The sequence below is a fragment of the Bombus bifarius genome, unplaced genomic scaffold, assembly GCF_011952205.1.
Source record: "Bombus bifarius isolate JDL3187 unplaced genomic scaffold, Bbif_JDL3187 scf7180000008019, whole genome shotgun sequence".
In the NCBI taxonomy this organism is placed as follows: Eukaryota; Metazoa; Arthropoda; class Insecta; order Hymenoptera; family Apidae; genus Bombus; species Bombus bifarius.
Window position 1 is genome coordinate 282510 of NW_022884392.1, and position 140402 is coordinate 422911.

Consider the following 140402-nt stretch of genomic DNA (forward strand, 5'->3'; position numbering starts at 1 on the left):
ATAGCGTGGGTGAACCACAAGGGAACGACTTATATTTAGCTACTCGTATATTAACGTCGAGTAGCGTTTTATTGCAATGTGCTACTCTCGTTCACCCCGGTCACGCTTTCTCCGAGAAACTCGAGACAGAGCTCTGCATTTCCATTTGTACAATCTACAGCAATTATATTTTAGATCTTCGAGAAAGTAATACATACTCGTATTTCATATTCTATCGATTTGCAATTAATACGTATATGTGGACACAATGTTTACACGTACCTTGTGATATTCCATTTCAAGATCAATTTCAACTTCGTTTTTATATTAGACATAGATTTTGCATGCTTCTGTAATACACAGGTATTATTAATTAAAATATTTGAATCAATGGCAAACTAATGATCAAAAACAATACTTACCTATTATCTTCTTGTGAAATGAATAAATATACCTATAGAACATACATTCTTTATTTCAGGATTTATTACGCAAGAGTATATTAAAATTAGATAGAATGGGCAATTGATCGAAATGTTGACTAATTTTAGATATCATTGATAGAATTACATAATCACGATAGACTTACTATTAATTACGAAGAATCATTTCTGTTTTATCTATAGGTCGACGATCAAACGAATCGAGGATGACGAATTCCTTAAAAACCAAGACTGTCTCAAAAAAAATAAAGGTTGTCATTTACAGATGACGATTTTTCTTTGATCGTATATTAATTTCTAAAAGTAAATTTTATCATATCACGATTTATTATTTCACGATAACTTTAACGAAGAAAAAAATTGTCTTGAATATATTTATAACCTTATAACTAATACTAATATCTTTGTAACTATAATTGTTACACGCCGTTAAAAATAAAGAAAGTATCTACATATTTTTATGCGGTAGTACACGTATTTAACGAAATGAAAAATAAGAATTTATAGATGATTATATATATCAATATATTAATTTACTGGTTAATATATTTTGTAATAATCTTACAAGTTTCTCATCGTTGATAATCAATAATACCGAGCATCTAAGTTTTTGTATTTAACGTTGGGCAATGTGCTAGATATTTAACCGTCGAATCAGCGATACGTGAAACATCAGGGACGAATTATTCGTTTCCTATGAGCATAATTTCCCCCGCTGTTTGAGCGAGGGACCTCACCTTGCTCTTCACCTTCGTGCTTATACTTTAGTTGATTTAACCAACGATGATGATTGAATAACGTTTTTAACCACGAATACAGGTATAGGAAGAAAGAATTAATTTAGACATACTTGAAGTTATTTGTCAAGGTAACTTGGAATAAAATAAAATTGTTACTTTTAATTAGTCGTTGTTTATACCATTACATATAATGATCCTATAACAAAAAAAATGTCAACGTAATATTTATTTACATGTGTGAGCGTGTATGTCACAGCAATGTCAATTCAAGAATAGTATTGATTATATGGCAAACTTTAATTAAAAAATGCAGATCTTTAAATTTAATCGTCTAAATTCAAATTAAAACATGTAAATTTATAAATTTAAATTTCGGAAAGTCAAATCGATTCTATTGAATATCGATACGTTTCATCGAGAAGTTTGCTATTAGTCGAAATTGTGAAAGCCTGTAATGGCGTCCAGTGGACGCTAGCAACAGCTGTTCCGTTGTTTGGAACGTATTTGGAAGCAAAATTTGCGTATCTTATTGTCAAATTAATTGAATATCTACTTTGTGATGTTACTGGCATAAATGACAAGTTTGAAAAAATTAACATATTACGTGTGTACGAAGAAATAGAAAAACGAATGTGCTTGGAAAAATAAATATAAATATAAGGTTATAGTACTGAATTTTTCATGTTTCCATGTTGTTAAAAATGATTTTCAGTATCTCGCGTTTATAAAAATTGATTAATAAACTAGAAGTTATAGAAAATTAATTTTATAAGAAAGAAAAACGCGATAAAATGTCAAGTAGGAACGAAAGCAAGGGGCCAATTCCGCCCCGATGGCTTCATTGTCCACGGAAAGCAGTAAAACTAATACAGAATAAATTTCTCGCTTTCAAGACTCCGCTATCGTCTGCATTTGATAGCCAAGTGCCAGAAGAATGTCGTTTCTCAGTGGATATGTTATTCGCATCGTTAAAGAGTCAGAAAATAAAATTAGGTCTATGGATTGACCTAACCAACACTACGAGATTTTATGACAAGGAAAGTTTAGAAGCATATGGTTGCAAATATTTAAAGTTGCAGTGCAGAGGTCACGGTGAAACTCCCTCTGAAGAACAAACAAGAATTTTTGTGCAAATTTGCAGAAATTTTATATCGTTTAACCCGTTGGAAGTTATCGGTGTTCATTGCACGCATGGTTTTAATAGAACTGGCTTCCTTATAATTAGTTATTTAGTAGAAACTGATGGTACTAGCGTTGATGCTGGTTTGGCAGAATTTGCTACTGCAAGACCACCAGGCATATATAAAGCTGATTATATCCAAGAACTGTTTAGGAGATACGATGATGTGGAGGATGCTCCTGATCCTGCTCCTAGACCAGCTTGGTGCTTAGAATATGATGATTCCAATGTAGAAGATACAGATGAAGGCACTAGTGCTGATAATGATAATTATAATCAAGACGTACCCAATAAAAAAAGGAGGCGTGAGTTTAATAACAAAAATCCAATATTCATGGCTGGTGTACCTGGAGTAACTCCTATTTTAGAGGATAGAAAATTAAGTGGAATACAGAGACGTGTTCAAGGTATTTGTTCTTGGAAATCAACTGGATTTCCAGGTTCTCAGCCAGTTTCTATGGATGAAGATAATATTAGATTGCTACATGAAAAACCATATAGAGTTTCATGGAAAGCAGATGGGACCAGGTATATGATGATGATTCAAGCAGATGGAGAAATTTATTTTGTAGATAGAGATAATAGTGTATTTCAAGTTAATGGAATGACTTTTCCACATCCAAAAGACATATCTAGAACTCTTAAAGATACATTATTGGATGGTGAAATGGTGATTGACAAGGCAAATGGTAAAGAATATCCAAGATACTTAGTTTATGATGTAGTAATGTACGATGGCAAAGATATTAGCAAATTACCATTCCATCCTGAGCGTTCTTGCATCATTGAACGAGAAATTATAGGTGGCAGACATAGAGCAATGAAGGAAGGAAAATTGAGAAAAGAAATGGAACCCTTTTCAGTACGATTAAAACATTTTTGGGATGTGACACAAGCTGCTAATTTATTAAGTGAAAAATTTGCCAAACAGCTAGGCCATGAACCTGATGGTTTAATATTTCAACCTGCTAAGGAACCCTATTGTCCAGGGCTTTCACCAGATGTTTTAAAATGGAAACCCTTGTCACAGAATTCTGTTGATTTTAGATTAAAAATAATTACAGAATCTGGAGAAGGAATTCTTCCAAAGAAAATTGGCTATCTCTATGTAGGTGGCATGAAAGAACCATTTGACAAAATGAAAGTTACCAAACAAATAAAAGATTTAAATAATGCAATTATTGAATGTAAATTTGAAAATGGCCAATGGGTTTTCATGCGTGAAAGAACTGATAAATCATTTCCTAATTCGTACAATACGGCTCAATCTGTATGCAAAAGCATTATAAAACCCATAACAACTGAACGACTTTTAGATTATATTAATAGGCACCGATTTATAATAGATGATTCTGATCTTATGCCACCTCCGAATAAAAAACGTAACATATAACTCACTACACATAGTTTTAATGATACTATAATGTATTTAAGATTTAAGAAATAATAGGTTTATTGTGAGATTTTAATTGGTCTATAAGCATGAAATACATGTATCTAACCTATTGTACTTGTATTGTATTGAAACTTGTTTCAATTGCTGTAAAACTTTAACAATTGTAAATTGCTCACTCAATAAAGATACTCTGTAATAAATTAAATGTCTTTTTGGTCTTGCATAAGATATCACCTAATCCTTTCCTTGTCAGAATTATTTTACGTCTTTTATTAGAATAGTTTTGTAAGACTGTGATCTCTAATTTTTCAGATAGGACTGTTTTGTTATGGTGCACAAAAGAATTGACAATAAAAGAAAAAAGATCGCTACGTGTTAATATAGAATTCGATCATGCGACATTAGTACGCTGGTCTCCTGATGGTAAAGCTTTTCTCATTCATAAAGCTGTAGCAAATACTATCGAAGTTTATAAAATTTCCAAGAAACCAGATGGTACCTTAGCCTCTGCAATTAAAACTTTAGAATTTCCAAAGGTATGTACTAAATATCTCTTTATTATATTATTTTTTATACATAAATTTCATATCCTTTATTATTAATTTTTTAGCGACATACAGAAGATGTTGTTGGCATGGATATTGCATGTACAGGAAAATATATTATTACATGCAGTAAAATGAACGATCTTGTAGTATGGGACCTTAAAGGACAAGTTCTTGCAACTATAGAATTGCATCTTGGATCGACCTATCGAGCACGAATATCACCTTGTGGACGTTTCGTCGGTACATCCGGTAATTCTTTAGAATATTTTATCTTAGCTCTAACTAACACTTATTCCATGTCTCAATAATGATATTTTATTGTTTAGGGTTCACTCCAGATGCAAACATATGGGAAATAGTATTTAGTAAATCAGGAGAATTCAAACAAGTAGTAAAGGCTTTCGATCTTGCTGGTCACTCATCTGGAATACTTGATTTTACTTTCAGTGCTGATAGTAGTTGTATGGCTACTGTATCAAAAGATGAAACTTATCGTTTATACGATATAAAAAGTAATAAATTGAGGTATTCTTTTCGTAAATTATTTGTATCAAATTGTGCTACATTTGCCAATTTATACGTATATAGTTGAATTCGAAAAAGGAGAGGATCCTCATATACTTCAAACTGGACCATGGGAAAGTACAATAACAGCTAATATTGCATTATCTCCTAATACTGAAGTTTTAGCGATAGCTCATGGATCTTCGCTAAGTTTTTATTCTACAATTACTGGCTTGTTGGATACTACCATAGAAGATATTTTTCTGGGTATTTTTTCATTATAATATATAAATACTACATTTTTATATTTATATATATATATAATATTACATTACAGGACCTATTACGAGCCTAGCTTTTGATGCTGTGGGAGAATATGTTTTAGTTGCTGGAGATAGACATATAAAAGTTTTCCACAATGTTGCTGGTTATCGAGTGGCAATCGAATCTGCAAGACGTAAACTTACACAAAAGCAAACTTCAGCTACAAAGGAACGTTTGGAGAAACTTATTCAAAATAACAGAAAGTTTCTTCAAGCAATGGAAGAGAAGCGTCCTTAATGAATTAAACATAAACTTTTTTAAAGACAAATAATTTTAAAATTGCATTTAAAGAATTGTTTGTAATATAATTTTCTAATGTATTTGAATAAAGAGATTCATACGTGAATTCATTTGTTTATAATAATAAATTAAAAACATTTGATACGTTTAAAGAACTTTATTGTTTTTGTAACGTAAATTACGTCATCTACGTAGAAGTTATAGTTTTGAATAATGCGGGAAGGAACCGATATGTGAACTTTTTTGACCTTGAACAAATAAATATTTGTTTCTGACAACATCATTTCGTTTATTCATATTGCCAGTGATAGATGTGGAGAACGTTATGCCAGCAACAGAAGAGGTTTGTCATTAATGAAAATATCATTTATATCACATTTTCTTATATATTACATACATTTTACAGCAACCAATTTCCCAAGCCGGATGGGATTTCATTACCGATTTAGGTACTTTACCAGAAGATGAAAATATTAGTATGTATGCATATGTTATTTCTATATAAAAGCCTTAAATACTTTTTATCAAATAATAAAATAACAAAAAGCATTTCACAAATAATGTTTCTTTCTCAGTTATAGATTTTCTGTTACAAAGATTACAACGTGGTCAAATTTATACATGGGTTGGTTCACTACTCCTGACATTAAATCCTAATAATGAAGTATCAACATCTCATTTGTATAATTCTTCAGAATTTAATAAACATATTGATATATCTCATACTACGTATGAAGCAAATCCTCACATATTTGCTGTTGCTGCTAAGGCACATTACAATCTTATCAAGGAACATGGACAAAATGCTCAGGTAGAATATTTAGAAGAGATAGATCATCATAAAAGACATTGATTTTCTTTTTCAAACTTATCAGTATATTATATATTAAGGTAATTGTTATAAGTGGAGAAACTGGAACAGGAAAAACATTCAATGCTTGCAAGTGTCTAGAGTTTCTTAGTAATATTAACAAATGGTCAGTACAATTATCTCAAGGAGATTGTACACACAATATTATGCTAAGAATTACAGACGCTTGTCGTTTGATATCTACTTTTACAACTGCCTGTACTGAAAAAAATGAAATAAGTTCAAGACATGGACAACTTGTAAAACTTCATTATAAAAGTGGAATTATTTCTGGTGCAACTATTAACTCGTTTCTCTTAGAAAGAAATAGAGTAACAAGAGGTTCAAGCAATTTTCAAATTTTTTATCAGGTTTGATTTATTACATATTCTTATGCAGTTGAAAGTATCTGTAAGAAATACTAAAAAAATATATTTCAGATGATATTTGGAATGTCACCTACAGAACTTGAAATTTTTAATTTATCTAAAGATAAATATTATGATATATTAAATGTTATAGATTGCAATAAGAAGAAATATTTTCAAGAAAGTTTCCAAGATACTCTGAACGCATTGGATATATTGGATTTCAAATCTGATCAAAAAAAGAACATTTTTCAAGTTCTTGCCTTATTGATTCATATGGGAAATATTAAATTTAGAGAAGATGGTGAAATATGTGCAATTGATTTTAGTAATAATAGTATGTTGCACTACTTATCCTATACATATAATACAAGAATGAGAAATTTTATATAACCATATTTGTAGAATCAAAGGAAGCTCTAAAAAGTACTTGTATTCTTAGTTCTTTAACTGAAGATACTATCATGGAATTACTTACTACTATTCTCATAAACCCACAAAGTACTTGGCGAAAACACACCTCGTACCATCGACACCTTGTTACTGTTGATGCGTGTCGCAACAGATTACATAGTATAATTAGATATATGTACGATCTTCTTTTTCATTGGATCTTAAATCATGCAAATAAAACTTTGTCTTTAAAACAACAATATTCACAATGGCTTGGTATGCTACAACACTGAATTTTATATTGAGGTCTTGTCAAATTATGCACATATATGTATATATCCTTTTTAGGCATACTGGATATCTTTGGTTTCGAATCGTTTACTAAAAACGGAATAGAACAACTTTGTGTAAATTATGCTAATGAGAAAATGCAACAATATTTCATAGAAACTTGTGTGGAAAATAATCGTAATGATTTACAAGAGGAAGGTTTTATTAAAATTTGCAATCCTTCACATACTATCAATTTATACAAAGAACGTCTAAACGTTATTGAAGAAAATTTATTTTTGACCTTGAATGATGTATGTAAAATATATATATTTAACTGTATATAAAAGTTATCATTGCAGTGATACTGTGGTTATTATATTACAGGCTTGTCAATCACCAGTAGTGATAGATATATTAACAATAATTCAATCAGTATGTAAAAATTTACACAATGCACAAAAAAAATTTTTAAATGAGAAAGAAGGAAACTTCATTATAGAACATTACTCTGGTCCTGTTACATATTCTATAGAAGATTTACTATCTAAAAATACAGATAAGGTATTAAATATATTTTACGATTCAAAATAAAAATTATTAACAATTTTAAAAATTTGTTATAGGTTCCAAATGAAATATCTCTAATTTTCAGTACAAGTAAGAATAAATTTCTTCGTTCCTTAATCAATTTTGGAGAGGAACAATATTTGCATATTGTAAAGGGATCTATTACAAAAAAAACTATGTTAGCTAAATTAAAATATAATATGGATACACTTATTAAGGAACTTAGAAAATGTGACTTGCATTACGTACGATGTGTTAAACCAAAGTAATATATGTTTTTCTACAATTACTTTTCTATGATATCCTTGTACTTAATAATTAATTTTTTCAGTCGATCGATAAATAATGAATGGGATCGTAAAAACTTCCAAAAACAATTGGCATGTATTGGTATTTTTGATGCTTTACCTTTAGCTAAATGTAAATATCCTATTCGTTTACGTCATCAAGATTTTTATGTTCGTTACTCCAGAAAGCCTATGGGTAGGTAGTGCAGATACTTGTTTATTTATTTAGGTATAGAAATGGAAATAATTTTTAACAGAAATGATTGATCTCGACAAATGTAAACTGATTCTGGAGTCAATTGTACCTAAGAGAGATCTACAAACACAGGTTCATTTTGGAAAGCAGTTGATATTTTTAACAGAGCCTATTTTTCTTAAATTAGAATCCTATAGAAGGAATTATCGTATAAAATATGCTAATAAAATAAAAACGTTTTGGATAAAGCATAGTAAGTATAACATCTTACATATACTTTTTTGTTCTTTTCTCAAAATTCTTTTCACAGGACGTAAAATAATACCAGCTATCTCAAAATATTTGGGAACTAACTTTTCAATACAAAATATATACAACATAAACAAAGACAATACAACTGTCAAAATTATGCTTGAAAGCGAATTGAAAACATCAAATTCTTTGGAGGAAGCTCCAGTCACTCAGAACAATAAGGAAACAAGTCATCTAAATCTGGTAATGGAAAATAAGGAAGATAAAAACAAGAATATAAATAAAAGTCTGAATGAAACTTATTCAGAATATAAGAATGAAAGTAAGAATAACTGGTCGGAGATGCTAAATATTTTTGGAAAAGTATATGTCCTTGAAAATTGGCCAAAAATAATTAACCTTAGATATCAACTCAGTGATATACAAACTAAAACTTACTTAAAAACGATCAATTCTGATTATTTTCCAAAACTTGAACATGGTAAAGACTTTCATATGTACAATGATATGATAGATGATAATTGTAATGACAATAACAATAATTTATTGAAACAGCGTTTAGCGTTACATAGTTCTTTAATGAATATAGACTCTGTAAAGAATATCAATGAAAAAAGATATTCTATGTATTGCGAGAAGGTTGGTAATTTTGATATCTTAGTATAATTTTAATGTACTAAAAATTTATTGTTTTCAGGACAAAATTGTTACTATTGAAATAGATTCCTGTTTACTTTTTTATAAGAATCGAATTTTAAGTCGACGACAGCTTGCTGCAGTATGTATTTTAAAATTGTGATAATGTTGAAAAACAACACTGATGGTAAAAATATTTATTTCAGATACCGATAAGGATGCATACTCGGGCTACATGTTTGATTAATTCGCATATATTACCACGTAGTGTATTACCGCAAGGGTTACAAGACTGTCTTTAATAGAGAGGTCAATTTTTTCGGTGAGGTCATGGCTTCAGTCTTTTTCTTATTACTAATTTAATAAATATGTTATAGTTTTCAGCAATATACAGAAGATATTGTTATAAAAACGTACTACTATAGGTAGGATCATAAATAACAAACCTTAAACTTTATGTATAAATGTGAAATAATGTTTTCTCCCTTTAACGAGAAAATATTACGATGTTTATATGTATTTTGAAACCAAATGAAATCTTTTAAAGAATAATATTTGTTTGTATCAAAGGCTATTTGAATGTAAACGTAAAATTATTATTTAAATCATACACACTGGGACATACAAATTTATAAATAACCGTATAATAGATTATAAATATCGAATGATCTCTTTCTTTTATCTTTAAGTACTAATAACCTTCGTGATGCTACTAGAGCAAGCGTAGCTTGTAGTTCACTTCTTAAAATCTGATAATTCGCTCTCAAACTAACACGCCTTAAATTACTAGATGGTACCGGTCGTCCACCGGCGAAGGCAAATCTAAAATTGTATTGCAATATAAAAAAATACATACGAAAATACTTATTCTATCTAATTGATAAATCTAATATAGTTGCATACCTTATTTCTCGTCGTGGACCTCGTAATGTAGAATCAGGAAATGCTGTTTGTCGATCCCATAACAGCCGATTACTTATTACCGGCCTAACTTTAACATATTTTATTTTACTTTTGACAGTGATAGGAAGAGAAATAGGTTTTTTATAACCATTTACCGTGCTTTTATAACGAAATGGTAAATATGGTAGTAAAGAATCTCCATAATGTTCCATGAAAGCTTCAATATCTAAAGTATGAGCTTGTGATTTTATAAGAGCACAAATACTAAGCTATAATTGAAAGATACATTAGCAATGGAAAGAAATAATGTAAGAAAATATATTTTAAAGTTAGCTTACAGCTATTTTTTGCCACAGGATAGAACCAGGTAAGGCAAATTTTAAAACAGTATGTACTGAGAGTGGAGAGCCTATCTCTTGTTGGAAAAGCATCAAAGGCTGAATACTAGCTAATAACTCCATAACCAAAATATGTTTCTTATTACCATTTATATCTACCTTTTCTTCCTTTAAGAGTACGTTCTCCAACATGGGGATATATCTTTGAACAATAAAAATCGATTTTATAACAAGATAATCATTACTGAATAACGTCTAAGTGTATAATAATTTATTTACTTATCAGCAATAGATGGCCAACGAAGCATTAATTTTAGCGTGCAATCTTTAAAGAGTGCTTCAAGGTTTGGATTTATGAAATTCTGTCCTAAAAGTAATTCCAATAACAATTCAGTTAACTTATCAACCTGTAATAAAAAAATATTAGAGGTCTTAAAATATCCATTTATCCATAAATCAATTAGTATAATTCATATGATCTTACTGTAGAATATTACCGAAGTTAAGTGATATGGATAAACAGCTTCACTGTTGCTTGCAATTGCAATAATAAGTTGGCATGTTCTTGTTGATACTCTTGTGTATTGCACATTATTCGAAATTATCATAGATCTAGCAATAGACATTAATTTATCAATTACTCCTTCCCCACTCAAATGAACATTAGTGGCACAATCATTAATTAGAACCTATAAATTGTGTATGTTATAATATTTATAACAGATCACATAGTTGAATATATCATACCTGAAATGTTTTCTGAGATCCATTAAATAATGTTTTCAATGCACGTTTTGCATAATTATTTCTTGCTTCTGTTAGTCTGGTATCACATATTTCCGATTCTGTTGAATGTGTTATTGATAAATTGCAAATAATGTTAGAATATAATTAAATTAATAAATTAATTAATAAATAAGTAAGGTATACCTTGAATGAAAGGTACACTAGTTTGCGATATGTTAAGTGGATCATTTATTTTTTGTACTAGATTAACAATACGTTCATTAGGAACAAAGACTTTTGCTTCTGTATGGTATTCTGGTAGAGATTCTGGTGCTCCTAATACTGGATCTACATCACATAAATTGGTAATCACAGCGTTTACATCTGTAGACGTTAGACGTTTTCTTTTGCTATGTTTTAATCTTGTTACACATTTCTAAAAATGAATTTCTATCAGCTTCATTCTAACGATAAACATGTTTTATATACATATATTTTTTTTAAGAGTAAATTTAATAATAATTCCAGATATAATAATATATGTATAAAACTAATATACATGTAGAACTTCTCTAAGTCGATACGAGGCATCTTCTGCGAGTCTTTTTAATAAAGAATCTGGTAAAGGATGCATTCCCAGTTCTTCTCCAATTGCAGATATCCAGTCTGTACTAAGAACAGCATATCTCCTTGTATTATTATCGTTTGTATTGTTGCTGTTGCTGTCTCCATTATTATTAACGAAAGGGTTACTATATCCTGAACTAGTTTGATTTGTTAACATCTCTTTCATGATTTGAGATTATACAAAATATAAATATTTCGTCTACAATGATTTTAAAACAATATGGCTGACGAAATGGAAATTGTATCACACATTATAATTTCTTCTAATTGTTTTACAAGATATATGTTTTTATAACGTTTAATAAAAGGCGATAATCAATTAATTCGATATAAAAGTATCGGTTTCCTTTATTAAATTTTATCAAAATCCTATTACAAACTAAACAATAAATGTAAATTTGTTACATATATACATATTGTCAGACAGACGGATGTTATTTACACACAACATAGCAACTATAAAACCTAAAAATTAAAATTTCGTCCTGAAGATGTCGCCATTACTCGCCAGAAGTTTTCTTCTTTTCTTGTCTATTTTACGAAACAATACATCCTCCATCATTGTCACGTGAAAGCTGACGTTTCATAAAATTTCGAGAGGCACGTCGACCAATCGGAAGTGTCGACAAAATTTACGCACAGAAGTATTACTGACGTGTCCACGAAGCGGAGTCTACTTCAAGGGTTTATGATTATTCTCGATTTGTACAAGTACATTAGTTGGAAAACAACAGCATTTAACGAATTGTGTCTTATTACGGTGTATTTGTAAAGCAACGAAATTATGGCAGCAGTATTGAACACATTTGTGAACTCTTTCACTAAGAAATTGTACGTATATCTTTTCTGTTGAATATTTTTTGTCGAACTATGAACATTTCTATCGAGAAGATATTTTTCTCAGATTTACTTTTCTATAATTTTTACTTTAATATTTTCCTTCCTATTGATTTTTCATTATTATTACATTTATATCGCGATTTCTAAAATACATTGATTTACGATGATGTAACTAGGAAGTCGTTAAAGAAACGTTTCGTTTTATAAAAATCGACTGTATCTTTTTTGCGACGCACCTTTGAATAAAATTATTTATCGTGATATGCGTTTTTCTCTTATCTACGTTACTGGTATGTTGTGTGACCTTCAAACATGTATGTATATTCGAGAACTTCATTAATGTGAATATTTTATGTAGTGAAACTTTTTTTTGCGAGCATAGTATGTATGACGTGTTACGAGTAAGTAAGTACATCGAGCGTGAATGTCTTTGTAAAGTTATAATTATACTTTTCTTTACGAATCGTCTTGAACTTTATTTTCTCTTACACCTTTTATTCGTTTCTTAAATCTCATTTAAACTATTAATTTTAGCTATTGCTATAATCTTAATACCACACCCTATCACCTAAGACCAAAGTCTAAGACTATACTTGATGTATTTATAAAATTTTTCATTTTCCTTACAAAGGATTCCCAAATATGTAGAAAATGTGATAAAGATTTATGATTGCAGGGAACCCCCAGTTAGGCAACACTTGAAAAATGTCTATGGATGTCTGTCCATGTCAATGCTATCAGCTGCTGGAGGAGTTTACATTCACATGTTCTCAGAGCTCTTACGAGCCAATTTGTTAACGACTCTTGGTACATTGGGTCTGCTTTTTACTTTAATTAATACACCAGACAATGGAAAAAATCAAAAGTTACGACTTAGCTATCTCCTGGGATTTGCATTCTTTTCTGGGCTTGGTCTGGGTCCTTTACTTCAATTGGTTATGAGTGTCAATCCAACTGTTATAGTAACTGCACTGATTGGTAAGTTATTGTTATTTAAATTTATCTTTGAAAATGTATCTATTATTATTATTACATATTGTGATATCATGTTATGGTTATTGAACCATACCATTAAACTATATCAATGTTTAACATGATTATTTTTTCAGGAACAATTGTTATATTTGTATCATTCAGTATTTCCTCCCTTTTGGCTGAAAGAGGACGTTGGTTATATCTTGGTGGTACCTTAATTAGCTTGCTGAATATTATGGTTTTGTTTTCATTTGTCAATCTATTTTTACGTTGGACCATTTTCTACCAAGCCTATTTATATATTGGACTGTTTTTAATGTGTGGTTTTGTTATTTATGATACACAATTGATTATTGAAAAATACCACATGGGTAGCAAAGATTTCATTCTACATTCTCTAGATCTATTTGTAGATTTCGTCAACATTTTCCGTCACCTCCTCATAATCCTTACACAGAAGGTAAAAGTTAGAAACAATATATACAAATATTATTCTATATGTCGTCCTAATTCTTAACTGTTCTAATTCCATTTTGCAAAAAAATATAATTAATATATCTTACTGGTACAAAGAATACAAATTTATGACAATTCTACTTAGAAAGCAACAAATATTCAATTCTTTTAAGTCCTAACTCATCACAATCATATTAATCTTCATAAACTTTGAACTCAATATACAAACTAATAGAGATAGAATAGTTAAGAACTACAATGACTATGTACAATGTAAATTTCCTAGTATGTAATAAGTGTGGGTTGCTGTGATGAAATGAATGTGAACTAATACTTATTATTCTTTTACTCCATTATAGGAGATATTAAAAGATCAACGTAAACGCAGAGATTAAATGAGAGCAAAGGAAGCTGTAAGATATCATACCATTCAAGTAAATCCATGAACTAGACGTCTTCATCCTATCTATCCATATGTAAAACGTATATTTACTATGATAATATGAATTAAAATAATACAGCTTATTCATTACATCGTAAAATTTTTAGGCATACGTTCGCCATAAAAACGCAATGTATTTGTTTCAAATTACTTAGTTATCATTTCTTTTTCCAATTATTTATTAGGTTTATATACATGTATACATAAATAGACATAAATTTATTGTACTATATTTTTATCTTTCAATAAACAAAATTTCCCAGCGTCCCTAGTCTTTTTTTATGTCTAAAAATGGTATTTGTAAATACAAAAAATAATATAAGATTTAGTGTTAGAGAATTGAAGTCTTATTTATTAAAATGTAACTTTACACATATGATGATCATTTACATACGTATATAAAACACAAAAATTACACGTCACACATCGATTGTTGTGAATATATAAAAAATGTTCGAGAAAACAAATCGATGATAATGAAGTGTAACACATGATTTCTGTGTTATGACAAATTTACATACATTAAGATTGTGTACAAATTGTGTACAGTACGTCAATAAGTGATTTATTTATCAATCACTTTATAAATTACATTTAGTAAGGGCGCTGACGATCCCTATCTCTGTCTCCTCGGCTGAAATGACACAAGAAAAATGAATGACAATTTGTTATTTTCAATGACACATCTAGTACAACTAAATAATTATAGGAACCAACCCTCCACCGCCTCTCATTGGACCACCTCGTCCGCCCCTTCCACCCCTGTCTCCACCACGGAAACCTCCTCGACCACCCCTATCTCCACCTCGACCACCTCTGTCACTTCTGAAGCCTCCTCGACCACCTCGATCTCCACCACGATTTCCTCTTCCACCCCCACTGCTACTACCAGCACCTTCTGGTTTTAGACTTTTGCAGAGGTTACACTGGTCCCTCCAAGCAAAGTTTGTATTACCACATTCTGGATTGGGACACCTATTTAAACAATATAAAACAAATTTATAAAATATTTAATTTATAGTAGACTATATATATATCATTATATAGATAAAGTGAAACCGTACCTCCAATCTCCTCCACGACCACCTCCATCACGTCTATCATCACCACCACCACCACGATGATGATCATCTCTGTCACCGCCACCTCCACGGCTCCCAAAACCACCACTTCCACGACCTCGACCACCTCCACCACGACTTCCACCACTACGATTACCTTGCCAACTACTCTTGTGCTGGGCAATTTGTACTTTTATAGTTCGACCTTTGAATTCTTTTCCATCAAACCAGTCTATCGCAGAACGCGCAGCATTCTGATCATCGTAAGTCACGGTAGCTTCGCCTTTCGATTTACCAGTGTTTTTATCTTTGTACATCCACACTTTGGGTTTTCCTGTCCGCTTGTCATTCTGTACACATTGAAAGATATTAAGGTTAAATGTTTATTTATATAATATACTTTGTGATTACTATCATTATTTGTATATAGTGACTTACCTTGATAATACCAATGGCTCCAAAGTGTTGACAAATTTCTTCTTCTGAAATTGAAGGATCCATACCAGATACAAAAATAGTATCTTCTTGTGTAACCATCCCATCGTTGCCACCACCGCGGTCACCGTAGCCCCCTGTAATTTGATAGGAGTTAACATTTCACCTAGCATAGTACTCCTTGAAGTAAGGAATAATACTTGCAAATCTACTGTCCCTAAACCTACTCAAGTCTAAGCTAACAAGTGGAAAACTTTTGTATCGGGTTAAAAACAACTAATAACACAGTACACCTTGGAGGAATGAAATTTTGCAAACCATTTGGAATTTTAATCTAGTATGCTTTTTTTTATATTATAAGAAAATCCCATATAAATACCTCTCCCTAATGTATCCACATTTCATATTTAAGATAATTTTAAAATGGTAAGTAAACTTAAGCACTATTATTTTAAGCAATTAAATACTTTGTTCCTCTTTCTTCTTGTAGTATTACCAATATATTTAGAAGTTATTACTTATTGTAACAATGAAAATGTAATAACTCTTACTTTCTTTAATGACCATTACCCACAAATAGTGTTTCCAAGTGAAAAGAAACTTCTTTTCTATTATTATATACCAAAAATTTTGTAATTTATGTATGTTTAAAAACATACAATTACTTTGACATTAGTTTTTGTTTCAGGATACATAAATTTTGTCTTGCCTACTAATAAGTGATATCCCATGACAACACTTAAGCTTTCTTAATTTGTTCATTTATTACACCTCTATTATTTGATATACATATTATTATGTCTTCAATACCTTGTATAAAATTATCAATTCAAAGGCTTTTTTTTCTGTTCGACCCGTGCAGTAACAAAAGTATTAGTACTCATTGGCCTAACATTCTTAGTAGCATATAACAATATGTAGAGAACACAAGGTTGCAGCTTAACATACAAAAGGGCTGCAACATTATTTTTATTCTTACCATTTCCCTATATTGTATTTTTGGGAAGCCTTGATTAATTAGGGATAGGTAGATATTTAATTCACCAGCTGCCTTTTATATTTGCTTAATATTATCCTGAGTTATATTTTAAAATATTAAGATATTGGAGTGTAAGCAGCACAAGTGCTGATTAAGGGTAAAGATTTTATACCTCTAAATGTTTCTTTTTATATAAAACAACTCGTACATAAACATGGTCGTTTTTATACATACACATATGAAACTTAATGTGCCAAGCGCATAGCGCATTTGTATTTCAAATTAGTATAATTAAGTGTGTGTAACCTTTTAAATAAAAAATAACGTTACCTGCTCTTGTTATAAATATTATAATATGTAGAAGCGCATAAAAAATTAACACATATTTACTGAAAAAGCAATTGGTGATCAACGCAGTCTTTATGATGCTGCAGTAAAAAATATCATCACGTATTTTTACACCTTTTTTAAAACTAGATTGCTGAATTCTGGCAGAGTGTTAATTACCAGAGAAAATGAATCCCTAACAATGTTGCATAGCAGCCCTTTCATATAATACGAGTAACCGAGTATTTAGATTTTAAATATTAGAGTGAAAGCTTGAATAGCACCAGACCAGTACAGACAGTCTGGTGCATTTACCTTTGTTATAACCACCACGGCCACCGCCACTGCTAAAACACAGAAGCAGATATACCAATGAGTTGACTCATGGACAGACTGATCGATCGATCGATGCATGGCGAATCAAATGCTGCTCGCCACCTCTCTTCTTGATGTACCTACTGTCTAAATGTCGGTGGTCACTATATTACTTAAAACTACAGATAAGTCCCGTATATCGTCATGTTAGTCCGTTACGTCCGGCATGCAAAAATCGTGTTCTTTTTCTGCATAGCTGTTATTAATAACTTTGCGAGATATAAATTGGTCAGGACAATCCTGCGTAAGAGATTATCCTATTTGCGTCAAATGTACATGAATCTTCTATCTGAGTATTGACAGAGATTACTACGTATTAATTAATATTTGAAGCATATATATAATAAAATCAGTAGAGTAAAGATGGGAATAAAAAATTATGAATTACATTGGGTAAACAACTGTGATGTTAGTACAACATTAATATCCTATTACGAAAAATAGACAAAATATATTAAAGAAACACCAATATATTCAATAAAACTCCAACTTATATAATAATACTATTTCTATTATATAAACTGCAATCTCTCTGTTATATGAAACTTTAGGCGTCTTTTGATTGTCTAGTCGATAACCCTAAGTAGTACTATTCAGACAACAGTGGCCCCAGTGGCAGTATAAACCGCTTTACAGGTATAATCAATACAAAACCATTATGTATACACATCATATTATCACTTAATGTAATATAAATCAGTATGTACCAGACATTATAACCATCTTACGTCATTTGTCATATACAACCTGTTTATACCTTTACCAGTTATACCTGTGTTAAACCTGTAGGCACACTTCAAACATATTAACGCCCAATGGGCATAAAGCCATTTGCAAAGAGACAACAAGTTTTCATTACTGTCATAAGAATTTCATTTCATACCTTGTTAACTTCAATGAATGTATTTACCTCTTCATTGATTAATATTGTTGATATATAATTCAACTTTTTTTTATTGGTCTTATATTTTTTTCGCTTCATTATATATGTATATATAAAAAATACAAGAAATAAACTTACTTGTAGCTACCGCCAGAGCGGTCACTGTATCCCCCGCGATCTCCATATCTACTGCCACCACCTCCTCCTTGACCTATGTACATAAACATATATATATACATATATAACAAATCATATCTTCAAAGTAAAAGTTACATTACATTTAAATTAGTCATAATATTTAAAATACCTCCACCATAGCCTCCACCAGAACTATTACGATTATAGCCTCCACTGCCTCCACCTCCATGACCATAACTGCCACTATAATTGCCACTGCTACCATTTCCAGAGCCACCTCCACTGCCATAACTATTTGGGTAACTGTTTTGATTTTGTGATTGATTGTAGTCTTGGCCACCGCTGGAATTGTAACTGTTGTAACCGCTGCCATAATTGCTTCCACTATTTGGTGGTGGTTGACTATATTGATTGTAGCCACCACCACCACCACCACTGCTAGAAGGTGGTGGATACGAAGTATCCTGACCACCAGAAGGTGGTGGCTGACTGTACTGATTGTATCCCTGTTGTTGGTAATTCGAATACTCTAGGGCACATATAAAAAAAATTAAGCGTCATTGTAGAATTTGATAGAAATCTTTAATTGTTGTATTAAACTTTAATTAATATGACGCGAAAAATTTAAATTAAAAATTATATTTCAAAGTTCAGATTTATTCTTATCATATATCATTTCATTAGTTAAATTTTTTTATATTTGACTTTTTCTATTAGTAAATGTGTGCTTTGAAACAAATGTAATTCTTACTTCCATAACTTAAAAATATAATTATAATTATAGCATGAACGAAAATTTATTCATGGTGCTAGCGGTGTAAATCATACTTCATTATGGGTTGAACAAAAATACGCGGGATAATGCAAATTGTGATGAAATATTACAAAAATTTAGCTATTATATATAAGATACATATATTATAAGAATGGCATTTAAATATCAAATTATACAAAATGGAGTAAAAAAGTAGGACGAGACGCTTGGGATGCCGATCGATAAGTTTACGCGAAAATGTACGGAGTCAGAAAATCAGGATCGTTAAAATTTGTATCCTAGCCCATCATTTTACATAATTGTATACAATTACTTATATTTAAATATAGTTTCGAATAATAGTTTAATAACGCATTATAAATTAGATAAAATAGTAGAAGGAGCTTTAAACGTGGCAATATAACAAATTATAGTAGCACGCACTACTCAAGAAATTTCTTATTGAAAATATCCTCCTAGTTTGATAAAAAACCAATTTTCTGCTATTGTAAAGAGAATTACAGGTTTTAATGTAAAAATTTGAGGTTTTTTCACTTACGAGTGTCCGTCATCGTGTTTTCCTCCAACGATCAAATTGCTACACGGTACAAAAAGCACGTAATGGCGGGAATGGAGCGATTTTCCAACAACGAATCTGAACGGTCTTCGCTCAATGGTACAATGGTAGAATTTAGCGTCCCATTACCGGATATTGGCTATATCAACCGGAAGTCTTCTGTAATAGATGGCGTTGCTACTGAGTTGAATTTTAAACTGTTAGTTGACTATAGTAGTATTATTTACAAATTCTTTGAAATTATGTACTGTTATATAGCAAATAATATTTAATTATCAATGTAATATTGCCAAAACTAATTTGTGAAAGATGTTTCACAAATAATTTTAATATTTTGTCAAAAAATTTCATAAGGGAAAGAAGATAAAGAATAGACATCTTTATATTTCATGATTTTTTTTATTAATTTCGTATCATAATGCTACATATATCTTAAATTCTCAATACAATGCATGATTTTAGTTTTGTTTTTGAACAAACTTGATAACATTTTAAGAATCATCATAAAAAACATATTTAATACAGTAACATTACTGCTGCCTTCTTTAATATATATATAATATTTACATCAACAGTAATACACCAATATTTTCATACTACTAATTCGTCCATGTTTATACCTTATGATTTATCAATATTTATAAGGAATTGCCATTTTTTTATCAAAACGGCTATTGCTGAAATTAACTTTTGCTTGTGAATTGATAGACTCAATGAATCAAACAGTATATGTTGCAACATGTATGTCTCGTACCTATAATATGTAAATATAAATACGTTCCTACATCATTGATTCTATGGTACATACTAATAGTATACAATCTTCTAAGGAAACAATTTTACATCTTTAAACACGGTAAAAAAAAGATTAAAGTTTTATTATCAAAAATCAGATATCATATTTTGAAAAGCACGAATAATGGAAATAGATTTTATAGTATGTATAACTTCATAGTAATCGAAAAATTGCTTGATCAAAAATAATATGTCCATAACTTATATTCTATATGATAATTACCTATACATGTATGTTATTCTTAATGAGAAAGATAAATTTAATTGTTTCTACAAAAATTGTGATGTTAAATCAAATGTTAGATATAAACAGAAAAGGTGAAATTGAAGATCACGAATTGGAATGCTGAGATGGCGTTAAACCACCACTATATTCAGGGCTGTGTTTTTGTTTTTTTCTCTTTTTCTCTTTCTTACGCTTTTTTCTAGCTTCTTTCTCTTCATCGTGTCGTTTTTGTTTTTTATGCTTTTTCTCATGGGTATCTGAACCGCCAATATCTGTTGCTGTTGCCTCTTGACCACTAGGTACTTCTCCTGGTTTATGTTTATGTTTTTTATGTTTATTTTTGTGTTTTCTTTGTGGAGCTTGATTAACATAACGATATTGCTCCGGTAGCTACAAAAATATATAAGCTTTTTATGCTTGTTATTTGAATATTTTAATTACTTAATTAACTTTTTTGTTATAATATAATTGCATTTACTTACAGGACCAGGATGTAAACGAAAACCAGCTAACTGAACACTGGTTAGTGGTATTAAATCTTTCCCTCCTATTGGAGGCTTTTCAATTACAGATCTTAATGAACTGAAATATGAAGTTACAATAATGATTATAGAGTATCTGAAATATATTGTCTAATATGATACATACAAAATTATATTAAGGTATATAGGTGTACCTATTATCCAAATGACCAGGTCTGTCTATAATTCCAGGTAAATTTGGAAGAAACGATGAAAGTTGTTCTTTTAATTTTTTCCCACTAAATTTGCTATAAGAATGTTCTAGTCCATAATAGGTCATTAAATTTGTTGCCCCAGTGAGTTCACTTTCTCCTAGAAAATTTTAATAAAGAATTATATATTTGTTTATGATTATAATTGTTATGATTTATAATTGTTTAAAACATATCGAAACAAAATGTTGATGTACCTGGGGGTTCCTTCATCAAGTAAAATGGCCCACTGTGTACAATGGAAGGATTTTTACCCAGGGAAATGGTTGTCTTAAGAGTCCCTGTTGAATCTTGACGTGAAACAACAGGGGATCGTGCACCCCTGGGTGATGACTTTGGTGAGTATTGTTCCACTTTGCTACGAAACTGATCGCCCATCATCATCCTTTAATTTTACTTCATGACAGCTTCACTATAATTAATAGGCCCTAGTAGAGAGCATTAATGATAGTTAAAATTTTCTTTGGTGAACCGATATATATTTACACTGTGTACTAAAAGATTCAAACAACTGATTACTATCATAAAATGTACAATGAACACATACTACAAATCACATACTAAGTTTACAATATGTTTAATGTTCTTCTAATTTTCTTTAACTCAATTGTACAAAATACGTGTAGTAACATTACACGTTTGAATTATCACCGCAATCTACTCTTCCATAAACTAAATAAGACGCTAAGTGATAGTTTTATTAGCATCTTGTCTCATTACTTATTTGGTTTCTTACCATTGACTAAGGACAGAATAGACGTGATATCATATGAGACTACGAGACTTCATGTTTCATGTTCTGAAATACCGATCATGCAAAAAATTGAATGTTTTAGTATTCTATCGTATATGTTATTTATAATTTCATATTAAAATTTCGTTTCAATGTTCGATTATAAATGTAATTTCATTCTACATTGAATCGATAACGCCGAAAATTACATTAGGACGATAAGACAGTCCTAAACCCCTGAAGTATACAACACAAAAATGAATTGGGTGTTAAGTCTATTTTATTTCTAGTCTATGTTCTAACACAGTATGTATAGAACAGAATTATTATCATTTGTAACGAAGATCCATATTTTTAGTTTTCAAAGAAAAAGTTAATCAAGGTTTTATGTTATTACAATACTTAATTATGCATATACTGATGTAAACATTACAGATAAACTTATGTGTGCTAATTTGTCTAAATTCATCATTTCTCCAGGTATCCTCGCTAACCTTAATAAACTATTTCTTTCATCTTCATTTATTATCGAAGCACTGTTCTGTTCAAACATTTTTTATTTTTTATTTTCTCATATTCATACATGATATAATACACCCAAAAATCTATACTCTGTACACAGTTGTTCCTAAATCAAACATATACAGAGTATTTATGTATATAGATAAGAAACTATATGCAAAGGAAACTTATCATAAATTACATGATTAAAAAGTTCGACAAAATTAAAGTACTATATAATTAAAGTTTAGTAAAAAAAAATTATAAATTTATATGCTTTATTTGTACTTATTTTTGTCCTTTTCGTATATCTTTTTATTCATGCCACTTTGATTTTTAAAGAAATATTTGAAGAGTATATGCATGTAAAACATTTTCTTTCGATATATTTTTTCAGTATATTTCTGATTGGTATCTTTTCTTTTTCTATAATTGTGAAAAATTAAAGATGTATGTTATATAATGTACGTTATGTAGTACAGAATTTATTTCATATTTTACTCACATAAATTTATTTAAATTACTGTTGTATATAAGTGAACAATAGTAAGGTTATGTTTACATAATCATCTATAGATAAATCTAATCGTTCATAAAATTCTTTATAAAATTGATGGTTAGTATCCTGTGTATTTTTAATTCTTCTGAAAGTAAGTTTTGTATTAATTGTGCAATATTAATATTACAATACATTAAAGTTACATCCATTGGTATATGACCGGCTCTGTTTTTCCGATTTGATTTGCTCACTTCTCAATAAGATAACTGTATAATTTCAAAATTTAAAACTTAATTTAAAAATGTTATATAAATATTTTATTTTCACAGTTACTAACATAATCAATTTCATATTTTCTGTCATAGGTGATATATATAACGGCTTGTGTAAACCCATAAAATCTGTTGTATCTGCAATTTTTCGAAATAGAAAACCAAGTATTTCTATATCCTATACCTTTCATGTACAGAAAGTAGCTTTAAGAAATAAACCTAATGAAATTTGATTTGATTTAGTATGAATGAAACAATAGTTCTGCGAAGAAATTTGATTCCATCAATTTTATGAATACTTTTAAATCGATTGTACTCATTTATCCCTAATTTACTCATTGTACTCACGCAATATTAATAATTTAATCATAGGAAGGGAAGATCTTCATATGACACTAGTATACAAAGGGCTTTCATAAAAGACATCATAAATATTTACAAGTGCACCATTTCTTAATAATAGGGAAGCACTTTTAATATCCTTTCAAAGAGCAGCATAATGCAAAGGATATCTACCTAAATTATATTACAGCATTATTTTGAAATAACTTTCCAATTGCATTTTTATATCTAAGAAAAGTAGCTTTGTGAAGGAATGTTAATCCTGTATAGAAATATATACATATATATGTATATGTAATTTTTTTTAACCAATTTTAGATTATTAATTTAAATTAGTAGTGTATTTATTAATGCATAATCATAATGTAAATTAAAAAAAGTAAAATAAGAAAAATCTGAATAGTTTTTTTGTAAAGTAATTGTCTAGCAAATTGATATCTATAATGAATATTTTTTATAATACGAAATATCAATTCTGTTTAACGATTAACTAACCATCTATTGTTTCTGCTTCAATGTTAATGGGTGATTGCAAAGCAATTGAATAAGTTCTGTGTCATTATGACTGCAATATCCAAACGAGTTAATCATGTCTTCTACAATTGACATCTGCATGCTAAATAAAACCATTTATAAAATTAATATTAGATGCATCTAACCGTACTCTCTATTAATTAAAATTGGTGGTTAAGAATTTTTATATTTGAGAGAGCGCTTCTCTTGCCATGTGCACCTGACGAATGGTATAAACTAGTAATTATTTCTAACATTGTCGTTTATCGACTTTGGCCAACTTGCAGAATTGACTATTACGATACGACGTCGCTTACTCATTTATTATAATATTTATTCGACGATGCTCAAAAGAATTTAAAGGTTAATATTAGCACAAATAAAACAAAAGATGTAGACCCGATCGTAGATCTGTTCATGACACGATGTACACGAGTGACACGACACCGTTGTAACGTCACAGGTAAGTATGTAGATAGCAGATATGTATGTTTCTAAGTACATAATCTCGTCATGGGCATATATTCCTATGTCTATGGTAATTGTGTAATAGACTGTTGCGATGCCATGCTATGTCGCAGTGATATCGCAGCTGTATCGCTGCGCGACTCGTCAGGCATCTGTTTCTACATGTTTCTAATTATACAATGTACACGAGGAGCATCACGATAACAATATTTAGCAAGGACATGTAACGTAAAAATAGAGCGTTAAAGTATATACATGGTAATAACTGTTCTTAGTATGATGTCATTAGAGATATAAGAATTCAAATCTTAAGCACAATTTATGTTTGGGACATTTTTAACAGTTCATCATTCTTCATTACCTTACCAGAAATCAAATATTTTGGTCAGTTATTCTTTGAGGATCAAATTTTTTTGAGCTGTGAAACACCCAGTAGAAATTTCTTTTATCTGTACAATTTTTAGAATAGTAGCTTAGTAATTTTCAATAATTATAAAGGGAAATATATGAAGAGTATCACACGATGATGTGGATATTTCCTGGATAGTTTTACAATTTATTGTGAATGTATGAGTTAAAAAAACGAGAAGTGAATGTGTAAAATGAGAATTGGACAAGTGAGAATTTGAAGTAAAATATGAATATTAAAAATATAATTTTATGAAGATTTAGCTCTTCAAAGAAAGATTCGGCCCTTCAACCTCAAGATTCAAAAGATTCACCTTAAAAGTAATATATCTTTTTATGCTTCTGAGAAGAAAGCATAATATACCAAGATTTAAGACTAATTTTGCTAAAAACTAATATATTTATCATTTAGTTAATTAATAACTTGTTAAAGTTCAATGTTGTATGTGAAACATTGAGCATGAATGGGTTAAATAAAGAAAGGCAGATAAAACAATATTCCAGGATGAATGCGCTTATAAGTAGAATATAGTTATTTATTTATTTTTTTTGTTATTTTTTATGATTTAATTTAATTACAATAATGCGTTATTGTTCAATCAAAAGCACCATGGGTTTGAAAAATACTTATGACGCCGAATGATATAACTTTTTGATTTAAAAATGCACACGTAGGTACATATAATTGAATGTCGATATGAAGTTTTATAATATAATATGTATATAATATCCATTTTAAAGTAACATAGCTGACACACAGTTTCGTTTTATTCAGTTACAATAATTTGCATAGTCGATTAGCAATCGGTGGCATATCGTTAACGTTGAAAAATTCTTTCGTAAAATTTCGCGACTGTTTCCGAAATACACGCTGCTATAATTTACTCGAATGTTATCATTATCATCTTTCTATCACGATGTCCAATTGTATAATAAATTTGTCACAAGCAAAAATATTTTTTTTATAATATTTTTTTCTTTAAACGTTAATATTACAGTTCAAGATGCTAGAATATGTTTCTATAAGATTAACAAGAAGTTCAGTAGATCTCGACAATTTTCTTAATTTGCCATTAAAATATCGCTTCTTTATTTCTTCTTCTTATGCGTTAGATCGGAATATGCATTAAAAATAGTTTAAATACAAGAAAAATTTTAGGAATGATCATCATTTTGATGCCGCACAGTAACAATTGAACAGGTTTTTTGGCCGATATTAAATCGTTTTGTCTTTTTATTCCGTCGACTTTAAAAGCCACTTCAGGAATGGTTCCGTGTTCAGTGTAATAATACTATCGATACTATTCTAGCGTCGACGTTTAACAGTTCGTTATTCTTATTGTAAAAAGATATGGTGTCTGAAGATTAATTTGTAGTAAGAATATAGTATCATTACACGATTCAGTATAGGCATCACAAAAATAAAACGAAATTTCCTTTTTTTTTTTTTCTTAATTTGTCAAGATAGCAGTCACATTACAAAGTAAATAATTCTAATTTTATTTCCTCTTTTTTTTATTACGAAAAATCTCGCGACTGTAATGTTTTACAGTTTAATAGAGTTTCAAGATAATAAATTTGTTTCAACAAGAGAAGAAAAGTTGTAGCTGTAAAATACGCACAGAATATAGTATCTGGAGATATTTTTCAAACAATTATCCGTTAAAATGTTTAATTTCTCAAGTAAATACCTTGTTCGATTGCGAAACATTACGGCGTATCAATGAAACCCAAACCCAAACCCGATTGATTGACATTCCTTTAATCATACACAATATATAATCGATGCTTTTCATTATCTATAACATTAATTACATGTTAATAAGTAGTAAATACTGAATCATTCCCTCTTGGTATTACTTAGTCTACGTAATTCTAATTACATGCTAAACGATCGTCAAAAATATATAGCACAAAAGATTTTCTTCGTGCCGATCGTCACGCGTCCAATTTATCGGTCAGTCATCCGTTAGATTTTCCTTTTTCCTACCGTTACAATATCATATGTTATATTATTATATACGCGTTTCAAGCATATACTGATCAAACAACAAGGAACGAAAAGGAAAAATTACTCAGTCTCCTCGGAACGTTTGCTCTATGGAAGGCCGTGTTTGGTTCGATCGACAAAAACGTTAGATGTCACTCGGTGTAGTTTGTATAGATATATTTATATACTTTTTTCTTTCTCTTTTCTTTTTTTTTTACCTTTCTGTATTTTTCTTTTTTTATTTTTTCTGACAATGGTAAGACGATGGATTATCGGTATAACGGTGCTTTACACTTTACATTCGCAGCAGAGGACGAGAATCAAAAATTTCACGCACTCGATAAATCTCACAATTTTATCTTCTTTTAATTTTTGTTGAATTTGCAAATACTTTTATGATAAGACATTGTTAACGTGATTGCTTTCTATTAATGCCAACTCGTAATAGAAATTATTAGTATCATTCAACAATAATGTTTGTCAAACAACTGGAAACGATAATCATCGAGGATTACAATCGAGTCGTGAAATTTTTATTTTCGAAAGTTATTTAGTCAGCCATAGAAGTGAATATCATTGAAATATGCATTGACACTCATCAATACTTCACTGACGATAAATGTTGCGATTATGTATTTTGTACACGGTTAGAAAAATTAATTGACGATCATGTTTAAAGTAAGGGGGGATTGAGAATTATCGGTCATGTCGGCACGTTGAATATAAGATATGAATCCAGTAGAAGATATGTTGTTATAACTCTAAATACCGACGATTTCATTGGATTCAAATTGATATTTGCAGTACATACACCGTGCTTCAATATTTCATGTATTTGTGTACCTTTAACATTTATCTCTTGCCTCTTGCAAAGTAAATTAAGGGGTTGAAATATATAATAGTGGTATAAACAAGCTTGATCGAACTTCAGTTACTTTGTTCATTTTTTCTCAACATATTATAGGTATATGTATATATATTTATAACAAGATATACATATCCGTAGATGTGAAACGTAATGAGAAAGTTATAAAATATTTTCAGCATCATCTTTCGCTCTAAATTTTGCTAAGAAATCATCTACCTTTCTCTAAGTCACCGAATTAGAAGTATCGTTTCATCTTTTCATTTCATATTAATCATTTTCTCATACCTATTATGTTTATCTATCAGATCTTGTGCTACGACTATCTTCGAGCTAATTCATGAAAAAAACTATTCGTCGTCTTTCTCTCTTTTTAATCAGTCAGAAAAGTCATGAACCAAGTTTGAGGGTAATTTGATTCGAGTAACTACAATTATTTTCAACGATTTCAGTCATCGCGCGGGCTGTGCCTTTTTCTTGCGCCTTAAAGTTTCATCGTTTTCTGCGGAAAAATATAAGAGTACACTGAAACCAAAGACGCTTCTATATCCATCGGCTTCTCTTAATACTTTTGAAGGATTTCGAAAGATGTTGAAAAAATATTACTCAAATTTTTCTTCGTTACTCATTTCGATGATTGGTGACCACACGATTAAGAAGTTAATCAAAAGAACTATTGTCTCTTCAGCAGACTCTTGTAAACTATGAATAGTCTTTCTGAGCACCGTATTTGTTAAAATAAGTGTAGTCTTTCTCAAGCACGTACCGCTGTGTTCATAATAAAGACAGAATAGTCAAATGAAGAAGACGTCAGAGAGGGAACATTCGCCAAGAAAGCCCAAAATTTTTGTCTGGTTCCTCTTTGCGTATACATGAGTCCGAAAACATCAGTTCGTTACCCTCTTTCCGCGTTTTATCGATAGGATCTTTCACTTTCTTCAAATACATTCTCGATAGTTTCGTGTTAATTTTGTTGCTGTTCGTCGAGTTGATATCGATTTAGTAGATGAGATGGTGTTGGTATGGGTATCCCCGTGATTGGGGATTTATTTGAAACTGAGCTGCGCTGGAGTAAGGATCGTACGTCTGTAAATCGAATGAAATACCAATACGATTCTAAATCGAAGAATTTTAGAAATTTTATTATAAGTTAAATATACTTTATATTTCTCAGGATCATTTATTTGTAGATTAATGAATTGTTTCTAGAGTTCATCGGATGTATTACCTGCGAGCGTTTCCTGGAGACCATAAACCTTTTCTCGGGGGTATTATAGTAAGTCTGTTGAGGATAAACCAAACCAAACTGAGGACTGCCGTATTGAGAAGTCGCATCATATTGTTGCCCGTACTGATTCTCGTATTGTTCGTAATAGCTGGATGGATGAGTACGAACGATTCCAATATCTGCCGGTGATAAAGACTCTACGCTGTAATGTCGAGGGGGATACGCCGAAGAATCCATCCAAGGAATGACTTTGCAAAGTTATAATTCAGAATGTTAAACATATAAAAACAATATCAATACATTCAATTTTAAAATATTTTTGACTTACTGTTTCGAGGATCTTCTTCTTCAAGAAGGTTGTCTTCATCGTCTACATTTTCATATTCATCGTTCATATACTTATGCCAGTTTCTGTGAAGATATTTTAATTGAATTAAAACCCAGGATACTTATATTGTTTACAGTTAATGGCACATATGTATATTATTATTACCGCTTGTGGCGTTCATTTTCCCAGAGGGAGAGGAGTGTTAAAACATCTTGCGGGTCAATATCCAATTCTCTCTTAAATCGTGGTTCCTGATAAATCGGGACGCTGAAAATCCAACATTCATGTTTGAAACATATTTAAATAAAAAAAAATTAATTTGTAAAATCATATATATATATATATATATATATATATATATATATATATATGATATCATATATATATATATCTTCGGATAGAGTTCTCCTTGATATTCGGATAATCTGGCAGTCATTCGAGGCTCGTATTTCTGAACAATATCGATTTTCTATGGAGGTTGAGTTTAAAGCGCATTTATTGCATGTAATGCAATCATGCGTGCACAGTATCATTGAGGATCAGTACGCGAGGTACGTTGAATGGAAAAAACTGGCAAACAAAAGGACGATACTGAGCCGCCAATACGACGCGACGAGGAGATTGCATTGCACGCGTTTGCGCTGATAGGATTTGTCCTAGGTCAGGTCCGCCGAGCATGCTTGGTACATCCTCTGTTGTGGATGATCGATATGACGAAACCGGCTAATATCATCAGCTGATTGGTTGGCCATATGCCAAAACGATTTGACTCGTCAGGTGGTTTCATTCAGCTTTTCCACTTACTTCTTTGGTATTATACATTCATGTAAGATAAACAAAGAACAGGGAAACTGTTCGAAATGTATCGTGAATACCTTTTTTAACATGGCGGGAGATTGAACAGAAAAAGATATAGATCAAACAAACCATAACGTTAAAAATAATTGATTTCGACTAATTAATTCGAAATTTTAATTGATCTATGGAAAAGGACGAAAGAAATAAAATGATTCGTGGACATCTGGTCGAAAGTTAATGATTCTAGGTTCCATATTTTGGATATCCAAAACCTGAACTTTTATTTTTCGAGTTTCCGATAACAATAGTATTTATTGTTAAGTTGAATCTAGTTTGTATTTAGTTGGTTGAATATAAATTCCGGGTAAACTCCGTGAATTACTGCACCTCATGGAGTCGGCGCTAACTAGGAGCCTATTCTCGTCAGCTGATTGGCTAGCGATATGTCAAGTAATAGTCAAGTCTGACCTAGTTTTACTGGCTGGTTCCATTCAACTTTTCGTGGACCCAACCCTTGGAAAGCTACCCTATTGCGTCACAAGTATCGAACGTCTCGATGACTGCGCCAAACTGTGCATATAATACGTGTACGTACATCGCTGTGAGAGAATTCGCACGTTCTCGTGAACGTGAGCAGTTTATTGGAAAATTTTTCAGCTGACGCGATCACTTTGTGGGACATGTAAAACTTTTTTCGAGGATAACTTTTTCTTCGTACTATATGTACATACTACGTTATTAGTTCTTGCAACCGTTAAGTTCGTTACTTCGATTATCGTTTGCAAATTTTAATTAATTCAATTATATCATAGAGATATATAAAATTCGCTAACGATATAATCTTTATACTTTACTAACTGTCTGTCACATTGATTTCGCAATACCTGCAAATTATTCCTCCTTTTTCCTTTGATGCCTTGACAACCAAGGGAATTGATATAGAATTATTAAGCCCGATAACAAAATCTTATTACCAAGAACCAATTGGTCGTAAAAGCCATCTTTTATGCTAAAAAGTAGAGAAACAACTTATAGTCAAATATTAGAATTACGCTCAATCTACAGAATTGCCTACTTTTAAATCATTTTTTCTATGTAATGGAAATTAGCTCGACCATAAATGTATTAGCGTACATGTGCACAAAGTGACCTGTGACATTTATTTACAGGTCAGGCGATTCACACTTGTAACTACGTTTCAGAGTAAAAATAAAAGTTTGACGTAAGGAGCTTCAAAGTAATTGATCATTCTATGACGTATCGTACAGCGTCGTCGTCTACGTCACTTACTTAACGATGACGATTCTATGTAAACGCTATAAATACCATCGATAGCCTTCGTTATGAAACTATCGACTTCCGATTTGAATCGGAACATCTAGAGGTTCCTTATACTATCGAATGTATATATATATATATAGTCTGTTGTTAAAGAGAAGAAACGTACAAAAAAGAAAGAAAAATATCGTGTTTATATTTTACAATTATTCTATACTATTTTATGTGTATATATAGTTTTTTGTTATAGGCTAAAAATTATTGTAGATCAAGGCAGGAGAAAACCAATCCTATATGCTCTGCAGATCAACTTCGATAACGACAGCTTCTCGAAGTCGTATTGAACCGGCTTGGTCGTCAAGTCCACCGCCGTTTCTGCCGAGGGCAACGCCCTCACCAGCCCTCTCATCCCCATTCAGAAGAAACGTCGAAGAAAAAGAGGGATGTTCCGAGCAAGAGGGCGGGAAGGGTGAGTTCTCGCAGGGGTGGGAATTACAGACTGGTTACCGAGTCGATTCACTCTGCCCAAGGCAGCTTGTTCTACAGGTGAATTCGCCCTAACACATCCTAATCTCATCTGCGTGGAACGCAATCGTCAAACAATAGAAGCAATATGATATAAATGTCTCGTAAACGATATTCACAACTTGACGAAATTCTAAACTGATTGAAGGAAGTAGATAGTATGACAATTGATCGAACAATCGATCAATCAGATTTAAATTGTTTAGTAAATTCCTTTTATAATTTTCTACTTTTTCCTTTATTTTCTTTTTTCCGTTTAATAATAATAGTAAAAAAATTAATACGATTGACTCACCTTCTCTTTACTTGCACCTGCATAGATTGCTGAGTAGAAGATGTTGGAGACTGGAAGGAAGTGGTCGTGGACGGTTTCATGGTGGTAGATCCGGTGACTGTTGATTTCTCGGATCTCTTCCGACGATCATCGTTCAAGTAATAACGAGAGTACGACGGAACATCCCATTGAGGCATGTCATATCCAAATTCGTTCATCAGGATTTTTCCATATCCGCTGAAACAGAAACAGAAATAAGTTATACATTAGTTAATACTCACTTTGATGTGAAATTTAAAAAATGAACTATTTTAATTTATTGAGAATACCAACTCGTAGTTTCTATCAAATGGAGAAAAGGAATCACGGTCGTAGAGAGCGTTGTTAGGTGCATTAGAATGAGATGGTTTTTCTTTCTCGGTAAGGGCTGCTTTCAATCCACCTAGTCCTGATGCAGCTAGAGTTCCTTGGATTAAAAGATTAATTATAAATTAAAATAGTTACAAGGTGTTAAAGATAATTGAAAATGGTTACTCATTACTTATACTTACTCTTTTCCACGGTAGACGAATAAGATGAGCTTGGTTTATTCTCCGGCTGACGATTCTGTTGGTTGCCGTACATCAACATTTCCTGTGCCCGTTTAGCTGAAACCAAAACGTTTAGTGAACAAATCATTAATCGTGTTGTAAACTACAGAAAACATAGTATGCTTTACGTTTTGGTCTCATTGTTTGTTCAGTCTTCTTTGCATCCTCTGCCAGATTCGTTGGCAAAGGTTGTGCTACCACGAAGAGGGAATATAGAGTTAGTAACCACACCCAGTCACACATGATCTGAAAAAATTGATTGGTCCATTATTGACTTAAACTTTGGTTAACTAATCTGTGAGATTTATTAAAAAGATGAAATCAAAGATTTCTTTATTGATTATGAGCAAAAGTTTATTGACCCTTTAATCAAATGTGAAATTGATTAAGGGTGCAGTTAGAAGAAGTATGGTTGCTATAAAGTCTTCTCTTCTTGTACAGATCGAAGTTTACACCCCTTACAAGCTGAAGTAAATGAAGATAGCAGGTCACTATGAAAGAAGCTTAAATGTCACATAATGCGAAATGTCAGGAATCTATTTCCATTGCACGTAAAAAATTAACGGGCATACATGTCGGAAGTTCGATAGGAAATTGTAAATGTTTGTATGATTTCGTGAAGATAAAGATGATAAGTCTTTCTCTTGAAGAATAGTCGATGATTCACTATTTTTTCCGTTAAAGTAACAATTTAAATTACATTCTACTGCAAATAATAGTATCTAATTTTTCACAATTTTGAGAAAATAATAAATTTCTTAATAGCGAAAAATAAATTAAATTTGACAGCAGTCTGAAGAACAAACGTGAATCGGTTGCGTGAAGTAGAATTAATTGTAATTTATCGTTTATTAGTATGTTTCGTGGGAAGTGAACTGGAATCTCACTCCAAAACAGATTCTGGAATCTCTATAGTCTTAACAAATAACACTGATAATTCAATTACACGTACTTTCCAACATACACGTAATTAGCTTACGTCGATACACGAGAGTTTTCGCTAATTAGATATGCAATTAACTAAATCTCAGCAAAGGCAGTGGTAGCTTCGAAGCTCATGACTCATAATCAACTATTCGTTATAGACATTCCATTAGTTTGAAATGTCAAAGTTCAAAAGGATGTTTTAATCATATATATGTACATATGTAATGTAAACATTACACGAAAAATTCACTCGTTTGTATTATTTGTACGTTTCATCTTTGTTATCTTCGTTTTAAAAAATATCATATATTCTGTGATAATTATTCTCTAAGCTTAATAAATGCAAAAAAGAGTTTGTGATATGATGCTAGTGATAGTATTGAGCAATTAAATCTGGCCAGGAAATAAAGTTAAACCGGATATAGTAGACCCAGAAATCGCACACTTGTTGCGTCTAGAAATACTATAGTCATTTATCGCGTTTGTATACGCGTCTATGCAACTCGCAATTAAAAATACATTTCATTGACTGTGCTTTCATTGACAAATCCAGACGCATGTATGGTATTAATATTACTTGCCTCGATAAAATATGTTTTAACAATTTTCACGAATTTTTAACAAACAATCTAACACTAAAAATTATAGACCCGTTTCAAACATGTTATAATTTAAAGATGTCTTCAAATTAAAGCTATTAAATGTACGCGTGTATGAAACAAAATTCTAATGAAACTTTGAATCAGATTAATTTTTTATCTTTAGAACTAAAGTTCGAGGAAATATAATTATATCGCTGATAAGAAATCGTCGTGATCGAACAATCTCTATTCTTACCCTCCTATTTATACCCGTACAATTTTAGCGGGTCTTTATCTTACGAAAGTTGGCCAATTAAATCGATCGAAGGATCACTGTCGTAATTCAAATTTCAAGCAAAAATATTAGTATTCGAATGGGCCAGATGTAACAATTGAAAGATAGGTTCCTTCACCTTACTTAACGTCGACTATTCTCTTCGTTCTAGGTTTCTGGTCAGTCTTCTCAGATTTCTTCTTACGGGAGCGTTTCTCCAAAAGATGCAGAGAACTAGTGAGTTCGGCTGATCAACGTAGAATGAACGTCGAGGCTGAGCAGGACGACTAGAAAACTGGCAGAGGGTACGGTCGATCAACCACCCCCACCTTGGTGGGCGAGCACCCCTACCCTGAAAGCAACCCCTACCGCGTCTCTACGAAGTGATATGACGTGCACACGCGCACGGTTATATGGACATTCTACGCGGAACATGTACACACTCCCATTGTGCCACAAAATACGTCTGCCCACGCGATGACCTGACCAGATCCTCAGGCTATCCTTGAAATCGTCTCTTATGTCACATCTTGGCCGTGTATTATCTTCAGAATTCGCCATTTAAAGAGGAGAAGTCTTCTAGTAATTTTTCGGTGGCATCTTGTTTCGATTAAGCCTAATTCTACTTAATAAAACCGGCATCGTATAATGTGTTCTAGATTTTAAGGAAGTTTTATTTAGGGAACTTTTATGATAGGATGATTTAGTAAATTTTTTACGTTGTTTATAGCAGTACATAAACAGGTGAAGATAGTTTTACACAACAGGGATATTTAGCTTTCATTGAGGAAAGCAGGATGAGGCATAATTCTTCTTAAATAGAACGTGTTCTCTCAAAGTCAATGTTGTGACCGAAATTCATTCGATCTTTGAAGGAAGAATATTTTCCGAGCAATATCGTGGATCGTTTTTTCTTGGTCCTCGTCGCAAATCCGTACTTTCTTTTGTCTCTCGATCGCAAGCGGTGGAGTGGTGGGCTGTACAGGAGGAATTGTAGCACCGTTTTCCGTATTCAGTCCCCGGCCACTTTTCTTCAGCCCCCGCAACAGGCCAAACGCCTACGCCATCGTATAACGCCCACGAGCACCCAACGCCCACACATATTTTCCATGGCGTATGATAGAAAGAGGGAGGGTTGGGAAGGAGAAGAGAGATCAACCGAAATGCGAAATTTTCTTCTCTTCTCCTCAGCGTCATGCTGACGTTCACATGTTCTTGCGACGAAGTATTTATCATCGATGAAGATTTTTGAAATATTTACGATGTCATATCCTTAGTCAAGGCGCTCTTGAATTCTGTCATGTTTTCTTCATCTTGTCAAGATGTAATTTTCTCATGAATAATCAAGAATTTGACGTGTTTGACGAGGAGGAAGAAATTATTCTTTACTCTAGAAGAAAATGGAAATCCATTCAAGTTGGGTGCATAATATTTTAATCTGTCCTCTTTTAATTTGTTCGTTGCCATCGTTTCAGAAAACAGATAGCAACAACAAGTGGACAAAGAAGAGAGCAGCAGCACGGAATTATGTACTTAGCCATAACTCTCCAAAAAGAGTCGGCAAATTCTCGGAAACAACCGCTTTAGCAAAGTATTCAACTTGAAATACGACGCATCCTAGCGCACTACGTACCCCAGTAATTGACCTATTTCCAAAGAATCGGCTGCACGCTTGCGCGAATTGAAGTAGTTGCACAAAAACAAGTATAACTCACCTGGTTGGATTTCTAGCCAACTAACAACGTTTGCGGTGATACAATTACGGGGGCGTGTATGATAGATGCTCGAAGACAGCCATCTCTAATAGATATCAATAGATTTATTACTTAACGATGACAAAGAAAAAAAAAAGATATCTTTAATCTCAATTTTTCTACTTTTTTGATTCAGAAGGATGTTAATCATATTGTTCATTCAATATTCAAAAAGTAGTACAAAATATTCCTTTATTGTATTTCATTATAAAGGGACACAAAATACGAAAGGTCAGGAAGAATAGAAGCACGCGATCGTCGTTAATTTTTACCGAAGTATCGAGAAAAATTAATGCCACACCCCCAACCATTGCCGAGGGAGATATTTTTTCTTTGAACTTCAGAACGAATTTGCAGGTCGCAATTTATGCATTTGGCAGGCGAAGAGAAAGGTTTATTTTCGTAAATTTGCCAGAAGTTTGAGTATTCCGTGGAGGATAGATACATCCGACTAAGATAGGACCCGATGCCATCATTGTAATTACGGGGCGAGTTCTGTGAAATAATACCATTCGACGTGCTCGATCCGAAGGTTTGTTCCCATTGACGTCAGCCGTTGATTCTGAAAACGACGAATCCCCGCGCTTCGAAAACTTAGTGGGGGGGCATACGCGTCGCGAGGAAATGATTCGTGGGAGGGGAACATGGATGTATTCAGGGACGTTGTACGAATACCAGGATCAAAATAATTTATTCGTTGATAATAATTGTAGGTAATAAATTACTACTATATCTGCTTTTATTAGCAATAATAAGTTGAGCTTTAAGTCATTGTCATTATACTTTAATTCTCATACGAATAATTATTGAAATCCTTAACTTATTAAGCTTTGAGCTATCGTTATATGTATTCGTGGAGACTTACAACTTGCAGGAGATTATTCTGTTTCATCTTAAGACAGGAATTAAAATTGCAAAATATTAAAACAGAAATTTACTATTTTTAATATCAGGAAATGAACTTGGATGTTTTTCGTATTATTTGCTATAAAAATAATTGTTAGAGGTTGAAGAAATTTAAAGAGTTTTAATAAAATAATAAATTTCAACTACATGATAGATGAATGTGTGATACTGGATACAGTAGTATAAATCCATGATGGGACAGGTATTTCAGGTTGTTGATACTACCCTGTGAAGTGGAAACTGTAACCAGCAGCTTGAAGGGGGGTATCCCGAAGGAATAGATCGATGTTTCACTCTGTGTAGTAAGAAACGCCTGTTGCTGTAAAAGAGGCATAGTTTCATTCATGAAAATGGTAAAATGTATACGCATTATACCATTTTAGATCTTTGCGATAATTAAAAATTATTTTAATTGCTGATTAATTTAAAAAATCAATATGATGTTATATTTTTATTGAAAGACTTTTGTATTTTTAATGAGTGATAGTTATACAATAATTATTTATTAATTTACTAGAAATAATCATATTATTTGTGTTTTCCAGTATCAGTATTCTAGCTTCTCAATTATTTCCACGTAGAGTTATTAACTTTCAAGCTTTATGTTATTATAAATATAATTACATTAGAAAATACATATGCGTAATATTTATCCTAAATTGTATCTTGCAATTCTATATTTATAGATACTAGATACTAAATGGTGAATTTTTTAATTAAGTTTACACAACACGTTTTTATTGATTTCACGTTCAAGAACATTTGAATGAGAAATGTAAACAAAGGAAATATTTAATTTCACATTGCGAAGTTTGCATTTTAATAACATTACTCAAAAATGACAAGATGGCTGTGGCAATACCGCTTTCCGTTTAGTAGATTGGATTTTTAAATACGTGATGGTGTCAATTTTATTAATATAGATATATATGTTGAGTAATAAATAAGTGGATTGCGTGATCTTTGTTGATAATTAATTCATCGTAATCAATGCAATAATAAAACGAGTGAATAAAGAACAAAATATGGCAAGACAATCGTACAGTATTGTTGAGTATTATGGTGAACAGGATGGATATAAATGTGGTTATTGCAAAAGCCCAAACACAAATTTCAGTCATGGCAAGTATCAAAGCATACAGCAAATATCAATTATGGATTTTTATTTTAAATTATTTTACTTATATATACAGTATTTCATACTTTTATTAATAGGTTATGTAGTCTCAATGATTATTTCACACATGTATAATTTTTGTTCTTGTCATGCTAAGTTTCATTTATTAATGCGTCAATGTTATTTGAATAATATGTCTTGTATTGCATCTTTATCTTAATTGTAGTACATTTTAGGTATGGGTACACATAGATTGACTGTGCAAGATTACCAAGCTCTAGTAGATAGAGGTTGGAGAAGGTGTGGTTCTTATTGTTACAAATCTACAATGGATCAAACATGTTGCCCAATGTATACAATTAAGTAAGATTAAAACTTCTAAAATGTTTTAAAAACGAATTTCCTACATATTAAAAAATATGTACATGTATATATTATTACAAATTATATTACAAATTTTTCATATATATATAAATATTTGTAATAGATGTGAAGCATTACAATTTAAAATTTCTAAATCACAAAAAAAGGTTTTGAAAAGAATGGCAAAGTTTTTAAGAAATGAATTACATAAAGATGATACTATGGATACGTACGATGGAGATTTTCATAATAACATTGGTAAAGATTTAATATGTTAAATTATTATTCAATATGCACTTTAACATGTGATTTTATGAAACCATTTTTCATAGATATTGAAGAAATTCCTAATCACAATAAGCACTTTTTAAAAGTTGACAAAGATATTTCTGATATGAATGTGCAATTTATTAGTGATGAAGTTAATGCAAGGTTACATCCTAGCACATCAGATAGAGGACAAAAAAAACATGGTCTAGAAAATAAAAAACATAATTCTGAAAGTGTACCTGCTGCATCAAGTTATAACAATGATTCTCATAGTACACCTCAAAGTCTACAATCTGTAGAAATGAATCCTACTCGGATACCTTGTATGAAAGCAAAGCTTTTACGTAAACAACGAAAACAAAACAAATTAATGACACAAGGAAAAACTCAGGAAGAAATAGAAGCTATTTTCAAAGAAAATAAACAAGAAAACCAGGCTAAAAGTTTGGAGCAAATATTTGATGAAGTTTATAATGGAACCAACAGATTAGAGGTAGATACACATTTATTCCATCAAGTTCAGTAAATGTTGCATGCAAATGGGTTTCTATAAATGTTGGTCCTCTTTTCTCCAATTTATTTAATATTTAAAAAGTAGGTAGGGAAATATTGAAAAATACTCGAATGATGTTTTTACTATTTCATACTTTTTTAACTGTTCATTTCAGTTACAATATTTCGTTATTAGTTCATTGTTAGTTCAATTTTGTAATTATTTTGATAAAGTTTTGTAAAATTTACGACTTTTATTAGCTGAAACTAGTTAGAACTTCACCAATGAGCTCTGGATATTTAAATACCTCAAAACAATCTTATGAGGTATATAAAAAATATCAAACAACAATACATGGAGTTCTAGCAGAAAAGGTTACAGAGATGCAATATATGGGATTTCTTGTGAACTCACCTTTACAGGTAATTTTGCAATTTCTATAATTTCCTGCTGAGCTATCTTAGAGCTTTACTTGTTAAAGAAGGATTATTACAATTTTTTTATTTTCATTTACATAATATCGTACATAATTATTGTTAAAGTAGATAGTTATACAACAGTATTACAGATTATTAGATATTAATTAAGAAATATGTATATAAAATACTGTTTTGAAAATTGAATAATTGAAACAATGCTTAATTGGAGCAAAGAGGACCACATTTAAATGTGTATTCTGTACATTGTGTTCATCAAGTATTATTCACATGTTTAAATTCATCAGATGAAGTTGGTGAGAACAATGTCGGACGAGTTTATTAAAACGCTTAAAATAAGTGCAAACCTGTTTAAAAAATATCAAATGACTATTCATGGTGAAACAGAAAAGGAGTCAGATGATAAATCATTCTTCAACTTTCTTGTAAAAAGTTCTTTACAGGTATACTTCGTATTCAGGTTGCTATCTCAATCTGATTTTATAATCTAATCTTATATGACATAAAAAGAAATATTTGTTCATGTTGTTCGTTAATATATTAAAATGTTTAACAAAATTATGTATGATATTTTTACAATCCTTTTTATTAAATATTGCTTAAAAATTTCATTGCTTTGGCTAAAGAATATATACAAATAAGGAGTTTATAATTTTGAAGCCATGGACACCAGATGATGGACCACCAAGTGGATATGGTTCTTTTCATGAACAATATTGGTTAGATAATGAATTAATTGCAGTTGGTGTGATAGATATTTTACCATCTTGTGTTTCAAGCGTTTACTTTTTTTATGATCCGGCTTATTCTCATCTCTCACTTGGCACATTTAGGTTGGTACATTTGGCACATTTTGATATTTAAATTATCTCCAATAAATTATTAACTTTCTATATTTTACTTAGTTCACTTCGAGAAGTTTATTTAACAAGACAATTAAATAAAATTGCAAAAGATCTGAAATATTACTACATGGGATTCTACATACATTCATGTCCTAAAATGCGATACAAGGCACGAATGAGACCATCAAAACTATTATGTCCTGAAACTTATGCGTGGTTTGATATTGAACCGTGTTTATTAAAATTAGATAAACAAAAATATAGCAGACTGAATGATGATATTGATGCTATTAACGAGGATAATATAGTTGATATTCGTAAGGTAATAAACGACGTTATTTTCATATCTAGTATTACAAACTGTTTAATTTATTGTAATTAATGTCATTTGTCTCCAGGTATTAATTTTGTATCGGCAAATTGCGATGCCGTATGAAATCTATAAAAAGCAAGCTCAAACCATCACGCAAGATGAAGAAGATGAGATTAAAGAATATACTAGTTTAGTTGGCATGAAGTGTGCACAGAGATTGTTGCTTTATCGCTGTTAAAGTATGCAAAAAGTTTTAACTTATTTATGAAAACAATCGTGTATTTTATCAAAAGACGAATTGGAATCTTATTATGGATAATTATTAGTAAGTGAAATTAATAAAATTAATAGTTTCAAATAAAGTATTTGTGATGATAAGTGTGTAATAAATTAATAAATTCTTATCAAATAAAAGTGATTCTTTTCATGCTATGCATACGCTCTACAATATTTACTTCCTTTTCCTCTTATTTTGGCAATATCAAATAAATTACTCTTATTCTCTGATGTAATAAAGACTTAATTGCATAAAAATTTCAAATTTAGCTAATGTACAAAACACTAAGACACTAAATTGAAAATAAATATTGTATGTTTCGTATGCAGTCTTTCAATTTCATGCATAAATACTTTATTTTTATGTATAAATATAGTCGTTTCATTATATTGATATGAAATATTTTTCATTGAGATGGCAGAAGTGAATGATAATATCGTATAAATTTATTTAATAACGAAACATTTAATAACAATTCTTATATCATATAAAAAATTAAGTTTCATTTGATATATAAAATTCGTCAGTTCAAATTCTAATAAAATTTTGCATTATAGCTATCGTTGACCAATTTATAAAATATTTACAATATTCTTCGGCCCACGATAATTTGTTCTAGTTGTTAACGTCTCAAATAATATAAAATGTAATTCTAGTTTTTATAGATGTGAAATTGAAAGTACATCTTAATACTTGTTTTTGATCAGATTCGCGTTCACATTAAGATATTCAATATTAATAAAAATGTAAAAGTCAGAATTTAATTAGTTTCTGCCGCGCTCTGCATCCGGTTGGGTTCGAATTTCATTCCAGCTTTGGATATTTCCACTTCCTCCCAACAGAAAGATAATCATACAAATTATGCACACGCCCGAACCAATCCAGAATAACGTTTGCCATCTGTCAATAGGATTCTAAAAGAAAAAGGCAATTGTGTATAAAATCAAGATAATTCTCTACAAGATGAAAACATTCATAAATTAATAAAAATAACATATATAGACAAATTTATATAAGCGTAAGCGTTAACATATATATATATGTAGTGTACATAAATTTGGAATACACATACCGATACACTTGCACATCTTTGTTAAGAGTGATGAAAATAGCAAAATGTTATACTGCAGTATGGATGAATCACCTAGTGATGCGTCTTATAGGTACTTTTCGTACTATAAATTTGATAATATAGAGACGAATAGTACCCACGAGGCGACATCACGAGTATGTGGATGCATGTGAGGATTAGTTTGGCAAAGCCTTCTATTTGACTTATGCAATTTCCTACACGGTATACCTTACTGATATTGACACATTAATTAATACTTCATGCACATGTATGATGCGAAAATTACAGAATATGTACTTCGAATTATATGTTACATATCCAATAACATGTTAATTATTTAAACGGTAGAGAAATGAATTGCAAAAGTAGGATATAAGAATAAAGCTTGTTTTAGCTAAGAGAAATCCTAAATCGATCATAGTGAAATTTTGTGTTGTGTTTCATTTTGAATGCATCGCAGACACGACTCCTCAGTACTGCCCGTACTATGAATTACGTAACATAGTACATGGCTGGACTAAGGTTTCGAATATGCCAAGAGCACCTCTGCCCGTCAACAACTCGGCTGTAACAAGATATTCGTCTCTCTATGATGACGACACACGACCAAAAAAAGTTATGTAATTTGTACAAATAATTTAACATATGATTTCTCACGAAAATTGTCAACTGCTGCGAAAAAGCGATAAGCAGATGCAAAGTAAAGCTAGCAAGAAATACATACCATACCACAGTGAATGACATAGAATGCTACTTACTCCGTATTTTCCAGCTATTTCCTCCACCATAGGAGAAATAATCATGCCAGAAGCGCAACCAACTGTGTTCATGATACCGTATATAAAGCCGGCGAAATTCGGCGATAGATCTTGATTGTTGGACAAATTAGAGATACTCGCTGCTCCATTGAAACCTAATGCCAGCACGAGAAAAACGTTCGCGAGAATTAAGTCACATCCAACGTAGCCGACTAGAATGAGGAAGATGCCTGGCAAAAAATGGGCTGCAGCAAAAGAAAAGAAACTGTCATTTCTATTCTTGATGAAAATCGAAATTAGATTACTTACAGAAGAATGTGGCGCCTTTACGTATCATAGTAACAGAGACTGTTCCCTTCCGCTTGAGCGTATCACCAGCCCAACTAAAGAAAAATCCGAACAACATTCTGCAAGCCCAAGGCAGACTAGCAGCTATACCTCCTTTCGTCAATTCGAATCCTAGAGCTTTCGTTAAGTAAAGCATCATGGCATTCTGGTAGAAGAATAAAAGAAACAAATTCCCGAAGTGGCAGCAGACTAAACTGAGGAAAGGTATCGAGGTAAATATTTCCTTGACTGGAGTTTCCTTCAGTGAAGGTTTTTCTTTCCTCACTGTACCTGCTTGCGAACTGAAAAATTTACAGAACAATTTATATAAGAATAAGTTAGTAATCAACCAATGGCAAACTTTTTATCAACAAAAGCAAATAACAAAAAGTATAGTATTCAAATGGTATTAGTTCAACTATATTTACCTTTGAATGTATTCCTTTTCTTCATCTGAGATACCAGGATGCTCTGCAGGTGTATCGTATGTAACTACAGCCCAGAAGAATATCCAAATCATCATTAGTAGCGATGGAATGTACCATCCGTTCTCCCAGTGTATATTTTCTGCAATGCCAGCTACCATAGGATACGTTAAGATGGTACCGAACGTACCGCCGAGTAAAGACCAAACAAAACGGGCCTTCTCGTTCGGTGGTGCCCATTGTGCAACCAAACTATGACAGGCTGGAAAAGTTACTCCACCAGTAACACCGATGATTATTCTTGAGAATAGAAGAACTCCCCAGTGAAGCTGCGCAAGAATCGGGCTGATCAGCGACACTATAGCGGCTACTATGGATGTCCACAAGATCGACTGCTTAGCACCCCATTTGACAGCCATCAAGCCACCGATGAAGTTACCAGGAACATTTCCGTAACTGTATGCAGCAATCAGTTGACCGCGAATCTCAGGCCTCCAGTCGAAAGGTAGGCCATTAAATAGTTCTATATTTGTTGGACGAATCTTTCCTTTGTCATTATTCCTGCGTACACGAATATTGTGTGCCATTGGATCCACTGCATTTTGTGTAGCTTCTATCCTCTCTGACAGGATGTAGTCTTCCAGATAGGCGCCCGGATCCAACCAAGAAATCGCGCGGCGAACTCGAGACTGCTCGGCTCTGCAGACACCCTCGGTTATGTTACCCGGTAGAGATTTGATCATTGGCACGGCGAGGATTGGCATTTGCAGACGGCACATGTAGTTGGTCCAACAGGCCGTGAACATCATTATGCAGATCAGAACTCTTGTCGGAATCCATTCTGCAACAAATAAGAATGTCGGTGATAATAAGTTTAAAGTATTTTGATTTTAAAGTCTTTTGAAGTCCAACTGCTATATTCCTATTTATTTGTTATTTCGTTTAGAAAAATGATTATTTCCGACAAAATGTTTGCAATCCACACAATAATTTATTAGCTTCAAATAATGTTCCTCGCTTTCGCGATTTTTCACTCACTTAAAGAGTTCCAAAATGGAGAGTCAGGATTATTAAAAAATCCGGGTATACCGGCTACCTTTTCTTGGATAGATCTGAGGATGAACATTTGGAATCAAAGAAAATTGAAAAAAAACGTAGCAATATATCCTATGATTGACCAGTGATTAATGAAGAGAATTTGATGGATTGCCATGACGATTATGATCGCTCGATGTTTAGCAATGAATTTGATATTTGTTTTTTAATAAAATCTGCTTATTTCGCGTGAATGTAACTTTTATATGTTCAATCATATTGCTACACGGATCTTGTATTTACTTCATATTTGTGTATTATCAAGATCTAAAGGAAATTAATTTGGTATAAAAATATACATTAGAAACATTCTAATTTTAAAATGAAATTTTTAAATTAAAAAATTTTAATTCAGCATAAAGCGATCGAAGTTTTTACGCGGAGAATGGAGACAATATTACGTTCTATTAAAAACTTCTCTACGTAATTGTCGTTACAGCTAGTTAGTACATACATATAATGCGTATTTCAAAGAAAGTTCCCGACCACTTTCTAAACATTCCGCTGAGTATTTACAAACTATCGCTACCGTATGCTGTTATTTACAAAATTCAAACTGCTCCTGTTACAGATCCTACTTCCGTTTTGTGTACTATTCCGATGAAAGTTTCCTTTGGATACTCGAATCAACTTACCAATCGATTTCCATGTGGAAACAGTATCCAATGATAATGAAAAAAAAGAAATAATACTGAACAATATTAATCTTTATACACTATTAATCTTATCGGCTCTCGATGATCCAGAGACCAATCGATATGGAACAATAAAAAAAGTTTTTTGATTAAATGGATAGTGAGGCCGTTCCAAGAAATAATGGAGATTTTTCAAAGGAAAATTAAGTGACCTAAGTAAGCAATCTAAGTGATTGTAAGAAGGTTAAATAACGGACATGATTCGAAAACTGTGCCGACAAGAGTGGAATTTGTGTTGAACACATACAAGTTTCGACATTCGTCGAAGATCAGACTTCGTACTGCCGGTAGCAACAGTTTGAAAACAGAAAACCGCTTTCATTGAAGACTGAGAAAAATACAGAAGTGAAAACTGATTCCTGATCGAACTATCCGATCGTTTCTCGAAATTTAGTTTAAATTGGAAAGTAAATAGGCGAATGAAATAGGAAAATACATGCTTTACTCACGTGGGAAAAACTTCTCGTAATAATGCTTGTACATTCTGCGATTTCAGCAGAGGAATTTACGACATGCACCAACTAACGCGATATTCGAGACGTTTCCTCAGGACATCGTTTGAGAAAGACGTGGAAGCAAAACAGAGGACAAAACGATTCCTACGAAAACTAGCTTTCAAACACGACACACATCGGAAACTGCCGAAGGAGTAACTGGATGACATTGGTTATCCAGCCAGCTTATTTAAGTAGTCAGTAGGTAAGAGTAAGTGGGGGAGCCAGGTATATACATCCCTTCCATGAAAAGTTAGGAAAGGGCACCGAAATTTGGGGATCGACACTTGCCACCCCTGCAGACCTGCCACTGACCATTCTGTTACATTACACAGGGACCCAAAAGCTTTGAAGAATATTTTTAACTGAAAATTTTTCAAATATTTCTTATTCAATATCTTTCAACATCTTTTATTGAATTTAGTTTCTCAATTGTATTGAATTGTAAAAATCGTCCAGTTATGCTATTGCTGTTTGAGCCGTTGCAGCAAAATTCTAATTATACGTATTTTCACTTGTGTTAAAACAATCTGACAAAAATTTACAAAATAGGCGTTCTTTGTTAGGATTGTAAATATTTTGCATTTAAATAAACAAGACCGAACGAAACATAAATGCAAAAGGTCGAGCTCATTCTTTTTTTCGTCGCGTGTTCCTCGCGCGACTCTGATTTGACATCATGAAACAAGGTTTCCTTAATTTTCAATAATTTGTCATTTTACGTAATTCCGCGGTCTGCAGATTGCACCACGAATTTGTGCGCTGGCTATGGAATTTCTGTGTCGGTTTCTTTTCTAATGTAGCGTTACCGCATTTTTTCACCGAGCGAATAAAGGTCGACTTATACTATGCGGCACAAACCGTCACGTAACAGCAACGTCACGTATCGGTCAGTGACGGATAGCGTGAGCAGTTTTGTTTAAAACATATGTTTCAATGTTCTGTCGTACCTGTGCCGATCCCATTTCGTACGTAACGTGTCGGAACGAATCCGCTACGGTGAACAGTCTTATCTTAATATCCACGAGAATGTTTGTTGGAACGTAATCGTGTCGTTACCGTGTCGTAACCGTGTCGTGTGGAAACAGATAATGTAAATCCGTTTCTATTCGCCAAAATATTAAACGGCGATTTATTTTGTTGACGATACATTTTGTTTTACAGGAATGTCACGATCGAATTTCATCGTTGTTCCAAATGGAACACATCGATTCGAATTATCGCGCGTGCTTAAAATATTCGCGGCACGTTAACTCGACTGGTGTTATGCAAAAGATCATTGCGTTCGATAGCCACCGATAAATTTTCGCCCGACGGTAGCGGGCTATTGATAACACGCCCTGTTGCTACCGTTTCAAACCGCGATTTTAATTGAAAGAAGATGCTATGCATCAGTAGCATACTCTGATAAAAAGGAAGGAGGAAATTGAAAATATTAAATCGAATAAAAGCTGATTGTTGATTGATAGACAGGTTGATCTTAAATTTATAGAAAAAATTAAGATAAGACGTTGTGGAAATTGAGAGTACGAATACTTTTTTAGACTAAATTCTTTGTTTAACGGAAATATTTGTAATTATGTTATATTTTTAATTATGAGTATAATTAAAATGCGCTTTTGCTTATATCACGGTAAGCAGCGGAAACAATTAAACTATATGCTCGTATGTTGCATCGATTAATGGTAGTTGTTTAGTATTAAATAAAATTTGATCTTAAATTTAGATAAAAAAATACGTGATGTCCTGGTAAGATGATTACGTAACCCACGTGGGAAATTTCCATTTATCGTTGTTGAAATGAACACTGGAGCTCGATCTCTCCTTTTTTTAATTTTAGTTAATCATCCGTATCAATTTGAACATTTATAGAAAAGGTTTTAACTGTAAATTAAATAATCATACAATGTACCGTAGTTCCAGAGAAGAAACGTGATTTATTAGTTAAAATATTCCACGCTTAAAATATACAAACTACTTTCTAAAAATTTCATGGACAACTCTGTTCCACAAAAATTAATTATACATTTTAACCGTTAATTTACCGAATGTCCAGCAGGACGAATTGTAAATTACAAATCAGATAATAAAAAAAAGAAAAAGAAACATTTTCACCGGTAGGTCGTCTTATCCACTGGGACTATTCTATACCCTGGACAATAAACATTGTGTATTTCTTAGCAAAATTCTTCGACCCAAGTAAATCCGCGGTTCCGTGTACAGAAGTGTTCAATGGACCTGTCTACCTGTAGGATAATTTCAAGCTTTAGATAAGGTCAACTGCAGGTAAAATATTCGTCGTTTCTAAAGTGGTATAGACAAGATTTTTACTCGATATTCCTACTGTACCTAAATAAATTTTTCATACAATATTCAAAATTAATTTTTAAAATTTATTTAAAAATAGGAGTCCATATAATACGTAGTTACATCTCGAATCTTCTAATTTACTCTAAGAAAATAATGCATTAAAAATGGAATCGCCTGTGGACGAAGATGTTAGTAACTCGCAACACAATACCGTAATAAATCATGGATTTCCGCTGCAGTACATTTTTCGAAGGCTAGGCATTGACAATAAGGCAACTCGGAAATAAAGGAAACGGTGAAAGTTTTTGAATAGGAAAACTCTTGCAAACCTCGAACGGTCGTGTTTCAGGTATCCTGCAAGTCATAATTTGGAGACCCGTTATCCTTTTCGCACTAAGCTCCGTTCAGGTACGTGCTTTTAAATAAAGAGACAGCAGTCCGAGAAACGACCTGCCGCCCAAACGACGGCGTACATTCAATGTTACAGTAAAATTAACTTTCCTTTTGTTTAATAAAAAAATCCAGTTTTCTAACTTTATATTTATTTTTATTTATTTATTTTAATTTTATTATTTAAAATTCATATTTGGATAAATAAATAAGTGTTTATTGATATCAATTCTGTCGTTTATAAAATACAAGTTTGTTATTTTTCTTGAAGAACACGTGCGACTTTAAAACTGACGAACATGACCTTGAACCCATTAGCGATTAAAGGAAATGATTACTACGAATGATTATAGGTGTTCCGTTTTCGGAACAATCTCTACATGGTAAATTTAATGTTTAAGTATGTAAATACCACAAACAGAAATTTGTCTACTAAAGGTTCGTTAAAATTACAAGAAAATTGAACTTTTTCTTTTTTTATTAGTTATAAAATTCATTGACGCGTCGTTAATATGTACGAAGTACATCACCAGATTTATCAGTTGTTTGGAATTGTGGTAACGTATAACATCGTATTGTGCGAATCATATTGATAGAATCGATTTGAAAATGAAGAACGGAAATCAAATAACCGCGGAATCTTTAAAAGAACAAGTATGTAATCAGACCTCATGTATGTTTTTCTTGTCCCTTCTGCTTTTTTTTTTTTTTTACTGTTGTCATAATGACATTTAAGGTTATGAAATGTATTTATTTATTAATGTTATAAACATATATCCTTATAGTCACCTAGACAAGTTTTGTTTGCAATATCATAATTAGAATTATGATCGAGCTACGAATTAATTGTCAGATTTATAAAAATTCCATTGTAACATTCATATCAGATGATAAAGCGATTATCACTTATGACATATATGAATGCAATAAACTGACAAATGACATTATCCTGTAACATTATCAAGGACTGTTTTTAATAAAATCTTTTTTTAATAAATGCAATCGGTTGGTCGAATTTTAATTAGAAAATTCAAAGGAAGTGTACTTCAATTAAAAAGTCTCTTAAAATATGTTTCTGTTAAAATATGTTAAAAATTTTGATTTTAATTAAAATTAATTAAAAGGTTTCTTAAAGCATGTCTTCTTTTTGTTTTGTTTTGAAGATTTAACTAATTAAGTTCAATTAGAAATTTCTCAGGGATCTATGACTTGTACCTTACGAAATGAACTATGAATTTTTTAAATTGTACAATCTAAATACATATAACTTATGTTACAGACAACGTTTACGAATAATCTATTTCTTAAGATATTTTATATTTATTTTGTAACATAAACTTACAAAGTTGATCAAATTTTGTCTCATAAATCATTATGATTGTTACGACTTCATAAATAGTTACTTACGTTTCTTCACTCGTGATATAAGCGGAACTCGTTCTTCACCATGACAGAACATTTCCCTTTCGTTTCAACTAACTTTTAATTTAATTGTATTCCAATTACTTTCCCAATTGATTGTTGTATAATAAAATATATAAAATGCAGTAAAATACAAATGACGTTGTTTTTAAAGAATCATGAACAAAATTCGAACCTTTATTTCAATAAGACACTTATACAAGAAATTTATCATTCCACTGCAACGCGCAGAAACATTCTTGATAACGAATACACATACAAGCAAAACATTTATGTAGAAACTTCCGATTCTTTGAATTTGTACTCGCTTTATCATTTAAATTTGTATAACTGGTCACCATCAAGATAACTATTTATCATCCTTGTTCTTAGTATACAAAATACAAAAAGCGTAATTAACTTATCCATTGTACTCTTAGTTTCTTCAGGAAAACTTATCGTCTTTTAGCTGATTTCTCATTCATCGTGTATAAACCTGAAACATTGTTAGAAGTATACACGTATTATGCATACATATTCTAAAAACACATCATACTAACTACGCTATACAATATATTAAAAATATAAAAATTATTTTATTAAATTTTTCATTTTGGAAATACTACACATTTTCCTTCTTTTTTTAACAGGGTGTCGAGTATGCTTTTGGTATAATGGGACATCCTGTAATTGAACTAGCACTATCCATACAGATGGCGGGGATTCAATATCTTGGATTTAGAAATGAGCAAGCTGCATGCTATGCTGCGCAAGCTTACGGATATTTAACGAGTAAGCGCGAAGAAGTGTGAATAATTAGTGTAAAATATAAACAGAGCATAACATAAAATATAAACCCCAGCATAGAAATCGAAAGATGTAATTAAAATTCATCATAGCCCATAATAATCTTTTTTTATCGCTAGGTCCTTGTATTAATTAGATTAATCTGATTAGGAAAACCAGCCGTCGTACTGTGCGTTTCTGGACCAGGATTGCTTCATGTTATCGGTGGTATGGCGAACGCTCAAATAAATTGCTGGTGCGTCTTACTTAAGTTTTTTTTTATTGCATATAATGCAACATGTTCATATTATAAAAATTTGTAATCAAAAGTGCGTGTCCTAGCTGAAGGCAAACGCAGAGTTAATATATCTTCTGTGGGAAATTCATTAGCGCAATATGTTGCAACGATTTAGAACTTTATATTGTTGTCAGATTACAACTAATGCATTTCTGTGATATACAAATCTTTCGTCTCGTTAAAAAAATAGTAATCTTACATGAAACGTTTATAGTTGATTACGTAACCAGTTTCGCATTCATTGTGCAATATTATTAAAGAAAACGCATACTATATAAATTAGATTATGATTATATAAAGTGTGTCGTATAAGAACCATGTTAAAAGGTGCAAAAACGTTGGAAAACAATTTTTAATTTTTTGCTATGCTACTATTAGTACATGTTATTGTAATTTACATGTTATAAATTCTTAAACAGGCCGCTCATAGTACTTGGTGGATCATGTGCTCAAGATCATGAGGGCGTCGGGGGTTTTCAGGAATGGCCGCAGGTAGAATCCAGTAAACCCTATTGTAAATATGCTGCCCGGCCGCCGTGTGCAGCGGTAATACCGCTTCATGTGGAAAAGGCCGTCCGACTTTCTACCTACGGTCGACCAGGTACATTCACTGCATACTATTTTTAGCAAACATATAAAATATTGCGCGGTCCTACGTTATGAATATTTGTAGGTGCTACGTACCTGGATTTACCAGCTACTTTATTAATTCAATCAATCAACAAAGAAAACATTTATAAAGTTGCATCATGTCCACCACCGCCACTGATATTTCCCGATCAACGATTAGTCCAACAAGCAGCTAATTTGCTTATGAGAGCAAGGAAACCATTGTTGATTATAGGAAAAGGTAGTTAATAATACAATATTATTAAAAGATCTATTAATTATAAGAGAATACACAAAAAATTTCCGATCAATATATAATTGCAAAAATGGATTGTAGGAGCAGCCTATGGAAGAGCAGAGAATGAAGTCCGTAATATGGTATATTTAACCGGTATTCCTTTCCTCCCGATGCCGATGGGAAAAGGAGTCGTTCCAGACACGAATGAACGATGCGTTTCTAGTGCTAGAACATTTGCATTACAACAAAGCGATGTCATTTTATTACTAGGTGCTAGATTAAATTGGATGTTACACTTTGGCAAGCCACCCCGTTTCCAGCCTGATGTTAAAATGATACAGGTAATACAATTTTATTTTTATGAAATAATTTTAGTGAACAAAAATTCAGTGTTTATATTTTAGGTCGATTTGTGTCCAGAGGAACTGCACAATTCTGTTCCTTCCGCAATCGCAATTCAATCTGATATATCTACAACTGTAGATAGTCTTGTTACCATTTTGAAAGAACGTAAATGGTTTGTTGAAGAAAATAGTCCATGGTGGAAAGATTTACTAGCCAAATCAAATAAAAATAGAGCTATAATTCAAGTAAGCATCATGTATTAATATTAGTTTGAGAAATAACATATTTTGTTTTTATTATTAACATTTTTTGCCTATTTTACAGAAAATGTCAATGGATGTTTCGGTACCGTTAAATTATTATGCCGTTTTTAAACATATTCAAGATATAATTCCATCTGGTTAGTAACATATCTCATTTAAATTAAAAGATATTTTATAATGATAATTATGGAAATAAGTAATAAAAATATTTAATTTCTTCTTGTAGATTGTATTATTTGCTCAGAAGGAGCTAATACAATGGACATAGGAAAAACGATTTTATTAAATAATCAACCCCGTCACAGACTAGATGCTGCTACCTTTGGTACAATGGGAGTCGGTTTGGGGTTTGCTATAGCAGCCGCCCTTTATTGTAAAAAAAATGCTCCCACAAAAAGAGTTATTTGTGTAGAAGGAGACAGTGCATTTGGATTTTCTGGCATGGAAATTGAAACAATGTTTAGGTAGGTAACTGAGATTACCAAATATTAAGATCATAAAAGTTAATTTTCTTAGTAATTTTCAATATTTTAGGTATAAACTACCTATTATTGTCATTATTATAAATAATAATGGTATTTATGGTGGTCTGGATAATGAAACATTTAGACAAATACAAGCTTCAGGAGAACCAACACAGGTGTAAGTCCTTTTTTTTTTATGCATTCATAAAAATTGACAAAATTACACACGTATTTACATATATAACTTTTAGAATACCGCCAAATTCTTTAACATCAGAAACACATTATGAAAAAATGTTAGAGATGTTTGGTCGCAAAGGTCACTTCTGCACCACTGTACAAGATATACAACGTGCACTCAGAATATGCCTTCAAGTAAATATAATTTGTATTTTTCATTTAATTCTTATAACAGTCAGTAGCTTTAATGAATAAATTCCTTATAGGTCAATGATTCTCCTAGCATGATAAACATTATGATTAATCCCCAGGCTGAACGTAAACAACAAAAGTTCGATTGGTTGACAGAATCAAAGCTTTAATAATGAAAAGCAGGTAAAGGTAAAAAAAATATGAACTTTGTACTTGTTTCTACTCTTTATATAAGAAAATCTGTAAATATAAATATACAAAATGTTTATTAAAAATAATAAAGATCACATATTATTTAAACATGCCAATATTTTTTCTTGGAAAGCAGCAGAAGATATAATATCCCTTAAGTTGAATTGAGATTCATTTTCACTTTTCTCATTACTTAAAATATTCTTAACATTTATGCCCATATCTTGGGCTACTACAGTTAATGTTTTATTTGCATCAACCACAGCTGTGTGAAGTTGTCCATCCTTTTTCACGAGGTCATTAATTATGTTCAACTCATTTTTTCTGAAAAACAAAAGAAAACTGTATCATTTATTTTTGTTTATTGAAAGAATGAGATTATTTTCTAGAATATCTTTGCACGCCAATTTTTTGCTAATTACAGACTTAATTTATAACAGAATATAAAAAAAACTAAATTTATTTGAAGCTTACATTTTTAATGTTATTTCGTTAAGAGATATCAGAATCTTTTGAATTTCAACTTTAGCATCAATATCACCACTATCCATTTGAACACATCAAAATTGTATACAACTGATGTATGATATAAATTCCAACCAACAAAATAATGGATTATAAGATATAATACAGGGATAATAATATGGGGAGTTTCAACATATGTATGTAGAGTATACAATAAATAGTACAATATATCCAGTGATTATCAATTCTGATAATCAAATATAACTGACTTAAAATTTAACTTAAGCTTAAGGCCATGCTTAAGACATAAGAAATGAGTTTAAAATCTTGTCGAGTACTACTTTTTCATTGGTTATCTTTGTATTTTAGATATATGTTAAGAAACTTTAATTTGTCAACAATACATGAATAGATGTTTATATAAAAAAATTACATTAGAATATATTAAATTATTATTATTAATATTTTTGCAAAATATACGATAAGTTAATTACGGTACACAGTATTGGTTGCTAGCTGAAATAACACTCTACCAATGGCAACACAGAAAGAGTGTTGACTGTCGTTTCACCAATGCATGCAGCTGACGTCACTTAAAATCGTGTCGCATGAAATAGAACCTTGAAACTGTAAATTATCGTAAAAAAAAAGTCATGACACCGAAAACATTGAGTATAGAACAGAGCGACGAGACAAAACGTGTCGTAATGATAATGAATGGAGGTCCATAAACTAGAGGCCGTGTACACTAGAGGTTAATCTTTCTCGGTATCACACTCCAAATGCTTGCGCAGTTTGATCGTAATTTTGTTCGAGTGCCTGGTTTTTCTATTAGCTGATGAATTCAGAATCATTCTGTGGAGTCGCATAACTGAACGATCGTCAAGGATTTTCTAGTCTTTTGAAGACAAAATAACATTGATATGGCAGATTTCGCGTTAAACGGATTTAGTAGTGATCAGACTGAGAAGATCCTGCAGTTTCAGGTGATTCATTGTATTAGATGCTGCACTATACAATTTTAAATTCATTTTCTGGTGTCATCATAGAGTAACAATATTGAGATGATTTCAGGATTTAACAGGTATCGAGGATCTATCAATTTGCAGAGACGTCTTACAGAGGCATAATTGGAATTTGGAGGTTGCAGTTCAGGTGAATTTCTGTTGCTGTATATTGTTTAAATATCTTTAACTGCAGCAAAAAGTTTTATACTTTTATAAGGATAAGATTGCATAAAGAAATTGACACATAAATTCGACTGTTTTGTAAAAATTACAAAGAAACTGTATTATTATATCACATATAGATCAATTGTGTCATAGAAGTATTTATGATATCTTAAAGATTGATAAAAATCCTTAAATAATTTTATATATTTATCTTGTTCATCTGAATACTTTGATGTTTATTAATTATTCTCTTAATTATTGACACAAGTAGATTTAAGCATAAATTGTGTTATAACTAAAATGTCCTTATTCTTTTTATTTAGGAACAACTAAATTTGTATGAAGGAAGACCATCAATGTATGCACAGGATTCAAGATCAAGACCACCACAAGTTGTTGATGATAGCAGTTCTAGAATATATTTTCATTATTCTGGAAGTCCTAGTGGCAGGGGTAGTTATTTATGGTATATCTTTTCATTGTGTTATGAAAGGGTCATTAGCATCCTACAACTACTTCTGTCAATATTTAGAAGAAATGTCAGACCTGGTATGTTGTATTTTTGTAATAATTAATTTTAGAGAAAGATTCTACAAGAAAAATTAACATATTGATTGCATTTCAAGTATCTTCTGATCCTGTGGAAGATGTGATTAATTTCATTCGATCTTATGAGGAATCTTATGGTAACAGTCATCCTGTTTTTTATCAAGGCTCTTACAGCCAAGCTCTTTCTGATGCAAAACAAGAATTAAGGTTTTTGTTAGTATATTTGCATAAAGATGAAGCACAAAATGTTGATCAGTGGTGCAGGTAATCTTATAAATCATGCACTAATTGCCGAAAATTTTGTAGAGAAGTAAATAACAGAATTAAATCTTTATTAACAGGAACACATTAGGTAATGTAGAAGTTGTTCAATACGTAAATACACACACCTTATTTTGGGCATGTAATGTGAAATCAGGTGAAGGTTATAAAGTAGCAGAAGCTCTTAAATCTGGCTCTTATCCTTTCCTGGCTATTATTGTTTTAAGAGATAATAGAATGACAATAGTTGGTCGGTACGTAAAATAATTTGCATATGTATATACCTTAATCTTTCATGTGTAATTCTTAAAATAATGAATGTAACACTGCCGAAAATTATATTTATTTTACAGGATGGAAGGTACACCATCACCTTCTGAATTAATATCTCGATTACAAACATTTATAGATCACAACGAAATTAATTTAATACAAGCTCGTCAAGAAAGGTAGAAAAAATATAAAAATCTGTAAAATTAAGCTAAAATTTTAATTTTATTTAGGTGAAATATTGTTTAATCTACCTTACTATAGGGCGGAGCGTAGTGCGGCGCAATCTTTACGTCAACAACAAGATCAAGCATATGAGGAATCGCTACGTGCGGACCAAGAGAAGGATCGGAGGAGAGAAGAGGAACGAAGAGCACGCGAGGAACGAGAGGCTAGAGAAAAAGAACAACTAAATGCACAAGAAATGGAAATTCAACGTATTCGCCGTGAGAAAGAACTTACAGTTTGTAAAGTGCCCCTCGAGCCAGAGCCTACTGATCCTAATGCATGTCATCTTCAAATTAAGCTTGGAGAAAGGACAATGAAAAGACGTTTTCTAATGTCTGACACGTTAGAAGTGTGTTATTTATTTTTTAACTTTTTCTTTGTTGCTTAATTTCAATGTTTTAAACAAATTATTTTCTTTTCTAGGATGTATATCATTGGATATTTAGTCAGCCGGATTCTCCAGTGAGTTTTGAAATAACTACTAGTTTCCCGAAGAGAATTTTATATCCATGTAGAGAAATTTTAACATTATCAGATGCTGGTTTAACACACAGAGAAGTCCTCCATGTTAATGATTTAGATGATTAACCTCTATTGATATTTCAGTACTGCATTCTTTGTGTTTAAGTATCATTCCAAGGAAAAAATGATACTGTCGTAAGAGACATTTATCAAAAGATAATAACAATAATAATATATATATATATCTAAAGATATATATATATACATACATATAAATATATATATATAGATATATATATATTTGATACATTTGAGTATTTTATGTGAAGCGTACACTTCTGTCAGGAATGCAGTTTTACAGCAGACTTAAAAAATATATTGGGAAAACAAATCAAAGAATGGTTAATTATGCTGCATTTTCTGCATAGAACTATCGTATCAACTATGAGTACATTTATCATGTACTACGAACAATACGCTCCCTAAAGTACACATTAAATTGAAAACAACAGATCTTGTTGTAAAAACTAAAAAAGCAATTTATATATATATATCTACGGTATACATATATACGGTATATATATATCTATAATACGACACTTCACAAAAGCTGTACACCAAACATTTATTATATTTGTCTTAATACATTTTAGCTTAAATCTTTTAATAAGCTGACTAAGAAATGTAAGTAATTTATAAAATAAAAGAACAAACCATGTAAATATTATAGTTGAAGCGCAGATTTAATACATATGTATATATACTTCACAATTTTATGAAAGTTGAAGTTACATTATAATATTGCATTGTTTTAAATCTGTACTTTAAGTATAATTGATAAAACAGTTTCTAGCAAGTGTGGTTCCTTTTGCATTTTACCGTCTCCGCAATTTTGGTCAGTCTTATTAAAAATGCTATTAGATACAATGAAAAAACGCAATAGATTTATTGATCACATGCAATTCTACTCGATACAAGTTTCTGTATCAGAAAAAAGAAAAAAAGTTAATCGAAAATAGTTTATCTTAGATTAGAAAGTAATCGTATTCTTTTTTTATCACAATTTTATGAGTGTGCACGCAGCGGTAGCTTCTTTTCCTTCGTATTAAGAGATGTCTTTCTCTCTTCTATGACTAAAGACTAAATTAAATGTTATTTTACATATTTTAAAGAATATCTTAAGAAAAATTGCTTGTTATCGTAAGTTCAAATAATTTTTGTCGCTTTACTTGTGGGTTGTAAGGAAATTGTTTAGCATGTGTTATTGGTTTATAAATGTTGGATATTGGAAATCAAATATCTATAATTTTTAAAGTATTCACTTGAAATGTTCGCGAATTAATTATTTTTTATGCTGTGCTTTTTTCTGTAAAGAAACAACCGAACAAAAACAAACATACGACTTTGTATTGCTTCTTCTAAATGTTCTATAGAAGAATATACAATATTCAAGAGCAATCTATAGCATTTATACATACATAAATATACACATATATATACATATGCATATATAAATCATTTGATAAAATGAATACAGCAATTTGTGCAATGCATCAGATCGTTAATCATTAAATGTAAACTTTTGTATACACATTTTGTGATCTAGTTTTGATACGTCTTTATTTTCCTTTAGATACTCTTCTGTATATACGTAAATGACAGTCCATTTAATCCCAGCTACTGTCTGATGCTGGATATTGCTGTTTCTTTGTTACTATGCAATGCTTAAATAAACATGTTTGAGAATATATATTTTTCGTTTGTGGACATTTTATTACATAGTTTATTGCATTTTTAATATTATTATTAAGTGTTTAAAACATCCCAACTATTTTAATTGAATATTATGTATTTGTATAATATACCTATTTATGTCAATATCAAGCATCAGATGTAGATACACCTGCTAAATAAAATGAATTGAATGGTTACTTGGAACAAATAATTAAAATAAATATGTTGCAAATAGCTTCATAATAAAATAAAAAAGTTTTTACAGTATGAAAAGATACAAGGGCTAAGACTATAACAAAATATGTAATTATATATAAGTTTATAAAAACAAATTTCCAACGTATTTGAATGTATCTACATATGTATATGATAGTCTACAAAAACATTTCGTTATCATTAATATATTTTCGAACATATTAAATTCTAATTTCATTGTTGTTTTTTCTGAGATAAATACTCCGAAAATGGTTGATAATACAGTTGAACAATTTGCTAGACAATTATTTTTATAGATATCAGAACTTCCATATCATTATTTTACATAAAATATGGAATAATTGTATCATGAAAAAAGGGACAAAAAATAAAAAATGGGAATAATGTCTTTATGAATACGATGTTTCAGAGGAGTTTCTTCATTTGTGAATATTGTGAATTTTAAATGTGAATAAATTTAAATATGATAAATGCGAATTCGTTAAATATCCTAAGGATTTAGATGATTTTTGGATTAAATTTCCTGCTGAATTACATCCTGTAATTAAAAACAATTAATTAACAAGTAAATTCGTTTGGCATCTATAGAAACTTTTTGCGTTGCTTCTTCATTGCTATAATACTAAGAAGAAATAATATAACTTTTGCTTTGTTATCTTGTTTTGGATTCATGCAATAGATCTTAGTAGGCTAAATCGAGCGTCTTTTGTCAAAAACTATAGTCAACTGACAAAATGATCCACTGAAGCGTCACACTTCTTATAAACATATTAAAAATGTTTATTTATTTAGTAGCTCCAGTGGCTACGTTAGTTTTTATTTTTGGACTCTTGCACATCAAGCGCCTGTAAGTGAAATCACTGTGAATTGCATTTCAAGTAATTTTTTCTAATCAAATGTGTTTCTAATTTAGAGATAATTGGTTACGATCATCGATGCGGTGTTCGTTGACCTTGTATAATGGATTGATATACAGAACCGCGATCCAAGCGTCATTAAATAATAGAGATTCGGAAAGTAATTTGACAAGTGAAAGTCCTATGGCTGTAGTTAGTGATATAGATAGAGTAGAGTATGACGAACTATTGGCACAAAAAACAGTAGTTAACAATAATGAAAGATTACCGGATGCCTTTTTGGAAGAAATTGGAAACAAGTCGAAGAACTTGAATCCACCACGGTATTCTTTTGAAGATATAATATCAGAGGAAAGGAACAAAGATCTTAAATTACGTGGTATAACGAATATTGAATTCTTTATATATATAAAGGGTAAATAAATAAATAAAGAGAGAAAAAAGTAATTAACAGAATTATTCATATTTTATAGCCAAAACACATCAATTAGGAGTAACGTATGATAATATTACACGAACGAGCAAACAAGAAGGAAAGGAGAATATAATAGAAACGTTGAAGAATTCCGTTGAAAAGTCCAACTATCCGTCTTCTCGATTAAATAAACAAATATATAATCTGATCTTGAAGGAAGGTCAGAAGGAATGTGAAGCGACACAGAAATTACTTGACAGCGATAATAGCAAGTTCAATGAACCGTTACCGATTGAAATGTGAGATATTCATATTAATATAGTTGCGATTTATCATTTAGTATGTTAATTATGAAGTCATTAATAAACGAATTTTCGCAATTTTGTTCATAGAAAGGAATACCTTCCATCATCGTCGGAAAAAAAACTGGATTGAAAGATAACATCGATAAATGATCTAAATTTAACAATTAAATGTTAAAATGTAATACGCGTCAAAAATAAAATTATACCATAGAAAAAAATACAATTTTATTACTATTTTTATAAAAAATTAATATTTTAAATTCTTATTCCTGTTTCCCGGTTTCGAGCATAATTGGCGTAAATCGGAAGAAAGAATCTGTCACAACCATTTGTGAGTTGATCAAGGTTCCCAAATAAAACAGGAACACAGAATAATAAAAAAGAAGCAAGTTTAGTAACAGGAATGTAGGGTAATGAAGGTCATAGACAACAGACTTAAAATAATTAATTAGCAATTAATAAGTTCATTTATTTAATCTTTTTGTACCTTTGTATTACAATATAGTAATATTGATATCATTACAACATTTAATAAAGTGTTTAATGTCAAAAATAATTATGTTTTAAATGTTTCTAAGACCAATCCATTTCTGATACAATTAAGCAGTACGCGTTTGCACATAATGAGAGAAAGCCTGTACAATAATAAATAGTATCGTGAATTCAAATTTAAATATATTATTATAATATATTTACACTTACAAGATATATAGTTAGTTTATTTTGTATGTGGTCGTGCTTTTGCTTTCTGTCTTGAACTCTGAGCATTACTATGAGCTCTTAAACTATTGAACACTTTATTGTTTAATTTGACATCAAATCCTCCTGTGTCCCCTGTATGAATACCTGGTGGGAATTGTAAAACTCTGCAGGCATTTATTCTTGATGTCATTAACATATCATGTTTTGTTACAATTTGGGATCCTTCACCACCCATTTTTCTATACCCACAACGTGGTATAGAAGCATATTCTTTTTCTATGCTCTATTAAACAGTAGATATGTATTAAATGTTCAACTTTTTTATAAAGAATTTTGGATAGAATATTATGTTATAAAATATTTACCACAAATCTATCAAAATCTTTAGTTGTATCTTCACTGTCTGTGTCTTGCTCATCCTGGTCCTCACATAGAGAAGTTCGATAGTTCGTATAAGTTATATTAACTATAAAATATATGGTGACAAAAATAAAAAAATTTTAAACAAGATTTATTAAAAAGAATATCTTACCTTTAGAATCGCGATTTAACTTTTTCTCTGTATGTTTTAACATTAGATTATATTCTTTGTTAAATTGATCTTGCAACATATGTGCAATCACTTCATCATTTTCTGTATCATTTGTTTCACATATTGTATAATTCTCAATGTTTACATTATCTACTGTCTGAATGCGACTCTTTTTCAATTCTCTATTAGAAGAAAAATGCATATTTTTATACTTTTACTGACAAACCATAATAAAAATATAAGAAATTACTTATTACTTACTTTTCTTGCAAGCTCTTTGCAAGTTGTTCCGAAGTAATCTCTAATAAATTGACAGGGCCTTCTACTGGCTGAATTTTCGCCCATGGAGTTGACATTCTTATAAATAATAAATTAAATTACAAATCTTGAAAAATAAATGTATCATGGATATAATTTTACTCTATGTTTTTACTGATATAACGTAAACAATGGTTAAGTTATCTAATATGAAAAATTGGACTAATACAAAAGAAAAAATATGTCAAACTTCGTTATTTAACTAAATTTTGTAATTGTTTGATTCCGCTGTGATTCATACGTGGAGATAGCCATTTCGTAGAAGAGTCTTTCTCAATAGTTTGCAATACTTGTTTGACAAATCGTACCATAAAATAATTTCGATTGTTTTAACATAAAATTAAAAATATTTGTTACACAAGAAAATTAGGAAGAGAGTGCGTACTTACCTTAAAATTAGAATAAATAAAAATGTGGAAGACGATGAAAAATAAACGAATGAAGAATTAGAAACGCCTAGTGCACTAAAATATATCGCGTGAAGTTAAGCCAAAGTGAATCGATAAGGGTGTTTGAAATAGATTACAGTTAGAGTGGGAATTTAAGTTAGCGATGTATTCAATAAAAAATTTGTTTAAAAATAACTTTATATATAGTTACATTTCCTTTTATTTTTGAAATTTTTTATTTACTGACCAAAATATTTTTTTGAATACTTTCTTTTGATAATAGAACAAGTATACATAGAAAGGTATAAAATGAGAATACAAAATGATCTATACATGTAATATTATTACACATTTTATTTTATATAGATATCTAAATTTAAAAATCAAGTGAAAATCAATTTTAATTTCCTTATTGTGCAGCTTCAATTTCTCCCAGGTATATTTGTTTATCACTGGACCCAGAGCAAACTAAAAGTAAGAAAAAGACATTTAAAATTATTATGATAGACTAATCATTACAGCATTTTATAATTTTATATGTATTACCAATTGGTTCTTTTGGATGAAAGTCAATATCATTGACGGAACCATTATGACCAGGTAATTTGTATAATATCCTACGACTTGTAGTATCCCAAATATAATGAAATCTATCTGATGATCCAGCTGATACTTTACTACCATCTGGAGACCATGCACATCTCAGAAGATTCTGCAATCATTTAAATAAATAGAATCATAAAATCTTAATAATATATGTATCAAAAATTAAAAAACCACCTTTTCAAAATTATGCTGATGTCCAGAAATAATTTTTACACAACGTTCGTAAGGAGCAAATGGTCTTACATCCCAAATTCTTAATGTGTTATCTACAGCATTTGATAATATATAAGAACCATCCGGACTAAGACTTAATCCAGTTATAGTATCAGAATGTCCTTTTAGTTTATAAAGAATAGAGTTTTTTCTTAAATCCCATACTTTTATATCATTATCTATTCCTCCACTTATTACTTGTTCTGCTGTATCATTAAATGTTACAGCAGTAACCTACATTAAAATAAAAAAAAAGAGAAAGAGAATAGAAAATGCCAAAGCCTGATAAATAATGAATTCAAAAAATCAAAAATCATTATGAGAAAGGTATTACCTGATATGTATTATTTAGGGTATAACACTGTCCTCTTTTTCTGGGATCCCAAACACGTATTGTGCTATCATCGCTACCTGAACAAAGTTGTGTAAGGCCTCTTCTTGCTCCAGACACAGAGTTTACAAAGGAAGTATGACCTTTGAGCTTTTTTATTCTAGTTCCAGCAGCTATGTCCCATAAACCTAATGTCATGTCTGTACTAGCTGTATATAAATGATTGCCATCAGGACTAAAGTGTAATTCCATAATCGCTCCACTATGTCCAGTTAATACAGAAATATTTTCACATTCCCCATAGACATTCCAAATAACTGTAAGTATATATATATTATATTTGCATCCACTATAAAGTATATGTAATGCATTCACAGTTTTTTAAATCATTGATAACATACAAATTTGTCTATCAAAGCCTGTGGAAGCAAGATATTGACCCTCTGGATGAAATTCAAGAGAAAATATATCTCCTTGATGTCCTTCAAGGAGCATAATAGGTGCAAATAGAGAAGATGTTCTAGGTGGACCCTGAAGAAAAAAATAAATTATTATTTCAAAGCTTTATTCAACAATTATAAGATGAATAACGTTAGTTTAACTTACATTTTGTACAACTGCTTTTTCTCTACTACTAAAGACTACCTCATTTTTGGTACGTTTTGAGGCAGGAACTAATGCTAAGATATCATCTCCTTTACGTTTATCCAAAATTGGCATAATGAATAATTTTGGTTATTAATTATAATCACGATACTTTACAAATACGTTTATGACAGATAAAAGCATAAACCAGCTAGCTGATAGCAGCGAGGAAATGAGACTACTCACGCCCGTAGTTCTAGCTATTTCACAAAACAGGTGCTGCACCATGCGGCTAAATGCTGAAGTTAATTAAAGTTAGCATATACAAGAACCATTGAGTTCCACGTTATAAGAACCAATTTGTCCTTGAACCTGTTGTACAGTACCACGGAAATGTTCATATCTACTTTTCTATTTGAAATAGACAAGTATGAGAATGACAAAATCACGCAATAATGATTTACGTTAGTAAAAGTTCAGTTTTAGAAAAGTAAAAAATAAAAGAGGTTTCACTTATAAATTAATACCCAGATACATTGTCTCAGCGATATCTGATATTGGATTATGTTACACTATCTGATCGAGCTTCTTGGTGCGTTAGAAGAACCCCCCTCTCCCGCCGTAGTATGAGTGAGTGCTCAAGTGTGCAATTATGCAGAGGATCTTTTTGTACAATTATCGAATGTTTTCTGTATTCGACAAATGGAGGCAAGATATATCGATTTTGAATCTTTTTTTTTTGCAAGGGAGAAATCCTCATGGACACACCGCTGCTGCTAATAACCGATAACAGCAGAGTAGTGTCGGACTCCTACCAACTAAAACTCCACGATGACCATCCTACGCGTATGACAGGAGTGCTCCAGGAACCTCTTATGAATTATCTTCTGTTGCACCCCCTTCCCGCGTCCTCTTGTTCGAGCCAGGCCTAATAATTCTCTGACTGTTGAATTTGGCGTTAGGGGGGCCATTGCCTCTAGCGCTATCCTCCCTTCTAGTCGTGGTCCGTTGGGGCGGCGATGAAGCGGTCTAGGCCGCCTGACCGCCATCCCCCTCCATCGCCTTATCCTACAAGGGTGAGAGTTTTTCTTTCTCTCCCTTTCTGCTCGCTCCTTTGCGCGCATAACTCGCTCGCAGAAGAGGCGGACAGCCTCATATTCCTGTGGCCCGCTCAACATCGCTTCTACAATCGCCGAAGGGGTCAATCTTTCGCCTATGACGTGCCGCACTTCAATAAAAAAAAGCTATGTAATTGTTTTATTATAAATCCTAAGATATCATCAAAATGCTAAAATGCCCCTATTATGAGCATATTTTAATTGAAAAAATAGCTGAACTTTGTCTCCAGGCACAATTTCTTCCTCAATTATTATTGCGTCTTTTGACAATACAGGAAACATTTGATAATTGCACAAAAATCGGGATCCATGTATTACAATAATGGAAATGTAGAAACGATTCTATTTCTCGAAGCTGAGATCTTAGACGTGTCGAAAGTAGAAAAGAACAATGCGAGTGAAAGAAAAGGATAGACTGAGAATCTAAACGATCAAATATTAAACATATTAAACACACGACAAATATTAAAAGCCCGCGATAAGCTGAGACTCAAAACTCAAACTTTCTTATTTTTGCTTCGTGATAAATGAAACATTTACCAACATGTTTCTTACATTTTTGTAATTAAAATGACACAAAACACGATATAATTTGGAGTATATTTGTTTACTTATTTTAGTCAGAAAGATCTCACAAATACATTAGTAAAAGTTTAATCTTAAAAAGACCAAAAATAAAAAGTTTCACTTTTAAATTAGTACCTAGATACATTGTCTCGGCGATATCTGATATTGGATTATATTATACCACTCGATTGCGGCAGACTATCGAGCTTCTCGGTGCATTACGGGAACCTCCGTAGTGGGGAAGAGTGCACGAGTGTGTAATTATGCAAAGGATCTTTTTGTATAATTATCGAATGTTTCCTGAATTCGATAAATGAAGGAGAGATATAACGACTTTGATTATAGAAATTACGATTTGAAATCCAAGAATTCATTGCACTGGTTCAAAATTTGCACATTGTTAAAGTTTGATATTTTTTTATTAAATTATCTGGCCTATTCCACATGACTTTTTTTCTTATACGTTGTTCGTCTTTGTTGGTACTATGAGTGTAATTGAATATTGTCTTATGGAGATAGAAAAATACAAGTAATATTAGATGCGCCACGTATAACCATTATTCAAAACGTTATTTGACAAATCGATTTATATATTGATGATAAAGCAATATTACGTTATTCTGAACACAATATGTGTTTAAATAAATAATAAAATTTACTGTTTAAATGGCTGTCACGTTAAAGTAAGCTATGCAGTAGTCTAAAAGTACCAAACTTTAAAAACGCAAGACTTTTGAGCCAATGGATTCCTAAATTGGAAACTTCCATATGTCGTCTCCATTCTTCTCTATTCATGAGAGCTATCAGAAAATGCTAAAAAAGCATTATAACATTTTACAACAACAAATGACCTTATATGTAAAATCGTTTAATTCATTTCAACGAGCATCATCGTACTAAAGAAAAAGAATATATGATTTTATGCGACGATGAAAAATATTCATGCCAGTACAATTAACACGCCAAGTACCAAAGATTAATGTTAAATCTAAATGGTGTATTAAAATTATTGCATCATTCCACTAATCCATAATCGTTTGAAAGGGAATATTCTTTTATCTCCTCCAAAAAAAAATGTAGTAAACTATTAATTTCTCTTTCTTAGGCAACTTACAATGTGTTATTGTTGCGCGATTTTGTCATTCTCATACTTTTCCATAGAACCGTACAATTAAATAGGTTCTTGTAGCGTGGAACTTAGTAGATTCTTGTCTATTCTAGTGTGTAACCAAACAGGACAGATCCCTGACTTTAAGCTTCGATGTATAAGTTCTTGTATCTGCTAAGCTTAGTTAAATTCAGCATTTGGTCGTATGGTGCAGCACTAGTCCGGGAACAACCAGGTCCATAATCCACTCTCATTTCCTCTCTGATCACGCATGCGGAGAATACATTTTTCACAACTAATCACGACTCAATTTTCGGACGATTTTCCCTAGCGAGTCTGGAGATCTATTTATATGGTGGTAGTCACGACTTGATTTTTGGACAGTTTTCCCTAGGTTTCGCTATATGAATATAGAGACCTCTATATATAATCTTGACTACAACCTATATTCCCACGTCCATGATAGTTATTCATTCTTTTGCACCGATTAATTCATATCTCATCAATTCAACAATGACCAAATCCAAGACGGTAAACCAGCTATAACTTCGCCAGTGCGTGAGCTAAGATTGGTTCATAGAAACGGCTCAATGCAAAGCCCGAAGCTGTAGTTGGGCGACCGCAACGCCATTCTCTGCCAATTATTACGAATCTAACCACGCAAAAGATAGTTATATATTCGTATGTGTAGTCAAATTTAGCGGGAGTTTCTCAGCACGTGAGATATTCATATATTTTATTAAATTCGTTTTCTCCTTGATTTGAAGTTGTTTTTTAACAAATAAATATTAAAAGTTACTTTTAATCACTTCTCGAAATGGAAAGTAATAATTGTGGCACAAAAATTCTTATTTCTAGCAATATGAGTTTAGTTACAGGTAAAACTCTCTTATTAAAATTATACAAATTGTTATGAAAATAAAAGAAAGTTGTTACATACATCACTATTTCTTTCAATAACAAGATTTACATCAATTTTTCAATATTTCTAATATAAATTTTATTTATGTGAAACAATTAGCGATCTCGTTTTAAACGCAACATGTAATATAAATTTAATATTTCTTTCTATTGAAAAGTCAAATATTCAAAATTATTCTGTTATATTTTATTGTTGGTTTACTCCTTATTTTTTTCATTTATTACTTTTTAAAATGACTTGAAATTGAAATTTTGTTAAGTAATTATGAAAAATAATATTTTTCTCTAAAACAAGAATTTAATCAATATGTATCATAATTCTTATGATATTAAAAAAAGCGGATATTAATTTTTTATGTTTACTTAATATTTTTGTCATATATTTATATTATTCTTATTTCTTATATATGGGAAGGCAATTCTAGAAGCATTGTAGACAATGTCAAATTTAACAATGAACCACTGGAAGAATCTAAAATAAATCAAAAGAAAAGAAAACGACAGGAAGAAGCAGAAAACAAACAATTAGCTGAGGAAGAATATAATCAACAAATTCAAGAACAACAATATAAACGATTAATGCATTTGTTAAGTAGAAGTAAATTTTATGCTTCATTTATTGTTAGTAAAATTGACGAAAGTTTGGAGAAAAATGTTAGTAAATCTAACAAATCCACAAAAAGGGATGGAAAGAAAATACAGTATGCAAATGAAAACATAGCGCCATATGACAAAGGAAAAAAAAAAAATAATAATACACAAAAATATATATCTAAAGATGTAAATAAACGTAGTAGTACTTATAATTATATGATAATTATAATTTTTATACACATTTTATGATTTGTTAATGTTTTCTTTACTGAATATATATGTAATTTCTAGGTACAAAAGAAAATACATATAAATAAAAACAAGTTAAATTTAAGTGAAGATGAAATTGAAAATGAATTAAAAAATGATTTTAAGGGTGAAACAGAGAATAGCAACAATGTTATTATTGAAACACCAAAATATTTTAAAGGAGAGTTACGAGACTATCAGAAGGAAGGACTCCAATGGCTAAAAGTTCTTTATGAAAATGGTATAAATGGAATTTTAGCTGATGAAATGGGACTTGGGAAAACAGTTCAAGTCATAGCCTTACTGTGTCATCTCATTGAAAAACGGCAAGGTGGACCGTATTTATTAGTTGCTCCTCTCTCAACTCTACCAAATTGGATGTTAGAATTTGAAAAATTTGCACCAAACTTGCCCATTGTGTTATTTCATGGAACACTAGAGGAAAAATTAATACTAAGGAGCAAAATTAAACATAAATATAAGATTACAGAAACTTATAGTACATTCCCAATTGTACTTACATCTTTCGAAGTGCCATTACTTGAAAGCAGTTTTATTAAATCTTTGAGCTGGAGATATATAATCATAGATGAAGGACACAGAATTAAAAATCATGAATGTCAACTTATAAAGTATGTTGTTAAAATTCAACTACTTATTTATATCATAAACATTGAATTGTAAATAATATAATTCATTACTATTTTATAGGATTTTAAAGGCTTGTAAATCCATGAACAGACTTTTATTAACAGGCACACCACTACAAAATAATTTAGCAGAACTGTGGTCATTGTTAAATTTTTTGTTACCAGAAATTTTTGATGATTTAGCTGTTTTTGAATCATGGTTTGATGCAAAAAAACATCAGGGTGATGAAGGAGCAAAAAAATTCTTAAAGTTAGAAGAAGAAAAACGAGTACTGTCATCATTACGTGAGATATTACAACCATTTCTGTTGAGACGTGAAAAGAGCGAGGTTTGTTTGGACATACCGCCAAAAAAGGAATTAGTTGTTTATGCCCCTCTGACAGAATTACAGCATAGTTTATATAAAGCAGTATTAAATCATGATATAGATCAATTAAGCAAGATCGAGGAAGAACCGATTATATACACAGAAGATGGTAAAAGACCAAAAAGAAAATGTGCCTTAAGAAATATGAATAATATTATGAGTACATATCTTGATAATGATGTCTCATCAAATAGTTCACTTCAACAAATTGATGATAGTGGAGACAGTGAAACTTGGATAAATGTAAAATCTGGAAATGAAGAAAATTTATTAATGTGGAAAAAATACACTGATGTTACAGAGCGTAATAAAGACTTCTTAATTAATGTTCAGACTAGACATAGTAAGTTATTATTTAGTGTAGAATATATATTAACCATTCAAATATTTTATTCTTATGTTTATCTCTTCATCGTTTCAGTTAGTTTGTACAAAAAGATTGTAAATCACCCATATTTAATACATTGCCCATTAGGTCCAGATTTCTTGCCACAAATAAATGAAGAATTAGTTAGAGCATCTGGTAAGCTTTTAGTATTAGATGCAATGCTTGCAAGACTTAAAAAACATGGGCACAAAGTTTTATTATTTTCCACCATGACAATGATATTAGATGTTATAGAAGATTATCTTTCATTACGTGATTACAAATATGTCAGATTAGATGGCTCTACTAAGCTTGTGGATCGAAAGGAAAATATTCACAATTTCAATACAAATCCTGAAATATTTCTATTCCTTATATCTACAAGAGCAGGTGGCATTGGATTAAATCTTGTTGGGGCAGATACTGTTATCATATATGATTGTGATTGGGTACATTGTTGTTTGTTTTATTACTTTTATTATAGAAATTGTAACTTCTAATACTAACTGATACTAATTTCTTATTATTATTACCTATGATGATAAGTATAAAAATCCTGATATTACATTGTTAATTAAAAGCAATTTGATACATTTGCAGAATCCTCAAGCGGATATACAAGCTATGGCACGTTGCCATAGAATAGGTCAAACACGTCCAGTAGTAATATATAAATTATGTACCAAAGGAACTATTGATGAAGCAATTATTAATCGCGCTGATGCAAAACGCCTTCTAGAGAAAGTAGTAATCTCCAAACACATTCAGTCGATAAATGTGAATAACAAAGCAGATTTACTGAAGTTACAAAAACTTTTAGGATCAAAAGAATGTCAAATAGTTGCATCTGAAAATGAAGGTAAATTATTGAAATGTACATAATTTTAATACCCACATTTCGTAATTTTTATAATCATAAGTAATTTTGTATAATTTTTAATCATTTTTAATGATTTTCAATACAGTCTTTACGGAGGAAGAACTTAACAACCTATTAGATAGGAGTGACTTATACAAAAAACAAGGAGAAACTTAAATGCCTCAACTTCTTTCTTGAATGGATAATACAGTATAAATATATAAGTTTGTTTTAGTTTCATATTATTTTTAGTTACTATATAATATTTATTTTTGTATCATTTGTCATATAATACTAAGGTTTATTTAATGATGTTTAAACAAAAAGTAAAAAAATATTTTATTTTATGAAAGAGTTCAACATACAAAACAGTCAGTAACAGTTATACTATTCTGATATACTTATGATTTATTTAATTTCGTACGTAGAAAATACTTCCCAGTTATATTTTTATTTTTATAAGATTGATTTAGTTGATCACGAAGTTCTGCTTCCAACCTTGTATAAATTCCTCCTGCTTTGAATAATATTATTTATAAAAACTGTATATTTTCTAAAAATATAATATGTAATAAATGTACCATTTAATTGTTTTTTTATCCGATTATGTTTAGTAGATGATTTTAATAGCGAAGAAGAATCTACAGATACTCTCTTTGTTAGTAGCGTTATCATTTGTAAAGCTGCATTCTCTTCAAAATCTCTTTGATTATCTTGATTGTGTCTTACATTTAGATTACCACTCCACGAGCGACCATTATTTCTAAAATTATCTTATATCAGTAAGCATGAATAATTTTGTCACTTTAAAACAATATCATAATATAAATTTCTTTCATATGACATTAATCACCTCCACATGATGTCATTTCTTGATTTCTTTTTTATTTTACTTTTTAATTTTAATGAAGACCGTGCATGAGATTCTTCACTATGATTTGATTCTTCATCAATACTACTATATTCATAAGTTGTAATACCATCATCCATATCGCTATCTGTTGTCGAAGATGTAATCGATGAAGTATCAGTTGTAATAGAAACTTGCTGACGAACCTTTTGTGATGATTTTTGTAAATCATGTATTTGAGATATTCGTCGGAATCCTGACCCGCTCCAAATTTTTCCTAAATATTTAGAAAATATACTATTATTATCATTACTTATAAGCATTAAAATATGTTAATTTACCTAAAAGTCCAAGTCTTGGTCGCTGTGGTGTAAGTTCTATACCAAGCCACCACATTACATCTTTACATATTAATTTTCCTGGTTGAAGTGATGCATCACGAGCTACTAATCTAGTAATCTTTTCTGGGAAAAACAATTGCGGTGGTTTCATAACTATTACTTCCCTATGTACTGTAAAAATATTCAATACACTTATGTCTGTTTGAGTCTTAATATCTGGAATATGTTCCTAAGGAAGAAACAACACAGTAATTATGAAGTTCATATTTTCGGAAACTTTCAAAATTCAGAAGTGATATTAACAAATGCGTACCCTATACCTACAACCTTCATGATTTGGTAATACTCCAAACTTATATGCCCGTTGACTACAGCATGGATATCTGCCCAGAGGAAATGGTATAGGCCGTTGTTGTTCATTAATAAAAAACTGTGGAAATTCTGTATGATAGCAGCACCACTCAAAGTGATGGATTGGAAAATATATATTACACTGTGTACAAAATAAAAAGTGACAATCTCCCCATAGCCTCCAATAAACTTTACGCCAAGAACGTAACTCTGTTCGAAGACTAATAATGTAATCATTTAAAGTCCATGTCAAATCTCTGTAATATAAATTTTATTACAATTATACATCTCTTGATACTAAGTTTGAATACTAAAATCGTACCTTATGTGTTTGCTGTGAATATTCCCATGGTTGTCAATTTTCATTGCACTTGAAATACATGGTACATAATTAGAAACTGATTGAATAATATTTTTCCCACATTTACTGCACTTAAATAAAGTAGCTAAAGAACTATAGTGTCCCCTCTTATTATCTGGCATTACCTCGGCAAGAGACATAATCAACTTACAAAATAATTTACTTTGAATTTTATCCTTTTTGTCTTTTAATGCTTCAACATCTTCATTTGTAAATTGTTCTACTAATCTGAAAAGAGATATTAACTGGATTTGATATATTATTAATTAATTAAGAATAAATGGTATAAATTTTGCAAATACTGAATAAATAAATATTTTTTTCTATGCATTTTGTTGCAATAATAAAGAAATAAATTTTTTTGCTTAATGAACATTTAAAATATTTAAAACTGTATAAAAGTAAAACACCTACCTTATTAAAAGATTATCATCTAACCCAGTTAAAACTGTTGATGTTTTCAATATATCAGATATGTTTTCACGACAATATTGTAAGCAGCTTTCTAGTAGTGGTTCCATTTGTAAAAATGATGCAGACACCATTATTGGAATAACATTATTAATTTCCAAAACTGGCCATTCAGATTTTTTTATAATATCTTTTTTCACCCATCTCATTAGCCAATCAAATATTGTAACATCACAATGAACTGATATATCTATTTCCTCTAATTTTTGACCTGCTGTCACATCAGCAAAATAACGCATTTTTTGAATAAGAAGCTTTTGAGGACAATGGAAATTTTTTTTAATGTTCTTTTCTTCGTCACAGACGTGAATTTCCACTTCATTGCTGTACAAGCGTAGAATAAACTGTTATTAATTCTATAAAAAATTATTTTCAACGTCAATATTAAATTTACTTTCGATTGATATTAATTATTGGTACACTTACTCAGTTGATCTCTTACTTGATTTACTTTTATCTTTTTCCTTCTCTTTATGCATGACATTCGTAAGTACCTTGGTTTCAATATTATTAGTCAATGAATTACATTTCTTCACCTCGGTACTTATAATAGATTTTTTAATAATAGGCTGTGAAATAGTAGGTTTTGGAATCATATATGGCAATATTGAATCTAATAAACCTTCATGCAGTACATCACTTAGATTTGTTTTCATTAAGGTAATTAAAAAATTTTCTGTTGTATCTACAGATCTTCCAATGTTCATATCCTCTATTCGTAATGAACTTTGCATAATTTGATTGCATCTTTCAAAATCAGATATTACATTTTGATCATAAGTATGTGTTTGCTTATTTTTAAGTTGCATATTTGGAGGCACAATGCAATGTAGAGAGTATTTAATATTGTTATCATCTGTATCAGATGAAATTTCTTCTGCTGTATGAATACTTTTATGTTTCTGCATGACATTACTATTAATATACTTTTCATCAGTATTATTATAATTCTGTATTTTATAATGTATATCAATTTTTGTTAACTTGCCCCAATCAAGCTTGTTCTCTGTGGTTAATATTGTAGTTAAACTTCCACAATTGTCATTAACTTGGAATGCAAGTTTTATGAATTCAAAAAACATTCCAATTGTCAACTTTGATTGATTACAATCCTCAAGTTTATAAAATATTTGTGACAAATCTGAAGCAAATATTTCTTGTTATTTTATGTTAAAAAGACAGTATGATAAATTTATAAATGATAATTTCAACTTCTTCTTTCAACTATATTGATTAAATAAAGCTTAAATAAATATTTATTGTAAAAATTAGACAACAAAGATAAAATGAAAAGTGATAAATATCAAATACAACGATCTGAAGTTGTGCAATATATGAATTAGTTCATCAATACCTTCTTTAGTTATTGAACCGCATATCGCTAATAATTTGTGTATATTCTCTTTCAAAGATAAATTACTAATCTGATTTATTTCCATTTCTTTTAATTAATAAATTCTATTTAATAAATTCAGATTTCAATTACTACAATTACAATTTATATGTTACTTAAATGTAATTTTTAGTTATCACTGTATTTAACAATTGCTATATGCAAATTAGTCATTTGTATATGAACTTTTAATTTCAATACAATTCTTAATTTAATGAAAAAATTCATATTTGTAGCTTGAAAACTAGTGTAGATTCGACAATATTGACAAAACAGTAGTATCTCCATATAAATTTGTTTATTTGGAAAATTTACAGTAGATATCTCCAATAATTTGAATTTAAATATAACTCGTAATTAATTAACATCATATCTTAAATTATATATATTTATCCACCGCACTTATTATTATATATATAATAAATTATATTATATTATATTAGCATATATTATATATATGCTAGCTGATCTATATGATGATAGTGTATACATATACATATATATACTACATATGTATACATACTTGTGTGATGTCAAATTTTCTTTTTGATGTAAATAATATTATTAAAATATTACCAAAAAGATAACTTATGTTCCGATATAAAGTTACAGTTATAGCTAATATCTTTCCTAAAAGTTAAATCCGTTAATTATTTTATCTTTATCTGTTGTTAGTTATTTTTGCTAAAAGTCATTAATACTTATGATATCTATTTTTTAAATAACGTTTGAATATTTGATATCATATCATGTTTTTATTCAAAATATATTTAAAATGTAAACCTACAAAAATGTATCTTTTTATATTTTTATTTTACATGTAATTAATATAACTAGATTAAATCTGGGGAATGAGCTTTATCGAAACGTTGATATAATAGTTCCATGAATTTGTATAATATCATTCATTATTGTGTTATGAACTATGATTTAACAGATCCATGCACCGAATAGAATCTAAAAGGTGGCTATAATTAACATAATATAAGAAATTTGTCCGTATGTAATACTACCATTGTTATGATCGAAACTAACGAAAGAGCGACTTCTACTTTTTTGTAGTTTAAATTCTATAGGAATTTTTTCTGTCTTTCAAAAGTGTGGCTACATTTTCTTCAGAAAGAAAAATATGTATGTGAATTACAAATGTAATGAATACTGTACGTGGGCGTAGAATACGTGTTAGAATCTTATTAATATATGTTTTTAGCGTAAACGAAACATCGACACTATTTTCCGAGATCTCTCGTAGAAACTTTTGATCATTATTATCTATTTTTTTATCGTTATCACGTAGAACAGATTATATTGAACAAATATGAACTAACGTAAAAAGCCGGACATGCAATAACTTTCATACTACATTCAAGAAGAGTAAAAATAATTGCTCATAATAATTATGGGTAAGTTCAAAATGTTTATTTACGTTTTATAGACTATTTTACACTTCATACATTTCAGAAGATTCTACAGAAGCTCAAAAATGGCAACAGCATTTATCTTTATTACGGGAGCAGTATGTTAATTTATACAATACAAATACGGAACTTCAACGTGAATATGCAATTGTTACTGCAAATAAACAAGATACAGGATTTATTGGTAGACTTTTGACAACCATTGGATCTCTATATAGTCAACAACGTTATAGGTTTATAACTTCTTCAAATCATAATTTATTATATAAGCTTTGTCACTAATAAACATATATCTTTTAGCGATGTGATCATCAAATTGAAAAATCAGGAAATACCAGCACATAAATTTATATTGTCTGCTAGAACAGATTTTTTCAGTGAAGCAACACTATCAGAAGTGACCATTTTAGGTAAAGCATTAAAATATAAACAGAAATGTATGAAGAAAAGTTACATGTATATAGATATAATAAGAAACACCTTCTCTAGATTGGACTTATTTGGAGCCTAAGATTGGATTAATATTGCTGAAATGGATATACACAGGGAAGGTGCCTCAAGAGAATTTAACTTTAGAATTAATGAAAGCAGCATCTAATTTTCAGCTGACAGAATTAGTTGAACAATGTGAAAAATATTTAATTGGAATTGTAGGATTCAAAGATTGTGTTCAGTTGTACGCAGCTGCTGAGGAATTAGGTGCACAGAAATTAAAAGAGCATTGCAGTTCTTTGATTTCTGCACATTGGGTAAGAGAGATAAAAACATATATTGAATTGCGTAATTTCAATTTCTTAACTGATCAAAATTTCATGACGTTAGGAAGATTTAACAGGAGAAGACTTTAAAGAAATGCCTGGATCTCTATTATACAAATTATTACAGACTAAAAGTAAATACCCATTGCATGCCGCTGTTCGACTAATGAGGGAAGATGTGGTTTTTTTATATTTAGTGGAAAATAATTCAGGGGTAAGTTGCATATTTTAAATTATTACAAATGTCTATTTATATATAATAGGTCTTACTTGTAAGTTTAATATACTTACAAGATTTTATAATAACAATCATGTTTTGATGTTTCCATATTATTCCTTTAATTTTTATAAATAGTAAAGTAATATTTATGTAGTAAATTAAAGACATTCACAACCTATGTTATTGTTTCACAAATATTAATAGTAACAAACTTTATTGGAATTAATTTTTGGAATTATTATTTGGTATATATAATTTTCATATATAATTATAATTTGAATATATAATTATTACAGAAAATTATTACAATAAATTGCTAGATATAGTTCAATAATTATAGATGATACAGAAAAATTATTTCGTTTTTTTATTTAGATGTGTTTATTGATTTACAATCTCATAATTTATAAGGATTAATATCAAAAAGTAAAGCAAATATCGATTTTTATAACATTTTTTATGCCATTTTTAAATAGTAGTGAAATATATATATATATGTATCATATATATATTGAAAAAATTTCTTACCATAATAAGTACTTAGAGAAAGGATATCATAATAGTGTTGCAAACAGTAGTACTGTTATTAGTATAAAAATATAAAACATATTGATGGTTTTGGTTGGTTCTGATGAGTTGCATAAATGGTGACCACAAAAGCAATATTCTGATGGACCTGCTGGTGCTCCCCTATCTTCACCAATAAAGCAACCTTCTTTGTAAGCTGATGTTACAATTTCCTCTCTGTTTTGCCACTTATTATCGCTATAGGTTAATACTGTACGTTTTTGAGGTGCACAGTCCCTTTCTACAGTTGTGATCATAGGTGCTGGTAAAGATGATAAATTAATGAACATATATATATGCCAAACATGTTTTTTCAATTTACATATAGCAGCACTTTACTTACTTTTGAATTTAGAATAAATCGTTCTTTTTCCACAAAGTGTGGACGAAGGACAATACACTTGAAACCTAGGACTTCCATCAAAATGAGAACATAATAAATCAGTTTTTTCATGTCCTGATTGTGATGCATAACATTTGAAGCATGCAATACCTCCTGCAGTTATTTGCATTATTAATGTAACTAAAAATATTGAATATTCCAGACATACAATATGATTAAAAATATTTATTAAACAGTAAAGAATAAATGTTTTCAATGTGAATATAAATTATTTTATATAAAGATAAAATATATAAGTTAAATGTAAACGTACATAGAAAAACTATAGCAATTAATAAGATCTTTTTTGACTGTATTTGGAAAGTCATCTCATTTATAATTAAACAAAATGTGGTTAGAATACAATAATACTATTTACACCAATTTTAGCACAATTTTTATTTATATTTATTTATTTCATAGTTCAATTTATCACCATCATTACGCAAACCTGAAAAAATTTTATTTATCAACAATAAGTTTAGTTACTATTAGAAATGACATTCAAAAATAAAAATGATTTAATATAAAGATTCCAAATTAACTGTATTTTTTAATACCGTAATAATTATTATATTTATTTGGATGCATATAGCTGTATATTTTTATTAGACATAATATAAAATAATTATTTTTGTATCTGAATTTCCATAAAAAAATCATTCATTAAAATTAGTTTAAGTGAGTCACTTTTGATGTACAGAATGAGTATTTAGTTTATAAAAATAGATTTAATTAAATTTACTTCTATATATTTTCATCTTTCTGTTAAAAAATAATATTTGCATAAGCATAACCTCAATAACTTATTTAAAGGAAAACAATAATGTTTTGTATACTCTCTTTGCTTTAAACAAAAAGCTTTTAAAGTGATTTAGATTTTTATAAAAGGTTACAAATAACTTTTATATCGCAATTTGTAATCAATATAATGAAACTGTATGTTGCACTAATCTTCAATATATTGTAATATTATTTTTATACAATGAAAAATACATTTTTTAAATTTAATTTATGAATTAATTGGATCAGTACAAAATAAGAGGTATTTATTAATTTCTTTTATGAAAAAGACTGATCTATGTAAATTTAACTAAATAAATATTAATTGAAAAATGTAGGAAAAAATCTGCACTTAATTCGTACTTAAATATTTCAAAATTCATAATATCATAAGAAATTCAATATTTACGTTCGATTCCATCAGAGATCATTTCAACTATATTCTACTAAACACTGTCATTCATTCTTAAACAGCACCCTTTATTAATATTCACTAAATGCCATAGAGCAATCGTAGGATTTTGATTAACTGTTTTTCATTCTGCTACGAAGAAATATGCTCCTTTAATCGGAAGCTGACTGTTAGATGAGCCTATCACACGCCACATCATGGCTTTTCTATCCTTTACAAACGACTGTTTCTGCTGAATCAGTGCATCTTCATATTCCTTCCCGTTTTAATCATTCACATTGTTTATGTAATCTTTAATACTAACTATGTATGTATGTAACTAGCACTAATGCGTGCATGAACAAACATCCGTTTCGTTGGGTGTACCGCATCGTATATCTTTTGTATAAAATCAAAACAGTGGTTCTCAGTCAATTACATATCACGAACCTTTTAAATTACAATTTCAGTAAATAAAACTTTATTATTTTAATCTTATCAGATACAATCATGAATTAAATAAATTAAACTTTCAACTAAAAATGTCTTTCTTTATAAATTATTAGTTTAGAACAATATATATGTATAAGAAATATATTATACAATATCGAATGAAAAAATTATATATATTTTATAAATATCATTCTATAATTAAATGTTTTATTGTCTTAGTTAACGAAAGCCATTAATGCTTTGGATCATAAAGGAGAAATGCCTTTGGAAGTTGCTTTAAAAACTCGTCAACCATCACTGGCGCGCACTTTAGTTGAACACGGGGCCGATTTAAGCGCAAAAGATTCAAGAGGTCTTTCTTTACTCCAAGCTGCTATTTTTAAAGGAGATTCTTATTCGGCTGAATTTGTAATAGAACAGCTAGAAAATAATGGAAATATGAAAGAATTATGCGAGCCCATGAAACTTACCCGAAACGTGAAGGATATAAAAAATCCTGAAGAACTTGAAGGATGTACTGCGTTACATTTAATAACAAAACATAATTCAGAAAATATGTTAACAGTCGCATCCAGGTTACTTCATGCTGGTATTGATCCCAATTTACAAAATCACAGAGGATGGTATAATTATTTAATTATTTTTACTTGATTATTTCATTGAAAGTCACTGTAAAAATTAAAATTAAAATTGGTTCAAAAGTAGCAATTTATACCTTGAATTGATAGAATTTTTAAAAAACTGTATTAGTTTTACAGATTATTTCATAATTAGATTGCAGACATTTATGAAAATTGAAGTGGAATCCACACAAAGATTTACTTTACCTACTAAATATAATAAGTACTATACTTTAGATATTTCACATATATAGATATTAGCCAAGAAATTTAGATTTGATTTACATTTGTCCTAACTCACAATATTAACTTAACTTACGCATTCTTTAATTTATTTTCTCTTTTCATTCTTTTTCCATCTTAAATATTAACTTGTTTGATATTATCAACTTCTTATAACTCATCCCTACCACATTCCTTTTCCATTTTAAATTCCTAAGCCAATTCTCTATTCTCTTGTCCTTCCTTCCACTCACCACATCCTCTATGCTAACTCCTCTTCCTATTTTCTTACAGTCTCTTATTAGATGTTCCACCAATCAAAATCTATCCCTATAAATATTTCACATATACTTACATATTATGCACAACCTGTGTATTTTTATAGCTTAAAAGTTCCCATAACTGTATAAACATCTGCAATCTACTTATAATAAAGTGTCGAAAGCATTAAACTTATAATTAAAGTTAGACACCTTCTATAAATGTTATTGTTGATTCCTATTCTTGCAGGACTGCCTTACATAATTGTATTCAGGAGAGAAATGAACCACTTTTTGATGTCTTATTAGAATGTCAGAGTATAGATTTGGACAAAAGCACTAATGAAAATGATACTCCATTGTGTATCGCAATGAAAACAGACCCATTTAGTGGATTTTTTGCTAAGAAACTTTTAATCAAAGGCGCAACTCCGAATCCTGTATATAAGAATACAGGGGACACTCTATTACACGTTTTGATAAGAGAATATAAAGAAGAAGCTGCATTATTTTTAATCGATTATTGTAAGGATAACTTAATGCAAAAGAATAATGATGGATATTTGGTTTTACACGAAGCTTGTAAAGTTGGTTCGAAGAATTTAACGCGAGCTTTATTGAAAACTGGTTTCCCAGTCGACGAAGTTGCATTGTCTACTGGCGATGCACCAATACATATTGCTGTTTCCAATTTGTATTTTGATATTGTAATGGAATTGTTGCATGCACCTAATTCGAATTCCCAATTGAATTTAAAAAATAACGTGAATGAAACCCCTTTAAGTTTGGCTATTAAGGCTCCGTTTAAGAAGGGCAAAGATATAGTTTTGGCTTTAATAAAAGCTGGAGCAAATATCAATCAGTGCAATAATGATGGTTTAACATTGTTGCATCAAGCGATATTAAAAGAGGATTCGGCGACAGCGATTTTTTTATTAGAAAATGGTGCCGATATGAATACTAGGTAAATAGCATTGATATTAAACATTTTAGAAACAATTGTATTTTATTTATTTCATTTTTAACTTAATGGCATTTATCTCTTTGACATTAGATATTGCAAAAAATTTCAGGTTGAGATAAATTTTATCAAAGTAATTTTATAACTATCTGTGTTGCTTCGTTAGTATAAATAAAACAAAACCTAAAATCACTAAATAATCTGTTGCCAAATGGTTTTATTAATTATGTGATATTCAGTAAAAACTTTATTTCATTTAGAACTGCAGATGGAGAAACTCCGCTGCAACTTTCCATACACTGTAGACTGGGTGAAGTTGTGGAAGCACTTTGTAAAAGAGGAGTAGATACTTCTATAGGATGTCCATTATGGGATGCACTGGATTCAGATCAAGAGGATGTAGCATCTATTCTAGTTAAATATGGAGCAGACACTGACTGTTGGGGTCCTGGTCCAGATGATTGCCAACAAACATTGTTACACAGAGCAATTGACCACAACAAAGAAGATATTGCACAGTTCCTTATAAGAAGGTATATTACATATTAAGATATGTAATTATTAAAAATATATAAGAATTTGAAATCAGGATATTTAATATTTGGTTTGGTCCAATTAGAATTTTGAAAATATTTAGTTATATAAGAATATCGAAAATATAATAAAATATTTCGTAATTCTAATTTAATTTGACGTACTCAGATTTCTATATAATTATTATTAAAGATTGTAAAGATATCTTTTCTTATTATTTATTATTATTAAAAATCATAATAATTAAATTCTAAAATTATGTATGTTACAGTGGCTGTGATTTAAACATACCTAGAAAACCTGGCCCAGATGGTATTGGAGGTGACGAAGCAAGGGATGAATGTACTCCATTACATTTATGTTGTCAGTGGGGTTTAGAACAAGTTGTACAGACACTTATTGAACATGGTGCTGATGTGAATGCTCGAGATGTTGAGGGCAAAACTCCAGTGCACGTTGCTATACAAAATCAACATTCACAAATTATTTCTCTTCTACTTTGCCATCCTAATATAGATTTAAATAAACGAGATAAGAAAGGTTTAACACCATTTGCAACAGCATTAACATTTCGAAACAACAAAGCTGCTCAAGCGATATTGGAACGACTACCTAAAGCTGCTGAACAATATGACAATAAAGGCAGAAATTTTTTACATACTGCTATTCAAAAGAATGACATGGAAAGCATATTATTTCTATTATCTATACAGGTAAATATTGTTTTTGTAGTAATTAAAATGCATTTGAACTTATATTTATTTCATAAAAATTTTGACGCATTTAAAAAACTAATCAAACAAAATACATATGCAATAAAATGATTCATGATTCTTATTTTATAGGTAGACGTAAATTCCAGAGTTCATGATGTTACACAAACTCCACCTTTACATCTTGCTGCGGTTTCTGGAAATGAAATGTTAGTAAGAAGTTTAATATTGGCTGGTGCACATGTTAATGATACAGATGCAAACAGAAATACTGCATTGCATGCTGCTGCAAAAGCTGGTCATGCAGCAATTGTATCTGCTTTATTGCAGGTGAATACCATAACTTATCTATATGTTTGATCTAAATGGTATTATAAAATAAACTACTTCAGAAATCTTATTAAATGAAATATATATATATCTTTAGTTATAAGTTGAGTTTAACAGAAAATAATTGAATATATTTACTTTCTTATTATAGAACAATATAAACTTCGATGCAGTAAATGCAGATGGTGACAATGCATTGCATGTAGCTGTAAGAGAAGGTCATGTATCGGTGGTAAGAGCACTTTTGACTGAATGTACATTAGATGCAGAGGCTGTAAATCTTAAAGGAAGAAATCCCTTACACGAATTAGCTAGGTGTGGAAAAGATAATGCTGCAACTATATGTGAACTTTTCTTGGAATGTATGTCACAATATCCAGTAAATAATGCAGGTAAAGATACATCAAACTACTCCAAAATATTAATATGTTCATATTAGAAGTATTTACATTATAATATTTAACCGTTTGAGTCCCAAGCAGCGCGATCGCGCTGTTTAGATTTTGTGTCGAAAAGTCCCAGTACATTAGAACGCCATGGACGACTGACGGTATTTTATATTTCATTGTTATCTTATCTATTTTCATTACATTGTTATCTATGTTAATTTTTATTGAACAAAACTTGAAATATTTATAAACTAATAGTACGCATATATATAGATATATATCATAAAATAACAAATATGACAAGCGCTATTGTGCCGCTTATTTCTCTTCGTAATCGATTAAGATAAGCGCCATCGCGCAGTTCAGGATTTTTCGACCCTGTTTTTTTAAAAACCCCTGGGACTCACACGGTTAATTAGAAAAAAGTAGTATTTCTGCTGAATTTCTGATATATTTTTGTACATATATGTATATATATATGTGATTGTTTATATTTGAACAATATAGTAATAATTGATTTTATACATATGATACAGAAAGTATTATATATATTAAATTATAAGATTATTTTTAAATAGAACTGCAATATTATTTTATTATAAGCTAAATAAAACGATATGTATTTTATCCAAGATTTGGATGGCAATACTCCATTACTGATAGCTTATATGAAAGGAAATGGTCAACTTTGTCGTACTCTGGTAAAGGCTGGTGCATGCCTAGGTTCTATGAATAAAGAAGGCATTACAATTTTCAATTATCAAGTAGCAACAAAACAATTACTATACAGATTACTAGATTCCTTGACACAAGAAGCACCATGGGCAGATAAAGATCTTTGTCTGGAATGTGGTACAAAATTTTCCCTTACAATGCGAAAACATCACTGGTACAGAATCTTTGAACTTACATAAATTTATAAATCAGTATATTTAAGATTTATCTAAAATGAATTATTTTTATTATTTTTAGCCGCCATTGTGGTCGAATTTTATGTAATAAATGCTCCGATCAAGATGTTCCAATCGTAAAATTTGGATTAAATAAACCTGTGCGTGTTTGTGCAGTATGTTTTGATGTATTGCAACTAGGTGCTGAATGAACAAAGAAATAAATAAAAAAGTACATATTCATATGTAAATAAAATAAATATCATTCCATATGCATTTTTTATAAAAAAGTATACCAAAAATTTATATCATTTTGTGTGAATCACACTATATATATTTTGCTGTATTATATGATTATTCTTGTTGAAAGTTTGTTAAATTTATAGCTATTAAATTTTAAATACAGATGAAAGGAGAGTCGATGAAAGTTAATATTTATTGATATATTATCATTTATTCCTAGCATTACTTATTCATCTACAATGCATTGAATTAATTTGTAACATATTTTATAATAAAGATCACACATTTTTAAATAACATAATCTTACTTAAGCTTACTAAAAAGTGTTTTTGCTACGCAATGATCTACACACTCTACATAATCAATTAATTCTTCCATACAGGTTTCCTCTGTATTACTCCTTGAATTAACACGCTGATTGCAAGTGTCCAGTTTTTCTTGCAAACTGGTACATTTAGGTTGTCTCGAGCATCTTTCCTAAGAAGAAAATAATCATGTATTCTAACATTGAATTTATATTTTAATTATAACTAATATTTACAAAAATAATTTAATTGATATATTATATGTGTACATTGTAGAAACTACTTTGACAAACTGATTTTAATTGTAAAAGAAAGATGACTATAAATGAATGTGCTCCAAATTTTTTGTTACTTAATTTTTGTCACAATTGATTACATATCAACGAAAATTCTTTCAATAGTTTTATAGAAGTAAATTTTGACTTATATATGATAGAGAGATCACATTTAAAAGAATAGAATGAAACAGTAATTGCAATAACAAATAATAATTACAAACGTTAAAACTTGAGATATGAAATTCTTAATTATTGGGAACAAATATTATATAACAATTTTTACTTACACGAAGTATTTTTTGAGGATCAATCAATTCTTCTTCTTCTGCTTTTACAGTTGGCATATAACGTTGGAGAAAACTTTGTAAGAAAGACATTTTTTGAAGGTAATATTTATTTCAACCTACTCGGTTACTGTGAGCTAATTTTAAATATGCACCGAATTTTCCGACTTGTTCTGTAAAATTTAATAGATCTGTAGAAAATGTTGGCCAGACTTGCATGTCTTACAGATGGACTATAATTGACGGCAGTGTAAGAAGCTTAGGTGCGATTTCTATAAATCTTCATGAATTTAACCAATTGCAACAATACCTGAATAAAATTTCAAAAACATTTAAACTATATCTTGGACGAATAAAATCATTTCCATTGAAATGAAAATGAATGAATTAATTTATTAAAATTTAATTATTACCCATATAACTTCTTATTTATATTTCGTTTATAAACTGTTATACAAAGTGTCTCACTAATTATAGCATGATCGCTGACGAATCGATTCTATGTGTAAAAAATTAAAAAACGTAGAGTAAAATTTTTTTGTGCGCATATTTGATAAATTTTCAAATTTCATTTCCTCACAAGCAAAGCGTCGCACAAAAAAATATTTGATTTTACATTTTCGATTTATTTCCACGTGCAAAACAATCTCTTATCAATTATACACTCTTATCCAATTTAGAATTGGTCAAATTCAAGCATACTTAACAAATTTTCAAATTAGATCTTTTTGAAAAAGAAGCGGCATATGAAAAAATTTTATTCTACATTTTCAACTTGCTTTTTTACATAGGATCGTCCCCTTGCCGATTGTACTATGATTACTGGGACACCCTATATATTGCAATAATGAATATAAAGATAAGCACATTTGTAATTTGCTTATTAATATATTTATTTTATGATATTAAGTCCTTTTATTTTTAAGTTTATATCAGTGAAGAAAATATGTTATATTAAAAAATTGAGTTTGTATGAAGTAAAGCATTCATATGTATATGTATATTCGTGTGCGCATTATAATGCGCAATTTTCTTTAAAAGCAGAAAGTTGATTTGCTAATAGGAAACCAGAAAATTCTCTTAGATCAAGGTTGACCAATACGTGGATTAAATACTACACATTGTATGGGAAGAAGATTTTCAGCAATTATTTTGCAATACTGTCGTTAAGCATTTAATTACCTTTGCAAATTATTGGTAAATATACAGAATGCCAGCGGTAGGCGAGATTTTCGACTATCTTTTCAACTATACGAAAATTTGTGAATCAAGACAGAGTAGGAAACGAAAAAAAATGTTGAATATTTTGGCTCCGTTATCCGTTTACTTTGGACTTTCATTTTGGATACTTTAACGTAACAATTTTCATCGAGGAATGTTAGAAACGTTATTTCACGGATAACACAAAAATATCTATTCTCGTAGAAAATGTTAATATGAATTGTTTAGTAAAATGATTAAAAGAACCGTCATGTTCTTTATAACAAGGATGGCGTCATCTGAATCTCTGTTCGCGTAGTTTTGTTAAAGCTATGATTTCGTTGAATAACCATAAATGCATCCTAAAAATTATGTTCAAGTGGAATAAGTTTCACTGAATTAGGTAATTTGCATACCGTTGTTCGTAGTACTGATTGTTAGTTGTGAAAATTTAGGAAAATCAGGGCGCAGTGCGTTGTGCTTAACAGTCAAACATTGAGGTAGTTTTGCGCTGGTGTGTCGGAGAGGTAGTATCAATAAATCCGTATATTTTTCACTAAGAAAAATCAACGAAGAATAAAGAAAAGACAAGTATCAAGGCCGATGCATAAATCACGTCCATATAGTAAATACGACACTATACGAGCAAGTTGAAAAATTACAAGTTTTTGAAAAAACCGGAACATACCTCTGTAAAATTTAAGGGCTGTGTTTTTCCACAAAAAAGTCTTGACTCGATCGAAATTTATACAAGAAAATCAATTTGAAGGACATGATAGAAAGAATTCTTTTTACGAAATGATTGTCATATTGTTTCTTCGCACTAAACTCCAACCTAAAAACTTCGAAATGTTTAAGGTTATGTTTTATTGAAACATGAATTTCTTGCATTAACTAGCAAAGCAATTTACCTGACAAACAAAAACAATCTGGACGTAAGTTAAAAGTAAGAGTAAATTTTTTTAATATACGTTAATTTTCATATTAATAGGTAATATTATTTGTATTAACTTAAATTCATATATTTTATTTTAAGAATGATGACTGTGTATCTAATTTTGTTTAATTTTTTGTTTATTTGTAATTTTAATTTTTTAAGTGTTTAATAGTTTCACAATTTTATATATTAAAAAATATATTAGTTTTCAATCTTTAATTAATAATATGATTTTTAAACTTATATGTAATAATATAACATTTTATGTTAATATTCTGTATGTATAATGTCAAATTATAATTACTTATGTATTTAATTAAATTACTTAAGATTCACTATTTTGTGTATTTAATTACTATACATATGCATTTTTGTACTCCATTATATTACATTACATATTTATAAACAATTCAAGAAAGCTTATATATTTTATATTGGAAACTTTGATATATATAATGTGCTTTTTATGTAATACAACTTTTATCAATAACTTTTATTTGCAGCAATTTATATGAGTGGATAATGCTTGGAGGCAATGAACGGAATGGAGAGACATGGACATGGACACGGACATTCACATGCACATTCGCATCGTCATCGTCACTCACATGGAAATTTACAAAATGTATCTCAAAACTCCAGTCAATCATCAAAACATAGCCATACCCATACGCTGCATTTGCAAAAAGATACATCTATGGTTCAAACACCACAGAAACCAAGGAATTATAAGTTATTAGTTGATCCATTCTTAGTAAAGGGTGCAACAAAGTTATATAGATACGATGGCATGGTTCCAGGAGATCCAACCTATCCTGAAGTTCAACCCCGGGACCCTAGATCTCAGTTAACAAGAATTTGGACACGTTTAGAACAACTTGACTTACCTGTACCTAGATTTAAGATTGACTCTAATTACTGCGGTGAACCTCCTCCGCTGGAAGTAACGTTCTGTCATTTAAATGATAATATTGATAAAACTTTTTTATCAGATATGGTTCAAAAATTTGGAGCTGTAGAAGAACTTATTGTTTATTATCATCCTGTAACTAACAAGCATCTTGGAATTGCGAGAGTGGTGTTTGAAACTACGAAAGCTGCAAAAGCTTGTGTAGAAAAATTAAATAACACGTCTGTGATGGGTAAAGTTTTAAAAGTATTTCTTGATGCATTTGGGGAGGAGTGTAAAAAGATCTATGATGAATTAACTATGGAAAAAAAACCAGAAAAGAAAATTGAGAAAGAAATAAAGTGTGAAAATGATCAAGGGAAGCAAACTCCAATTGAAAAAATTATTAGTGAAGAAAGAGATGATTTCAGAAGTAATAAAAAGATATCCAATATAGAAAAATCAAGAGATCTGTATATAGAAAATTCAAGATACAACAAATATAGAGATTATCCTACTCCTAGTGGCAGTGCAGGAAGTGATTTAGGATATGGTACTGCGCCTAGTGAATTAAATTATTCTAGTAATTATTCTCAAAATTCTACTCCAGCTACAAATTATGATTTTTATTATAGTAGTTATCATCATCAACCTCCAAATAATTATTTAGCAAATATACCACAAAATGTATCGCAAAATCTTTCAATGCAGCAAAATTCGGGTATATGGTGGGGAAATAATACAGGGACGGCAAGTTATGCATCATCTTCTATGTGGCCTGTTCAACATGGGACAAATTTAGATAATTCTAATTCTAATCCAGTTTCAGTTTCTAAGGCTTCTAATGTAAAGGTACATCATACACCTAAGAAAGAGAAAGAAAATCAAAATGTAACAAAAAATTCATCACGAGATTCACCAATAGAGACTCGTAAAACATTAGATTTGGATACTAGAATCGCTATGTTATTGAAAGACAAAGCAGGAGGAATGGCACCACCTTTCCTACAGTTTGGTAGCGATTCTGAGGATGAAAAAAAGTCTATCACTGCAGATAATGAGATGCTCTCAGAACCACCAAGCCCTTTTCTCTCTCATGAAACATACAAATCATGTTTTGAAAAAATGAGAGAAAGGAATAAAGAACGATGGAAAGTACATGAAAATAGCATCAATCAAATTTCTGTTGATGAAGATTTAGGTAGCGTTATAAGTTCGAGCGAAGATGAAGCATTACTGGGAAGTTATAGTCCTGCACCAGATGAAATCGAACCAGAACCACCAAAAGAGCCGCCACCTCCACCTCCACCAGATGATGATAGAATGTCATTAAGTCCATTAAGTTCAGGGGATGAAAAAATTGAAGAGGTAATATTTAACACTATGAGTATTAAATAGTGAATATAAATATTTATTCATGTATCTTATTATTTAAATATACAGGTTATAGCTCAAACAGAACCTACAAGTCAGTTATATCCAGGAGCTGGCTATCCTGGACATTTAACTCATTATTCTACTAGTGATATGTACCATTGGCCAAGACCAGCACAATATCCGTACCCTTATGGAACAACATATTTACAAAGTCATTATCAACCAAATACTACATCATTTTCTGGCACAGTAGGGAATCATCAAGGAGCTAATTATTATCCATCTTTTCAATCGAGACTTCATGCTATGGCAAATCATAATATTACGAAAGATAATCCACAAGTACATATATATTTCTTAAGTGCAAATATGATATAATATCAATTTTGACCAGTTTGAATATTATTTGATTATAACCTAATTTCTGAACATTTAGGGTCCTACTATTAATGGTGTATTAAACAGAGTTGTAAATGAACTAAAACAAATTCTAAAAAGGGATTTTAACAAAAAGATGATTGAAAATACTGCGTTCAAACTGTTCGAAGTATGGTGGGACGAAAAGAAATCAGAGAAAATTCAAAATCAAGGAGGCGAGAACACCATTATTAATAACAGTAATAAGGAAGAAGGACAGAAACCTCAAGGATTATCATTACTTTTAGAACAAGGAACTCCACTTGGATTTAATTACGATGGATTTGGTCTGGGCATTAGAGCCAGCATGCCAAAGATGCCTTCTTTCAGGGTATTTATTTTCATTATATGAAAGTTTATCTTTAGTGACATTATGTATAGTAAATATTTAATAATATATAAAATAATGATAAAGTACTTATTTAAAGTAATAATACATTTTATTTAACATATTACTTAAAATTTATACTATTAGCGCAAAATCAAAGCTCCAAGCCCATTACCACAGGACGAAGATAGTCGTCAGTCTGATCATGGTGACACAGAACTTATAGGAAGCGATAGCGATCTTGACCTAGCATCAGTACAAAAAGTTAAAAGGCCAGTTACTTCTCTTCCAAGCGTTTCTTCGTCATCTTCCTCGTCATCCTCGTCGAGTGAGAGTAGTAGTGAAGAAATGAGTTGCAGTGAATCTTCCAGTAGTTCGAGTGATAGTTCCGATGAAGAAGTATGTTCTGGAAACTTTGAAGATGAGGTATATAATTTATTAAAAGTACAAATAACTATTTTCTTGTAGCTGCAAAATTGTATAATTATGTAAAATATATAATAACTAAATAACTTGTAACTATTTTCCTAAATATTCATGTGTGATACTTTTTCATATCTTTTCATAGAAATAATTATTATTTTTAGCAAGATACAGACAGTCGTTTATCAGATCATCGTCCACTGGCCTGTAACAGTGAAGATCCTGATATTCTAATGGAACTCGCAATTCAGAGATCATTAGATTGTCCAACCCCTACTGGTAGAGAGACACCAGTACCTAATATTGAAATAAAAGATGTAAATTCGAATGAATTCCCACAGTGTGATAATGAAGCTAGCCCTGTATCATCTCCATTGAAATATGAAAGTGATAAAGATGACATTGAGAAGACAAATGAAATATCTGTCAATGAGGATTATCTTGAAAAGGTTCGAACAGTGCATGAAGAGATGGAAACAAAGAATGTGGAAGATGAGATACAAAGAAAAGTAAAGAGTACTTTAGTAACACCAGGTAAACAAGAACCATGTGATATACAAAAAATGGAAAATTCTGCAGCAGAAGCTTTGATAACATTAGCTGGCCAAGATAATATTATAAGGCATAGAAGTCCGGGACCTGTACAACCAAATATTATTAGAGCTCTTCAAACTATGTCTGCTAAGTACATTAACGACGAACCTATATTAAAAGAATCAGAAAAGATCGAAATGTTTAGTGAAATACCTACCACCGATTCAGAGGAAGAAAGCTTAGAAATTAGAAGATTAAGGTGCGTAAAATTACTTACTATAAATCTAAACTTGATCAAAATAAAAATATATTCCCTAAAAGTATTGTTTTATACTACATAAACTAATGTAAAATATAATGTTGTATTGTTTTCAATTAATTAGGTATCAAGCTGAAGCTGACCTCCGACTTAATGGTCAACAGAGTCCTAAAAATTCTCAAGCTTCACAAGTGTTTATGGAGCATTCGTATTCATTACCACCAACACAATCAGAAATTACGAAGTCCGTAATTCGTACACCTTCGACACCAATGAAACCAGTGAAACTTAAATCCTCAAAGATTATGAAATTATCGAAGAGTAAAGACAAGATACACAAAGTAGAGAAACGAAAATACAATAAATACACGAAGATACATGCTCATCAAAATCATGAAGGAGAGAAAGAGAATATTGAAAATGAATATGTTTATGAGAAATATCCAAAGAAAGTTGAGGAGCCACTTGTTACATACAAAGAACGCGATCTTATGTCGGAGATGGCTATTTTGTATGAATTTTTAACCAGAGGAATAGATGCAGAGGATGTAGAATATTTAAGACGAAGTTACGAGGCTTTATTGGCCGATGATAGTCAAGGTTATTGGTTAAATGACACGCATTGGGTTGACCATCCTCCAACTGATATTCCAAGTCCTGCAAAACGCAGAAAGAGAGATGAACTTAGATTACATACGAGTGGAAGTGCAAGAACAGAAGGATATTATAAGGTTGATGTACGAGAAAAAGCTAAACATAAGGTATGTGTGACTGATCTTTTAATATAAGAATTAACATACAGTGGCGTACGAAAATATCTGAATACTTAACATAGATAACTTTTATGTATGTATATGCTACACAAAACATTTCGAAATTTTATTAACACTATAATAAGACATGATAATATTGGCAAAATTTGAGACTAATTAAAATCACAAGAAAGAGTCTTAAACATTTTTTACAATTCATTACATTTCATTTTATTTGATTGTGCTGTACTAGTATAACAAATAATTGGCTGTTCAAATACTTTGTTGATCTTTGCAAAGTGTAATGTAACTTACTTCCGTATATGTATATTTCCAAATTCGTTTTACATCTTATCTAGTCAGCTAATGAAATTTCAAAATGCTTTGTATAACATACGTAATATATTCATAAAAAGTTTTGAATATTTTTATAAGCCACTACATTAATATCTTTCTTACTATAAAATTATTTTTGTATAGCATCACTATGCGCAAAGTATACAACGAAGTAACGACGTTGAGGATAGTAATGGTCCTTATGCTGGTAGTGATGGAATAATGAATGGTCCAAAGAACAATACTAAAGCTTTAACTGGCAAAATGCAAGCTCTGTCTCGTGAGGCCCGAAGTAATCAACGTCGATTATTAACAGCTTTCGGTATCGATACTGATAGCGATCTTCTTAAATTTAATCAATTGAAAGTAAGATTTCAATTGCTTTATTTGATCATTGGCTCTAAATTATTTTCAGCTACTGTGAAGTTAATTGATATCAAATACGTTTATTTCATTTTACAGTTTAGGAAAAAACAATTGAAATTTGCTAAATCTGGTATACATGACTGGGGTCTATTTGCTATGGAGCCAATCGCTGCTGATGAAATGGTTATTGAATATGTTGGACAAATGATCAGGCCAGTTGTTGCTGATTTACGAGAGTCTCAGTACGAAGCTACCGGTATCGGTAGCTCCTACCTTTTCCGTATTGATTTAGACACGATTATCGATGCAACAAAATGCGGAAATTTAGCACGATTCATTAATCATAGTTGCAATGTGAGTATTGTACTAGTGTTTGTGTATAGTATTCCAATAATCATGGTAAAATCGACAGAGTGGACGATTCTTTATGAAAAAACAAATAAATTCAATTTTTTTACGTAGAATTTCTTCCTTACCAATTGTACCACGATTATCGAGACACCCTATAGAATAAATTTTTATAACGATATAGATCGTACTATTAATTTTCTTTTATGTTTCAGCCGAATTGTTATGCAAAAGTAATTACGATCGAAAGCCAAAAGAAAATTGTAATCTATAGTAAACAGCCGATAGGAGTTAACGAGGAAATCACGTACGACTATAAATTTCCATTGGAAGATGATAAAATCCCTTGCCTATGTGGAGCTCCTCAATGTCGGGGTACTCTCAATTGAATCGTTCATAAAACTATATTGTTCATCCCTTTTCCTGTCTTCTACATTTCATCATACCCTACTCATATTTTTGTAAATATTTCCCCATGTAAACATTTTATAAAATGCAATGGAAAAATGCTAAATTATGTTAATATGAAACTCCTCTTTTTTAACATCCTCCTCATAATTACGATAATTGCATTAAGTACCTAAAATGAATTTCAAGAACGTTATAAAATATTTATAATTTACGATTGTTTTTGTATATACATAACTTAAGGTTTTATTCCTATTATGTTTCTGTTAAAAATAAAATAAGAATTTTTAAAAGCGCTCGTGTCAACTGACAATGAAAAAAATTTCCGTTCTTTTTAACAAAGTCAGTTTAATCGAGTTATAAATATAATGCTTTTTAATAATTTTTATATATTTACGTTTCTTATAAATAAAATATGTATATGTCGATATATATATATATATATATATATATATATATATATATATATATATATATATATATGTATATATGTATATATATATATGTACGAATATATATTAAGTTTAGGGACTTTTTATGTCATTTGAGAGTAATGATATCAGCAACATTCCAGTAAGTAGGAACCGAGAACTAGGAACTATTATATCGTCTCTATGTGTTTCTTTCATATTCATAACTTCTGTTTCTAATAAAGGATATTTTTAAAGCATTTAAATGACACATAATTAATTAAAATATAAAAACGATATATATATATAAAATTGACAAAAGTTTTTTGTAATGTTCTGTTTTGTTTTTAACAAAATGTTTCGATACTTTATATTTAAAAAAGAATTATATACTTAAATGCGTTATAAACATCTAAAAAATTATATAATAATGCTATATCAAAAATAATACAATTTAAGTGACTTAATTCATAACAACACATATCAACAATTTTATTAATCAGAATATTTTAATATTAATAATATATAATTACATACATATTTTAATGTCTTTACCTCAAAAACGGAATATCAGTCAGAGTAACTATTTTATTAATATTTACTTTTATAATTTTCTATTTCTTCCTCTTTGAGGTTTTTCTTATAAATGTAAATTTATTTGTAATACTTAAGCATTTCCTAAAGACCGTCATTTTTGTTTTTCTAACATTCATTACAAGGAATAAAATTTATTAATTAAGTTGTGAATATGTTTTTCATATCGAAAACTCAAGATATCTCGTACACAAACTATCCCCAGAACTCGAAATATCTCTCTTTAATGACATGTTCGCCAACATTCAAGACCTAACAATCAAATTTTAAGATTGGAATTGAACGCAGCATGAAAGTTAATTTCTTAGAGTGAGGAACTTCACAATCGCATTTCTTAGTAAAAAATTGAATATTATAGTTGATTACAGTGATGTTATACGTAGAATACCATTATTGATCATATTATAGGAATAATATAATTTTAAGGGTTATATTTTTAAAATATGGCAGATCGTTTAACACAGTTGCAAGATACTATAAACCAGGTAATTGATTGTGTAAATTGTGTAAATAAATATAATATGTAACAATCTAATTTTTATGTTATTCCAGCAGGCAGAACATTTTTGTAACAGCGTAGGTATTTTACAACAATATTCAACACCTAGTAAATTTCCTGGTTTTGATCGTGTTGGAACACCTCAACCGCATCAACCTCAAGAAGGTACTTTTATGTATAATTTATTTCATTAAATTTCATATTGGCAGCTTATATATGAATTATACTTATATTTTAGATTATGCAGCCTTGTTTGCAACGCTTATAGCAAGATGTGCAAAAGATATTGATACCTTGATAGAAAGTTTACCGAGTGAAGAGTCATCACAAGAACTACAAGTTGCAAGCCTTAGCCGTCTTGAACAAGAAAACCAAGAAGCTGGCGAACAACTAGAGGAAGTTGTAAAACAAGGAGAAGCACTTTTGCAAAGGATTCAAGCTGCTTTGCAAGATATTGCTCAAAGTCAATTAGATATGCAGGACCCAGCATCTACGTCTATAATTAATATTAATCTTAACACTAACTCAACTTTTAAGCAAGAAAATGTAAGCTCTGTAAATACTGTATCTTCAAATAGCGCACATCAATTGTCAGATCCTTCACCTAATTCTGTAAATCAATGATATATTTGTACTATAATTTGATTTTTTGATAAATTTATAAAGGACATAAATTTTTCTACTAGTGTAAACATTGTCAAAATATTAAAATTATTAAATAAATCTTAAAAACTGTTTTATATTTATAGATAGCAAGAAATTAGTTATATGAAATGTCACGTCCCGCGCGACCCGTAGCGCGAAAGTAAAATTGGTAATTTCTTTCAAATCAAGGTAATTTAAAACGTTTATTTGAAACCGTGTTTACAGTATTTGAAGTGAAAGGCAGTTAAAGCCGTTAAAAGCTATATCTTGCGGAAACCAATCTATGTTTTTATATTTACCTAATTATGTTTTTATAACGATATTAAGACAATTTAAATTGTAAACAAAGTTGGCAGTTGAACAAACGTTGGGGATCTTCCCAAACATTTTCAAAAGAAAGACCCCGACGTTTTTTCATCACCGACAGATATAAATAAATGTAGCGACTCAGAGAAGTCAATATATTAATTACCCTTCGTCTATCGAATACAAATAATTAATTACCGTTCGTCAACCGAATGATTAGTAATAAATATAATTACGAAGAGTTAGTTATCATTTTGTCTGTCGAAGAATTAGTAATCATTACATATTGTTAATTTACTTTCGAACAACTTTAATCCTCTCCCGTGCCAGTATTCCCGCACATAGCACGTTAGCCGAAAGTGGAGCTTATTGCTAGTTGCATTAAACGTCAGTTAACGCTACCAGACGCGGCAACTAAATAGAACGTAACATGAAAATATATTTAATAATTTATTTTAACATGATATATATCTATAGTTACATTAAATATAAAAGATAAAATGATAATAATTTTTATATTTATACTATTTCTTAAAAAGATCTATGAATGTTTCTCGTGGTATAGATATTTTTCCAATCATCTTCATTTTCTTCTTCCCTTGTGCTTGTTGAGCCAATAATTTCATTCTTCTAGTGATATCACCACCGTACTGAAATAAAAAAGATTAATAACAAAAATATATAACAATATACAATGTATGATATAAAAAAATTATTTACCAGTTTCGCAGTTACATCTTTCTTGTATGGTTTTAAAGTTTCTCTTGCAATTACTTTTCCACTTACTATTGCTTGAATTACTATTTCAAACAATTGACGTGGAAGAATATCTAGCAATCTTTCACATATTTGTCTACCTGTTGTACGAGCCTTGCTAATATGTACAATAGTACTGAGTTCTTCTACTACATTACCATTTAGAGCAATATTTAACTATAACAAGCAGTTATTAATGTAGTGAAGTAAACTATAAAATATTTCAATACAAAATTATTGCATTTATAATATTAAAAAAACTATAATTACCTTTAAAATATCTGTAGGCTGATAATTATGGTCTTCATAATCAAAAGTACCATACCCCGAAGTTGCTTGTTTTAATGTATCATGGAAGTCAACAATAATTTCGTTCAGTGGCAATAAAAATTGAAACAGTGTTCTATTATGACCAATATCTTTTGCTGTTTGTTGCACTCCACGTCTTTCAAAGCATAAACTTAAAACAGCACCCACATATTCAGCTAGTATCAAAATTATAAGTTATAAGTATTTTTTTTTAATTAACTATACTATACGTAAAATTTAATTAATAATATATTAAATATACTTGGTGCTATAATAGATCCTAACACCATAGGTTCATATAATTCTTCTACAATGTTAGGATCAGGAAACTTTGCAGGATTATTGAATGAAATCATATCAGTTTTGTATTCTTTAATATTCTTTTTGCCAAAAATTTTTGCTTTATATGTAACGCTAGGTGTTGTCACAATTGAACATGTACCATATTCTTGCTCAAGTCGTTGCATAAATACTTCCATATGTAGTAAACCTAAAAATCCAAGTCTCCAACCATGTCCAAGAGCTACACTAAAAAAAAGAAGATATAAAGTGCTTAGATAAAGTAAGTAGATATAAAATATGTCTATTATTTTGTACCTGTATGTCTTCCATTTTATTTAACTGATTTAATAGGCTTAGAAAATATTAGAAAAAAATACCTAGTTTCCATTTCAATAGTAACGCTACTATCATTCAATGTTAATTTTTCAATAGCAGTTCTCATAACTTCAAATTGCGATTTTTCAATTGGATAGACGCCTGAAAAAACCATTGGTTTTGGAGTTTTAAATCCTAATAAAGGTTCAGCAACATGATCTTTTAAATGTAATGTATCTCCAATAATCATTTCCTTGGAAGACCTCATGTTGCATGAAATACATCCTATTTGACCTGCGAACCTAAAATATACTATTATGTTATTATATTATGTTATATTATTATATAATTAATAATGTAATATTTTCATAAAATTCATATTTACAATTTATTTACATTTTCTTCAGAAGGTCTCAATAGTGACATATTTTTAACTTCGTACGACTTCTTAGTATACATTGAAACAATATGTAGTTTAAGGGATAAAGATCCTTCCTTAATATATATCAATAAAATTGTTCCTTTATATTTATCATACCAACTGTCAAATATCAAAGCTCTGAAAGGTTTGTCTCTACATACATCAGGTGGTGGGATTCTTTCTACTATGGCATCTAAGACTTTAAGCACTCCAGTACCTAATTTAGCAGATATTTTTAAAACATCCGACTCTGTTATATCAAATAATGTTTCTAATTGATTTATAACTCTCTCAGGTTTGGCAAATTTTAAATCTATTTTATTAATTACTGGTATTATAACTAGATTATTTTTCATAGCTAAGTGAAAGTTAGCCACAGTTTGTGCTTGTACACCATCATTAGCATCTACTACCAGAACTACTCCTTGGCAAGGAGCTAATGAACGATGTACTTCAGCAGAGAAATCAACATGACCAGGTGTATCTATTAAATTAAGAAGATATTTAATTCCTTTATATGTATAATTAAGTGAGGCTGTTTGTGCTTTAACTGTGATTCCACGTTCTTTCTCAACTTGTAGTTTATCTAATATTTGTTCACCAGAGTTAATTTTCACTGCACCTGTTATTTCCAAAAGTCTATCAGCAAGTGTGCTTTTGCCATGATCAACATGTGCCACAATGCTAAAGTTTCTAATATTTTCTATTGGTAAATCATATTCTTTGGTAACTTCTGAGTTTGTAGAATAAAATCTATTAAAATAATATAAATGTTGCCTACAAACCAAACACATGATTAATATCAGTTTCAAACAATATTTTATCCCTTTGTTTAAAATATTTAGAATTTTAAACATAAAAAGTACAGAATATTTGAAAAAGGGGTATAATACTTACCTTATGCGTATTTGGTTAATTTTACAATTTCTATGAAGTGACCATACATCATAAATAAATTTGTTTATCTTCATAATGAAATGATATAGTCGTTATTTAAGCACCAAAAGTGCGCAAATAGATATTCAAATATAATAAGTTGTCTTTATTAACGTATTATTTTCGGTTCTATTCATACATATGATTTGGTCATACATATAGTTATAATATAATGATTAAATCATTATTTTGTACTTTATTAAAATTTTAAATTATATCGTTAACAATATTTACGAGTAAATAAGAAAATTTAAAATTAAACTCATACTGGACTTTTCATTGATCAATCAACGATAACGTCAACAAAATTGTTACTTAGTGTACAAATAATGAGGTTATGTAGATTATGCTTATATATATAGTGTCTATCCAACGAGATGAGACAGTAAACGTAAATATTATTTGACTGCTACAGCTGCAATATACAGATTAAACATACTTAATCTACAATCTACATATGTATCTCCGTATATATTATTTGAAATGGAAGAGTTAGATTCATTACAGAATATCAAATAGAATATGGAATATATTGTGATGTCTTTATATAAAAAATGTATGTAAAATTAAAACAAGAAGTATCAGACAAGATTACTTTGCTGTAAACATGGGGTAAAAAATTCTATCGCATTTAATAAACTTAGAATCTGCTAGATCTAAACTTTAGTATAATGTTAAGAAATTAAATTCGATACTCGTCTTAAATTAAGAATAATATTAAAGTAACTGTTGATGTTGCTAAACATTATAATTAGGCTTAAATCATTTCAGAATCTTTAAAAATTACTAATTAATTAAAATGATAAGCCTCTATCTTACGTATATGCTGTATAAATTTAAATGAATATAATAGTGAATAAATGAACATTACGAATATGGAACATATGAGTGAGGCCAACAAAATATTACAACATATTTATACACAATTTATTAGTTTCATATTGTATTAGGCTGTATCATTGCACTCTTTTACTTCTGAATGGTAGGTGCAGACTGATTGGATGATTTGGAATCTCGCATAGAAGCGCTACGTCTTCGTTTTAGTTCTTCTTGACGCCTATTCTTAGCTTCCTTTTGCCGTTGTGCTAACAGCTTCGCATATTCTGCTGCTTGTTGCTTGCGGGCCAAGCAACGCCTCCTCTTTAGAGCCAGTCTATGCCTCTTTCTCTATATAAAGATATTTTTATTTTATTATAAACCCCATACTTGTGGAAAAGTTTTAACCGAAACAAACCACTAATATAGTACAGATACATATATGTACAAACCTGGAGTGTAAGTGGGGTAATAAGACGTTGAATTTTAGGAGCTTTCGACCGCTGTGGTTTGCCCTCTTTTTGAATTGGTCGTTTCACAACGAATCGACGGACATCATCTTCCTTGGATAAATTAAATAGCTTGCGAATTTTGCTTGCCCTCTTGGGTCCTAAACGCCGCGGTACTTCCTTGTCAGTTAAATCCGGGATATCCTGTAACAATTTAATCAACTTATACATTAAATGCTTCGCTGTACATTGAGAAAAAGTGCAAATTACATAACACAGTTTATCAAATCAAGAGACGATATTTAATTTTCCTCGTTTAATAATCGATAATAAGTCAATTCTAATACACGCTCTGAAACATGGATAATAGATAGAAAGTACAGACAAATTAATACCTTTTCTCCTTTTTTGACAATGACGAGAGCAAGTACTGACAGGTTGGAATCGACAATGCATCCACGAACAGATTTACGTTTACGCTCACCATCACGTCTAGGTCTATAGCATGAATGTCCTTTTGAGAGCAGTAAACGTACGCGCCCTAGATACAGGAATTTTTAAAAAATTAAAATCAATGCATTGTATCAAATCTATAAAATTCATAAACACATAAAGCTGTTACAAATGAAATTAAAATATAAAATGCTTGTGTTACCATTAGTCAGAACACCCTGTTTCATAGGAAATCCTTGTTTATCATTGCCGCCCGAGATACGAACGACATATCCTTTCCATTCGTTACCGAGAGCATCAGCCTCTACTTCTGCGCCCATACGCTTTTCATAAAAAATTCTCAGCTTATGCTCATCGGAGATTTCAAACAGTTTCTGACATCCTGTTGCAGGATATGATACATTCAACTAGAAAACACATAAATATCATACAGAATATGCAAAGATTTAACAGCCTTTGTCAGTTTATTCAACGTACATAATCAAATAAAAAATGTTCTATATACATAGCTGCATAAAGCTTTATTAAAAAGTTAGAACAAAAATTCAAATTACAAGGGGAATTGTAAGAAACTCGTAATTATTATGGTATAAAACAATAGTAGATATATCACCTTGTAGTAAGGCTTCAACTGACTTATATTTATAAAGTATTTTTTGCTTGATAATAACCATAAAATATATTCACAAAGGTCGGCTGTTTATACTTGTACAGTGAAATATAGGTTAAACGTCTAAGACATTTTAATGAGGTTATGCTTATTTCCATTTTATAATAATGAAAATTGTAAATCTTAATGCTCTATATGAAGAAAAATTAATTATTTCTCTTTTACATATGACCTGCTTTATGTTCTTCATAATGACAAAGTTAAATAAAATGTGTTATATTTTAATACTGGTTAAGCATACAGATAAACGAATGTTTCATAAATTAGATATATCTAAAATTATTCATAACATTTCAATAGACAAATTTGCATGGAAACAGTTCGTAATATTTGTTAAGTTTTGAAATTTACATTGGTTACGTACTTTCATTGTGACAAATATCAAGCAGTGCAGCGACCTATAAATAGAAAGACCGTATATCACACTTGCGGACAATGAGCACGTAATAGAGTACGTACACCGGATATCCGGTTTAAGTCCAATGAAATATTAAAGTGAAAATAACAATAAACAAAATCCTCACAAATCTGTAAACAAATCATATTCATATTTATGTTTATTATATTCGAAACGTTATAATATATGTCGGGTTTACATTAGAATTATGGTTAGGGGCGTAAAACGAATTTTCGTTTAGATTACACGTTGTCGTTATGCAATAGAGAAGACATTGGCTAGTGCAAATACGATTATCATAGAACCGGACAAGTAACCGTAGTAATTAGATACTCGAGAAACTAATGACAATGATCCTAGGTTCAATAACGAATCCGCGGTCGACGGGATGATAAATGAACATACTCACAAAATCTAAGTCGGACGCGTAATATTCACTGGTTGTAAAGGGTTACTCTTTTCGTCGATGAGATTGTCACGTAATTTTTAGGGTTGGTTGGTGAAAATAAAATATAGTTGAGTCGTAACACAACAATTAACTTTGTTTTAATCAACCTTTATTGTGAATTCACCAATCACAATGTAACACGCACTGAATTAGCATAAATCACAATTCACTCCAACCATGTTATGTAAGACTTAGTTACAACAATACATTAAGTACGCGACTTATAAGGGTAGAGACCGATATAGATATGTTGACTATTCTAAGGATACAGAATAAGTGAAGTTTTACTGACGATACTGTGTCTGAGGAAAGCTAGGGGTCGGTGTGTCTAAGGACACGGGACTATCGGATTTGTTGATGACAATTTTGGTTAAGGAAGCGAGGGCAGTAGACACCGTCTCCGATTGGATAATAAGACGGTTGGTGGACCAGGAAGGGTTTTAGCCGCCCTCGCGAGAAAGTTGCCAACGGAACATACCAGATGTGGAGAAAACCAACTTTCTAAGCTAACACGTGGTAGACAATAAACGTAAAGGGAAATCTAAGACAGGAAATACTCGCTTGGTCCGAAGGACCTTAACTATGAAAATGCCAAGGCCCCTGGTGGGCACTTAAGACTATTGAGGGTGCGCGCCAAGGATATGCAGACATCTGGGTACCATCCTGTCCGTAGTGTGTGGCGTGGTCTCTGATGTGAATTGACGTTACAAGATCGCGAGAGAGAAAGAATTTCCCGTTCCGATGATGCCACAGAGGAAAACTATATTGGGGTGTGTCTAAGGGCACGAGATCATCGGATTCGTCGAGAAAAGCCTTCGTTCAGAAAGTAAGGGAAATTCACGTTGCTGCTAATTGGTCAATCTCCATATCGGTGGTTAGAAAAAGATGCTAGCCGCTCTCGAGGGATAGTTGCTAGTGGGAGACGCCGCTCGTTAAAAAATAGGTCTCCCCTATTTTCCCGTAGTTGGAACAAAGATTGTTTGTCTATTTGAAGGACTTTAGTTAGCTAAATCTTAAGATTTATAACGGGCCCTCGGGCTAGCTGAACATGTACTGCGGAGACGCATCGACATCTGGCAATCATCTTACTCGAAGAATAGGGTCTGCGTGTGGAGAGCTACGGGATAGAGACCGTTGGAATGTTTACTGTCGAGTGTTACAACTATTTCCTTTTTAAGGAGAGCTATAGAATTACTCCATGCCTTTGTTAGACAAAGCGTTCATCCCGCGACCGCGGCTATGTTTGGCGACTGGCTGTCGCCTCGAACCCAAGCTCATTATTACAAATCTCGAACACATACAATCGGATTGAATGACGACAATTGCTTAATTACGGCAATGGTTAGAACCTAGATTACAGTGTTAAAGGATTTTCCCAAAGTTCCAAAGGGAAGGTTCTGGGGTTCTTTCATCTCCGACAAGTAGATAATAATAGTAATAATAATAGTATTATTAGTAGTATAATAGTAGTAATAGTAATAGTATTATTATTTATTATTATTATTTATTCTTAGTCCGTGCCTTTCGGCTTTGGACGACTTTCGGTTTACATCTCTTATACTGCTCTTACATCACATCTGTTTCTCTCACTCTAGCACTTCTATTATTATATATTGCTTATATCTATCTATTGCATCTTGCTTGCTCTATCTCTAATAACTAACTGCCAACTTATATCTAACGCTTATAACTAAGTGCACATTCCTTCTTTGGCTGTTTCCTTGCTGTGCTTGCTCCCTGTCGTTCCTCCCCCTCTTTTGCTACTCTTCTCTTCTCTATTATCGCTTTCAGTTCCGCCAGTCCTTCTCCAATCTCATTCAGTATTTCTACCATGTTCCTTGCTCTTCCTGTTATCTCACATTCCTCTACCACGTGCTTCAAGTCCTCCTCTCCTTTTTTGCATAATCTGCATCCTCTTTCTCCCTCCTCTTTCTCCCTCCTCTTTCCAGTGTTCCCTTGCCCTGGTTTCGTTACCACATCTAAATCTTGCTACCATACTTCTGTCCTTCCATTTCATCTTTCCTTCTAGATACTTTGGTAGCCCTTCTTTTGCTATGTTTCCGTAATATCTGTTGTACTTCGATTCCCTTATCCTTTTCTCTCTCTCCTCTGTTTCTCTTTTCCCTCTTTCATCTATGATTTGGTTAGCTATCATCCTTTCTTGTCTATCTGCTGCCTCCACTTGTGACCTTCCCTCTCTCGCCTCCTCTAACCTCATTTTTTTTTCCTTGCTTTTTTCCCTTCTTGGCCCTTTCCCCAATTCCTTTCTCTCTCCTTTATACATTCCTTTATTAATTTCTTCTTCGATTCTAAGGCTTTCTCCTCATACTTCACTGCTCTTTTCAGTGCCTTTTCTCTTATTTCCTCTATCTTGCACTCCTCTCTCAGAATGTAATTTGGCGTTGTTGTGTTTAAGCTTAAAATCCATCTCACGTATCTCCTTTTTGCCCTGTCCAGTCTCTCCTCTATGTTCCATCCCCATACCTCCGCTCCAAACAGCGCTACACTCTCTACCAGTGCTCCAAACATCCTCATTCTCCTCTTGTAGTCCCTTTTAAATATCCTTTCCCTACGCTCCATGTCTTCTTCATCGCAATTGTCGCCCCCTTTTTCCTGTCTTGAATATGTTTCTCGTCACTCCCATTTTTCTGCAGTATGTATCCTAGATACCTAATTTCATCCACTTCCTCTAGTCCTTGCTCACCCCATCTCCATTTCCTTTGCCTCCTATTGTTTCTTCTCTTTTCAAACACTACTACTTTTGTCTTTTCCGTGCTCAATTCCAGTTCCACTTCCTTTAGGACTGTCTTAAATCTCTTCATCATTTCCTTTAACTCCTCTTCTCTATCCGCTATCAATACAATGTCATCTGCATATGATAGTGACCATACCTTACTGTCTCCTACCACTATGCCTCCTACTTGACCTTTCCTTATTTCCTCTTCCAGCCCTGCCACATAGATGTTAAATAGTGTCGGGCTCAGCGGGCACCCTTGTCTCACTCCCCTCACTGTCCAAAACTCTTTTGTGTTATTGTTCCTGATCTTCATTACGTTCTTTGTCTCCTCGTATATCTCCTCTATCCTTCTGGTTAACTTCTCGTTAACCCCCATTCTCCTCATTATCTCCCCCAGCTTCTTCCTGTTGACCCTATCCTTAGATCCGCGAAGCATGCACATAGCTTCCCTCTTTTCCCGCTCAATTGTTTGTTTATTATGTGGTCAATACGTTCACTGCGTCTATCACTCCTCTTCCTTTCCTAAACCCGAATTGGCTCTCTCCCAGCTTGTCTTCGATCTCCATCTTCAGCATTCCTGCATAAATCTTATATGCCGTGTCCATTAACGTGACCCCTTTGTAGCTCTTCACTGCTCCCTTGTCCCCCTTTTTGTAAATCGGACATATTACGCCTTTTCTCCAGTCTTCAGGTATCCCCTTTCCATTCCATATTTTTCTTAGCATCTCCCATAACGCTTCCCCCACTTCCTTCGGCGCATACTTCCATACCTCGTTTTCCAAGCCATCTCCCCCCGTTGCTTTTTTCTCTTTCAAGTTTCTGATTTGGAATATCACCTCTTCCTTCTCTATGTTGTCTTCTCTCTCCTCCTTTGATTCCTCCTCCGCTCTCCATCCTTCTATTCTTCTGTCCTCTTTGCTTTCTGTCCCCTCTAACATTTCCATAAAATAATTTTTCCACTCCTCTTCCCTTATATCTTCGTCTACAACCTCTTTTCTTCTTCTATATTTATTTATGTATTTCCATGCTTTTTGCTCTGTTTTGATCTTGTTGATTTTCTCCATTTCTTACTCTTCCTGCTTCTTCTTTCTTTGTTTACACCACTGTTTAAATGCCTTCTTCTCCTCTATGAATTCTTCTCTGCTGCATTTTCCTTTCCTAAATTTTGTCATTTTCCTTCTTATCTCCCTTTTCCTTGCTTTCCATTCCTTATCACACCATACCTTCCCTCAAGTGCTCCAGTTCCTTACTTACTCTCTTCTTTGGTATTGCCTCGTTTATCTTCTTAATTTCTGTCCACATTTCCTCTACTGTTCTTCCCCTGCTTGCCCAGTCTTTGCACTCCTCTAAATATCTTCTCAAACTTTCTGTTTGTTCGACCAATCGCGGGGAGACGTAGTCGCTAGGAGAGACGTCAACGGGAGTCGTAAATTCCCGTTACGACTATAACAATCGACATCACGACTTGATCCATCCCCTGATTTCCGTTGAGATAATAGGGGTGATTAAGTTTGTATAACACTGTGATTCACAGAATTATAAATTATATATTTCCAACACTTAGATTACATTGATGAGCATAGATAGATAGATGATCACTTATCGCACGAAGATAAGATAGATATGTACGTTAGAGCAGGGCTCTTATAATTGGATTTAATGTATTAGTGGACGTAGCACTATAAGATATTTAGGAGAGGAAATGTATGCTCGACAATATCGAGACCGACTCTCGCGTTATGCTTAGACTGCCCCGATAGGCATTAGCGTTAGACTTAGTAGTTGACTTTTCCAACGATGTAGAAGAAGTGAAGTTGAGTGACGATGCTGTGTCGGAGGAAAGCTAGTGATGGGTGTGTCTAGCGCACGGGATCATCGGATTTGTTCATGCCATTTTAGGTCAGGAAGTGACGAACGAACGAAGGTTGGTGGACTAGGAAGGGTTTTAACCGCCCTCGATAGAAAGTTGCTAGTAGGAATCATCGTACATGAGAAAAACTAACTTTCCCGTGTCAAGCCGTAGTAAACAATAGTCTTTGGAAACTGATTTAGAAAAGACATTTGTTGGGTCTGAAGGACCTTAGGAGGCAAGTGACTCGGGTTTATGACGGGTGCTTAAGGCTATTGAGGGTACGCAGTACGGAAGAGCGGACATCTGGTGTCCGTCTGGCCCGCGGTGTGTGATCTGGGCCAGGCAGGGAGTCGCCCGGCGTAACAGTCATAAACTTGCAACTTAGTAAGAGTTAGATTCAAATACCTCGAAATAAGGTTTCGAGCACGCGAAATAAGGTTTACGATACAGTATAACGTTATATGGTATACCATTATATAATATTACGTTATAACGTATTGTGCTATATGGCATTGCGTATATAGTATAACGTAATTATACGTTATAACGCTATACCTAATAACGTAATACGTTATAACGTTATACCATATAACATTATATTATATAACGTAATACGTTATAACGATATACCATATAACGTAATACGATATAGCGTTTTACCATACAACGTAATACGTTATAACCTTATACCATATAACGTTATGTTATATAGCGTAATAAGTTCTAACCTTATAAAATATAACGTAATACATTATAGCGTTATACCACATAACGTAATACGTTATAACGTTATACCATATAACGTAATACGTTATAGCGTTTTACCATATGACGTAATATGTTATAACGTTATACCATATAACGTTACGTTATATAACGTGATAAGTTCTAACGATAGACCACATAACGTAATACGTTCTACGGTTATACTATATAACGAAATACGTTATAACTTTATACCGTATATCGAATTACGTTATGACGTTATACCATATAAGGTAATTCGTTATAACGATATACCATATAACGTAATAAGTTATAGCATTATACCATATAACGCAATACGATATATCGTTAAACCAGATAACGTTATGTTATAAAACTAAATACGTTATAACGTTATACCGTATAACGTTATACGTTATAGCGTTATACCATATGGCGTAATACGTTATAACGTTATAACGTATATCGAATTACGTTATAACGTTATACCATATCAGGTAATTCGTTATGACGATATTCCATATAACGTAGTACGTTATAACGTTATACCATATAAGGTAATACATTATACCGTTATACCATTTAACGTAATACGTTGTAACGTTATACCATTTAACGTAATACGTTGTAACGTTATAACATATGACGTTATACCATATAAGGTAATACGTTATAACGTTATAACATACAACGTTATACCATATAACGTAATACGTCATATCGTTATACCATACAACGTTATACCATATAACGTAATACGTCATATCGTTATACCATGTGACCTTATACCATATAACGTAATACGTTATGACTTTATACCATATAACGTAATACGTTATGACGTTATACCATATAACGTAATACGTTATACCGTTATACCATTTAACGTAATACGTTGTAACGTTATACCATTTAACGTAATACGTTATAACGTTATACCATATAACGTAATCCGTTATAACGTTATACCATATAGCGTAATATAACGTTAATCCATATAACGTAATACGTTATATCGTTATACCATCTAACGTAATACGTTATAACGTTATACCATACAACGTTGTACCATATAACGTAATACGCTATAACGTTATACCATACAACGTTATACCATATAACGTAATACGTCATATCGTTATACCATACAACGTTATACCATATAACGTAATACGTCATATCGTTATACCATGTGACCTTATACCATATAACGTAATACGTTATGACTTTATACCATATAACGTAATACGTTATGACGTTATACCATATAACGTAATACGTTATAACGTTATACCATACAACGTTATACCATATAACGTAATACATTATAACGTTATACCATACAACGTTATACCATATACCGTAATACGTCATAGCGTTATACCATATGACGTTATACCATATAACGTCTTACGTTATAACGTTATACCATATAACGTAATACGTTATAACGTTATACCAAATCAGGTAATTCGTTATGACGATATTCTATATAACGTAATACGTTATAACCTTATACCATATAAGGTAACACGTTATAACGTTATACCATTTAACGTAACACGTTGTAACGTTATACCATTTATCGTAATACGTTGTAACGTTTTAACATATGACGTTATACCATATAAGGTAATACGTTATAACATTATACCATACAACGTTATACCCTATAACGTAATAGGTTATAACGTTATACCATATAGAGTAATATAACGTTAATCCATATAACGTATTACTTTATAACGTTATATCATATAACGTAATACGTTATAACGTTATACCATACAACGTTATACCATATAACGTAATACGTTATAACGTCATAACATATAACGTAATAAGTCATAACGTTATTTCATAGCGTAATACGTTATAACGTTATACCATGTAACGTAATACGCTTTAACGTTATACTATATTACGTTGTACTATATCACATAATATCACATAACGTAATACGTTATAACGTTATACCATATGACGTATTACGTTATAAAGTCATACCATATATCCTAATACGTTATAACGTTATACAATATAACGTTGTACCATATTACGTAATACGTTATAACGTTATACCATATCACGTAATACGTTATAACATTATACCATATGACGTAATACGTTATAACGTTATACCATACAACGTTATACCATATACCGTAATACGTCATAGCGTTATACCATATGACGTTATACCATATAACGTCATACGTTATAACGTTATACCGTATAACGTTATACGTTATAGCGTTATACCATATGGCGTAATACGTTATAACGTTATAACGTATATCGAATTACGTTATAACGTTATACCATATCAGGTAATTCGTTATGACGATATTCCATATAACGTAGTACGTTATAACGTTATACCATATAAGGTAATACGTTATACCGTTATACCATTTAACGTAATACGTTGTAACGTTATACCGTTTAACGTAATACGTTGTAACGTTATAACATATGACGTTATACCATATAAGGTAATACGTTATAACGTTATAACATACAACGTTATACCATATAACGTAATACGTCATATCGTTATACCATACAACGTTATACCATATAACGTAATACGTCATATCGTTATACCATGTGACCTTATACCATATAACGTAATACGTTATGACTTTATACCATATAACGTAATACGTTATGACGTTATACCATATAACGTAATACGTTATACCGTTATACCATTTAACGTAATACGTTGTAACGTTATACCATTTAACGTAATACGTTATAACGTTATACCATATAACGTAATCCGTTATAACGTTATACCATATAGCGTAATATAACGTTAATCCATATAACGTAATACGTTATATCGTTATACCATGTAACGTAATACGTTATAACGTTATACCATACAACGTTGTACCATATAACGTAATACGCTATAACGTTATACCATACAACGTTATACCATATAACGTAATACGTCATATCGTTATACCATACAACGTTATACCATATAACGTAATACGTCATATCGTTATACCATGTGACCTTATACCATATAACGTAATACGTTATGACTTTATACCATATAACGTAATACGTTATGACGTTATACCATATAACGTAATACGTTATAACGTTATACCATACAACGTTATACCATATAACGTAATACATTATAACGTTATACCATACAACGTTATACCATATACCGTAATACGTCATAGCGTTATACCATATGACGTTATACCATATAACGTCTTACGTTATAACGTTATACCATATAACGTAATACGTTATAACGTTATACCAAATCAGGTAATTCGTTATGACGATATTCTATATAACGTAATACGTTATAACCTTATACCATATAAGGTAACACGTTATAACGTTATACCATTTAACGTAACACGTTGTAACGTTATACCATTTATCGTAATACGTTGTAACGTTTTAACATATGACGTTATACCATATAAGGTAATACGTTATAACATTATACCATACAACGTTATACCCTATAACGTAATAGGTTATAACGTTATACCATATAGAGTAATATAACGTTAATCCATATAACGTATTACTTTATAACGTTATATCATATAACGTAATACGTTATAACGTTATACCATACAACGTTATACCATATAACGTAATACGTTATAACGTCATAACATATAACGTAATAAGTCATAACGTTATTTCATAGCGTAATACGTTATAACGTTATACCATGTAACGTAATACGCTTTAACGTTATACTATATTACGTTGTACTATATCACATAATATCACATAACGTAATACGTTATAACGTTATACCATATGACGTATTACGTTATAAAGTCATACCATATATCCTAATACGTTATAACGTTATACAATATAACGTTGTACCATATTACGTAATACGTTATAACGTTATACCATATCACGTAATACGTTATAACATTATACCATATGACGTAATACGTTATAACGTTATACCATACAACGTTATACCATATACCGTAATACGTCATAGCGTTATACCATATGACGTTATACCATATAACGTCATACGTTATAACGTTATACCGTATAACGTTATACGTTATAGCGTTATACCATATGGCGTAATACGTTATAACGTTATAACGTATATCGAATTACGTTATAACGTTATACCATATCAGGTAATTCGTTATGACGATATTCCATATAACGTAGTACGTTATAACGTTATACCATATAAGGTAATACGTTATACCGTTATACCATTTAACGTAATACGTTGTAACGTTATACCGTTTAACGTAATACGTTGTAACGTTATAACATATGACGTTATACCATATAAGGTAATACGTTATAACGTTATAACATACAACGTTATACCATATAACGTAATACGTCATATCGTTATACCATACAACGTTATACCATATAACGTAATACGTCATATCGTTATACCATGTGACCTTATACCATATAACGTAATACGTTATGACTTTATACCATATAACGTAATACGTTATGACGTTATACCATATAACGTAATACGTTATACCGTTATACCATTTAACGTAATACGTTGTAACGTTATACCATTTAACGTAATACGTTATAACGTTATACCATATAACGTAATCCGTTATAACGTTATACCATATAGCGTAATATAACGTTAATCCATATAACGTAATACGTTATATCGTTATACCATGTAACGTAATACGTTATAACGTTATACCATACAACGTTGTACCATATAACGTAATACGCTATAACGTTATACCATACAACGTTATACCATATAACGTAATACGTCATATCGTTATACCATACAACGTTATACCATATAACGTAATACGTCATATCGTTATACCATGTGACCTTATACCATATAACGTAATACGTTATGACTTTATACCATATAACGTAATACGTTATGACGTTATACCATATAACGTAATACGTTATAACGTTATACCATACAACGTTATACCATATAACGTAATACATTATAACGTTATACCATACAACGTTATACCATATACCGTAATACGTCATAGCGTTATACCATATGACGTTATACCATATAACGTCTTACGTTATAACGTTATACCATATAACGTAATACGTTATAACGTTATACCAAATCAGGTAATTCGTTATGACGATATTCTATATAACGTAATACGTTATAACCTTATACCATATAAGGTAACACGTTATAACGTTATACCATTTAACGTAACACGTTGTAACGTTATACCATTTATCGTAATACGTTGTAACGTTTTAACATATGACGTTATACCATATAAGGTAATACGTTATAACATTATACCATACAACGTTATACCCTATAACGTAATAGGTTATAACGTTATACCATATAGAGTAATATAACGTTAATCCATATAACGTATTACTTTATAACGTTATATCATATAACGTAATACGTTATAACGTTATACCATACAACGTTATACCATATAACGTAATACGTTATAACGTCATAACATATAACGTAATAAGTCATAACGTTATTTCATAGCGTAATACGTTATAACGTTATACCATGTAACGTAATACGCTTTAACGTTATACTATATTACGTTGTACTATATCACATAATATCACATAACGTAATACGTTATAACGTTATACCATATGACGTATTACGTTATAAAGTCATACCATATATCCTAATACGTTATAACGTTATACAATATAACGTTGTACCATATTACGTAATACGTTATAACGTTATACCATATCACGTAATACGTTATAACATTATACCATATGACGTAATACGTTATAACGTTATACCATACAACGTTATACCATATACCGTAATACGTCATAGCGTTATACCATATGACCTTATACCATATAACGTCATACGTTATAACGTTATACCGTATAACGTTATACGTTATAGCGTTATACCATATGGGGTAATACGTTATAACGTTATAACGTATATAGAATTACGTTATAACGTTATACCATATGACGTATTACGTTATAACGTTATATCTTATCACGCAATACGTCATAACGTTATACCCTATGACGTTATATAATATAACGTAATACGTTATACCGTTATTCGATATTACGTAATACGTTATAACGTTGTACCATATTACGTAATATCTTATAACCTTATACCATATAATGTAGTACGTTGTAACGTTATACAATATAACGTAATACGCTATAACGATATACCATATATCATAATAGGTTATAACGTTATACCATATAGCGTAAAACGTTATAACGTTATGGCATACAAAGTTATACCATGTAACTTAATACGTCATATCGTTATACCATACAACGTTATACCATATAACGTAATACGTTATAACGTTATACCATATAACGTAATACGTTATAACGTTATATCTTATCACGCAATACGTCATAACGTTATACCCTATGACGTTATATAATATAACGTAATACGTTATACCGTTATTCGATATTAAGTAATACGTTATAACGTTGTACCATATAACGTAATACGTTAAAACGTTATACCACATAATGTAATACGTTATAACGTTGTACCATATAACGTTAAACGTCATTTCGTTATACCATGTAACGTTATACGTTATGACGTTATACCATATAACGTAATCCGTTATAACGTTATGCCATATAACGTAATACGTTAAAACGTTATACCACATAATGTAATACGTTATAACGTTGTACCATATAACGTTAAACGTCATTTCTTTATACCATATAACGTAATACGTTATAACGTTATACCATATAACGTAATACGTTACAACTTTATAGCATATAACGTAATACGTTACAACGTTATACCATATAACGTAATACGTTACAACGTTATACCATACAACGTAATACGTTATAACGTTATACCATATAACGTAAAACGTCATTTCGCTATACCATTTAACGTAATACGTTATAACGTTATACTATATAACGTAATACGTTATAACGTTATACCATATAACGTAATACGTTATAACGCTATACCATATGACGTTATACCATATGATGCAATGCGTTATAACATTATACCATATAACGTAAAACGTCATTTCGTTATAACATATAACGTAATACGTTATAACCTCATACTATATAATGTAATACGTTGTAACGTTATACCATATAACGTAATACGTTATAACGTAATGCCATATAACGCGTTACGTTATTACGTTATACCATACAAAGTAAAACGGCATTTTCTTATTCCATTTAACGTAAAACGTCATTTTCTAATACCATATAACGGGATACGTTATAACCTTGTACCATATAACGTAATACGTTATTACGTTATACCATACCAGGTAATTCGTTATGACGATATTCCATATAACGTAAGAAGTTATAACGTTATACCATATAAGGTAATACGTTATAACGTTATACCATTTAACGTAATACGTTGTAACGTTATACCATTTAACGTAATACGTTGTAACGTTATAACATATGACGTTATACCATATAAGGTAGTACTTTATAACGTTATACCATACAACGTTATACCCTATAACGTAATACGTTATAACGTTATACCATATAGCGTAATATAACGTTAATCCATATAACATAATACGTTATAACGTTATATCATATAACGTAATACGCTTTAACGTTATACTACATTACGTTGTACTATATTACATAATACCATATAAAGTAATACGTTATAACGTTATACAATATGACGTATTATGTTATAATGTTATACCATATAACGTAATACGTTATAACGTTATACAATATAACGTTGTACCATATTACGTAATACGTTATAACGTTATACCATATCACGTAATGCGTTATAACATTATGCCATATAACGTAATATGTTATAACGTTATACCATATAACGTAATACGTCATAACGTTGTACCATATGACGTTAGACCATGTAACGTAATACGTTATAAAGTTATACCATATAGCGTGATATAACGTTAATCCATATAACGTCATACGTTATAACGTTATATCATATAACGTAATACGTTATAACGTTGTACCATACAATGTTATACCATATAACGTAATAAGTTATAGCATTATACCATATAACGTAATACGTTATATCGTTAAACCAGATAACATTATGTTGTAAAACTAAATACGTTATAACGTTATACCGTATAACGTTATACGTTACAGCGTTATACCATATGGCGTAATACGTTATAAGGTTATAACGTATATCGAATTACGTTATTACGTTATACCATACCAGGTAATTCGTTATGACGATATTCCATATAACGTAGTACGTTATAACGTTATACCATATAAGGTAATACGTTATAACGTTATACCATTTAACGCAATACGTTGTAACGTTATACCATTTAACGTAATACGTTGTAACGTTATAACATATGACGTTATACCATATAAGGTAATACGTTATAACGTTATAACATACAACGTTATACCCTATATCGTAATACGTTATAGCGTTATACCATATAACGTAATCCGTTATAACGTTATACAATATAGCGTAATATAACGTTAATCCATATAACGTAATACGTTATAACGTTATACCATGTAACGTAATACGTTATAACGTTATACCATATAACGTAATACGTTATAACGTTATACCATACAACGTTATACCATATAACGTAATACGTTATAACGTTATACCAAATCAGGTAATTCGTTATGACGATATTCTATATAACGTAATACGTTATAACGTTATACCATATTAGGTAACACGTTATAACGTTATACCATTTAACGTAATACGTTGAGACGTTATACCATTTAACGTAATACGTTATAACGTTATACCATACAACGTTATACCCTATAACGTAATAGGTTATAACGTTATACCATATAGAGTAATATAACGTTAATCCATATAACGTATTACGTTATAACGTTATATCATATAACGTAATACGTTATAACGTCATACCATACAACGTTATACCATATGACGTAATACGTTATAACGTCATAACATATAACGTAATAAGTCATAACGTTATTTCATAGCGTAATACGTTATAACGTTATACCATGTAACGTAATACGCTTTAACGTTATACTATATTACTTTGTACTATATTACATAATACCATATAACGTAATACGTTATAATGTTATACCATATGACGTATTACGTTATAACGTTATACCATATATCGTAATACGTTATAACGTTATACAATATAACGTTGTACCATATTACGTAATACGTTATAACGTTATAACATATCACGTAATACGTTATAACATTCTACCATATAACGTAATACGTTATAACGTTATACCATACAACGTTATACCATATACCGTAATACGTCATAGCGTTATACCATATGACGTTATACCATATAACGTCATACGTTATAACGTTTTACCATATGACGTATTACGTTATAACGTTATACCATATGACGTATTACGTTATAACGTTATACCATATGACGTATTACGTTATAACGTTATACCATATGACGTATTACGTTATAACGTTATACCATATATCCTAATACGTTATAACGTTATACAATATAACGTTGTACCATATTACGTAATACGTTATAACCTTATACCATATAACGTAATACGTTATAACGTTATACCATATATCATAATAGGTTATAACGTTATACCATATAGCGTAAAACGTTATAACGTTATGGCATACAAAGTTATACCATATAACTTAATACGTCATATCGTTATACCATACAACGTTATACCATATAACGTAATACATTATAACGTTATACCATACAACGTTATACCATATACCGTAATACGTCATATCGTTATACCATACAACGTTATACCATATAACGTAATACATTATAACGTTATACCATACAACGTTATACCATATACCGTAATACGTCATATCGTTATACCATACAACGTTATATCATATACCGTAATACGTTATAACGTTATACCATATAGCGTAATATAACGTTAATCCATATAACGTAATACGTTATAACGTTATATCATATAACGTAATACGTTATAACGTTATACCATACAACGTTATACCATATAACGTAATAAGTTATAGCATTATACCATATAACGTAATACGTTATATCGTTAAACCAGATAACATTATGTTATAGAACTAAATACGTTATAACGTTATACCGTATAACGTTATACGTTATAGCGTTATACAATATGGCGTAATACGTTATAACGTTATAACGTATATCGAATTACGTTATTACGTTATACCATATCAGGTAATTCCTTATGACGATATTCCATATAACGTAGTACGTTATAACGTTATACCATATAAGGTAATACGTTATACCGTTATACCATTTAACGTAATACGTTGTAACGTTATACCATTTAACGTAATACGTTGTAACGTTATAACACATGACGTTATACCATATAAAGTAATACGTTATAACGTTATAACATACAACGTTATACCCTATAACGTAATACATTATAACGTTATACCATACAACGTTATACCATATACCGTAATACGTCATAACGTTATACTATATGACGTTATACCATATAACGTCATACGTTATAACGTTATACCATATAACGTAATACGTTATAACGTTATACCAAATCAGGTAATTCGTTATGACGATATTCTATATAACGTAATACGTTATAACGTTATACCATATAAGGTAACACGTTATAACGTTATACCATTTAACGTAATACGCTGTAACGTTATACCATTTATCGTAATACGTTGTAACGTTTTAACATATGACGTTATACCATATAAGGTAATACGTTATAACATTATACCATACAACGTTAAACCCTATAACGTAATACGTTATAACGCTATACCATATAGAGTAATATAACGTTAATCCATATAACGTATTACGTTATAAAGTTATATCATATAACGTAATATGTTAGAACGTTATACCATACAACGTTATACCATATAACGTAATACGTTATAACGTCATAACATATAACGTAATAAGTCATAACGTTATTTCATAGCGTAATACGTTATAACGTTATACCATGTAACGTAATACGCTTTAACATTATACTATATTACGTTGTACTATATTACATAATATCACATAACGTAATACGTTATAACGTTATACCATATGACGTATTACGTTATAACGTTATACCATATATCCTAATACGTTATAACGTTGTACAATATAACGTTGTACCATATTACGTAATACGTTATAACGTTATACCATATCACGTAATACTTTATAACATTATACCATATAACGTAATACGTTATAACGTTATACCATACAACGTTATACCATATACCGTAATACGTCATAGCGTTATACCATATGACGTTATACCATATAACGTCATACGTTATAACGTTATACCACATGACGTATTACGTTATAACGTTATACCATATATCCTAATACGTTATAACGTTATACAATATAGCGTTGTACCATATTACGTAATACCTTATAACCTTATACCATATAATGTAATACGTTGTAACGTTATACCATATAACGTAATACGCTATAACGTAATGCCATGTAACGCGGTACGTTATTACGTTATACCATACAACGTAATGCGGTATTTTCTTATTCCATATAACGTAAAACGTCATTTTCTAATACCATGTAACGTGATACGTTATAACCTTATACCATATAACGTAATACGTTATAACGTTATACCATATATCATTATAGGTTATAACGTTTTACCATATAGCGTAAAACGTTATAACGTTATGGCATACAAAGTTATACCATGTAACTTAATACGTCATATCGTTATACCATACAACGTAATACGTTATAACGTTATACCATATAACGTAATACGTTATAACGTTATATCATATCACGCAATACGTCATAACGTTATACCCTATGACGTTATATAATATAACGTAATACGTTATACCGTTATTCGATATTACGTAATACGTTATAACGTTGTACCATATAACGTAATACGTTAAAACGTTATACCACATAATGTAATACGTTATAACGTTATACCATATAACGTAATACGTTACAACGTTATACCATATATCGTAATACGTTATAACGTTATACCATATAACGTAAAGCGTCATTTCGCTATACCATTTAACGTAATACGTTATAACGTTATACCATATAACGTAATACGTTATAACGTTATACCATATAAGGTACTACGTTATACCGTTATACCATTTAACGTAATACGTTGTAACGTTATACCATTTAACGTAATACGTTGTAACGTTATAACATATGACGTTATACCATATAAGGTAATACGTTATAACGTTATAACGTACAACGTTATACCCTATAACGTAATACGTTATAACGTTATACCATATAACGTAATCCGTTATAACGTTATACCATATAGCGTAGTATAACGTTAATCCATATAACGTAATACGTTATATCGTTATACCATGTAACGTAATACGTTATAACGTTATACCATACAACGTTGTACCATATAACGTAATACGCTATAACGTTATACCATACAACGTTATACCATATAACGTAATACGTCATATCGTTATACCATACAACGTTATACCATATAACGTAATACGTCATATCGTTTTACCATGTGACGTTATACCATATAACGTAATACGTTATGACTTTATACCATATAACGTAATACGTTATGACGTTATACCATATAACGTAATACGTTATAACGTTATAACATACAACGTTATACCATATAACGTAATACATTATAACGTTATACCATACAACGTTATACCATATACCGTAATACGTCATAGCGTTATACCATATGACGTTATACCATATAACGTCATACGTTATAACGTTATACCATATAACGTAATACGTTATAACGTTATACCAAATCAGGTAATTCGTTATGACGATATTCTATATAACGTAATACGTTATAACGTTATACCATATAAGGAAACACGTTATAACGTTATACCATTTAACGTAATACGCTGTAACGTTATACCATTTATCGTAATACGTTGTAACGTTTTAACATATGACGTTATACCATATAAGGTAATACGTTATAACATTATACCATACAACGTTATACCCTATAACGTAATAGGATATAACGTTATACCATATAGAGTAATATAACGTTAATCCATATAACGTATTAGGTTATAACGTTATATCATATAACGTAATATGTTATAACGTTATACCATACAACGTTATACCATATAACGTAATACGTTATAGCGTTATACCATATCACGTAATGCGTTATAACATTATACCATATAACGTAATATGTTATAACGTTATACCATATAACGTAATACGTCATAACGTTGTACCATATGACGTTAGACCATGTAACGTAATACGTTATAAAGTTATACCATATAGCGTAATATAACCTTAATCCATATAACGTAATACGTTATAACGTTATATCATATAACGTAATACGTTATAACGTAATACGTTATAACGTTATACCATACAACGTTATACCATATAACGTAATAAGTTATAGCATTGTACCATATAACGTAATACGTTATATTGTTAAACCAGATAACATTATGTTATAAAACTAAATACGTTATAACGTTATACGTTACAGCGTTATACCATATGGCGTAATACGTTATAACGTTATAACGTATATCGAATTACGTTATTACTCTATACCATATCAGGTAATTCGTTATGACGATATTCCATATAACGTAGTACGTTATAAGGTTATACCATATAAGGTAATACGTTATAACGTTATACCATATAACGAAATCCGTTATAACGTTATACCATATAGCGTAATATAACGTTAATCCATATAACGTAATACGTTATAACGTTATACCATGTAACGTAATACGTTAAAACGTTATACCATACAACGTTTTACCATATAACGTAATACCTTATAACGTTATACCATAAAACGTAATCCGTTATAACGTTATACCATATAACGTAAAACGTTATAGCGTTATACCATATAACGTAATACGTGATTACGTTATACCATATAACGTAAAACGGCATTTCGTTATACCATATAACGTAATACGTTACAACGTCATACCATATAATGCAATACGTTACAACGTTTTATCACATAACGTAATACGTTATTACGTTATACCATATAACGTAAAACGTTACAACGTTATACCATATAACGTAATACGTTACAACGTTATACCATATAACGTAATACGTTATAACGTTATACCATATAACGTAATCCGTTATAACGTTATACCATATAACGTAATACGTTATAGCGTTATACCATTTAACGTAATACGTTACAACGTTATACCATATAACGTAATACGTTATAACGTTATACCATATAACGCAATACGTAATAACGTTATACCATATAACGTGAAAAGTTATAACGTTATACCAAATAACGTAATACGTTATAACGTTATACCACATGACGTTATACCATATAATGTAACACGTTATAACGTTATACCATATAACGTAAAACGTCATTTCGTAATACCATATCACGTAATGCGTTATAACATTATACCATATAACGAAGTATGTTATAACGTTATACCATATAACGTAATACGTCATAACTTTGTACCATATGACGTTAGACCATGTAACGTAATACGTTATAAAGTTATACCATATAGCGTGATGTAACGTTAATCCATATAACGTAATACGTTATAACGTTATATCATATAACGTAATACGTTATAACGTTGTACCATACAATGTTATACCATATAACGTAATAAGTTATAGCATTATACCATATAACGTAATATGTTATATCGTTAAACCAGATAACATTATGTTGTAAAGCTAAATACGTTATAACGTTATACCGTATAACGTTATACGTTACAGCGTTATACCATATGGCGTAATACGTTATAAGGATATAACGTATATCGAATTACGTTATTACGTTATACCATACCAGCTAATTCGTTATGACGATATTCCATATAACGTAGTACGTTATAACGTTATACCATATAAGGTAATACGTTATAACGTTATACCATTTAACGTAATACGTTGTAACGTTATACCATTTAACGTAATACGTTGTAACGTTATAACATATGACGTTATACCATATAAGGTAATACGTTATAACGTTATAACATACAACGTTATACCCTATATCGTAATACGTTATAACCTTATACCATATAACGTAATATGTTATTACGTTATACCATATCAGGTAATTCGTTATGACGATATTCCATATAACGTAAGACGTTATAACGTTATACCATACAACATTATACCCTATAACGTAATACATTATAACGTTATACTATATAGCGTAATATAACGTTAATCCATATAACGTAATACGTTATAACGTTATATCATATAACGTAATACGCTTTAACGTTATACTATATTACGTTGTACTATATTACATAATACCATATAACGTAATACGTTATAACGCTATACCATATGACGTATTATGTTATAATGTTATACCATATAACCTAATACTTTATAACGTTATACAATATAACGTTGTACCATATTACGTAATACGTTATAACGTTATACCATATCACGTAATGCGTTATAACATTATACCATATAACGTAGTATGTTATAACGTTATACCATATAACGTAATACGTCATAACTTTGTACCATATGACGTTAGACCATGTAACGTAATACGTTATAAAGTTATACCATATAGCGTGATGTAACGTTAATCCATATAACGTAATACGTTATAACGTTATATCATATAACGTAATACGTTATAACGTTGTACCATACAATGTTATACCATATAACGTAATAAGTTATAGCATTATACCATATAACGTAATATGTTATATCGTTAAACCAGATAACATTATGTTGTAAAACTAAATACGTTATAACGTTATACCGTATAACGTTATACGTTACAGCGTTATACCATATGGCGTAATACGTTATAAGGTTATAACGTATATCGAATTACGTTATTACGTTATACCATACCAGGTAATTCGTTATGACGATATTCCATATAACGTAGTGCGTTATAACGTTATACCATATAAGGTAATACGTTATAACGTTATACCATTTAACGTAATACGTTGTAACGTTATACCATTTAACGTAATACGTTGTAACGTTATAACATATGACGTTATACCATATAAGGTAATACGTTATAACGTTATAACATACAACGTTATACCCTATATCGTAATACGTTATAACGTTATACCATATAACGTAATCCGTTATAACGTTATACCATATAGCGTAATATAACGTTAATCCATATAACGTAATACGTTATAACGTTATACCATGTAACGTAATACGTTATAACGTTATACCATACAACGTTGTACCATATAACGTAATACGTTATAACGTTATACCATACAACGTTATACCATATAACGTAATACATTATAACGTTATGCCATACAACGTTATACCATATACCGCAATACGTCATAGCGTTATACCATATGACGTTATACCATATAACGTCATACGTTATAACGTTATACCATATAACGTAATACGTTATAACGTTATACCAAATCAGGTAATTCGTTATGACGATATTCTATATAACGTAATACGTTATAACGTTATACCATATTAGGTAACACGTTATAACGTTATACCATATAACGTAATACGTTGTAACGTTATACCATTTAACGTAATGCGTTGTAACGTTATATCATATGACGTTATACCATATAAGGTAATACGTTATAACGTTATACCATACAACGTTATACCCTATAACGTAACACGTTATAACGTTATACCATTTAACGTAATACGTTGTAACGTTATACCATTTAACGTAATACGTTGTAACGTTATAACATATGACGTTATACCATATAAAGTAAGACGTTATAACGTTATACCATACAACATTATACCCTATAACGTAATACGTTATAACGTTATACTATATAGCGTAATATAACGTTAATCCATATAACGTAATACGTTATAACGTTATATCATATAACGAAATACGTTATAACGTTGTACCATACAATGTTATACCATATAACGTAATAAGTTATAGCATTATACCATATAACGTAATATGTTATATCGTTTAACCAGATAACATTATGTTGTAAAACTAAATACGTTATAACGTTATACCGTATAACGTTATACGTTACAGCGTTATACCATATGGCGTAATACGTTATAAGGTTATAACGTATATCGAATTATGTTATTACGTTATACCATACCAGGTAATTCGTTATGACGATATTCCATATAACGTAGTACGTTATAACGTTATACCATATAAGGTAATACGTTATAACGTTATACCATTTAACGTAATACGTTGTAACGTTATACCATTTAACGTAATACGTTGTAACGTTATACCATTTACCGTAATACGTCATAGCGTTATACCATATGACGTTATACCATATAACGTCATACGTTATAACGTTATACCATGTAACGTAATACGTTATAACGTTATACCAAATCAGGTAATTCGTTATGACGATATTCTATATAACGTAATACGTTATAACGTTATACCATATAAGGTAACACGTTATAACGTTATACCATTTAACGTAATACGCTGTAACGTTATACCATTTATCGTAATACTTTGTAATGTTTTAACATATGACGTTATACCATATAAGGTAATACGTTATAACATTATACCATGCAACGTTATACCCTATAACGTAATAGGTTATAACGTTATACCATATAGAGTAATATAACGTTAATCCATATAACGTATTACGTTATAACGTTATATCATTTAACGTAATATGTTATAACGTTATACCATACAACGTTATGCCATATAACGTAATACGTTATAACGTCATTACATATAACGCAATAAGTCATAACGTTATTTCATAGCGTAATACGTTATAACGTTATAGGATGTAACGTAATACGCTTTAACATTATACTATATTACGTTGTACTATATTACATAATATCACATAACGTAATACGTTATAACGTTATACCATATGACGTATTACGTTATAACGTTATACCATATATCCTAATACGTTATAACGTTATACAATATAACGTTGTACCATATTACGTAATACGTTATAACGTTATACCATATCACGTAATACGTTATAACATTATACCATATAACGTAATACGTTATATCGTTATACCATGTAACGTAATACGTTATAACGTTATACCATACAACGTTGTACCATATAACGTAATACGCTATAACGTTATACCATACAACGTTATACCATATAACGTAATACGTCATATCGTTATACCATACAACGTTATTCCATATAACGTAATACGTCATATCGTTTTACCATGTGACGTTATACCATATAACGTAATACGTTATGACGTTATACCATATAACGTAATACGTTATAACGTTATACCATACAACGTTATACCATATAACGTAATACATTATAACGTTATACCATACAACGTTATACCATATACCGTAATACGTCATAGCGTTATACCATATGACGTTATACCATATAACGTCATACGTTATAACGTTATACCATATAACGTAATACGTTATAACGTTATACCAAATCAGGTAATTCGTTATGACGATATTCTATATAACGTAATACGTTATAACGTTATACCATATAAGGTAACACGTTATAACGTTATACCATTTAACGTAATACGCTGTAATGTTATACCATTTATCGTAATACGTTGTAACGTTTTAACATATGACGTTATACCATATAAGGTAATACGTTATAACATTATACCATACAACGTTATACCCTATAACGTAATAGGACATAACGTTATACCATATAGAGTAATATAACGTTAATCCATATAACGTATTACGTTATAACGTTATATCATATAACGTAATATGTTATAACGTTATACCATACAACGTTATACCATATAACGTAATACGTTATAACGTTATACCATATCACGTAATGCGTTATAACACTATACCATATAACGTAATATGTTATAACGTTATACCATATAATGTAATACGTCATGACGTTGTACCATATGACGTTAGACCATGTAACGTAATACGTTATAAAGTTATACCATATAGCGTAATATAACGTTAATCCATATAACGTAATACGCTATAACGTTATTTCATATAACGTAATACGTTATAACGTAATACGTTATAACGTTATACCATACAACGTTATACCATATAACGTAATAAGGTATAGCATTATACCATATAACGTAATACGTTATATTGTTGAACCAGATAACATTATGTTATAAAACTAAATACGTTATAACGTTATACGTTACAGCGTTATACCATATGGCGTAATACGTTATAACGTTATAACGTATATCGAATTACGTTATTACGTTATACCATATCAGGTAATTCGTTATGACGATATTCCATATAACGTAGTACGTTATAACGTTATACCATATAAAGTAATACGTTATAACGTTATACAATTTAACGTAATACGTAATAACGTTATACCATATAACGTGAAAAGTTATAACGTTATACCAAATAACGTAATACGTTATAACGTTATAACATATGACGTAATACCATATAAGGTAATACGTTATAACGTTATAACATACAACGTTATACCCTATAACGTAATACGTTATAACGTTATACCATATAACGAAATCCGTTATAACGTTATACCATATAGCGTAATATAACGTTAATCCATATAACGTAATACGTTATAACGTTATACCATGTAACGTAATACGTTAAAACGTTATACCATACAACGTTGTACCATATAACGTAATACGTTATAACGTTACACCATATAACGTAATACGTTATAACGTTATACCATATAACGTAATGCGTTATAACGTTATACCAAATAACGTAATACCTTATAACGTTATACCATAAAACGTAATCCGTTATAACGTTATACCATATAACGTAAAAAGTTATAGCGTTATACCATATAACGTAATACGTTATTACGTTATACCATATAACGTAAAACGGCATTTCGTTATACCATATAACGTAATACGTTACAACGTCATACCATATAATGCAATACGTTACAACGTTTTATCATATAACGTAATACGTTTTTACGTTATACCATATAACGTAAAACGTTACAACGTTATACCATATAACGTAATACGTTACAACGTTATACCATATAACGTAATACGTTATAACGTTATACCATATAACGTAATAGGTTATAACGTTATACCATATAACGTAAAACGTTATAGCGTTATACCATATAACGTAATACGTTATTACGTTATACCATATAACGTACAAACGTTATACCATATAACGTAAAACGTTATAACGTTATACCATATAACGTAATACCTTATAACGTTATACCATAAAATGTAATCCGTTATAACGTTATACCATATAACGTAAAAAGTTATAGCGTTATACCATATAACGTAATACTTTATTACGTTATACCATATAACGTAAAACGGCATTTCGTTATACCATATAACGTAATACGTTACAACGTCATACCATATAATGCAATACGTTACAACGTTTTATCATATAACGTAATACGTTATTACCTTATACCATATAACGTAAAACGTTACAACGTTATACCATATAACGTAATACGTTACAACGTTATACCATATAACGTAATACGTTATAACGTTATACCATATAACGTAATCCGTTATAACGTTATACCATATAACGTAATACTTTATAGCGTTATACCATTTAACGTAATACGTTACAACGTTATACCATATAACGTAATACGTTATAACGTTATACCATATAACGTAATCCGTTATAACGTTATACCATATAACGTAATACTTTATAGCGTTATACCATTTAACGTAATACGTTACAACGTTATACCATATAACGTAATACGTTATAACGTTATACCATATAACGCAATACGTAATAACGTTATACCGTATAACGTGAAAAGTTATAACGTTATACCAAATAACGTAATACGTTATAACGTTATACCACATGACGTTATACCATATAATGTTACACGTTATAACGTTATACCATATAACGTAAAACGTCATTTCGTAATACCATATAACGTAATACGTTACAACGTTATACCATATAACGTAACACGTTATAACCTTATACCATATAACGTAATACGTTATAACGTTATACCATATGACGTTATACCATATGACGCAATGCGTTATATCATTATACCATATAACGTAAAACGTCATTTCGTTATAACATATAACGTAATACGTTATAACCTCATGCCATATAATGTAATACGTTGTAACGATATACCACATATCGTAATACGTTATAACGTAATGCCATATAACGCGGTACGTTATTACGTTATACCATACAAAGTAAAGCAGCATTTTCTTATTCCATATAACGTAAAAAGTCATTTTCTAATACCATATAACGTGATACGTTATAACCTTATACCATATAACGTAATATGTTATTACGTTATACCATATCAGGTAATTCGTTATGACGATATTCCATATAACGTAAGACGTTATAACGTTATACCATACAACATTATACCCTATAACGTAATACGTTATAACGTTATACTATATAGCGTAATATAACGTTAATCCATATAACGTAATACGTTATAACGTTATATCATATAACGAAATACGTTATAACGTTATACCATACAACGTTATACCATATAACGTAATAAGTTATAGCATTATACCATATAACGTAATACGTTATATCGTTAAAGCAGATAACATTATGTTATAAAACTTAATACGTTATAACGTTATACCGTATAACGTTATACGTTACAGCGTTATACCATATGGAGTAATACGTTATAACGTTATAACGTATATCGAATTACGTTATTACGTTATACCATATCAGGTAATTCGTTATGACGATATTCCATATAAAGTAGTACGTTATAACGCTATACCATATAAGGTAATACGTTATAACGTTATACCATTTAACGTAATACGTTGTAACGTTATACCATTTAACGTAATACGTTGTAACGTTATAACATATGACGTTATACCATATAAGGTAATACGTTATAACGTTATAACATACAACGTTATACCCTATAACGTAATAGGTTATAACGTTATACCATATAGAGTAATATAACGTTAATCCATATAACGTATTACGTTATAACGTTATATCATATAACGTAATACGTTATAACGTTATACCATACAGCGTTATACCATATGGAGTAATACGTTATAACGTTATAACGTATATCGAATTACGTTATTACGTTATACAATATCAGGTAATTCGTTATGACGATATTCCATATAACGTAGTACGTTATAACGTTATACCATATAAGGTAATACGTTATAATGTTATACCATGTAACGTAATACGCTTTAACGTTATACTATATTACTTTGTACTATATTACATAATACCATATAACGTAATACGTTATAATGTTATACCATATGACGTATTACTTTATAACGTTATACCACATATCCTAATACGTTATAACGTTATACAATATAACGTTGTACCATATTACGTAATACGTTATAACGTTATACCATATCACGTAATACGTTATAACATTCTACCATATAACGTAATACGGTATAACGTTATACTATACAACGTTGTACCATATACCGTAATACGTCATAGCGTTATACCATATGACGTTATACCATATAACGTCATACGTTATAACGTTATACCATATGACGTATTACGTTATAACGTTATACCATATGACGTATTACGTTATAACGTTATACCATATATCCTAATACGTTATAACGTTATACAATATAACGTTGTACCATATTACGTAATACGTTATAACCTTATACCATATAATGTAATACGTTGTAACGTTATACCATATAACGTAATACGCTATAACGTAATGCCATATAACGCGGTACGTTATTACGTTATACAGTACAACGTAATACGGTATTTTCTTATTCCATATAACGTAAAACGTCATTTTCTTATACCATGTGACGTGATACATTATAACCTTATACCATGTAACGTAATACGTTATAACGTTATACCATATACCATAATAGGTTATAACGTTATACCATATAGCGTAAAACGTTATAACGTTATGGCCTACAAAGTTATACCATATAACTTAATACGTCATAACGTTGTACCATACAACGTTATACCATATAACGTCATACATTATAACGTTATACCATACAACGTTATACCATATACCGTAATACGTCATATCGTTATACCATACAACGTTATACCATATAACGTAATACGTTATAACGTTATACCATATAGCGTAATATAACGTTAATCCATATAACGTAATACGTTATAACGTTATACCATGTAACGTAATACGTTATAACGTCATACCATACAACGTTATACCATATAACGTAATACATTATAACGTTATAACATACAACGTTATACCATTTACCGTAATACGTCATAGCGTTATACCATATGACGTTATACCATATAACGTCATACGTTAAAACGTTATACCATACAACGTTTTACCATATAACGTAATACCTTATAACGTTATACCATAAAACGTAATCCGTTATAACGTTATACCATATAACGTAAAACGTTATAGCGTTATACCATATAACGTAATACGTGATTACGTTATACCATATAACGTAAAACGGCATTTCGTTATACCATATAACGTAATACGTTACAACGTCATACCATATAATGCAATACGTTACAACGTTTTATCACATAACGTAATACGTTATTACGTTATACCATATAACGTAAAACGTTACAACGTTATACCATATAACGTAATACGTTACAACGTTATACCATATAACGTAATACGTTATAACGTTATACCATATAACGTAATCCGTTATAACGTTATACCATATAACGTAATACGTTATAGCGTTATACCATTTAACGTAATACGTTACAACGTTATACCATATAACGTAATACGTTATAACGTTATACCATATAACGCAATACGTAATAACGTTATACCATATAACGTGAAAAGTTATAACGTTATACCAAATAACGTAATACGTTATAACGTTATACCACATGACGTTATACCATATAATGTAACACGTTATAACGTTATACCATATAACGTAAAACGTCATTTCGTAATACCATATCACGTAATGCGTTATAACATTATACCATATAACGAAGTATGTTATAACGTTATACCATATAACGTAATACGTCATAACTTTGTACCATATGACGTTAGACCATGTAACGTAATACGTTATAAAGTTATACCATATAGCGTGATGTAACGTTAATCCATATAACGTAATACGTTATAACGTTATATCATATAACGTAATACGTTATAACGTTGTACCATACAATGTTATACCATATAACGTAATAAGTTATAGCATTATACCATATAACGTAATATGTTATATCGTTAAACCAGATAACATTATGTTGTAAAGCTAAATACGTTATAACGTTATACCGTATAACGTTATACGTTACAGCGTTATACCATATGGCGTAATACGTTATAAGGATATAACGTATATCGAATTACGTTATTACGTTATACCATACCAGCTAATTCGTTATGACGATATTCCATATAACGTAGTACGTTATAACGTTATACCATATAAGGTAATACGTTATAACGTTATACCATTTAACGTAATACGTTGTAACGTTATACCATTTAACGTAATACGTTGTAACGTTATAACATATGACGTTATACCATATAAGGTAATACGTTATAACGTTATAACATACAACGTTATACCCTATATCGTAATACGTTATAACCTTATACCATATAACGTAATATGTTATTACGTTATACCATATCAGGTAATTCGTTATGACGATATTCCATATAACGTAAGACGTTATAACGTTATACCATACAACATTATACCCTATAACGTAATACATTATAACGTTATACTATATAGCGTAATATAACGTTAATCCATATAACGTAATACGTTATAACGTTATATCATATAACGTAATACGCTTTAACGTTATACTATATTACGTTGTACTATATTACATAATACCATATAACGTAATACGTTATAACGCTATACCATATGACGTATTATGTTATAATGTTATACCATATAACCTAATACTTTATAACGTTATACAATATAACGTTGTACCATATTACGTAATACGTTATAACGTTATACCATATCACGTAATGCGTTATAACATTATACCATATAACGTAGTATGTTATAACGTTATACCATATAAAGTAATACGTCATAACTTTGTACCATATGACGTTAGACCATGTAACGTAATACGTTATAAAGTTATACCATATAGCGTGATGTAACGTTAATCCATATAACGTAATACGTTATAACGTTATATCATATAACGTAATACGTTATAACGTTGTACCATACAATGTTATACCATATAACGTAATAAGTTATAGCATTATACCATATAACGTAATATGTTATATCGTTAAACCAGATAACATTATGTTGTAAAACTAAATACGTTATAACGTTATACCGTATAACGTTATACGTTACAGCGTTATACCATATGGCGTAATACGTTATAAGGTTATAACGTATATCGAATTACGTTATTACGTTATACCATACCAGGTAATTCGTTATGACGATATTCCGTATAACGTAGTGCGTTATAACGTTATACCATATAAGGTAATACGTTATAACGTTATACCATTTAACGTAATACGTTGTAACGTTATACCATTTAACGTAATACGTTGTAACGTTATAACATATGACGTTATACCATATAAGGTAATACGTTATAACGTTATAACATACAACGTTATACCCTATATCGTAATACGTTATAACGTTATACCATATAACGTAATCCGTTATAACGTTATACCATATAGCGTAATATAACGTTAATCCATATAACGTAATACGTTATAACGTTATACCATGTAACGTAATACGTTATAACGTTATACCATACAACGTTGTACCATATAACGTAATACGTTATAACGTTATACCATATAACGTAATACATTATAACGTTATGCCATACAACGTTATACCATATACCGCAATACGTCATAGCGTTATACCATATGACGTTATACCATATAACGTCATACGTTATAACGTTATACCATATAACGTAATACGTTATAACGTTATACCAAATCAGGTAATTCGTTATGACGATATTCTATATAACGTAATACGTTATAACGTTATACCATATTAGGTAACACGTTATAACGTTATACCATTTAACGTAATACGTTGTAACGTTATACCATTTAACGTAATGCGTTGTAACGTTATATCATATGACGTTATACCATATAAGGTAATACGTTATAACGTTATACCATACAACGTTATACCCTATAACGTAACACGTTATAACGTTATACCATTTAACGTAATACGTTGTAACGTTATACCATTTAACGTAATACGTTGTAACGTTATAACATATGACGTTATACCATATAAAGTAAGACGTTATAACGTTATACCATACAACATTATACCCTATAACGTAATACGTTATAACGTTATACTATATAGCGTAATATAACGTTAATCCATATAACGTAATACGTTATAACGTTATATCATATAACGAAATACGTTATAACGTTGTACCATACAATGTTATACCATATAACGTAATAAGTTATAGCATTATACCATATAACGTAATATGTTATATCGTTTAACCAGATAACATTATGTTGTAAAACTAAATACGTTATAACGTTATACCGTATAACGTTATACGTTACAGCGTTATACCATATGGCGTAATACGTTATAAGGTTATAACGTATATCGAATTATGTTATTACGTTATACCATACCAGGTAATTCGTTATGACGATATTCCATATAACGTAGTACGTTATAACGTTATACCATATAAGGTAATACGTTATAACGTTATACCATTTAACGTAATACGTTGTAACGTTATACCATTTAACGTAATACGTTGTAACGTTATAACATATGACGTTATACCATATAAGGTAATACGTTATAACGTTATAACATACAACGTTATACCCTATATCGTAATACGTTATAACGTTATACCATATAACGTAATCCGTTATAACGTTATACCATATAGCGTAATATAACGTTAATCCATATAACGTAATACGTTATAACGTTATACCATGTAACGTAATACGTTATAACGTCATACCATACAACGTTATACCATATAACGTAATACATTATAACGTTATAACATACAACGTTATACCATTTACCGTAATACGTCATAGCGTTATACCATATGACGTTATACCATATAACGTCATACGTTATAACGTTATACCATGTAACGTAATACGTTATAACGTTATACCAAATCAGGTAATTCGTTATGACGATATTCTATATAACGTAATACGTTATAACGTTATACCATATAAGGTAACACGTTATAACGTTATACCATTTAACGTAATACGCTGTAACGTTATACCATTTATCGTAATACTTTGTAATGTTTTAACATATGACGTTATACCATATAAGGTAATACGTTATAACATTATACCATGCAACGTTATACCCTATAACGTAATAGGTTATAACGTTATACCATATAGAGTAATATAACGTTAATCCATATAACGTATTACGTTATAACGTTATATCATTTAACGTAATATGTTATAACGTTATACCATACAACGTTATGCCATATAACGTAATACGTTATAACGTCATTACATATAACGCAATAAGTCATAACGTTATTTCATAGCGTAATACGTTATAACGTTATAGGATGTAACGTAATACGCTTTAACATTATACTATATTACGTTGTACTATATTACATAATATCACATAACGTAATACGTTATAACGTTATACCATATGACGTATTACGTTATAACGTTATACCATATATCCTAATACGTTATAACGTTATACAATATAACGTTGTACCATATTACGTAATACGTTATAACGTTATACCATATCACGTAATACGTTATAACATTATACCATATAACGTAATACGTTATATCGTTATACCATGTAACGTAATACGTTATAACGTCATACCATACAACGTTGTACCATATAACGTAATACGCTATAACGTTATACCATACAACGTTATACCATATAACGTAATACGTCATATCGTTATACCATACAACGTTATTCCATATAACGTAATACGTCATATCGTTTTACCATGTGACGTTATACCATACAACGTAATACGTTATGACGTTATACCATATAACGTAATACGTTATAACGTTATACCATACAACGTTATACCATATAACGTAATACATTATAACGTTATACCATACAACGTTATACCATATACCGTAATACGTCATAGCGTTATACCATATGACGTTATACCATATAACGTCATACGTTATAACGTTATACCATATAACGTAATACGTTATAACGTTATACCAAATCAGGTAATTCGTTATGACGATATTCTATATAACGTAATACGTTATAACGTTATACCATATAAGGTAACACGTTATAACGTTATACCATTTAACGTAATACGCTGTAATGTTATACCATTTATCGTAATACGTTGTAACGTTTTAACATATGACGTTATACCATATAAGGTAATACGTTATAACATTATACCATACAACGTTATACCCTATAACGTAATAGGACATAACGTTATACCATATAGAGTAATATAACGTTAATCCATATAACGTATTACGTTATAACGTTATATCATATAACGTAATATGTTATAACGTTATACCATACAACGTTATACCATATAACGTAATACGTTATAACGTTATACCATATCACGTAATGCGTTATAACACTATACCATATAACGTAATATGTTATAACGTTATACCATATAATGTAATACGTCATGACGTTGTACCATATGACGTTAGACCATGTAACGTAATACGTTATAAAGTTATACCATATAGCGTAATATAACGTTAATCCATATAACGTAATACGCTATAACGTTATTTCATATAACGTAATACGTTATAACGTAATACGTTATAACGTTATACCATACAACGTTATACCATATAACGTAATAAGGTATAGCATTATACCATATAACGTAATACGTTATATTGTTGAACCAGATAACATTATGTTATAAAACTAAATACGTTATAACGTTATACGTTACAGCGTTATACCATATGGCGTAATACGTTATAACGTTATAACGTATATCGAATTACGTTATTACGTTATACCATATCAGGTAATTCGTTATGACGATATTCCATATAACGTAGTACGTTATAACGTTATACCATATAAAGTAATACGTTATAACGTTATACAATTTAACGTAATACGTAATAACGTTATACCATATAACGTGAAAAGTTATAACGTTATACCAAATAACGTAATACGTTATAACGTTATAACATATGACGTAATACCATATAAGGTAATACGTTATAACGTAATAACATACAACGTTATACCCTATAACGTAATACGTTATAACGTTATACCATATAACGAAATCCGTTATAACGTTATACCATATAGCGTAATATAACGTTAATCCACATAACGTAATACGTTATAACGTTATACCATGTAACGTAATACGTTAAAACGTTATACCATACAACGTTGTACCATATAACGTAATACGTTATAACGTTACACCATATAACGTAATACGTTATAACGTTATACCATATAACGTAATGCGTTATAACGTTATACCAAATAACGTAATACCTTATAACGTTATACCATAAAACGTAATCCGTTATAACGTTATACCATATAACGTAAAAAGTTATAGCGTTATACCATATAACGTAATACGTTATTACGTTATACCATATAACGTAAAACGGCATTTCGTTATACCATATAACGTAATACGTTACAACGTCATACCATATAATGCAATACGTTACAACGTTTTATCATATAACGTAATACGTTTTTACGTTATACCATATAACGTAAAACGTTACAACGTTATACCATATAACGTAATACGTTACAACGTTATACCATATAACGTAATACGTTATAACGTTATACCATATAACGTAATAGGTTATAACGTTATACCATATAACGTAAAACGTTATAGCGTTATACCATATAACGTAATACGTTATTACGTTATACCATATAACGTAAAACGTTATAACGTTATACCATATAACGTAATACCTTATAACGTTATACCATATAACGTAATACCTTATAACGTTATACCATAAAATGTAATCCGTTATAACGTTATACCATATAACGTAAAAAGTTATAGCGTTATACCATATAACGTAATACTTTATTACGTTATACCATATAACGTAAAACGGCATTTCGTTATACCATATAACGTAATACGTTACAACGTCATACCATATAATGCAATACGTTACAACGTTTTATCATATAACGTAATACGTTATTACCTTATACCATATAACGTAAAACGTTACAACGTTATACCATATAACGTAATACGTTACAACGTTATACCATATAACGTAATACGTTATAACGTTATACCATATAACGTAATCCGTTATAACGTTATACCATATAACGTAATACTTTATAGCGTTATACCATTTAACGTAATACGTTACAACGTTATACCATATAACGTAATACGTTATAACGTTATACCATATAACGTAATCCGTTAATTATACCATATAACGTAATAACGTTATACCATATAACGTTACAACGTTATACCATATAACGTAATACGTTATAACGTTATACCATATATAACGTAATACGTTATAACGTTATACCAAATAACGTAATACATAACGTTATACCACATGACGTTATACCATATAATGTTACACGTTATAACGTTATACCATATAACGTAAAACGTCATTTCGTAATACCATATAACGTAATACGTTACAACGTTATACCATATAACGTAACACGTTATAACCTTATACCATATAACGTAATACGTTATAACGTTATACCATATGACGTTATACCATATGACGCAATGCGTTATATCATTATACCATATAACGTAAAACGTCATTTCGTTATAACATATAACGTAATACGTTATAACCTCATGCCATATAATGTAATAC

At 30.5% G+C, this 140402-nt stretch overlaps 24 protein-coding genes, 1 long non-coding RNA gene and 1 pseudogene across 53 annotated transcripts; 12 read left to right on the plus strand and 14 right to left on the minus strand.

The window, feature by feature from the left end:
• The first annotated feature begins 1606 nt into the window (after positions 1–1606).
• On the plus strand, positions 1607–5460 carry LOC117207087 (mRNA-capping enzyme). The gene is made up of 6 exons (XM_033446948.1): positions 1607–3724; positions 4051–4274; positions 4349–4535; positions 4613–4798; positions 4875–5057; positions 5128–5460. The coding sequence occupies exons 1-6, from the start codon at positions 1954–1956 to the stop codon at positions 5349–5351; spliced, it is 2775 nt and encodes a 924-aa protein (XP_033302839.1). The 5' UTR covers positions 1607–1953; the 3' UTR covers positions 5352–5460.
• Positions 5461–5600: 140 nt separating this feature from the next.
• Positions 5601–9722, plus strand: LOC117207079 (unconventional myosin-XIX-like). Of its 3 annotated transcripts, XM_033446930.1 has the most exons (14): positions 5601–5697; positions 5761–5830; positions 5930–6165; positions 6246–6575; positions 6645–6909; positions 6978–7241; positions 7314–7549; positions 7623–7799; positions 7862–8070; positions 8137–8288; positions 8350–8541; positions 8599–9179; positions 9238–9318; positions 9383–9722. In XM_033446930.1, exons 1-14 carry the CDS (start codon positions 5680–5682, stop codon positions 9476–9478), a joined length of 2907 nt encoding a protein of 968 aa, XP_033302821.1. In that variant the 5' UTR covers positions 5601–5679; the 3' UTR covers positions 9479–9722. The 3 variants fall into 3 exon arrangements, with proteins under 3 accessions (XP_033302821.1, XP_033302820.1, XP_033302822.1); XM_033446929.1 differs by having other exon boundaries at positions 8350–9179; XM_033446931.1 differs by lacking the exon at positions 8350–8541.
• LOC117207082 lies at positions 9359–12222 on the minus strand. The gene is made up of 8 exons (XM_033446941.1): positions 11703–12222; positions 11348–11579; positions 11165–11262; positions 10915–11106; positions 10697–10824; positions 10418–10619; positions 10080–10348; positions 9359–9998 (listed from the first exon to the last, which is right to left on the minus strand). Exons 1-8 carry the CDS (start codon positions 11934–11936, stop codon positions 9806–9808), a joined length of 1548 nt encoding a protein of 515 aa, XP_033302832.1. The 5' UTR covers positions 11937–12222; the 3' UTR covers positions 9359–9805.
• Positions 12223–12371: 149 nt separating this feature from the next.
• Positions 12372–14741, plus strand: LOC117207084 (probable Bax inhibitor 1). The gene is made up of 4 exons (XM_033446946.1): positions 12372–12601; positions 13287–13588; positions 13720–14045; positions 14401–14741. The coding sequence occupies exons 1-4, from the start codon at positions 12555–12557 to the stop codon at positions 14434–14436; spliced, it is 711 nt and encodes a 236-aa protein (XP_033302837.1). The 5' UTR covers positions 12372–12554; the 3' UTR covers positions 14437–14741.
• A 66-nt stretch (positions 14742–14807) lies between these two features.
• LOC117207083 (RNA-binding protein cabeza-like) lies at positions 14808–20115 on the minus strand. Of its 3 annotated transcripts, none has more exons than XM_033446943.1 (8): positions 19995–20115; positions 18851–19210; positions 18682–18754; positions 17601–17629; positions 15983–16116; positions 15548–15894; positions 15201–15458; positions 14808–15117 (listed from the first exon to the last, which is right to left on the minus strand). In XM_033446943.1, the coding sequence occupies exons 1-8, from the start codon at positions 20005–20007 to the stop codon at positions 15078–15080; spliced, it is 1254 nt and encodes a 417-aa protein (XP_033302834.1). In that variant the 5' UTR covers positions 20008–20115; the 3' UTR covers positions 14808–15077. The 3 variants fall into 3 exon arrangements, with proteins under 3 accessions (XP_033302834.1, XP_033302833.1, XP_033302835.1); XM_033446942.1 differs by having other exon boundaries at positions 17601–17632; positions 19995–20114; XM_033446944.1 differs by lacking the exons at positions 17601–17629; positions 19995–20115 and having other exon boundaries at positions 18851–19204.
• Positions 20116–21074: 959 nt separating this feature from the next.
• LOC117207062 (mediator of RNA polymerase II transcription subunit 19) lies at positions 21075–22503 on the minus strand. Of its 3 annotated transcripts, none has more exons than XM_033446902.1 (5): positions 22328–22503; positions 21964–22194; positions 21710–21866; positions 21516–21615; positions 21075–21423 (listed from the first exon to the last, which is right to left on the minus strand). In XM_033446902.1, exons 2-5 carry the CDS (start codon positions 22148–22150, stop codon positions 21139–21141), a joined length of 729 nt encoding a protein of 242 aa, XP_033302793.1. In that variant the 5' UTR covers positions 22151–22194; positions 22328–22503; the 3' UTR covers positions 21075–21138. The 3 variants fall into 3 exon arrangements, with proteins under 3 accessions (XP_033302793.1, XP_033302794.1, XP_033302792.1); XM_033446903.1 differs by having other exon boundaries at positions 22314–22496; XM_033446901.1 differs by having other exon boundaries at positions 21964–22496.
• Positions 22504–23505: 1002 nt separating this feature from the next.
• LOC117207063 lies at positions 23506–24297 on the minus strand (annotated as a pseudogene).
• Positions 24298–26020: 1723 nt separating this feature from the next.
• On the minus strand, positions 26021–35457 carry LOC117207061 (prohormone-2-like). Its single transcript, XM_033446900.1, has 9 exons — positions 35300–35457; positions 33507–33624; positions 33340–33435; positions 33122–33254; positions 32810–33025; positions 30079–30180; positions 29914–29996; positions 29586–29833; positions 26021–29443 (listed from the first exon to the last, which is right to left on the minus strand). Exons 2-9 carry the CDS (start codon positions 33619–33621, stop codon positions 29357–29359), a joined length of 1080 nt encoding a protein of 359 aa, XP_033302791.1. The 5' UTR covers positions 33622–33624; positions 35300–35457; the 3' UTR covers positions 26021–29356.
• A 3127-nt stretch (positions 35458–38584) lies between these two features.
• LOC117207060 (arginyl-tRNA--protein transferase 1) lies at positions 38585–42094 on the plus strand. Of its 2 annotated transcripts, none has more exons than XM_033446897.1 (8): positions 38585–38942; positions 39174–39300; positions 39425–39558; positions 39633–40063; positions 40324–40485; positions 41161–41333; positions 41406–41667; positions 41744–42094. In XM_033446897.1, the coding sequence occupies exons 1-8, from the start codon at positions 38846–38848 to the stop codon at positions 41894–41896; spliced, it is 1539 nt and encodes a 512-aa protein (XP_033302788.1). In that variant the 5' UTR covers positions 38585–38845; the 3' UTR covers positions 41897–42094. The 2 variants fall into 2 exon arrangements, with proteins under 2 accessions (XP_033302788.1, XP_033302789.1); XM_033446898.1 differs by lacking the exon at positions 40324–40485 and adding an exon at positions 40788–40943 and having other exon boundaries at positions 38593–38942.
• A 549-nt stretch (positions 42095–42643) lies between these two features.
• On the minus strand, positions 42644–51145 carry LOC117207093 (sialin-like). Of its 2 annotated transcripts, none has more exons than XM_033446958.1 (5): positions 50909–51145; positions 44521–45358; positions 44075–44394; positions 43766–44010; positions 42644–42849 (listed from the first exon to the last, which is right to left on the minus strand). In XM_033446958.1, the coding sequence occupies exons 1-5, from the start codon at positions 50958–50960 to the stop codon at positions 42700–42702; spliced, it is 1605 nt and encodes a 534-aa protein (XP_033302849.1). In that variant the 5' UTR covers positions 50961–51145; the 3' UTR covers positions 42644–42699. The 2 variants fall into 2 exon arrangements, with proteins under 2 accessions (XP_033302849.1, XP_033302850.1); XM_033446959.1 differs by lacking the exon at positions 50909–51145 and adding an exon at positions 46757–46940.
• On the plus strand, positions 46941–48365 carry LOC117207099. The gene is made up of 2 exons (XR_004487467.1): positions 46941–47006; positions 47966–48365. It is a non-coding gene; the product is annotated as an uncharacterized LOC117207099 (long non-coding RNA).
• LOC117207092 (2-hydroxyacyl-CoA lyase 1) lies at positions 50003–54466 on the plus strand. 3 transcript variants are annotated; one of them, XM_033446955.1, is made up of 12 exons: positions 50003–50155; positions 51553–51694; positions 51860–51944; positions 52406–52587; positions 52660–52836; positions 52933–53174; positions 53238–53423; positions 53503–53578; positions 53668–53905; positions 53976–54083; positions 54157–54280; positions 54352–54466. In XM_033446955.1, the coding sequence occupies exons 1-12, from the start codon at positions 50111–50113 to the stop codon at positions 54445–54447; spliced, it is 1701 nt and encodes a 566-aa protein (XP_033302846.1). In that variant the 5' UTR covers positions 50003–50110; the 3' UTR covers positions 54448–54466. The 3 variants fall into 3 exon arrangements, with proteins under 3 accessions (XP_033302846.1, XP_033302847.1, XP_033302848.1); XM_033446956.1 differs by lacking the exon at positions 51860–51944 and having other exon boundaries at positions 50004–50155; XM_033446957.1 differs by lacking the exon at positions 50003–50155 and having other exon boundaries at positions 51561–51694; positions 51851–51944.
• Positions 54276–55502, minus strand: LOC117207098. Its single transcript, XM_033446966.1, has 2 exons — positions 54944–55502; positions 54276–54793 (listed from the first exon to the last, which is right to left on the minus strand). The coding sequence occupies exons 1-2, from the start codon at positions 55018–55020 to the stop codon at positions 54562–54564; spliced, it is 309 nt and encodes a 102-aa protein (XP_033302857.1). The 5' UTR covers positions 55021–55502; the 3' UTR covers positions 54276–54561.
• Positions 55503–55544: 42 nt separating this feature from the next.
• On the plus strand, positions 55545–58048 carry LOC117207094 (FAS-associated factor 2). The gene is made up of 8 exons (XM_033446960.1): positions 55545–55920; positions 56009–56089; positions 56430–56655; positions 56733–56919; positions 56997–57170; positions 57270–57365; positions 57451–57763; positions 57838–58048. The coding sequence occupies exons 1-8, from the start codon at positions 55858–55860 to the stop codon at positions 58000–58002; spliced, it is 1305 nt and encodes a 434-aa protein (XP_033302851.1). The 5' UTR covers positions 55545–55857; the 3' UTR covers positions 58003–58048.
• Positions 58049–58158: 110 nt separating this feature from the next.
• Positions 58159–62041, plus strand: LOC117207096. The gene is made up of 4 exons (XM_033446963.1): positions 58159–60673; positions 60740–61062; positions 61157–61397; positions 61491–62041. The coding sequence occupies exons 1-4, from the start codon at positions 60603–60605 to the stop codon at positions 61531–61533; spliced, it is 678 nt and encodes a 225-aa protein (XP_033302854.1). The 5' UTR covers positions 58159–60602; the 3' UTR covers positions 61534–62041.
• LOC117207097 (serine/threonine-protein kinase RIO3-like) lies at positions 61852–63486 on the minus strand. Of its 2 annotated transcripts, XM_033446964.1 has the most exons (6): positions 63345–63486; positions 62899–62994; positions 62638–62819; positions 62471–62571; positions 62106–62388; positions 61852–62038 (listed from the first exon to the last, which is right to left on the minus strand). In XM_033446964.1, the coding sequence occupies exons 2-5, from the start codon at positions 62991–62993 to the stop codon at positions 62122–62124; spliced, it is 645 nt and encodes a 214-aa protein (XP_033302855.1). In that variant the 5' UTR covers position 62994; positions 63345–63486; the 3' UTR covers positions 61852–62038; positions 62106–62121. The 2 variants fall into 2 exon arrangements, with proteins under 2 accessions (XP_033302855.1, XP_033302856.1); XM_033446965.1 differs by lacking the exon at positions 63345–63486 and having other exon boundaries at positions 62899–63303.
• Positions 63487–63674: 188 nt separating this feature from the next.
• Positions 63675–65830, minus strand: LOC117207095 (U5 small nuclear ribonucleoprotein 40 kDa protein). The gene is made up of 6 exons (XM_033446962.1): positions 65101–65830; positions 64896–65025; positions 64498–64811; positions 64125–64397; positions 63891–64056; positions 63675–63812 (listed from the first exon to the last, which is right to left on the minus strand). The coding sequence occupies exons 1-6, from the start codon at positions 65212–65214 to the stop codon at positions 63754–63756; spliced, it is 1056 nt and encodes a 351-aa protein (XP_033302853.1). The 5' UTR covers positions 65215–65830; the 3' UTR covers positions 63675–63753.
• Positions 65831–68233: 2403 nt separating this feature from the next.
• Positions 68234–72206, plus strand: LOC117207091 (lymphoid-specific helicase-like). 2 transcript variants are annotated; one of them, XM_033446954.1, is made up of 7 exons: positions 68234–68750; positions 69209–69573; positions 69679–70268; positions 70348–70997; positions 71130–71470; positions 71622–71880; positions 71987–72206. In XM_033446954.1, exons 1-7 carry the CDS (start codon positions 68690–68692, stop codon positions 72055–72057), a joined length of 2337 nt encoding a protein of 778 aa, XP_033302845.1. In that variant the 5' UTR covers positions 68234–68689; the 3' UTR covers positions 72058–72206. The 2 variants fall into 2 exon arrangements, with proteins under 2 accessions (XP_033302845.1, XP_033302844.1); XM_033446953.1 differs by having other exon boundaries at positions 68236–68750; positions 71076–71470.
• On the minus strand, positions 71482–75936 carry LOC117207090 (uncharacterized protein KIAA1841). 3 transcript variants are annotated; one of them, XM_033446951.1, is made up of 9 exons: positions 75609–75936; positions 74681–75395; positions 74198–74578; positions 73745–74011; positions 73385–73679; positions 73072–73300; positions 72734–73007; positions 72462–72643; positions 71482–71868 (listed from the first exon to the last, which is right to left on the minus strand). In XM_033446951.1, the coding sequence occupies exons 1-9, from the start codon at positions 75691–75693 to the stop codon at positions 71855–71857; spliced, it is 2442 nt and encodes an 813-aa protein (XP_033302842.1). In that variant the 5' UTR covers positions 75694–75936; the 3' UTR covers positions 71482–71854. The 3 variants fall into 3 exon arrangements, with proteins under 3 accessions (XP_033302842.1, XP_033302841.1, XP_033302840.1); XM_033446950.1 differs by lacking the exon at positions 71482–71868 and adding an exon at positions 72203–72394; XM_033446949.1 differs by lacking the exon at positions 71482–71868 and adding an exon at positions 72203–72397.
• A 522-nt stretch (positions 75937–76458) lies between these two features.
• Positions 76459–85955, plus strand: LOC117207101 (rabankyrin-5). 8 transcript variants are annotated; one of them, XM_033446974.1, is made up of 15 exons: positions 76460–76611; positions 76710–76778; positions 76858–77050; positions 77109–77298; positions 77366–77475; positions 77555–77814; positions 77888–78037; positions 80839–81242; positions 81972–82685; positions 82943–83215; positions 83488–83929; positions 84062–84259; positions 84411–84651; positions 85282–85537; positions 85621–85955. In XM_033446974.1, the coding sequence occupies exons 3-15, from the start codon at positions 77047–77049 to the stop codon at positions 85748–85750; spliced, it is 3372 nt and encodes a 1123-aa protein (XP_033302865.1). In that variant the 5' UTR covers positions 76460–76611; positions 76710–76778; positions 76858–77046; the 3' UTR covers positions 85751–85955. The 8 variants fall into 8 exon arrangements, with proteins under 8 accessions (XP_033302868.1, XP_033302869.1, XP_033302865.1 ...); XM_033446977.1 differs by lacking the exon at positions 76710–76778 and having other exon boundaries at positions 76459–76611; positions 76945–77050; positions 77112–77298; XM_033446978.1 differs by lacking the exon at positions 76710–76778 and having other exon boundaries at positions 76459–76611; positions 76950–77050; positions 77112–77298.
• On the minus strand, positions 78420–80554 carry LOC117207103. Of its 3 annotated transcripts, XM_033446980.1 has the most exons (4): positions 80185–80554; positions 79267–79443; positions 78954–79133; positions 78420–78872 (listed from the first exon to the last, which is right to left on the minus strand). In XM_033446980.1, exons 2-4 carry the CDS (start codon positions 79319–79321, stop codon positions 78598–78600), a joined length of 510 nt encoding a protein of 169 aa, XP_033302871.1. In that variant the 5' UTR covers positions 79322–79443; positions 80185–80554; the 3' UTR covers positions 78420–78597. The 3 variants fall into 3 exon arrangements, with proteins under 3 accessions (XP_033302871.1, XP_033302873.1, XP_033302872.1); XM_033446982.1 differs by lacking the exon at positions 79267–79443 and having other exon boundaries at positions 78954–79106; XM_033446981.1 differs by lacking the exon at positions 79267–79443.
• Positions 85956–85966: 11 nt separating the features above from the next.
• Positions 85967–86948, minus strand: LOC117207104 (cytochrome b-c1 complex subunit 6, mitochondrial). The gene is made up of 2 exons (XM_033446984.1): positions 86652–86948; positions 85967–86258 (listed from the first exon to the last, which is right to left on the minus strand). Exons 1-2 carry the CDS (start codon positions 86739–86741, stop codon positions 86085–86087), a joined length of 264 nt encoding a protein of 87 aa, XP_033302875.1. The 5' UTR covers positions 86742–86948; the 3' UTR covers positions 85967–86084.
• A 798-nt stretch (positions 86949–87746) lies between these two features.
• LOC117207100 (histone-lysine N-methyltransferase SETD1) lies at positions 87747–95515 on the plus strand. Of its 4 annotated transcripts, none has more exons than XM_033446967.1 (10): positions 87747–88794; positions 89289–91042; positions 91118–91393; positions 91488–91799; positions 91944–92222; positions 92384–93012; positions 93137–93773; positions 94245–94466; positions 94563–94820; positions 95030–95203. In XM_033446967.1, exons 2-10 carry the CDS (start codon positions 89321–89323, stop codon positions 95201–95203), a joined length of 4509 nt encoding a protein of 1502 aa, XP_033302858.1. In that variant the 5' UTR covers positions 87747–88794; positions 89289–89320. The 4 variants fall into 4 exon arrangements, with proteins under 4 accessions (XP_033302858.1, XP_033302859.1, XP_033302861.1 ...); XM_033446968.1 differs by having other exon boundaries at positions 87747–88783; XM_033446970.1 differs by having other exon boundaries at positions 87747–88251.
• A 1106-nt stretch (positions 95516–96621) lies between these two features.
• On the plus strand, positions 96622–97417 carry LOC117207075 (mediator of RNA polymerase II transcription subunit 21). 2 transcript variants are annotated; one of them, XM_033446922.1, is made up of 3 exons: positions 96622–96711; positions 96779–96890; positions 96964–97417. In XM_033446922.1, the coding sequence occupies exons 1-3, from the start codon at positions 96670–96672 to the stop codon at positions 97347–97349; spliced, it is 540 nt and encodes a 179-aa protein (XP_033302813.1). In that variant the 5' UTR covers positions 96622–96669; the 3' UTR covers positions 97350–97417. The 2 variants fall into 2 exon arrangements, with proteins under 2 accessions (XP_033302813.1, XP_033302814.1); XM_033446923.1 differs by having other exon boundaries at positions 96782–96890.
• A 698-nt stretch (positions 97418–98115) lies between these two features.
• LOC117207073 (translation factor GUF1 homolog, mitochondrial) lies at positions 98116–100873 on the minus strand. 2 transcript variants are annotated; one of them, XM_033446920.1, is made up of 8 exons: positions 100657–100873; positions 100382–100536; positions 99724–100243; positions 99401–99640; positions 99004–99269; positions 98703–98917; positions 98397–98609; positions 98116–98326 (listed from the first exon to the last, which is right to left on the minus strand). In XM_033446920.1, exons 1-8 carry the CDS (start codon positions 100728–100730, stop codon positions 98201–98203), a joined length of 1809 nt encoding a protein of 602 aa, XP_033302811.1. In that variant the 5' UTR covers positions 100731–100873; the 3' UTR covers positions 98116–98200. The 2 variants fall into 2 exon arrangements, with proteins under 2 accessions (XP_033302811.1, XP_033302810.1); XM_033446919.1 differs by having other exon boundaries at positions 99724–100536; positions 100657–100730.
• A 727-nt stretch (positions 100874–101600) lies between these two features.
• Positions 101601–103536, minus strand: LOC117207074 (40S ribosomal protein S6-like). Its single transcript, XM_033446921.1, has 5 exons — positions 103448–103536; positions 102616–102820; positions 102356–102501; positions 101964–102164; positions 101601–101862 (listed from the first exon to the last, which is right to left on the minus strand). The coding sequence occupies exons 1-5, from the start codon at positions 103451–103453 to the stop codon at positions 101665–101667; spliced, it is 756 nt and encodes a 251-aa protein (XP_033302812.1). The 5' UTR covers positions 103454–103536; the 3' UTR covers positions 101601–101664.
• Between the last annotated feature and the right edge of the window lie 36866 nt (positions 103537–140402).

What these genes read in the sequence shown, in the direction of transcription:
- LOC117207104 (XM_033446984.1), bottom strand. Translation starts at nt 86,741, where the DNA reads ATGTCTTTCTTACAAAGTTTTCTCCAACGTTATATGCCAACTGTAAAA. An exon ending in ATCCTCAAAAAATACTTCGT is followed by an intron (nt 86,259 to 86,651) that starts GTAAGTAAAAAT and finishes TTTTCTTCTTAG; the next exon opens with GAAAGATGCTCGAGACAACC.
- LOC117207073 (XM_033446919.1), bottom strand. Translation starts at nt 100,730, where the DNA reads ATGAAGATAAACAAATTTATTTATGATGTATGGTCACTTCATAGAAAT. An exon ending in ATTAACCAAATACGCATAAG is followed by an intron (nt 100,537 to 100,656) that starts GTAAGTATTATA and finishes TTTGGTTTGTAG; the next exon opens with GCAACATTTATATTATTTTA. An exon ending in GAAGAAAATGTAAATAAATT is followed by an intron (nt 99,641 to 99,723) that starts GTAAATATGAAT and finishes AGTATATTTTAG; the next exon opens with GTTCGCAGGTCAAATAGGAT.
- LOC117207090 (XM_033446949.1), bottom strand. Translation starts at nt 75,693, where the DNA reads ATGGAAATAAATCAGATTAGTAATTTATCTTTGAAAGAGAATATACAC. An exon ending in ATGAAGGTTGTAGGTATAGG is followed by an intron (nt 73,301 to 73,384) that starts GTACGCATTTGT and finishes TTTCTTCCTTAG; the next exon opens with GAACATATTCCAGATATTAA. An exon ending in GATAAAAAAACAATTAAATG is followed by an intron (nt 72,398 to 72,461) that starts GTACATTTATTA and finishes TATTATTCAAAG; the next exon opens with CAGGAGGAATTTATACAAGG.
- LOC117207097 (XM_033446964.1), bottom strand. Translation starts at nt 62,993, where the DNA reads ATGTCAACTCCATGGGCGAAAATTCAGCCAGTAGAAGGCCCTGTCAAT. An exon ending in GCAAAGAGCTTGCAAGAAAA is followed by an intron (nt 62,820 to 62,898) that starts GTAAGTAATAAG and finishes TTCTTCTAATAG; the next exon opens with AGAATTGAAAAAGAGTCGCA. An exon ending in AAGATTTTGATAGATTTGTG is followed by an intron (nt 62,389 to 62,470) that starts GTAAATATTTTA and finishes ACTGTTTAATAG; the next exon opens with AGCATAGAAAAAGAATATGC.
- LOC117207092 (XM_033446955.1), top strand. Translation starts at nt 50,111, where the DNA reads ATGAAGAACGGAAATCAAATAACCGCGGAATCTTTAAAAGAACAA. An exon ending in AGCTTACGGATATTTAACGA is followed by an intron (nt 51,695 to 51,859) that starts GTAAGCGCGAAG and finishes TAATCTGATTAG; the next exon opens with GAAAACCAGCCGTCGTACTG. An exon ending in CACTCAGAATATGCCTTCAA is followed by an intron (nt 54,281 to 54,351) that starts GTAAATATAATT and finishes AATTCCTTATAG; the next exon opens with GTCAATGATTCTCCTAGCAT.
- LOC117207100 (XM_033446967.1), top strand. Translation starts at nt 89,321, where the DNA reads ATGAACGGAATGGAGAGACATGGACATGGACACGGACATTCACATGCA. An exon ending in CAAAGATGCCTTCTTTCAGG is followed by an intron (nt 91,800 to 91,943) that starts GTATTTATTTTC and finishes TTATACTATTAG; the next exon opens with CGCAAAATCAAAGCTCCAAG. An exon ending in GAGAAAAAGCTAAACATAAG is followed by an intron (nt 93,774 to 94,244) that starts GTATGTGTGACT and finishes ATTTTTGTATAG; the next exon opens with CATCACTATGCGCAAAGTAT.
- LOC117207062 (XM_033446902.1), bottom strand. Translation starts at nt 22,150, where the DNA reads ATGATGATGGGCGATCAGTTTCGTAGCAAAGTGGAACAATACTCACCA. An exon ending in CTTGATGAAGGAACCCCCAG is followed by an intron (nt 21,867 to 21,963) that starts GTACATCAACAT and finishes AAAATTTTCTAG; the next exon opens with GAGAAAGTGAACTCACTGGG. An exon ending in TTCGTTTACATCCTGGTCCT is followed by an intron (nt 21,424 to 21,515) that starts GTAAGTAAATGC and finishes ATATTTTTGTAG; the next exon opens with CTACCGGAGCAATATCGTTA.
- LOC117207082 (XM_033446941.1), bottom strand. Translation starts at nt 11,936, where the DNA reads ATGAAAGAGATGTTAACAAATCAAACTAGTTCAGGATATAGTAACCCT. An exon ending in ATCCATATCACTTAACTTCG is followed by an intron (nt 10,825 to 10,914) that starts GTAATATTCTAC and finishes TTTTTATTACAG; the next exon opens with GTTGATAAGTTAACTGAATT. An exon ending in GGTCCACGACGAGAAATAAG is followed by an intron (nt 9,999 to 10,079) that starts GTATGCAACTAT and finishes ATACAATTTTAG; the next exon opens with ATTTGCCTTCGCCGGTGGAC.
- LOC117207094 (XM_033446960.1), top strand. Translation starts at nt 55,858, where the DNA reads ATGGCAGATTTCGCGTTAAACGGATTTAGTAGTGATCAGACTGAGAAG. An exon ending in ATTTGGAGGTTGCAGTTCAG is followed by an intron (nt 56,090 to 56,429) that starts GTGAATTTCTGT and finishes CTTTTTATTTAG; the next exon opens with GAACAACTAAATTTGTATGA. An exon ending in TAATGTCTGACACGTTAGAA is followed by an intron (nt 57,764 to 57,837) that starts GTGTGTTATTTA and finishes TTTCTTTTCTAG; the next exon opens with GATGTATATCATTGGATATT.
- LOC117207093 (XM_033446958.1), bottom strand. Translation starts at nt 50,960, where the DNA reads ATGTTCTGTCATGGTGAAGAACGAGTTCCGCTTATATCACGAGTGAAG. An exon ending in TATATCACGAGTGAAGAAAC is followed by an intron (nt 45,359 to 50,908) that starts GTAAGTAACTAT and finishes TATTTGTTGCAG; the next exon opens with AATGGATTCCGACAAGAGTT. An exon ending in TAAAGGCGCCACATTCTTCT is followed by an intron (nt 44,011 to 44,074) that starts GTAAGTAATCTA and finishes CTTTTGCTGCAG; the next exon opens with CCCATTTTTTGCCAGGCATC.
- LOC117207079 (XM_033446929.1), top strand. An exon ending in ATTTTCAAATTTTTTATCAG is followed by an intron (nt 6,576 to 6,644) that starts GTTTGATTTATT and finishes AATATATTTCAG; the next exon opens with ATGATATTTGGAATGTCACC. An exon ending in TTACTCCAGAAAGCCTATGG is followed by an intron (nt 8,289 to 8,349) that starts GTAGGTAGTGCA and finishes AATTTTTAACAG; the next exon opens with AAATGATTGATCTCGACAAA.
- LOC117207074 (XM_033446921.1), bottom strand. An exon ending in ACAGGGTGTTCTGACTAATG is followed by an intron (nt 102,502 to 102,615) that starts GTAACACAAGCA and finishes TCCTGTATCTAG; the next exon opens with GGCGCGTACGTTTACTGCTC. An exon ending in TTACCCCACTTACACTCCAG is followed by an intron (nt 101,863 to 101,963) that starts GTTTGTACATAT and finishes ATCTTTATATAG; the next exon opens with AGAAAGAGGCATAGACTGGC.
- LOC117207061 (XM_033446900.1), bottom strand. Translation starts at nt 33,621, where the DNA reads ATGTGTGACTGGGTGTGGTTACTAACTCTATATTCCCTCTTCGTGGTA. An exon ending in CCATTTGATAGAAACTACGA is followed by an intron (nt 33,026 to 33,121) that starts GTTGGTATTCTC and finishes TTTCTGTTTCAG; the next exon opens with CGGATATGGAAAAATCCTGA. An exon ending in GAAAATGAACGCCACAAGCG is followed by an intron (nt 29,997 to 30,078) that starts GTAATAATAATA and finishes ATATCTTCACAG; the next exon opens with AAACTGGCATAAGTATATGA.
- LOC117207101 (XM_033446972.1), top strand. An exon ending in TATAGTCAACAACGTTATAG is followed by an intron (nt 77,299 to 77,365) that starts GTTTATAACTTC and finishes TATATCTTTTAG; the next exon opens with CGATGTGATCATCAAATTGA. An exon ending in GCACAGTTCCTTATAAGAAG is followed by an intron (nt 83,216 to 83,487) that starts GTATATTACATA and finishes TGTATGTTACAG; the next exon opens with TGGCTGTGATTTAAACATAC.
- LOC117207091 (XM_033446953.1), top strand. Translation starts at nt 68,690, where the DNA reads ATGGAAAGTAATAATTGTGGCACAAAAATTCTTATTTCTAGCAATATG. An exon ending in CATGAATGTCAACTTATAAA is followed by an intron (nt 70,269 to 70,347) that starts GTATGTTGTTAA and finishes ACTATTTTATAG; the next exon opens with GATTTTAAAGGCTTGTAAAT. An exon ending in TAATGTTCAGACTAGACATA is followed by an intron (nt 70,998 to 71,075) that starts GTAAGTTATTAT and finishes TCATCGTTTCAG; the next exon opens with TTAGTTTGTACAAAAAGATT.
- LOC117207098 (XM_033446966.1), bottom strand. Translation starts at nt 55,020, where the DNA reads ATGGATAGTGGTGATATTGATGCTAAAGTTGAAATTCAAAAGATTCTG. An exon ending in AACGAAATAACATTAAAAAT is followed by an intron (nt 54,794 to 54,943) that starts GTAAGCTTCAAA and finishes TTTGTTTTTCAG; the next exon opens with AAAAAATGAGTTGAACATAA.
- LOC117207060 (XM_033446897.1), top strand. Translation starts at nt 38,846, where the DNA reads ATGGCAAGACAATCGTACAGTATTGTTGAGTATTATGGTGAACAGGAT. An exon ending in ATGGAACCAACAGATTAGAG is followed by an intron (nt 40,064 to 40,323) that starts GTAGATACACAT and finishes GACTTTTATTAG; the next exon opens with CTGAAACTAGTTAGAACTTC. An exon ending in TTGTGAACTCACCTTTACAG is followed by an intron (nt 40,486 to 41,160) that starts GTAATTTTGCAA and finishes ATAATTTTGAAG; the next exon opens with CCATGGACACCAGATGATGG.
- LOC117207075 (XM_033446922.1), top strand. Translation starts at nt 96,670, where the DNA reads ATGGCAGATCGTTTAACACAGTTGCAAGATACTATAAACCAG. An exon ending in TGCAAGATACTATAAACCAG is followed by an intron (nt 96,712 to 96,778) that starts GTAATTGATTGT and finishes ATGTTATTCCAG; the next exon opens with CAGGCAGAACATTTTTGTAA. An exon ending in ACCGCATCAACCTCAAGAAG is followed by an intron (nt 96,891 to 96,963) that starts GTACTTTTATGT and finishes CTTATATTTTAG; the next exon opens with ATTATGCAGCCTTGTTTGCA.
- LOC117207084 (XM_033446946.1), top strand. Translation starts at nt 12,555, where the DNA reads ATGGCAGCAGTATTGAACACATTTGTGAACTCTTTCACTAAGAAATT. An exon ending in AACTCTTTCACTAAGAAATT is followed by an intron (nt 12,602 to 13,286) that starts GTACGTATATCT and finishes TTATGATTGCAG; the next exon opens with GGAACCCCCAGTTAGGCAAC. An exon ending in TCATAATCCTTACACAGAAG is followed by an intron (nt 14,046 to 14,400) that starts GTAAAAGTTAGA and finishes ACTCCATTATAG; the next exon opens with GAGATATTAAAAGATCAACG.
- LOC117207095 (XM_033446962.1), bottom strand. Translation starts at nt 65,214, where the DNA reads ATGCCAATTTTGGATAAACGTAAAGGAGATGATATCTTAGCATTAGTT. An exon ending in AGGCTTTGATAGACAAATTT is followed by an intron (nt 64,812 to 64,895) that starts GTATGTTATCAA and finishes ATATACTTACAG; the next exon opens with TTATTTGGAATGTCTATGGG. An exon ending in CCCTAAATAATACATATCAG is followed by an intron (nt 64,398 to 64,497) that starts GTAATACCTTTC and finishes ATTTTAATGTAG; the next exon opens with GTTACTGCTGTAACATTTAA.
- LOC117207083 (XM_033446942.1), bottom strand. An exon ending in TGGTGGAGGCTATGGTGGAG is followed by an intron (nt 18,755 to 18,850) that starts GTATTTTAAATA and finishes TTATGTACATAG; the next exon opens with GTCAAGGAGGAGGTGGTGGC. An exon ending in GAGCCATTGGTATTATCAAG is followed by an intron (nt 15,895 to 15,982) that starts GTAAGTCACTAT and finishes CAATGTGTACAG; the next exon opens with AATGACAAGCGGACAGGAAA.
- LOC117207087 (XM_033446948.1), top strand. Translation starts at nt 1,954, where the DNA reads ATGTCAAGTAGGAACGAAAGCAAGGGGCCAATTCCGCCCCGATGGCTT. An exon ending in AAACTTTAGAATTTCCAAAG is followed by an intron (nt 4,275 to 4,348) that starts GTATGTACTAAA and finishes TTAATTTTTTAG; the next exon opens with CGACATACAGAAGATGTTGT. An exon ending in ACGTTTCGTCGGTACATCCG is followed by an intron (nt 4,536 to 4,612) that starts GTAATTCTTTAG and finishes TTTATTGTTTAG; the next exon opens with GGTTCACTCCAGATGCAAAC.
- LOC117207103 (XM_033446980.1), bottom strand. Translation starts at nt 79,321, where the DNA reads ATGACTTTCCAAATACAGTCAAAAAAGATCTTATTAATTGCTATAGTT. An exon ending in AATTGCTATAGTTTTTCTAT is followed by an intron (nt 79,134 to 79,266) that starts GTACGTTTACAT and finishes CAATATTTTTAG; the next exon opens with TTACATTAATAATGCAAATA. An exon ending in GATTTATTCTAAATTCAAAA is followed by an intron (nt 78,873 to 78,953) that starts GTAAGTAAAGTG and finishes CATCTTTACCAG; the next exon opens with CACCTATGATCACAACTGTA.
- LOC117207096 (XM_033446963.1), top strand. Translation starts at nt 60,603, where the DNA reads ATGTTTATTTATTTAGTAGCTCCAGTGGCTACGTTAGTTTTTATTTTT. An exon ending in CTCTTGCACATCAAGCGCCT is followed by an intron (nt 60,674 to 60,739) that starts GTAAGTGAAATC and finishes TTTCTAATTTAG; the next exon opens with AGATAATTGGTTACGATCAT. An exon ending in CAAAGATCTTAAATTACGTG is followed by an intron (nt 61,063 to 61,156) that starts GTATAACGAATA and finishes CATATTTTATAG; the next exon opens with CCAAAACACATCAATTAGGA.